The 144,179-nt window shown below is 43.6% G+C and overlaps 1 protein-coding gene across 1 annotated transcript; it reads right to left on the bottom strand.

The window, feature by feature from the left end:
• Positions 1-27,800: 27,800 nt before the first annotated feature.
• rab31 (RAB31, member RAS oncogene family) lies at positions 27,801-123,093 on the bottom strand. Its single transcript, XM_041190263.1, has 7 exons — positions 122,931-123,093; positions 103,724-103,803; positions 103,543-103,624; positions 81,082-81,153; positions 72,152-72,258; positions 71,601-71,710; positions 27,801-31,017 (listed from the first exon to the last, which is right to left on the bottom strand). The coding sequence occupies exons 1-7, from the start codon at positions 122,964-122,966 to the stop codon at positions 30,920-30,922; spliced, it is 585 nt and encodes a 194-aa protein (XP_041046197.1). The 5' UTR covers positions 122,967-123,093; the 3' UTR covers positions 27,801-30,919.
• Positions 123,094-144,179: the final 21,086 nt, after the last annotated feature.

Here is a 144,179-nt window from a genome sequence, read left to right as displayed (position 1 = left end):
AGCAGGACCTCATTGGTAATATCTCTGGATTATTGTCTGAGCCATCATGCAAATTGACCATAAGCAGCCTATATGTAAGCAGAACAGGGCAGGAGAGCATATAAGAATAAAGCATATAAGAATAAAGTAAGGCAGGACATTGATAGCAAGGGAATAAACAGAGCTATGGAACACGAGTCTAAAAAGATGGCTAAACATAAAGTGAGAGAAAATACTATTAAAAATGAGTTAAGATGTCTGTACAGCAATGCACACAGCGTCCATAATAAAACAGAGGGGGCTGGGGGCAATCATGCGTTGAGAAGAACCAGACATAGTGAGATTACTGAGACGTGGCTACAGAAAAATAAGGCCTGGGAATTAAACATTACAGGCTATAACATATTTAGAAAAGATAGACAGGGAAGAAGAAGGGGAGGTGGAGAAGCTGTCCTTATTCAGGGTAGCATAATGGCAGTAGAGAAAAGGCATTCACTATCAACAAAACAAAAATAGAATCCATCTGGACAGAGATAAAATGTAATGAAAGATCAATCACACTGATTGGTGGAGTCTGCAAACCATCTAATAGTGGAAAGGAGACAGAAGAAGAAATGTATAAATAAGGACATTGAGTAAAAAATACAGAATAATAATCATTGGGATTTCAACTATCCTATTAATTGGACAGAAGGTAAAAGTGATAAGTGAATGGCATTCTGACAATATGCACTTTCTAATTCAATATGTAAGAATCCCAAAATGGACAGATCTGTTATTGGATCTAGTATTGGTGAATGAACCAGTGAAGTAAGAGAGCATCTAGGCAACAGTGACCATAATATAATATGTGTTAAGATGATGAGAAAGAAGGACATAAGTATGACAAAAGTATTGCGATACTGGGTGGTACAATAGTGTGGTAGAAGCTTGGAACTCACTTCCAAAAATGGCAGTTGATGCTAGGTCAATTGTTAATTTTATATTTGTCCATACTTATGTTTATCTGCCAATTTGTTTTTTTCATTTATATATCTTGTTCAACTCTTTCTACAATTTCAGAGTGGTATCTTCCTGTCACTGCTTCTTATAGTGTATCCTTTTCAAGTCTGACCTATTTACATTAGGTTTCTGAGTCCAATGCAGTGATATAAATTAAGAATTGTTGTAATCCCAATAGACAAAGGAGATAGGTGAAGGGGATAAGGGAATGACTAGGATAATCCCTCAGATAACAACAGAGAGATGGCAGAAATGTTAAATAATTCTTTCATGTCAGTATTTACCAGGGAACTAGAACAGGTAGACTTGACATGGGTGATGAGCTGAGCAATAAGGTAAGTGCATTTAAAAATAAAAGAGGGAATGTCATAGAGTCATAGAATTATACAGCACAGAAACAGGCCCTTTGGCCCATTGTGTCTGTGCCGGCCATCAAGCACCTTCCTATTCTAAACCCATTTTCCAGCGCTTGGCCCGTACCCCTGCATGTTATGTCAAGTGCTTATCTAAATACTTCTTAAATGTTGTGAGGATCCCTGCCTCTACCACTCTCTCAGGCAGCGTGTTCAGATTCCAACCACCCTCTGGGTGAAAAAAAAGTTTCCTCAAATCCCCTCTAAACCTCCTGCCCATTACCTTAAATCTATGTCCCCTTGCTATTGACACCTCTGCTAAGGGGAAAATTTCTTCCTATCTATGCCCCTCATAATTTTGTATATCTCTATCAGGTCTCCCCTCAGCCTTCTTTGCCCTGAAGAAAACAACCCTAGCCTAACCAGCCTGGGCTGAAACACTCCAGTCCAGGCAACATCCTGTACTGAATAAACTAAACAAATACAAAGAGGATAAGGCCTCTGGTCTGGATGGATTGCATTCATGTATTTTAAAAACATCTAGGGCAGAGATAGCAGAGGCATTTACTGCACATATTTAATAATTTGTTTGAGAGAGGTGTAGCGAAGGAGGGTTGGTGGATAATTAATGTAATTCCTATATTTAAGAAGGGGGTAGAACATGTCCAGGGAATTATAGAATCTACTGAATATAGATTCAATTACAGCTGTATTAAGTCAACTTAACATTGGTGGTAGTGTACATAATGGATCCTTACTAAAGGACCGAATAGAAGAACATCTGGAAATGAGAAATATAATAAATAATCAGCATGGTCTGGACTTTAGGGCTGTCCACGGATATGAAAATGGGCAGGTGGAGCCGTATGTTAGGGTGCCATGCCATCGGTGGTGTGTTAGCCGCCAGCCCACCAGCCACGATTTTATTGGTTGTGGGGGAGGGGACAGATGGGCCGCCCACCCATGGTCCAATTGAAGCCCTTAAGTGGGCAACTAATGGCCAATTAAGGGCTTCATTCCACCACCGCTCCAATTTAACAGTCAGTGGGAGTGGCCTGCAGCTAACAAGCAGACTAGCAGGTTTAACCCAGCAGGTTGCCGGTCAGTGAAAAGGGAGGGTGAGAAGGGCCTCCTTCCCAAGCCCACTGTGCCAATAGAGGCCCAACCCACAGTTTTGTCTCCTGATGTTAGCCTCCACACCCCCCCCCCCCCCCCCCCCACCAACCCCAACCCCCTCTGTCCAATATGCCACCTCACTGGGGCCTGCCAATCCCACTCTGGCAGGATGTAGTATTTACCTGAATTTGGGACCACGCATAGTTCCTCTTCTTCCCAAGCCTGTCAATAATATCAGTGGCCACCTATCCTGGTGTGATGCAATGCTGTTGGTCTCCGATTGGCCTGCTGTTCTATAAAGCAGAACCTCCTCCTGGAAACAGATGGAAGTCCCACCTCGTGCTAATTGCGGGATCTTGCCCAAAAATTACAGCGGGACGATCCAGCCAAGCGGAGATGGGTCCGTTCCCGACATTTAACCAGGGTTGCAGGGAGCATGTGCCCTGTGTATAATCCAACCCTGTGCATTTAAAAAGGGAAAATCTTGCTTGACGTGGAATATAGGAACATAGAAACAGGAATAGGCCATCAGCCCGTCAAACCAGCTCCGCCATTCAATTAGATCATGACTGATCATCTATCTCAGCACCACTTTCCCCCACTATCCTCACATCCTTTGGTGTCATTAGTCTTCAGAAATCTATCAATTCTTGTCTTGAACATGCTCAATGATTGACTTCTCACAGCCCTCTAGGCTAGAGAATTTGAAAGCTTCACCACCCTCTGAGTGAAGAAATTCCTCCTCATTCCAGTCATAAATGGCCTACCCCTTACCCTGAGATTATGTCCCCTAGCTTTAGACTCTCAGCTAAGGAAAACATCTTATCTATATCCAACCTGTCACGCCCTGTAAGAATTTTTTAAGTTTCAATGAGGTCACGTCTCATTCTTTGAAACTCTAGAGAATACAAATCCAGTCTCTTCAATCTTTCCTCATGAGACAATCCAGCCATCCCAAGGATTAATCTGGGGATCCTCCATGGCACTCATTCTATAGCACGTACATCTTCCTTAGATAAGGAGACCAAAACTGTACACAATAATCCAGGTGCAGTCTCACCAAGGCCCTATACAACTGCAGCAAAACATCTTTACTCCTGTACTCAAATCCCCTTGCGATGAAAGCCAACATACCATTTGCCTTTTTCTTTTCTTTTTCTTTTCCCACCTATTTCCATTATGTTTTATCTCTACCTTTTAGCTTATTCGATCCCCCCAACCCCACCCCCACTAGGGCTATCTGTCTCTTGCTCATCCTGCTTTCTACCCTTAATGTCCCCATTAGCACATTTCTTAGCTAATATCACCATCCTCAACACCTCTTTGTCCTTTTGTCTATGACATCTTCTGGCTATCTCCACCTATCTGGCCCTCTATCCAGCTCTACCTGTCCCACCCCTCCTCCTCCTCCTCCTCCTCCTCCTCCCCCCCCCAAACCAGTTTATATTTCACCTCTTTTCTATTTTTCCTTAGTTCTGATGAAGAGTCATACGGACTCAAAACATTAACTGTATCCCTCCCCACAGATGCTGTCAGACCTGCTGAGTTTTTCCAGGTATTTTTGTTTTTGTTCTAGATTTCCAGCATCCGCAGTATTTTGCTTTTATACCATTTGCCTTCCTAATTGCTTGCTAACTTTTAGTGACTCATGAACGAGCACACCCAGGTCCCTTTGAATACCCGTACTTCCCAACCTCTGACCATTTAAGAAATATTCTGCCTTTCTGTTTTTTCTACCAAAGTGAATAATTTTATACATATTCACATTATATTCCAACTGCCATATTCTAGCCCATTTGCTTAGCTGTCCCAGTCCTCTTAAAGCCTCTTTGTATCCTCCTCACGATTTATGTCCCCATTCAGTTTGGTGTCATCTGCAAATTTGGAAATATTACCCAAATCATTTTTACAGACTGTGAACAGCTAAGGACCAAGCATGGATGCTTGCGGTACCTCACTAGTAACAGCCTGCCATCCTGAGAATGACCCATTTATCACTACTGTCTGCTTACTGTCTGTTAACCAATTCTCAATCCATGCTAGTATATTCCCCCAGTTCCACGTGATCGAATTTTATCGACCAACCTCCTGTGTGGGAGTTCTGTTGAAGGGTCATGAGGACTCTTTTCTTCTCCGCCAATGCTGCCAGACCTGCTGAGTTTTTCCAGGTAATTCTGTTTTTGTTTTGGATTTCCAGCATCCGCAGTTTTTTGTTTTTACTCCTGTGTGGGACCTTATCAAAAGCCTTCTGAAAATCCAAATCCACAATGTCCACTGGTTCTCATTCAACAATGCTACAAATAATATCCTCAAAAAACTTCAACAAGTTTGTCATACATGATTTCCCTTTCATAAATCCAAGTTGACAATGCCCAATTTTACCATTCTTTTCTAAATATCCAGTTATCACACCTTTATAATAGATTTTAACATTTATAGATGTCAAACTAACAGGTCTGTAGTTCTCCATTCTCCCTCTGCCTTCTTAAATAATGGGATTACATTTGCTGCTTTCCACTCTGCAGGAACCTTTCCAGACCCTATAGAATTTTGAAAGACAACTACCCAATGCCTCCATTATCTCTCTAGCCACCTCTTTCAACACTCTAGGATGAAGCTCATCTGGTCCAGGGCATTTATCCAACTTCAGTCCAGTTAACTTTTCAAGTACTACTTCTTTACTAATACTAATTTATTTTAGTTCCTCAGTTTCACAAGTCCCTGTGTCGCCTGATATTTCTGGGAGATCTTCTGTCTCTTCTTCCAAGACGACAGGAGCAAAGTAACTATTTAATTTCTCCGCCATTTCCCTGTTCTCCACTTCTCCTCCTCTTCCCAGATGAGGGATATGAGGTGTGCAGTGTGCTAGGAATGTCTCTCTGCCCTGTTTTAGAATTTCAGCTGGCATTCTATCTGTTCCAGAGGCTTTGGTGTTTTTCAGCTGTTGAATGACTTTTTAACTTCACTCGAGACTTGGGTGCCGCTGAGATTGAGCCAGATGGGGTATTGAGGAATAAAGTTGAGGATGTACAAGTCGATAAATTCTCCTGTCCTCATCTGTAATGGCCCCACATTTGTCTTTGCTAATCTTTTCCTTTTCACATACCTGAAGAAGCTTTTACAGTCCACCTTTATGTTTCTCACTAGCTTGTGTTCATATTCTCTTTTCCTTTCCTTAGTCAGTTTCTTGGTCCTCTTTTTCCGGATTCTGAATTGCTCCCAATCCTCAGGCTTACCACTTTTTCTGACATCCTAATAAGCCATTTCCTTCGATCTAATGCAATCTTTAACTTCTTTCGTTAGCCACGGTTGATTTACCTTTCTCTTTAGGTGCTTGTGCCTTAGAAAAATGGATAACTGTTGTAGACCATGTAGTATTTCTTTAAATACCAGCCTTTGCCATTTGAACCCTTTAGTGTATTTTCCCAACCCATCATAGCCAATCTGCCCCTCATAATTTCATAATTTTCTTTCTTCAGATTTAAGACCCTAGTTTCAGAATGAAATGTATCGCGCTCAAACTTAACGCAAAATTCTGTCATATTACAGTTACTATTTTCCAAAGGCTCCTTAATAGCAAGCTTATTAGTTAGCTCTTTCTCATTACGCAACACTAAATCCAAAATATCACAGAATTTTAATGGCACAGAAGGAGGCTTTTCAGCCCATCAAGTCCGCACCAGCTCTCCAAATGAGCATTATGACCTAGTGCCATTGCTCTGCCTTTTCCCTGTACATCTGTACATTGTTTCTGTTCAAATAATCATCTAATGCCCTCTTGAAGTTGGGCACTTAGAAGAGCTCAAGGCAATCAGGAAGAGTCAGCATGGTTTTGTGAAAGGAAAGTCACATCCAGTTAAATCATACCCATTTACTTAAATTTGTGCATTAAAATCATCCACCATTTTGCAGATGCTTTTAATTCTGCTTCTTTAACATTATTCTCTATTCTTTTCCTATCTGATGTTTGTCTATGCTTTGTCTGACTTCTATTTTTGTTTTCTACTTTTCTACTTCCTTTTACCAATTTTGCTTCCCCCGAATCTGAGCTCCCTCTCAGTTTCCCATCCCCTCCTAATTTAATTTAAACTCTCCCCAACAACACTAGCGAATCTTCCTGCAAGGATGTTAGTCCCGCTCCTGCTAAGATGCAGCCTGTCCATCCTGTACAGATCCCACCTTCCCCAGAAGCAGTCCCAATGCAAAAGAAATCTGATGCCCTCCCTCCTACACCAGTTCTCCAACCACATGTTCAGTCGTTCAGTTTTCCTATTCCTATGCTCACTAGCATGCGGGACTGGAAGTAATCCTGAGGTTACTGCATTAGAGGTCCTGCTTTTTAATTTCCTTCCTACCTCCCCTGAAATCTTTTTTCAGGACTTCATCCCACTTCCTACCTAAGTCATTAGTACCAATGTGGACCACAACCTCTGTTCACCCTTTCCCAGAGAATGTCCTGTAGCTGCTCGGTGACATCCTTGACCTGGCAGCAGGGTGGCAGCATACCATCCAGGAATGACATCTACAGCCACAGAAATGCCAGTCTGTTCCTCCAACTAACAAATCTCCTTTCACTATTGCTCTCCTCCTCTTCTTCCTTCCCTTCTGTACAGCTGTGAGCCCGTGGTGCCAAGAAAATGGCTTTGACTGTACTCCTCCAAGGAACCAACGACCTCACCAGTACCTAAAATGGAAAACCGATTAGCGAGCGTGACCTCAGGGGACTCCTGCACTACCTGCCTGGTTCTCTTGGACTGTCTGGTGATCACCCATTCTCTTTCTGCATCCATGCTCCTACCTCTCATCCTCTCTCTGAACATGATACCCCCGTAACTCTCAGTCTCGCCGATGCACCACCGTGACTCCAGCAGCCGCTCAAGCTCCAAAACCCAGAGTTCAAGTTTCTGCAGCTGGTGATACTTTCTGCACATGTGATCGTCTAGATCACCAGCGGTGCCCACAATTTCCCACATACTACCGGACATGCATTCCACACAAATTGCCTTGCCATGCCTTAGCTCTACTTCACTTACATTAACTTTATTTTACTTCGGTTTACTTATGTTAACTTTATTTTCCTTGGCCTTAGCTGAATAAACCTTACAACTATTGATAAACCTTACTAGTAGTGATAAATCCAACTAATACCTAACGCACTTTACTAATAGCAATAAACCTTAAAGCATCTCTCCCCCATGCACTCGGCAGTTCCCTGTTTAACAAGGTAGTCTAACTTACTTGAAGGTTGCCTGTTCTACGTCAGAGCATGAGTCAATCTACATTTAAACCTGAAAAAGGCTTTGCAGAACTTACCACGTGAACCTAATTCACTACTCACTTAGTCTCCGCCTCACTGAGGCATATTCTCCTGACTGTGTACCTTACATCCCAAACTTATTGAGTAGACAAATGTGTGCAGGTGTAATTTATCTAGATTTGCAAAAGGCATTCAGTACGGTGCCCTATAAAAGCCTAATGAATAAGGTCAGCGAATGTGGAGCCAGGCGACATGTAGCAGAATAGATTACTAGATGGCTTCAAGACATAAAGCAGAGAGTGGGGGTAAAGGGTAGTTACTCGGAGTAGCAGAAGTAGAAAGTGGTGCTCCACAAGGATCAGTGCTGGGACCACAGCCGCTCATAATTTATATTAATTATTTGGATTTTGAAATCAAAAACACAATTACTAAATTTGTGGGTGACACCAAATTGGGGAGACTAGTCAATACTCAGGAGGAGTACAACAAATTACAGGAGAACATTAATAAATTTTCAGAATGGGAAAATAATTGGCAAATGAAGTCCAACACAGATAAATGTAAAGTAATACATTTTGGTGGGAAGAATAGGGAGGTCACTTATTACTTGGAATGGGCAAGTCTAGGCGGGGTAGAGGAACAAAGGGATCTCAGTGCACAAATGCATCAGTCGCCAAAAGTTGTGTCACAGGTTAGCAGGGCCATAAGAAAAGCAAAGAACAAACTAGTTTTTATTTCTAGAGGGATAGAATTGAAAAGCAGGGAAATTACGCTAAACCTTGGTTAGATCACATTTAGAGTATTGCATGCAGTTCGGGTCTCCATGTTATAAAAAAGAATATGGAGGCACTTAGGGAGGGAGCAGAGAAGATTTATAAGGATGATACCAGAAATGTGTGGGTATACATATCAGGAAAGGACTGACAGACTGGGTCTCTTCTCTCTTTAAAAGGAAGACTTTCTGCATCTGGAGACACATGAGGAAGGCAAAGCTCATGCTTACTTCTGTTTTCACAGCTTATTATTCCCTTGAACAGGCTGCTAGCCTGAAGCTATAGCTTGAGGGGCACCACTCTGCATCAAGTACGGCTGACCAGGAATATCTCCCACTCTTACCAACTGCCATAGGCATGAAGGAAGGATTTTCATGTTGACAACCAACCTGTTTGGCCACATTGCAAACACATCTTCTAGGGCCTGGAATGGGACTCAAACCTGGAGCTCTTGGTTCAGTGGTGGGTCACTATCCACTGCGCCACAAGACTTCGCATTGACTGAATAGCGGGTGTTTAAAATTATGAAATGTTTTGATGGTGTGGCTACAAAGAGAATGTTTCCTATTGTGGAGAAAAAATTTATTAGAGGCTGTCAAAGTAAGATAAACCACCTTGAAATCCATTAGCCAATTCAGGAGAAACTTCTTCACTCAAAGAATGGTGAGACTGTGGAAGCTGCTATTACAGGGAACTATTGATGCAAATGCATCATATAAATGCATTGAAAGTGAAACTAGACAGGTGCACCAAGGGAGAAGGTAACTGAGGGTTATGATGGTAGATTTGGATGAGAAAAGATGGGAGGAGGCTCGAGTGGAGCATAAACAACTGGCATGGATTGTTTGGGCTGAATGGCCTGTTTCTGTGCTGTATATCCCAAGTATGTAATCCTATATATGTAATCCAATTATTGCACACTAATCAAGACCCCTCCACAAAGAAAAACCTGCCTATCCCACAGCACTGAAATGATGTGCTTTGGAGTCTTTGATCATCTCAGACAGGGATATAGTCAATGACTCCATTGAACACTGGTGCCAGTCCTAAGGGACCATGGCAAGTAATGCGTCAAGACTGAGTAATGTATGTTGGAAATACCAGAAAATGAGGTTTTGTTCAATAGGTCAGCAAACCATTGCACAGCCCTATGTTGTTGAAAATTTTGATTGTGATAATTTATCTTTCAGCAAAGTGAATAAAATGGAGAAACCACCAGCAGGATTTGTGCTGTAGCAGAATTGAGGGCAGTAGGAGGTGTAAGGTATTGTGGAATTGGAACAGCTCCCATCAAGGGTTGTATTGTAGGCCATGTAACGAGTATCCCTGCTTTCACTCATCTTTTAATAGCTTAGATCTCATTATATATTACCTTTCCATCACCTGAACACATTTCTTGACATTATCAACAAACATTATTTAACAATGAGCATGATTCATGGATCGCCTGGAAAACAGAAGGTGAAAGAAAGATCACTGTAGAACTTAATCACTGGCACCCACCCAGAGCTTTGTCCATTCATCATCACTTTCTGTTATGTATTATTTTTCCAGCCTTCAAGGCAATTGTCTTAAATACAGCAACCTTCTCTATGGGGAGAATTTTCTCCCAGTCGGACGGGCTGAGCGGGAGTGGCCACGGGTGGGCATGCAGCCAATCGCCGCCCGTGATCGGCTGCACGCCGCCATTTTATGTGGGCGGGCCAATTAAGGCCCACCCAGTGTGAAGCGCAGCTGGAAGCGCTTGGCGCTACCTGTGCGGGCGGGAGGAGGAGGGAGAGTCGGGGCCTGTGTTCTTTCATGCATGCACGCAAAAGAGCGCAGAAATCTCCCTGAGGCACGGAGCTGCCTCAGGAAGATTAATTTGATTGTGAGAAGTTGGAAAAAAGAATTAAAAAAATTAATCAGGCATGTCCCCTCATGTGAGAGTATCACATGAGCTGGGACATGTTCATGAATTTCAATAGAAATTTTTATTAAAATTTAAAAACCTTCTTGAAACCTCGTCCTGCCCATGGATGAGGTTCCATGAAAAATGTGAAGGCCGCCTGGGCTCTTCGCCTGCCCGCCAACCTTAAGGTTGGATGGGCAGCCCTGACAAGTACTTCAATTAGTTGATAAATGGCTTTAATAGGCCTTTGACAGTTTGGCGGGTGCGCAGCCGACTCTGATGCTTGCGCCCGCGGATCTGAAGATCGGAATGACGTGCAATGGATGTTGGGACGCACACCCAACAACACAGCGCATCATTTTACACGTTGGCATGCGTGGTACACCCTCTGCACACTGACCCGAAGATTCAGGCCCGTAAATCTCATATGTGAAAATTTATCAAAAAATCCAGTCATGATGCTTTTAAATCTATACTGACTTGGGAGATAATATTGTACTAAAGTAGCTGCTGAGTGACTTATGCAAGTTTGATCAGTCTCAGTGTGGGCCTACACCAAGAAATAGGCGAATGAAGTCATCTTTCTGGATTTTAAGTCTGCATACAATTTTTAATAATGTCTTTAACAATCGGCAGAAACTAATCCACCAAAGGATCTGATTTACCAGAATAGCTCCAGCAATGTCATTTTAGTTACAGGGTGAGGCTGGAAAATTCTGGGGTGGCTCTCCTTGGAGCAAAGAAGATTGAGGGGGGGATTTGATTGAGGTGTACAAGGTTATGACAGGTTTGGATGAGGTAGGCAAGGAAAAATTGTTCCCATTAGCTGATGGTACAAGGGCTAGGAGACACAGATTTAAGGTTTTGGGCAAGAGGTGTGGTGGGGGGGGATATGAGGAAGAATTTTTTACACAGTGAGTCGTAATGAGCTGGAACTCGCTGCCAACAAGAATGGTGGAAGCTGAGACAATCTATGATTTCAAAAGGAAATTGAATGGACGTTTGAATGAAATAAACCTGCAGGGCTATGGGGATAGATCAGAGCAATGGTACTGACTAGATTGCTCAACAGAGAGCTGGCATGGACTTGATGGGTCAGATGGCTTCTTTCTGCGCTTAAATGACTCTTTGGACAGAATTTTGCCGTCGGCGAGCAGGGGGCGGGGCCCACTCACTGACACATAAAATGATGCGGGATGATGTTGGGGAAAACACCCAACGTCATCCGGCCCCATTTAAATTTTCAGGAAGGCGGGGGCTCAGCAAAATCAGCTGCGGGCCCATCGACCTGTTGATGGCCAATTGAGGCCATTGAAAGGATCATTTAAACAATTAAAGGACCCGCTTGTCCAACCTTAAGGTTGGTGGGCAGGCCAGGAGCCCCGGTGGCAAATAGAGAAAACATGAAAACTCATCCCGCCCGGGTTTCATGCAGGGTTTGAAAAAGTTTAATAAAGTTATTATGTAAATTATGAACATGTCCCATATCATGTAACATTGTCACATGAGGGGGACATGTTAGGGAATTTTATTTTCTATTTTTCATATTCTTCAAAGTGTAAGTGATCTCCCTGAGGCAGCACTTAGCCTCAAGGAGATGTGCGCTCTTTCATGCGCATGCGCAAAAGAGCGCACTCTCGCTTTTGGGGAACTCCCCTCCCCCATAGTGCTTCCTGCCGGGGCTTCATGCTGGGTGGGCCTTAATTGGCCCGCCCAACTAAAATGGCGGCGGGACCCGCTTCTCCGGCAGGGATCGGCTCCCCGCCCGCCAGAGATTGGGTCGGGCCCACCCACCCGACAGGCAGAAAATTCTGCCCTATAGGTGGAATTTTATGGTCCCTGCCAATGGGTTTGAAGGCAGGGAGCTCATAAAATGCAAGGTGTGGCCTGCCTGGCACTTACCCTGCCCCCGACCTGTCTCCCATTTTACAGGGAAGGGGTGGTGGAGACATTGGACGACCTGCCCACTCTTTGGTCTATTAAGGCCCTTAAGTACCTCATCTCTATTTTACCCATGGCAGGGGAGGCCCACACCAAGCGGATAGCCCAGCAGCTCTAGCTGTGTGGGCAGGTGCTGGGCAAGGAGACTGTACGTCCTTGGTTGGGTTCCCATCAGAGGCACCACCCCAAGTTTATACCCATGCCTCCCCATTTAACCCTTTCCCCAGGTGTCTCAAACACATCCTCCCAGCTCTCTCATTCTCCTCACTTGGGTCTGTCAGTCATGGCCTGCCATGTCCGGTCTTCATGAGCAGCCCTCCTTCAGGGACTGATTGCAGTCCCAGCAGTGACCACCACTCGAACCTGGTACTGCTGGGGCCTCATAGCTGCCAGCTATCCAATTGGCCAGAAGCTGTCAAATGTGGGACTAACCACAGCCCCCTGCGCCGCACCCCCCCCCGCCCCAACCCACCTATGATTCTACGACTTTTCTGAATTACACCCTCCACCCCAGCCATGTAGAAAGGTTTGCACCTTTTTATGATGCAAATTATGATCTTGTCAAGAACATGCTCGTTGGTGATTTAATGGCTGATTTCATCGGTGATTTAATGCAAAATTTTTTTAAAACACTTTGTTCTGTTTGTTAAATGATTTCTTCTATGAAGACTTGTTGGGACCTAAGAAAGTTTCTCCCTTTTTCTTCTCTCTTGAGGGTGATGACTCCCACTGGTTTTTCATTCCCAGGCTGGCTGCAACCTGCATCATTGTGGACAGTTCTCCTGCATGAATAGAACAATCAATGTCAATGGATTTTTTTGATTGTCAGGAGAGTGTGACCAAAGCAAGCACAATATTGTCAATCCCCAAGGTTCTTTACATGTTTTGTTTTCTAACAGGGGTCACCAGGCCAGGGACACTGAAGCACAGTGTAGCTTTCCTACTGCTACCCCTAGCTTGGATCAGCAAACTCTGCACAGGCCGGGAACTGAATCCAGGATTTCCTTGGGCTGTATCCTCAATTCCACGCTGAGGTAACAGTTATCCATTGAATCACTGGCTGAATTTAGTGGGTAGAATTTTCCGCTCGGCATGCGGGCATGCGCCTGACATGCTGGAGCATGAAATAGCGCGCAATGGTGTCAGGCGAGCGCCCTGACGTCATCACGCACTCACACGATATTTTGGTGGGCGGGTGCACGCGAGAGTTGGTAGTGCGCCCGCCGACAATTAAAAGGCCTATTAAGGCCATTAAAGTAGCAATTGATGGCGATTTTTAGCTGCCCATCCAACATTACACTTGGCCAGGTGGCCTTTGCATTTTTGAGGAAACCTCATCCAAGGGCTGGATAATGTTTCCATGATTAATTATAAGAAGAATAAAATGTTTTGAAAGAAGTGTCATCATCCAAACGTTGAGGTGTCTCATTCTGACCAGTGAACATTTTTCCTGATTTTACATCCTGTTTTTATTGACTTTAAATTTGTTAGCCCCCCCGAGGCAGCTGTCTGCCCTCAGGGAGCTTTCCTTCTATGCTCTCCTGCGTCCCCGCTGACTTCACCGCTCGCCCTTCTCCCACCCCCATCCCGGCAGCGCTGAGCCTTTAAGCGCTCCTTTCATGCCGTTAATTGGCCAGCCAGCGTGAAATCGCAGTTGGGGCCGATCGCAGTCAGTGGTCCATTCCCTAGCCGCTCCCCAGCTCACCGATCGCTTCTGCCTGCTGACCCGAAAATTCTGCCCAGTATGTATTCCTCAACACCTAGCTCATAATGGAAACCATAATGGAAATGAGAAACAAAAGATGCTTTGCAGAGGTTATTGGACTTTTTAATTGCTCTTTAAAAGGATCCATGGCTCATCTAAACAATTGACTTTTTTAATTGGATTCTGGCCACACGAACCATCGAATGACTTTTTGCCATTTGTAAGTGATCTTGATTTGTGACACATTTAACAGTCCTTTTAAAGTTTCAGCAAATGTCAGGTGTGCCTGCTTTGCAGGCTGAGAATCTGTTTCTTTATTTTCTAATTATTTATCAGGATCTGTATTCCATCTCTCTTGGTGCTCATTCAAACTTGCTTTCAGTAAGCTACTGAGGCTTGCAGCTCTGAAATGTTCAGACTGGTGCGTCAAAGTGGTGAAAAAGGAAGACAATGGGATTTATTGATTCACAAAATCTAGCTGTTTAATATATATGAATATATACATGTAAAGGGTTTAGTTAATCTATGTTGTGAAGGAAGCAGATACTCTGTACATCTGACAGAAATTTCTTTGCAAATCTACAAACTTTAAGTCCAATTTAAAAAAAACTGAAACACTAAGAAATGTGATATTTACACTCTCTCAGAAAAAAACTGGGGATTGTTTTGCCTTGAAGTTACAGTGTAGTTTCACACTCCTGGCCTTTTGACTGCCTCTCTGCTAATTCAGCGGAGAAATAGTGCAAAAGTAGTGAAGAGACTTGGGTGAATACGATAAACATACTTATGTTGCTATGCCGCAGCATAATTTCTAGGGCAATTGACTAACCCAGTCAGGAAAGTTTTAATGTGAGAAAGCTGGAGACATCTGTTTTTCTAATCATATTGATCATTAGAATTTGTAATGTGTTTTGAGTCCTGAGCCAGGAGAGCTCAATTATCTTTATAAGAGTGAGGCTAATCTGTTAGATGCATTTTCTAGCTTTTAACAATACAAAAAGAGAAAGTATCTCTGCCATTTACTTATGATGACTGTATCAATACCTTTATTTTTCTTCATTTTTTTTCTCGGGGTGTACGCAACACTGGCACAGCAGTACCATTCTTCACCTCTAGTCGCCCAAGGCCTGGGTCTGAAACCACATGGGCTAAGTTGGGTAAGCGTATCAAGTTCTCTCCTCTGAAGGACATGAGTAGGAGGATTTTAACAAGAACCTATCAGTTTTCATGGTCATTTTCTGGTAACACCACATATATTAATTGTTTGATTTAAATTTAGTTTCACAGATTGCTGGGGTGAGATTTTAAGCTCATATTACTTTAAAAACATCAGGCTGCTGCTCTGGGAAGGGAACTGATTATTTTGTCAGAAACATGCTGTGGAATTAAAAGCTGATCGCTGTGTAGGTCACCACAGTTTCTTGCCAGACCCACTTCCTATGTCAGGAAAGTAAAGATTTTGCCAATAGGCTTTGATTTTTACGAGTTTTTTTGTTTCCTTAAGGGCCTGGAGAAGTAGTAGTTCTCTCCTCCAGCAACGTAAGGAAATCTTGGCCCATTAACAGACACAGACCTATTTCTATCCCATGCTCTGTAAAACTGGCAACATTATTGGCAACGGCTGGCACAGACAGGATGGGCAGAATGGCCTCCTTCTGCACTGTAACTTTTCTATGGTTTGATGGTTCTATTGTGATTCATCACTTCCAAAGTAACAACTTTCCTTTCTGTTTAGCCCAGGTCTTCAGTCTCTGGATAATCAGACTGGATGTACCCAGAAGATGCACTACTGGACCCTTTGAAAATCCCAATACGAGGATTTAGTGGGAATTGCCTGGGAAGTTTGAACTTCCGATAGGCAATTTTCTGCTTCCGCTACCCTCCGAAAAAGTTTCCAACTCTGAGTTAGAGTCAGAGACTTCGCACTGTTCTGACTTACTTATCTGGATAGTTACCCAGGAAATGTTAGATAGAAAGAAACCTAGTCCATCAACTGGGTAACTATACAATTGACACCCCCCCCCCCCCAACTACACCACTGCCCCCAACCACCCACCCTGATGGTGCAGACTCGATGGGTCGAAGTTCCTCTTCTGCACTGTTTGATTCTGTGACCTCCTGACTAGCCCCCAGCCTGACCCAACTCCCTCCCCCCCCACAACCTGACCCTACTACCCCCAACCCACCCGAGCACTCACCCACCTATTACCCTAGCCACCTCACACACCTGCCATTCTATCCACCTCCCTCACCTCACCAACTTACTATCGACCCACCTACCCAACTGCCACCCTACCTGCCTCACCCACTAGCCACCTCATGCACCTACCACCCTATCTATCTAACTCACCACCTATTTATCCACATGCCACCCTACCCACCACATCCTCCCACCACCCTACCCACCTGTCGCCCTATCCACAAGTCATGCTACCTCCTTGCCCAGTTAATTTACCCACCCTATCCACTTATCTTTGTTATGACCACAGCCGGGGTTAATTGCTGCGAAAACCAAATCCCAGAGGGAAACTTGGCTTACAGGCCATACCCTTCTTTTGTATTCTGAAAATGAGAAGGGGATGTACTGGTCTCAGCAGTAAGAGGTCCAATAACAACTTTGGGATTTTAAAAATAAAAAGTAAAAGTTGTATTAACAAGAATAAAAAAACCTGAACAACACAAGATTACAGATACACAGTTAAACTTAGTCTTACAAAACATTCCCCCAAAAAGGCTCTCTACTTGGTCAGACCCACAAGTAAATACCTTCCAGGCAATAGTCTCTTATAGATGTTTAACTGTAGGGAATCCAATAATATTACCCAAAGCAAACTGCTGTAGCTTCAATAAAGGCAGAACACATAACCTGTAACTGTCTTTCACTCTGCTGTAAAAACCCAAACTTCAGAATAAAACTGCTTTTTGCAGCCTAAGACTTTTCTGTCTTGACTGGATGGTTGATTCAAACTACATCCTCTCTCAGCCAAAGCTCTAGCTCAACAGCCCAACAACTCAAACAGCTACAGAACAGCTACAGCTCCTAAGCTCTCCACAGTAACTCCAAAATACCTTCTTTTCCCCTTTACCTCTTTGGAACTCAAATCCTTCCAAATGTAAGATCTTTAATGTTTCCATCTTGTCTTTGCTTTCGGGTCAATAAAATATAACATCTCCCTTCTATTTACCTATGGAACTCGTGCAAGATGCAAAGGTGTTTCTTGTTCCCTCTGTTGGCCTTTGGTATTCAAACGAATTCTCCACTCATCTAAAAATGTTAGATCTAACCTATTCACTTGCTCCTCAAGCCTAACACCTCTATCCTTTTCATGTTTTAAACCCCCCAGACAACCTGTCCCCTATTAATCTCTGCCTAGCTTTATTAGGTCATACACACACACACGGGTGCACACACACACATCCTTTTCATGAAATAACACAATATACCCCAAAATTATTTTTAAAAATCCATTTCTCACACCTTACATACTGACCTTCTCTCTGTAGTTGTTTTCAAAGCAGCTTTGGGACATTAAAATCTTTACTTATCAGAATACAGCAGCTAGTGATATGTAAAGGGGGAATGGTTTCAGCGTGGATTCTCTGTGCTGCTCTCTACGAGCTTTCTGCACTGGGTTGGGTGTGAAGGATCCTCCATCGGAAGATCATTCAAAAAATCAGAGGAAGGTAAATGTGCATTTTTTTTGCTTTATCTGGGTCGGAACTATATCCTGATCGGCCAGCGCCTGTATTTATGTTATTAAAAGTAGAATTCTGTAATCGTTATGGTGATGAGTAAAAATATGCCTAAATCTCTAGCAGCTAATGTTGATGGCTATTGTACTTTTATTTAACATCAGTATTCTGAAGTACCATGTTTGAGAAAGGAGGCAGACAGAAAGCAGGAAACTATAGGCCAGTTAGCCTAACATCTATCATTGGGAAAATGCTACAATCCATTATTAAGGAGGTAGTAGCAGGGCATTTAGAAAATCATAATATAATCAGGCAGAGTCAACATGGTTTTGTGAAAGGGAAATCATAGTTGACAAACTTATTAAGAGTTCTTTGAGGATGTAACAAACAGGGTGGTAAAGGGGAACCAGTATATGTCATAGAGTCATTTATGGCACGGAAGGAGGCCATTCTGCCTATCTAGTCTATACCAGCTCTCCATGGAGCAATTCAGTTAACCCCATTCCCTCGCTTGATCCCCGCAGCCCTGTAAGTTTACTTCCTTCAAGTACTCATCCAGTTTTCTTCTGAAACCATTGATTTTTTTTCTGCTTTCACTACCCTCATAGACAGCGAGATCCAGGTCATTACCACGTGCTGCATAAAAGGTTTTCCTCATATTCCACCTGCATCTGTTGCCCAAGACCTTAAACCTGTGTCCCCCAGTCCTTGTACTATCAGCTAGTGGGAGCGGTTATTCCTTGTCTACCTTATCTAAGCCTGCCATAATCCTGTCCATCTCCACCAAACCTCCCTTCAGCCTGCTTTGTCCCAAAGAGAATAACCCCAATCTTTTCCACCTAACCTTGCAACAAAAATCCCCCATCCTTGGAACCATTCTGGTAAATCTCCTCTGCACACTCTCAAAGCCCTCACATCATTGCTAAAGTGTGCTAACCAGAACTAGTTGCAATGCTGTAGCGTTGCTTGATGTTTTTTCTCCTGATTGTTTCTAAAGCCTGATTCACAACAGATGTTAAAGTGTCTTGCTTGTAGTTGCTAGGACTGTCCTTACACCCTTTCTTGATGATGACACATTAAAAAGGGAGGCAGAGAGAAAACAGGGCATTAGAGACCAGGCAGCCTGATGTCGGTAGTGGGGAAAATTCTCGAGTCCATTATAAAAGATTTAATAGCTGAGCACGTGGAAAACAATGGCAGAATCAGACAGAGTCAGCATAGATTTATGAAAGGGAAATCATGCTTGACAAATCTACTGGAATTTTTCAAGGACCTAACTATTAGAGTTGATGAGGGGGAGCCAGTGGATGTGGTTTATTTGGATTTTCAATAGGCTTTCGACAAAGTCCCACATAAGAGATTGACGTGTAAAATTAAAGCGCATGGGATTGGGGTAGTGTATTGAGATGGATAGAAAACTGGTGGGCAGACAGGAAACAAAGAGTAGGAATAAATGGGTCTTTTTCCAAATGGCAGGCAGTGACTAGTGGGGTACCGCAGGGACCGGTGCTGGGACACAGTTATTCACAATATATATTAGTGATTTAGATGAGGGAATTAAATGTAATATCTCCAAATTTGCAGATGACACAAAGCTGGGTGGGAGGGTGAGCTGTGAGGAGGATGCAGAGGTGCTTCAGTGTGATTCAGACAAGCTGAGTGGGTGGGCAAATGCATGGCAGATGCAGTATGATGTGGATAAAAGTGAGGTTATCCGTTTTGGTAGCAAAAACAGGAAGGCAGATTATTATCTAAATGGCTATAAATTGAGAGAGGGGAATGTGCAATGAGACTGGGTGTCCTCGTATACCAGTTGCTGAAGGCAAGCGTGAGGGTGCAGCGGGCGGTAAAGAAGACAAATGGTATGTTGGCCTTCATAGCCAGAAGATTCGAGTACAGGAACATGGATGTCTTGCTGCAATTGTACAGGGCCTTGGTGAGACCACACCTGGAGTATTGTGTGCAGTTTTGGTCTCCTTATCTGAGGAAGGATGTACTTGCTATAGAGGGAGTGCAGCGAAGGTTTACCTGACTGATTCCTGGGATGGCAGGATTGACATACGAGGAGAGATTGAATCGATTAGGATTATATTCGCTGGAGTTCAGAAGAATGAGGGGGGATCTCATAGAAATCTATAAAATTCTAACAGGTCTAGACAGGATAGATGCAGGAAGGATGTTCCTGATGGTGGGGGAGTCCAGAACCAGGGGTCACAGTCTGAGGATATGGGGTAGACCATTTAGGACTGAGATGAGGAGAAATTTCTTCACCCAGAGAGTGGTGAGCCTGTGGAATTCGTTACCACAGGAAGTAGATGTTTTCAAGAAGGAGTTAGATATAGCTCTTGGGGCAAAAGGGATCAAAGGGTATGGGGAGAAAGCGGGAGCAGGCTATTGAGTTGGATGATCAGCCATGCTCATAATGAATGGCGGAGCAGGCTCAAAGGGCTGAATGGCCTACTCCTGCTCCTATTTTCTATGTTTCTATGTTTCAATCCTTCGGCACCTCCCCATAGGAACACTGGAAGATTATGGCAAGCCCTTCCTACCTCTCCACTCCGGCTTCCTGTTGCAATCTGAGATGCAAGCCACCTGGACCAAGTGACTTATCCACTCTAAGCATAGCCAGCTTTCTCAGTAACTCCTTCCTCTCAATTTTCATCCCATCTATTGCTTCTATCTCCGCTTCTACCGATATTTTATCAGATTCCTTTTAGCAAACATCGATACAAAGTACTCATTAAGTATTCTAACCTTAACCTGTGCCTCTAAGCGTATATCACCCTCTTTGCCTCTAATAGGATCCATTCCGCCTACCTGCTTACTATTTACAGGCTGGTGCTAGAGGTTGACTGGTACCTATGGAACTGTACATCATATGGTTGTGGGGTTTGGAGGGAATGAAGCAAAAGTTATAAAGAGAAGAAAAGTTATAAAAGAAAAGTTATAAAGAAGATCCTTATGCTCTAGTTTGAAGTTCAAACCAAGTTAATAGATGAGAATGGTCTCTTGGTTCATTGCAGGTCCTTCATCCAGAAAGAATTTAAAGCCACCTTGCCTGATTCTTAAAAATCATTTCAATAACCCCTCCACTACCGTACCCACTGGAGAACTCCCTGACAACAGTTATGGAATGTAAGCATACCATGTTCCCATATGAAATTAGAATATTTGACATCAGACATTTAGTGACAACCTAGTATCCTCCTTTAGGACACTGAAGTAAATCCCCTGCCTAAGTTGTTAACAAAAAACATTTTAATTTCTGACAAAGAGGTTTAACTGGTCCACATTTCAATACCCAGACTTTTGTCTGGTTGTGCCATTGGAATAAGCAGGTCTAATTTCTGACCCCATTTGTTGGAAGACATCTACAATTCCACCTACATCAACTAAGCCACAACATCTTCTAAGCAGCAATGTAACACTCAACAGCAACTATTTATATGGCAAGTTTAGTGTAATAAAACATCTAAGGTGCTTCATAGAGGTATTATAAAACAAAATATGACACCATGAATAAGGAGATATTAGGGCAAATGACCAACAGTGTATTTGGATTTCCAAAAGGCATTTGATAAGGTACCACAGAAAAGGTTATTTTACAAGATAAGAACTCATGGTGTTATGGGTGATACACTAGCAGGGATAGAGGACAGGCTAACCAGCAGAAAGCAGGGTTGGGATAAATGGGTCATTTTCAGGTTGGCAAACTGTAACTAGTGGAGTGCCAAAAGGATCTGTGTTGGGGCCTCAACTACTAACAACTTCTATTAATGACTTGGAAGAAGGAACCAACCATACTGTAGCCAAATTTGCTGATGGTACAAAAGGTAGAAAAGCAAGTTGTGAGGAGGATATAAAGAGTCAGCAAAGGGTTAGAGATAGGTTAGTGAATGGGCAAAAAATTGGGAGATGAAGTATAATGTTGTAAAATGTGAGGTTATCCACTTTGGGGGGAAAAATAGAAAAGCAGAATATTATTTAAATGGAAATAGACTGCTGAATGCTATAGTACAGAGGGATCTGCGAGTCCTTGAACATGAATCACAAAAAGTCAGCATGCAGTTACAGCAAGTAATTAAGAAGGCAAAATGGAATGTTGGCATTTATTGCAAGGGGGTTGGAGTATAAAAGTAGGAAGTCTTGCTACAACTATACAGGGCATTGGTGAGACCGCACCTAGTGTACTGTGTACAGTTTTGGTCACCTTACTTAAAGAGAGGCATATACTTGCATTGGAAACAGTTCAGAGAAGGTTCACTAGGCTGATTCCAAGGATGAAGGGTTTTTTTTATGAGGAAAGGTTGAGCAGGTTGGACCTATACTCATTAGAGTTCAGAAGAATGAGAGGTGATTTTATTGAAACATATTAAGATTCTGAGGTGGCTTGACTAAGTAAATGCTAGAAAGATGTCTCCCATTATGGGGAATCCAGAACTAGGGGGCACAGTTTAAAAATAAGGGGTCTCCCATTTAAGTCAGAAATGAGGAGGAATTTCTTTTCTCAGAGGCCCGTGAGTCTTTGGAATTCTCTTCCACAGAGAGCAGTGGAGTCTGGGCCATTGAATATGTTCAAGGCTGAGTTAGATAGATTTTTGACTGAAAAGGGATTTAAGAGTTACAGGGGGCATACAGGAAAGTGGAATTAAGGCCAAATCAGATCAGCCATGAGCTTATTGAATGGTAGGGCAGGCTTGAGGGACCAAATGGCCTAACGTTTGTTCAATTTCCTTATGTTCTTATGAGGTCAAAGGAGACCAATTTAAAGGAGGTCGGAAGCAAAATAGGTTTGCCATTTTTCCTTTCAGTTCTGTTGCCTGGGTTTTGATCAGACTGATGGAACAAAAGTCTTGGGCCTGTCAGCTGTATCCACCTTTAGGTAGTCTCAACGTCACCTGGAGTATATTTGTGTAACAGTACAGAGCTGTCAATAATTCTACAGCACAAGGTGTTAAATAAGCAGTCTCGTTTTCACAAAAGCAACAAGAGAAGTGGATATGGAAAATGGTATAGTGTTAGCGTACTTAATTTTCATAGAATGTGCTCTATGCCTGAGGGTTTAATTTCCTTTGCTAGTGTACAGGCTGTATGCTATTTTAATATTGTCACAAATCTAGTTAAATTAAGTTTGTTCAATTATTACACACAGGAAAGCATTAACCACTGTACTTCAGAAGAAGGAAGATCTTGTGACCAGGGAATACTTTGTGAAACCACTGGGTACTAAAAGGGTAAAGGGCTAAAAATTAATTTTCTCCCATTTTCAGGCATGGGAATGTGATTTGCAATCTGCCAACACCCGGTCCCATTGAGGTAGGCAACATGCAAACTTTTTGCTGCTCTCTCCTCATTTGCATGATTTTAGCATTTGGCAGAGCCTGACCCATGTTGTTAGCTGCCTGAACACTCAAGAGGAGCTTAGCAGCCTGTGTGGTTAGCATGTATTCCCGCTAGCCTGCAGCTCTTACAGTTAGCCTGTCCCTCTTGAAGGGAAGCTGTGCTTGTTAGAAGGAAGCAGCTGCTAACTGCCCATATTGCAATTGACTGCTCATAGAAGTTGAACAAATGGAGCACCAGGGAAGAGAGAGGGCTCCCTGGTTGACAGTTTGTCACGAGAGTCCTTCGTAATGGAGGTCGACAGGAGGAGAGAGTAACATATTTCTGCACAGGGCCAGGAGGCCCTCAAGGAACACCCGTCAAAGGGAATAGAAGTAGGTAGCAAGAGAAGTCAAATCCCAGAGTCTGGTCCCTATGAAGCTTAATGACCTCATGTGGGTGATCAAGGCCAGTGAATGTATCTTTGCGTGATACCTCTTATTCACAGATCCTCTAACTTATCACTATTCTAAATGTTCAACCTGAATCCTGACTGCGAGGGACTGCTGATGGTGAATGATGTGATGTGGTGCATTGAACAGCGTGAAGATCAGTGAACTCACGTAGGTAGTCAAGGCCAGTGAATGTATCTTTGCATGACATCTGATATTCACAGATTCTCTAACTTGTCACGCTGTTCAATGCACCACATGACATCACTCACCCATCAGCAGTCTCTCGCAGTCAGGATTTAGGGCTAACATTTAGAATAGTGATGTGTTTCATGCAGCAAGTGGTTAGGGTCTGGAATGCTCTGTCTGAGTGTGCTGGAAGCAGGCTCAACTGAAGCATTCAAAAGGGAATTAGACTGTTATCTGAAAATGAAGAATATGCAGGGTTACGGGAGAATGGCACTAGGTGAATTCGGAGAACTGGTGTAAACATGATAGGCCAAATAGCTTCCTTCTGCGCTATGACAATTCTGTGATTCTGTGAGATGCTCTGCCTCATCCTCATACAACCACCAATGATTCCCAGCCTCAAAGGCATCTCTCAAAGCCTCCAGCTATTCAGCTATGGCAGGCACTTCACTCAAACACAGTGCAATGCAATCAGAAATTATTTCCTCTCTTTCTTTTGCAAGGTAAGTTCATATACAAGCACAGAGTATAGGGCAGAACCGAAGTGGGCCAGGCACAATTACAACACCTAAGCCCTACAGAGGAGATAGTCTCCATATCCTGTGTCCAGCTGTGACAGAACCCGTAACTTTCAGCATCACACAATGACATTCAGGATGATGCCTTGTTCCTGCCTTTTTCCCCTTCTGAACATCCATCTTACCCATGCCTTGGTACTTAGCATGAAGTGCAAATGGTGTGACCACCGACATCTTGCTTTCCATTCTACCCAACTTCCCTCACCCCAAACCCTTCCCTTCTAATTTTCTGCATTCAGAGATGCAAGAACCACTGCCTGCCCAGCCACAGTGGTCTCAGGAGGAAGAGCAAGAGAAACACCTCATCACTGAAGAAGAAGCACCATCACTTGTTCAGACACTCGCTGTTACCAGCGCAAATATTAGCGCTGTATAGTTTAAAGTGCATATCTAGATGTGGTATGTGGTGAGTGTGCTGCAGCCACACAATGGGAAAGGAGGATAGTGCCAGCTCACTGGAGGTCAGTGTCACATACAAGGTGTGCTGCAGGGAACTCAGAAAAGGACTCTGACGGACGGCTCACAGGAAAATGCTGATGAGCATACACGCCAAAATACTTGCTGCCTTGCAGGCCTGCCAGTCTCTTGTCGTTGCCAAGGAGCATGGAGGAGTCCTGCTCCAATTACAAGTTGGAGCCCATCCTTTCAGCATGAAAGTGGTGGCCAACTCCATGACAGCACTTGGGAGTTCCAGCCGTGATGCAACCTCTGATGACCAGTGTCTCAGCTTCCATTGCAGCACAGCCAAAGGTCACCAAATGTCTCAGTGCCTCAATGGAAGCTCAGACTGAAGTCATGGCAAGCTGCCAGGCAGGCTCAGACTGCTGCCATCATGGCTGCAGATACCACTGCTCAAAAGGGGCATGCAGGCTCTCACAGCAATCCAGCAATCTGTCCTCCAACAACATGCTAGGATTGCACAGGCACCACCCCAGGATAGTGCTAGTGCCACCGTGGTGCTCGAACCTTCAGTCCTCTCTCAGGATGACAGTATTCATTGTTCCACCACTATCATTGCACCAATGCCCTTGCTGGTACCTCCCAGCCAGCCAGTGCAGACTGTTGCTACCCATCCTAAATATTGAGGTGGGGCAGTCTGAAACCAGGCCTTATAGACCCAGAGCTGCTCAAGGTCATCCTGAAAGAGCAGCTGAAGTCTCTCCCATTTAAAGTCGGCAGCATTCCAAGAGCAATGCTGTAACCATTGGGTTAACAAAGCGTAGGAGCACAAGTACAGGCAAAGGCACACATAAGGCAGGCATTATAAGAATGGACAAGCGTGAATAGTTCATTTTTAATTGGAGATATTCCTGGATAAAAATGTTGTGAAAAGATTTTTCTTGGTGGCTTTTATTGCAGGATTTTGGCCACGGGGCCCGGTGACAGTCCATCACAGATCGATGAGAAGGTGGGGAATAGTGGAGCCATAATGGAATTGACTCAAAATCAAGATCCTGGCGACCATCAGCAGGGATGCACTGACTGTCAATAACACCCCAGCTATAGGCTTGAGACCCGTGAGCCCATATATCTGCCCATTAAGTTGCAGCACAGATACAGTTCTGAAGAACGGTCCTTTACCTGAAACGTTGCCTGTTTCTTTCTGCACAGATGCTGGCAGAACTGCTGAACATTTCCAGCATTTTCTGTTTTTATTTACCATGACTCACTGTTTTCTGTTCTTAAGCAAATTTTTTTAATCCAAACTGACAATGACCCTGCTATTGTATGAGTTACAATTTTGAAAACTAGCCTTTTCAGCCTTCTTACTTTGTCAAGCTCTTTCTTAAAACCCATATAGGCAATACTTACCACACCTCCATCAACTTTCTCTGTTACTGAATCAAAAATTCAGTAAGATTAATCAAATATGATCTGTCTTTTACAAATCTGTGCTGGCTTTCCAGAGAGAATGATGAACTCATCTCTTGTCACAAACAGGGCCTCTGTCACCTCCAGGATGCAGCTATGGACAGCATACTGGGAGATATTTTCTATGTTGCCCATTCCGAGCTGGAGTGATGTATCACTTAGAAGTTATTCATGGGATGTGTGTGACTCTGGCAAGGTGTTTATTAATTGCCTATCCCTAATTGCCCTTGAGGAGGCGGTGATGAGCTGCCTTCTGGAACCACCACAGTCCATGTGGTGTATGCACACCCACAATGCTGTTATGAAGGGAGTTCCAAGATTTTGGCCCAGTGCCATGAAAGAACAGCAATATAGTTCCAAGTCAGGGTGCTGTATGGTTTAGAGGGGAACTTACAGCAGGTGCTGTCCTTGTTCTGCAAGGATGGTGACCTTATTGGCCACTGGCAGTACCAACCTCGCCCTGCTGTGAGGCTGCTAGTCCTGTTGCAGGTGGTGGCATAGTTCTGTGATCACCTCCTTGGCAAATCTCCTGAGTGAGGCAGAGGTAGGGGAAGTGGTTCCTGAAAACTTATGGTGGGCTAAACCTATTGTAGCAAGCCTTCCCCCTCTCCCACTGTGCAGAGTTTGCTCTCTCTGCAACCTCAGCTCCATTTGCCTGTTATGTTGCCGACCCAAAGGCACTGCAAATACAGCCCCAATCACTGTTGTAGCTTTTATGTGGACGGGCCAGAAAACCCCTCAGCCCTCTCTGTGAGGATGCAGTGACACTCCCTGCCAAATCCAGAAACTCACCACGACAACTCCAAAAACACTTCAGATATTTCCACAAACTTTACAATAGCAGGTGAGTCAAAAACACCTCCTCCGTCAGTTGGATGCCTGTCCCCTTAAATAGTGTCGGTGGGGCTGGGAGGTTTCTCATGGAGCTGAACGCATGTCACGATCTGTTGACGTTGATAGCTTTCAGTGCATGCATGGCACGGCTATCCTAGCAGCCTCCCCAGCAAGGGGCACCTTGTGGTCTGCGCCTTAAGTGGCACCGGCATATGCCATTTTCTGAGCTTGGGGCTTCCATAGTGGTGCTGTGGAGCCCAATTTCACAGCCATAATGTTCAAAGCCCTATCAGTGACATACATATGATCATTTGAATATTTTTCCCCACCAACATCAGATTAGGCAGCCAGGAATCCTGCTTCAGCCATTTCCACCCTACCAAGTAGTCGGCGGAGGTTCTCCTGCCGCCATGAGACTGATGCAATGTCTCCCTCCATTAAGTGAGCCTGGTTGCCATGGTTCCTGCCGTGACAGGCCGCATTAAATTCAGCCCCTGACTCGTGCATCGTAAGTGATGGACAGGCTTTGGGGGTGTCAGGAGGTGAGTTACTCACCGCAAAATCTGGATCTGTTTCCAGCCCAAGATTCCTGTCCCCATGTTGTTGTGCGTGAAATTATAAAGTGCTGAAAATTCATTCACGTGATCATTCGGGCATCTCAACGCAACTCTCCTGAATTTAAAATGTTGTCAAGCTTATGTAGTGGGTAAAAACAATTTGCAAGTAAAAAGCTTCACAATGATAAAACCATTCTAGAATTTTGAATGCTGTGCAGCGATCCATAGTTGTCTGCTCATGCAACAAATATCTGATGATCTGGGACAGCATCCACTGTTCACAAGCTAATTCCTATGAAAGGTTCTTTATTGAATGTACATTGAAACGGCTTATGTTCAGCAACACTGCAATGTTAATAGTATTTACTATACAGTATTAGTAATGAGAATAACACATACATCGTACCCATTTAATTGACATGTACTACATGGGACCAGCCCAATCTAAAAAATAACACATATTTTAATTGAAAATGCGCTTAGCATTAAAATGAGTTACACTTGACTGACAGAATACCCAAATTGGTGCCAAAGAGTCTGGTCATGAAAAGCCCTGTGATTATGATGGAGTAGACTTATACAAATATGAATCCCTCAACTTATACCTTGATCACTAAGGCACATGGATAGATTTCTTTAGAACTGCAGCCAAGTTTCCCTTTTGGTCGCCAATGTCATATAAAAAAAATTGTGATGAATTTGCAGCATTTCCATTATTATGATTACACCAAAAACAACATCTAATTGGGATGAAAACAAAAAAACTGCGGATGCTGGAAATCCAGAACAAAAACAGAATTACCTGGAAAAACTCAGCAGGTCTGGCAGCATCGGCAGAGAAGAAAAGAGTTGACGTTTCGAGTCCTCATGACCCTTCGACAGAACTTGTTTTTATATAGCAAATTACACCAAAAAACCAAAAGGTGTGATTATTCAGTAATCAAGGTTAAGTTCTGCATGATCAATGATCACAGGGCTATTAACCTGAAGCAATTAAAGATAACAATGGCAGCAGAGGTTCAATTATTATGAAACAAAGCAGTCCAATAATTGTGTAAATTGTCAGTTCATATCAGTAATCTGCATTTCATAAATCAGTAAATCTTTCTAATTTACACATCATAAAGGTTGTGGAATACAGGGGCATTGAAGCTAACATTATTTTGCCACACCATGGAGTGAGAACTGCATGATCAGTTCTCAACCTGAGCCAGCTTTCACAGGAAGGTACTGAGCAGAAGCTGGGTGATTCTCCACAAAGACGAGAGGAGTGAAAATAAATGTAGAGACACTCTGTGCTATCCTTGTATTCTTCCTAATGGCTGACAACAAAAGGCTTTCACAGAAGTCTAGGAGCATGGCACTCACCTGCCTTTTGTGCAGGATGGTACATTGCACATTGGATTGAAATAAATGAGAGCAGGGGCCAAAAACATAAACATCATACATAATATGATAAAGCCTTCAATTTGTATTGTGCGTTCATTTGAACACTGCACTGGAATAAAACCGATTTGCCATTCCATGCATGGTGGCACCAAGAAGGCAGCTCACCTTCTCAAGGAAAATGAGGATGGGTAATAAATGCTGGCCTTGCCAGCGATGCTCACATCCAGGGGATGAATTAAAAGAAAAATCAATTTAGTGATGCATTGTGACATAAAGTTTTACCCTTGCAAACAGGTTACCAACCATTCAGTTAAATTGATTTTTGTGCAAAGATCCTGGAGCTAAATCTGTGTAACATTAAGCAAGTAACTTGACACAGCACTGGAATTTCAAGATTGTCACTGCCTCTCTGCTCATGCACTAGAACCAGACTCTTAAAAGGTGGAAAATGCAAGTGTCAACTTACAATTATTCTACATGTTTCCATTTGAAAATATTTTAAAGAAATAATGATAGGTAGGCACCATTTATATACTAGCACCAAATGATGCTTTGGGCATTGAAGACTGCACCTTAAAGACTGGGAATACACCAAGAGCTATGTTAATACAATACCCAATCCCTCCATAACAATGTGGAATGAATTTACAAAAGAAAAATGGAACCCGTATGAAATTCCCATTCATAATGGCTGCAAGTGAAAGGTAGGACTAGAAGAAAGTTTTCTCAATGCCATGGACTAAAGAAAAAAAACGAGGGAGAATCCGTCTACAGAACCCCAATCACTGCTGACTTTATTTGACTTTGTAAATATAAAGCCTTCAGAACATTGTTTCATCATGATAACATGATAGTTTCTCAAACACTGTCAACCAGAAAAGGAAAACCTGTAGTTAGTCAAATATAAGATTTTGCTGTTATCAACAGAGAGAATGGGCTGCTGAGAGTGGATGGTGTGGTCTCAGTCTATGCCAATTATGAAAAGTCCTTTCTAATAGAGGCTGGAAGAAATACTCCTACCTACCCAGATTAACAACTCTTCAGTATGATTGGTTAAGGAGATACACAGTTATTTGCCCTGTTCACACAGCTCCCAGATTCTCTGCAGAAAATGCCGTACTGTGTCAATCTTCCACTTGCAGCAACTTGCCCTGCAAAGGTATTGCTCCTGTACCTTCCAGTGGGAGTCACTAGTGAGTGAGCAGAGTAAGAATCTTGCCTGATCCTCCTGATTCCAAAGCTGATGATGTCAACTGCCCCCCTATCGCTGAGACCAGTTAACAGTGCAGGCCAAGGATCGATCAGGGAGTCTTCTTGCTCTTCATAGTTCACTGGCACATAAGGCAATTCATTCTTCCATCGATTTCATACGATTACCAAAGGAGTAATTTTCACCTTTGTATGACCATGTGCATTAACACTTTTAACTATGGAGCACGAAAGAAACAGTGAAGAGTTTTAACCGGCGTTTAGTTTATACTGTTTCATAGCCATCTCGTAAGTTCTTGATCAGCTCAGAATAAATAAACAGACCATTTAGTAATGTGTAACTGGGACTATTATTAGTTAAAATGCTCACCCATGGGCTGTACACATAAATTAGGATTACACCAAAGAAGTTCAATTTGCTTCTGACTGCTTGTAACCTAGAGTGTCCACAAAAAGCGGAACCGACTTCAGTCACTTTGCTCAGAAAAGGAACAGGAAAGGGCAGAAAAGAAGTCAGAAGGAAGGAAGGAGAACAACAAAACGGAGAGCTGGCATTTCAATATTTTCATTCATAGTGCAGGTATTCTTTCTGAAAACTCTTACAGTAACTTCATGAAAGCAGGACAACAGTGTGCTAGAATGAAAGAGTCAGCAGCCCAACCACTGACAAATAACCTTGAGACTGCTAAATAATTCAAACAATAACACAAAAAAATGTTTTTTTTTCTCTTTTTTTTCCTGTTTGGCTGCTTGGTATGAGGATGTTGATTCAGCGTTGCTCAGGCTTGGTCTCCCAACACAGCTGGCTGCTCAGCAGCAGCGCTTGCTCGATTGTACCTGGTGTCTTCCAACTTTGAAAGCTCCATTGCTATTAACCTGAGAGGGATCCAAAGGTGGAATTTGTTGACCTGAAAAAGCACAGTTGGAACATTAATGATTACTGGGGTTATCTTCAGGACAACCAGTTTTTAAAATTCCCATATTCTGGGTTTACTGAATTGGCACATCAATGATTCATGTGTCCCATGCATGGTACACGGTTAAAATGTCATAACCTGTTTTTTTTCCCTTTACAAATCTTTCGGATCCAACTAAACTGGGCCTTAGTTTAACATCTGAAAAGCACCAATGCACTGAAATGTGGTCTTGAGCTCATGGCTTTCTGACTCAAGGCAGTTCTACCACTGAGCCAAACTGACACTCAAGTTAGCTAAATTCACCTGGCTCAGTGTTGAGGGCACTGGAGCTGCTTCACTCAGTATTCTGAGCCATGTTACCCTCTCCCCATTCCCCTCCCATCCAATAACTCTGCTAAAGAAAATGGCTTGCATATTGATGTTGACTCAGGGTAAAATTGGGCTTGGTTCTGATCTGCCTGATCAGTTTACTGAAAATTACCTGATTCCTCATGTGTTGTTTACTGAAATACAGACTGGAAATGAGCTTGGCCAAGAGAATCCCCTATAATGCAATGCAGCACTGTGACCTTTCAGAGTTTAATTGTCTCTTGAGAGAATCGAGTATCAGGGCAGCTCTTTCTTCTTTAAACTCTCCATTATGTGTAAGCTTGTACTCTATGGAGTGAAAATACGCATCTGGCTGCATTGCAGTGAAGTCTGCAGTGTGTTATACTGCCAGGTGATTTCCCTGGACTGCATCTTTCCTCTTCACAATTCAGCAAACAGTTGTGAGAGAATTCCATGGATGAGAGCGCGATTTAAACCCGAGAGCTGAAAACCAGACTGACAAACACTTTGCTGCAACGGTTTGGTGCCTTCGCCTGAAGTAAAACAAATCTTTTATGTTCAAGTACATTTCACAAGAAAAAGAAAGGGGGCTGAATGCCATTGTTTCCCCAATTACTGAAATCATGAGATTCACAAAAGCTAAAAGTCATTTAAATGAAATTCCAGGTGGTGATTTTGATTGTCTGTATACTATATGGTGCAGATTCATTCTGTTTGGTTTCTACATCTGTTTTTATTTTTGATGCACAAGCAAAAGCTTTGATTAATCTCCTGAGTCATGACCAGACATGAACAATCATTGGCCATTCTTAAGACATACTCTCATTTTTTTTTTTAAAAAAGCCTCCAAACAAACGTTCATGATTTCTCAGTTAAACCAGAATGAACAATCAGATATAATTACTGGGAATAAGCCAGCCAGCCAAATCTTGCCTCTGATTAAAAGCACCATTTTGTGAATGAAGAATGGTTTACTCTGCCGCTAGCATACAGAATAGGCAGTATCTGACACACAGATCATACTAAACTGAAATACAGGGTGGAACTTTATGGTCCCACTGAAGTCAATGGACTTTTGAATGGCTCACTAACTTTTATGGCCCCACCCCACCACAACAGGGCCTTAAAATTCTGCCCAAGGTGTATTTATCCCACTGACCTCAAGTAATAGGATTCTTGAAAGACTGAGTCTGTTTCTGTTCCTAAGGGACATAAGTACTTAATATTGACAGTACTTTCATTTTACATTCTATATATCTTTAGTAAAATATTCTTTCATGGCATGCGGGTGTCGCTGGCTAGGCCAGCATTTATTGCCCATCCCTATCTGCCCTTTAGAAGATGGTGACGAGCCACCTTCTTGCAGCCCTGCAATCAATGGGGTTGGCAGTGGAGTAGTGGTATTGTCACTGGACTAGTTATTCAGAGACCAAGGTTAATGCTCCGGGGAGCTGGATTCAATTCCCATCCCAGCAGATGGTGAAATTTGAATCCAATAAAAATCTGGAACTAAAAGTCTGATGATGACCATGAAACCATTGCCAACTGCTGTAAAAACCCATCTGGTTCACTAATGTCCTTTAGGGAAGGAAATCTGCTGTCCTTACCTGGCCTGGCCTACATGTGATTCTAGACCCACGGCAATGTGGTTGACTCTTAAATGCCCTCTGAACAAGGGCAATTAGGGATGAGCAATAAATGCTGGCCTACTGGCCTAGCCAGTGACGCTCACATCCCATGAACAAATAAGAAAAAATGTGGTGCAGCTACATCCATGGTGTTGTTAGGAAGGGAGTTCCAAGAGTTGAATTTTATAAAGGTGGCAGTGGGGAGAGGGTGTATTGCTTGTCCCCCTGGAAGTTAATAATATCACACTGTGGGTGGCCTTAACAAGCTGAGGGTTGGACTTCCGCACCTCTGTTGTAGGAAGTCCCAACCTTGGCCAATCTGACTGCCCAGCAGCTCTTGAAGTCCCAGGAGTGCCAGAAGAGAGTAATGGGTGCTGATGGGATTGCAAGCAGTCCCCAGGAAGAATTCTGACAAGGATCCAAGAGACAGAAAAAAATGTCGAGCCTTTTTGGCTAGGGAGTGATTGGGCAACCGAAGGAGGGGGCGAGGGTGATGGGATGGTGGGTTTTTGGATGCCAGGTGGATAGGTACAATGAGGTGTTAAATCTTGCGTGTGGGGTGGGGTGGGGCGGGGTGAGTTGGCCCTGATGTGCACAGTACAGCTCGCCGAAGGAGGTGTACCCCTTTCTTCAAACTTTTCAAAAACATTTGGTGAAAAAAAAAGGCCTTCCGACTCTTGTCTGCCTTCCACTGCTTAGCGTATTATGGTAATGAAGTGGACTGAGGTCCTTAACTGCTGCTTAATTAGGCAGATAAGGGCCTCATTAGGCCCAGGGATGGGTGGCCTAGTGGGTGCCTTACCCAACACCTTCATTAGTGGCAACGAGGTGGGATGGGCAGGAATTTTGGGCTAACCACCAGTCATATTTTATGCTCCCCCAAACCCACCAAAAACATACCCGAGGAGGGAGGTGGTTAGGCTCGTGGCCATAAAATCCAGGTGCAGTAAAGGAACAACGATATAGTTCCAAGTCAGGATGGTGTGTGACCTGCAGAAAAACTTGCAGGTGGTGGTGCTCCCATTCATGCTTTTGCTGCCCTTGTCCTTGGTGGAGGTCAACTGTTTGGAAGGTGCTGTCTAAGGAGCCTTGGTGAGTTGCTGCAGTCCATCTTGTAAACACTGCCACCACTATGCATTGGTTGTGCAAGGAATATGTGTTTAAGGTAATGGCTGGGGTGCCAATCAAGTGGGCTGCTTTGCCCTGGATGGTGTCGAGCTTCTTGAGTGTCGTTGGAGCTGCACTCATCCAGGCAATTGGAGAGTATTCTACCACACTCCTGAATTGTGCCTTGTAGATGGTTGACAGGCTTTGGGGAGTCAGGAGGTTAGTCACTCGCCACAGAATTCACAACCTTTCACTTGCTATTGTAGCCACAGTATTTATAGGGTTGGCCCAGAACAGTTTCTGGACAATCGTAAACCCCAGAATGTTGATAGTGGGGTATTCAGCAAAGGCAACACCATTAAATGTCAAGAGTTGATGATTAGATTCTCCCTAGTTAGAGATGGTCATTGTCTGGCACTTAAGTGACGAGTAACATTTGCACCACACATCAGCCCAAGCCTGGATGTTGCCCAGTTCCTTTTGTATCTGAACACAGACTGCCTCAGTGCCTGAGCAGTCGTGAAAGGTGCTGAACATTGTGCGATCATCAGGGAACATCCCTACCTCTGACATAATGATGGAGGGAAGGTCATTGATGAAGCAGCTGAAGATGTTTGGGCCGAGGACACTACCCTGAGGAACTCCTGCAGCTATGTCCTTGAACTGAGACGAGTGGCCTCCAACAACCACAATCAACATTCTTTGTGTCAAATATGCCTCCAAGCAATGGAGAGTTTTTCCCAATTCCCAGTTTTGCTAGGGGCTCCTTGGTACCACATCTGGGCAAATAGATCCTTGATGTCAAGGGCAGTCGCTCTCATCTCACCCCTTGAGTTCATGTTTGGATTAAGGCTGTAATGAGGTCAAGAGCTTAGTGGCCCTGGCAGAGCCCAAACTGAGAGTCAGTGAGCAAATTATTGCTGAGTAAGTGCCACTGGATAGCACAGTTGATGACCTCTTCCATCGCTTTGCTGATAATCAGGAGCATACCGATGGGGTTGTATTGGCTGGGTTGGATTTGTTCTGCTGGTCATGAACAGGGCATACCTAGCCAATTTTCTACATTGCTGGGTAGATGCACTGTTGTAGCTGTGCTGACAGCTTGGCTAGGGGCATGGCTAGATCTGGAGCACAAGTTTTTTTTAATTCATTTATGAGATGTGGATTTCGTTGGCTGGGCCAACATTTGTTGCCCATCCCTAGTTGACCTTGACAAGTCGGTGGTGAGCACCCTTCTTGAACCACTGTAGTCCATGTGGTGTAGGTACACCCACAGTGCTGTTAGGAAAGGAGTTCCAGGATTTTGACCCAGTGACTGTGAAGGAATGGCAATATATTTTCAAATCAGGATGGTAAGTGACTTGGAGAGGAACTTCCAGGTGGTGGTGTTCCCATCTATCTGCTGCCCTTGTCCTTCTAGATGATAATGGTCGTGGGTTTGGAAGGTGTTGTCAAAGGAGCATTGGTGAATTCCTGCACTGCATCTTGTAGCTGGTACACAGTGATGCTACTGCTCATTAGTGGTGGAGGGAGTGAATGTTTGTGGATGTGGTGCCAATCAAGTGGGCTGCTTTGTCCTGGACGGTGTCAAGCTTCTTGAATGTTGTGGAAGCTGCACTCATCCAGGCAAGTGGGGAGTATTCCATCACACTCCTGATTTGTGCCTTGTAGATGGCGGACAAACTTTGGGGAGTCAAGAGGTGGGTTACTTGTCACACATTTCCTAGTCTCTGACCTGCTCTTGTAGCCACAGTATTTATATGGCTAGTCCAGTTCAGTTTCTGGTCAATGTTGATAGTTGGGAATTCAGTGATGGTAATGCCATTGAACATCAAGTGGCAATGTTGGATTCTCTCTTGTTGGAGATGGTCATTGCCTGACACTTGTGTGGCAAAAATGTTACTTGCCACTTGTCAGCCCAAGCCTGGATATTGTCCAGGTCTTGCTGCACTTGGATACAGACTGCTTCAGTATCTGAGCAGTCGCAAATGGTGCTGAACATTGTGCAATCATCAGCGAAAACCCCCACTTCTGACCTTCTGATGGAAGGAAGGTCATTTTGACGAAGCAGCTGAAGATGGTTGGGCTGAGGACACTACACTGAGGAACTCCTGCAATGATGTCCTGGAGCTGAGATGATTGACCTCAAACAACCACAACCATCTTCCTTTGTGCTAAATATGAGTCCAATCAGTGGAGAGTTTTCCCTGATTCCCATTGACTCGTTTTGCTAGGGCTCTTTGATGCCACACTCTGTCAAATGCGGCCTTGATGTCAAGGGCAGTCACTCCCACCTCATCTCGGGAGTTCAGCTCTTTTGTCCACGTTTGAACCAAGGCAGTAACGAGGTCAGGAGCTGAGTGGCCCTGGCAGAACCCAAACGCAGCATCAGTGAGCAGGTTATTGCTAAGCAAGTGATGCTTGATAGCACTATTAATGACCCCTTCCATTACTTTGCTGATGATCGGGAGTAGACTGATGGGGCGGTAATTGGCTGGGTTGGATTTGTCCTGCTTTTTGTGTACAGGATACACCTGTGCAATTTTCCACATAGCTGGGTAGATGACAGTGTTGTAGCTGTACTGAAACAGGTTGGCTAGGGGCGTGGCAGGTTCTGGAGCACAAGTCTTCAGTACTATTGCCGCAATATTGTCAGGGCCCATAGCCTTTTGCAGTATCCAGTGCCCTCAGCCGTTCTTTGATATCACATGGAGTGAATTGAATTAGATGAAGACTGGCATCTTGATGCTGGGGACCTCTGGAGGAGGCAGAGATGGATCATCCACTCGGCACAGCTGGCTGAAGATTGTAGCAAATGTTTCAGCCTCATCTTACGAATTAATTCATTAGCTGAAGGAGGGTGGTATGTGGTAATCAGCAGGAGGTTTCCTTGCCCATATTTGACCTGATGCCATGAGACTTCATGGGGTCCGGTGTCGATGTTGAGGACTCCCAGGGCAACTCCCTCCCGACTATATCCCATTGTACCGCCATCTCTGTTGGGTCTGTTCTGCTGGTGGGACAGGACATACCCAGGATGGTGATGGTGGTGTCGGGGACATTATCTGTAAGATATGATTCTGTGAGGATGACTATGTCCAGCTGTTGCTTGACTGGTCTGTGAGACAGATCTCCCAATTTTGGCACAAGCCCCCAGTTGTTAGTAAAGGGAACTTTGCACGGTTGACAGGGCTGAGTTTGCCGTGGTCATTTCCGGTGTCTGGGTTGATGCTGGGTGGCCCGTCCGGTTTCATTCCTTTTCTGACACTTTGTAGCTTCTCCCCCTGCATTCCACCCATCCCCCCCACCACCATCTCCTAGCCCACCACAATGGTACCAAAAGAATTCTGCCCACTCATCTTGACAACCATACAATCAACAAACAAAATGCAATTAGTTTTTTTTTTTACTTGGCACAGTAACCGCAATAATCTATTACTCCCACGCACCCCACTGAACTAATAGCAACCAAGATCCAAAAGAACAGTGCAATGTCACAAAACCTCATCGAATTCAAAACTAAACCTTCCATTTTTCACATGTAGAACAGGACGCTGGTTATCAAAAACAAAGATCAGCCGGCACCTGGCTGTCCATTGCCTTTTACAATCCCGAGCAACAGCCCATTTAGGATGATCAGTTGAGTTCAGAACATGGCTCATTTACACTTGCTAGATGCAACACACATTCATACTCAGGGACCCGTTCTTGGTAAACAAAAGGAATATGTTCAAGTTTTGCACCTTCTTTGAATTACCCGGGAGCTTGAGTCTATGGCTACCCATTGTTTTCTCCATAGCAATGCCTCAGCCAGTCAGAGATGGCTTGCCACCAATCAGCACGCTTTTCTTCTGCAGTCTAACCTGATGTGATTGTTTGAAATTTGGCATTCTTGCATTTGTCCTGATGAATGCAAGATGAAAAATTTCAGCTTCACATCTCTCTTTTCAGCAAAATCCTGAACAGCTTGTGTTCATGTTTAGACACCTACTCTCTCAAGAAAATAACTTTTTTATGTTTGAGGTTCTATCGCAATGACGCTGAAGTACATATTCCTGGTTAGTTGAGTGCATTTTCAAACTCTCTGCCCTGCCTCCTTCAATAACTAGGATTAGAAATCCTAATAAGTCATTCAACATTGCTGCAGAAATTCAAACCTTCACACCTTGTTACCATTAATTATATATGTCACACAATAAAGACAAGCTTGCAGTGCATTCATATTATTTACTAAAGACTAGCATTTGGAAGATGATAAAGCTGAGAACAATTCTAGTCTTGATTCTGATCAGATTTTGAGGAGATTTATGTCAATCACATTTTCTGATCTAATGTAATGTCCTGAAATTTTCCAGTGAACAGTTGCCATGACCACAACACAGTGTAAAATAAAATTTTGGCTCATTGCTTATTGATGATTACTGAGGTGAGTTCGGGATTTTTTTTTACAGACTGAGCTGTTGTGATCTGGAGTGTGCTGCCTGAAAGGGTGGTGGAAGCAGATTCAACAGTAACTTTCTCAAGGAGAATTTGATAAATAGTTGAAGGGGAAAAATTTGCAGGGCTATGGGGAAAGAGCAAGGGGAGAGTGAAACTAATTAGGTAGCCCCTTCAAAGTGCTGGCACAGGCACGATGGCTGTAAGATTCTACGATTCTAGGTCATAATTATACAGAAATTATGGCAAAATACACATCAGTTTCTGTGCCAATTTTACCAAGTAGAACTAACTCCCAAATTTCCCACTGAGTTCACTGGCCAGTCTAGAATGTAAAAACCAGCATTAAACAAGTGGAAATTCAGTGGTATTACCTTATATTTTAACTTTGATCCCATAATTTTTTAAAATTCATTCCTGAGATGTCAGCACTGCTGGCTAAGCCAATATTTGTTGCCCTCCACAGATGCCCTGAGAAGGTGGTGGGGAGCAGCCTTCCTGAAACGCTATGGTCCATTTTGTGTAGGTACCGCACCCACAGTGCTGTTAGGAAGGGAATTCCAGGATTTTCACCAGTGACAGTGAAGGAACGGCGATATATTTCCAAGTCAGGATGGTGAGTGACTTGGAGGGGAGCTTCCAAGTGGTGATGTTCCCATGTGTCTGCTGTCCTTGTCCTTCTAGGTGGTAGAGGTCACGGGTTTGGAAAATGCTATCGAAGGTGCCTTGGTGAGTTCTTGCAGTGCATCTTGTAGATGGTACACACTGCTGCCCCCGTGCATTGGTCATGGAGGAAGGGAATGTTTATTGTGGTGGATGAGGTGCCAGTCAAGAGGCATGCTATGTCCTGGGTGCTGTTAATCTTCTTGAAAGTTGTTGAAGCTGCACTCATCCAGGCAAGAGGAGAGTATTCCATCACACTCCTGACTTGTGTTTGTAGATGGTGGACAGGCTTTTGGGGGGTCAGGAGGTGAATTATTCATCACAGGATTTCTAACCTTTGCCTGCTCTTGTAGCCACAATGTTTATAGGTTTGGCCCAGTTAAAATTTCTGGACAATAGTAAACCCCACAATATTGATGACTGGTCAGAGCTTTAAATTACTAATTGTTTTAATCATTTTATAACCCAGAATATCTGGTTGTTAATGTTGTTGATGTTTATGGAGCTTGCTGTGTGAAAATTTACTTCAACACTTGCTTACCTTGCTGGAACTATTATACCTCAAAAAGGTAGCTCATTGGCTGTGCAGCTGTTTGGGATATCATAAAAGTGCTATATAAATGCAAGGTTTTAAATTACTTTCTTTCTCCCCAATCCCCAGTCACCAAATCCAACTGTAAAGTCCTGTTGCCACCTCATGTAATTCAGCATGGACCATGGATTGAATACAAGACTCCCTCCTGGTCAATTCTAAACCAGGTAATGCACTTAGTAAATAAAGCATCAAGACAGCAGCTCACCAACATCCTGAAGTTGATAAATAAATGATAAACAGCACCCAATATAAAAGCAAAAAACTATGGATGCTGGAAATCCAAAGCAAAAACAAAATTACCTGGAAAAACTCAGCAGGTCTGGCAGCATCTGCGGAGAGGAGCACAGTTAATGTTTCGAGTCCAAATGACCCTTCAACAGAAAGGGTCATTCGGTCTCAAAACATTAACTGTGCTCCTCTCTGCTGATGCTGCCAGATCTGCTGAGTTTTTCCAGGTACTTTTGTTTTTGAGAAACAGTAACTGTTGTTCACTCATCAAATACATTTTGGTACAGTAAAAGTCACATGCTTGGATGTAGGCTAATACCTGACTGCTTTCCAATCCTTATCACTCAATGCCATATGCAAATTGCTACTTATTGTCAGTGCCTCCAGCCTCAATCTGTCTAAATATTTCCACAAAAGAAATGATAAGTAGCAACACTAATCGCCAGGGATGGGAATGTGGGTTCGGGCAGGGTCAGATTAATGTATGGGCCTATCAGTTCATGCATGGACCAGGGACCTCCAGTAAAACAGACAAACACTTGCTCAAAATATCCTGGCATTTGAATTTTTTTTTGTTTTATTCATTCATGGGATGCGAACATCGTTAGCAGAGCCAGGATTTTTATTGTCCATCCCTAATTGTCCTAGAGAAGGTGGGCTGCCCTCTTGAAACACTGTCGTCCACATGGCATAGGTACTGCAGCAGCTGTGGTTCAGTTGATAGCACCCTTGCCTTTGAGTCAGAAGGTCATGGGTTCAATTCCCATTTCTGAACTTGAGTATAACAATCTAGATAACACGGTATGAAGTCAATGTTGTACAGTTCAAGGTGCCATTTTTTTGGTGACAAGTTCAACCAAAGCCCTGTCTGTCTGCTTATCTGGGTGTAAACAATCTCATGGTACAACCTTAATTCGCAGCTGCCAAAAATAATTTTTTTTACATGTGTTCAGTGTATAAGTCAACCTCCTTTTACAGCTATGACATATTATACTCACATTAGTTGCCAGCCTCAATTTTTTACCCTACAAATGCATGTTTTATTTATCAGTACCTTATAACTGGATACAATTGAGATTAAACAGGCGATACAAGCTGTGTTGCTAAGATGCACAGGAGTTTAAGACATACCCAATGTCTGCGTGGAGCGCTGATGACATTTCAAAATGGTGACTACCCACACCACCCCCATGGCTCACTTTTATACTTGACGTATAGGTCAACCCCTGTTTTTGGAGGGATTTTTCGAGGCTTCATCTACAGTTTTTCAAAGAACAGCAGGAGAGTTATCCCTCAAGCAACATCACAAAAAGAGGTTATCTGATTATTGTCACTTTGCTGCTTGTGGGAGCTTGCTGTGTGCATTTCTTATAATTCAAGTGCCTGTGTTTCAAAAGTCATCTTCATCACTCCTTCACATCGAGGATGATTCTTTCTCACAGTTGATTGAGTGGAAGTGAGATACCAGTGAAATGTAGGTTTGCAGATGGTTTATGAACCTGATCTTAGCCTTACAGGCTCTCCCACAATGAGGACATCGGCTGTCAAACGGTAGAGGTGGTGGTGGATTGTTGGCTTGAGGAAGAAAGCTTCCCTTTCTAACTCTCTCACTGTTCACTCTCTCCGTGGCTGTTCTTATTGATTAGAAGGTCTGGACATTATTTCTGATGATGCATCCACCATTCTGGTTATGATTGGGCATCTGCTTCCCATGTGTTGATATTAATGGAGCGGACCTTCACGGAGGCTTTGAGATTGTCTTTGTCTTGGAAACATTTTTGCTAGCCTCCATGCTGACAGGCTTGTTGATAGAGTCCTGAGCAGAGCAGCTGGTTGGGCAATTTTGAGTCGGGCATTCTGACATCATGTCCCGTCCATCTCAGCTGATGTGAGGTGATTATGGTCTCTACACTTGGCATGTCTGTGTCTTGGAGGTACTTCAGAAGTACTTCACTGGCTGGAAAGCACTTTGGGGCATCGCGAGTTTGTGTAAGTGCAAATCTTTCTTTCTTGCACGGTGTTATTGGGTAGGGAGTTTGAGAATTTTGACCCAGCACTGATGCTTTACATTTCCAAGTCAGGATGATGCGTGACTTGGAGGTGGAGGTGAACTTGCAGGTGGTGGTGTTCCCATGCTCAGTAAAGATATTGTTAGAAGCTCCAGGTTTAACATCAGGTTTATCATTCCTGCCATTTGATGTTAACTTCCTTCAAACCTTTTCTAGCTTTTTGAAAAGAAAACTTAGAAAACACTGTGTCTGGCAGAGGATCTTCATTTGTATTTACACTTGGCTGATTGTAATGCACTGCAGACGCTCGTCATTCAGCACTTTTTTGGCCCATCTGACTAACAAAACAATGAAAGACTGGATGCCTTAGAGCACCCTCAATTTATATTCCACAGGTTCCAGACAGCAAACCAAATTGGCTGCCAGCTTGGCTAGCTTCCCAGGATCAGCTTGCAGATGTGACTGGACAGAACATTGCTCCATTGCTAAACTCCATCCCAAGCTTTTGTTCGCAAACCCATCCATCTTTCCAGTAGGTCACCATCCTCATTCTTTGAATGGAATTTAAAGGCATTTTGATCTGTTGAAACCAATGCAGTCTTTCTCTCATTGTACCGTAGCTCTAGCTACAACCACCTGCTGCGTACATACTCTGAGTAAAAAATGGATGGTTGGTCAATTTTGTAACCCAACCATCAATAGATGGTTGGGTCACAACACCCAGCAAATCCAGTCCAAGTATCCCAAAAGGGCAAGCTAATGAATACCATGTGCACTATATCTGCATCTGGACACTTATCAAGTTTGTTTCATGTTACCAAGTTGTCAGTGCCCACAATCTGTTATAGGGACTGTCAGGAAACTCAAACCGCTTGTTAGCCTGACTTCATCCAAATTGTACAGTAATATGCTGGAACTGATACACCTAAAGCTTAAAAAGAAACTTAACATTAGAATGAATTTGCTGTTAAGTTGACCCAGACTGAAACTGAACAGTGTCTAGTCATTGGTACTCTGGCCATCCTGAGGTGGTTCAGACTTGATGGAACAGTCGGTCATTTCCTGCCTATCAACCATGTAAATCTAGAAACCTATGAAAGGGGATGACACCGCTCCTTTATGGATCTTTTATATTTACTAACAGTAGGGTCCCCTGATCTTCCACTGTAACTTCAGGTGGAAGATGAGTAGAAACCTCAAAGAAATGGCATGTAGCCATTAGTGCCATTTCTCCAAGGTTTCTCCCGATCCTCCGCCAAGGTTTTTCCTCACATCCCCCCACTAAACCTCCTGTCCCTCACCTTGAACTTACGCCCCCTTGTGACTGACCCTTCAACTAAGGGGAACAGCTGCTCCCTATCCACCCTGTCCATGCCCCTCATAATCTTGTACACCTCGATCAGGTCGTCCCTCAGTCTTCTCTGCTCCAACGATAACAACCCAAGTCTTTCCAATCTCTTCATAACTTGAATGTTTCATCCCAGGCAACATCCTGGTGAATCTCCTCTGCACCCCCTCCAGTGCAATCACATCCTTCCTATAATGTGGTGACCAGAACTGCACACAGTACTCCAGCTGTGGCCTCTCCAAGGTTCTATACAACTCCAACATGACCTCCCTACTTTTGTAATCTATGCCTCGATTGATAAAGGCAAGTGTCCCATATGCCTTTTTCACCACCCTACTAACATGCCCCTCTGCCTTCAGAGATCTATGGACACACACACCAAGGTCCCTTTGTTCCTCAGAACTTCCTAGCATCATGCCATTCATTGAATACTTCCTTATCAAATTATTCCTTCCAAAGCGTATCACCTCACACTTTTCAGGATTAAATTCCATCTGCCACTTATCTGCCCATTTGACCATCCCGTCTATATCTTCCTGTAGCCCAAGACACTTAACCTCACTGTTAACCACCTGGCCAATCTTTGTGTCATCCGCAAGCTTACTAATTCTACCCCCCACATAGTCAGCTATGTGGTTTATATAAATGACAAATAATAGGGGACTGAGCACAGGTCCCTGTGGTACACCACTGGACACTGGCTTCCAGTCACTAAAGCATCATTCTGTCATCACCCTCTGCCTCCTACAACTAAGCCAATTTTGAATCCACCTTATCAAATTACCTGGTATCTCAGTGCCTTTGCCTTATTTATAAGTCTCCCATGTGGGACCTTGTCAAAGGCTTTGCTGAAATCCATATAGACTACATCAACTGCACTACCCTCATCTACACACCTGGTCACCTCCTCAAATAATTCAATCAAATTTGTTAGGCATGACCTCCCTCTGGCAAAGCCATGTTGACTATCCCTGATCAAACCTTGCCTCTCCAAGTGGAGATAGATACTCTCCTTCAGAACTTTCTCCAATAGTTTCCCTACCACTGACGTGAGACTCACTGGCCCGTAGTTCCCTGACCTATCTCTACAACCCTTCTTATATAGCAGAACCACATTAGCTGTTCTCCAGTCATCTGGCACCTCCCTCGTGGACAAAGAGGAATTAAAAATTTGGGTCAGAGCCCCTGCAATCTCCTCCTTTGCCTCCCTCAGCTGTCTAGGACACAAACCTGAAGATTTGTCCACTTTTAAGCCTGCCAAAACCTCCAATACTTTGTCACACCCTATATCAATTTGTTTAAGAACCTTGCCATCTCTCTCCTCGAGTTCGACATCTTTATCCTCATTCTGTTGGGTGAAGATGGATGTGAAGTATTCATTCAACACTCTAGCGATATCCTCTGGCTCCACCCATAGATTGCCCCCTTGGTCCCTTATGGGCCCTACTCTTTGCCTGGTTATCCTCTTCCCATTGATATACTTATAGAATATCTTGGGATTTTCCCTACTTTTACCAGCCAGAGCTTTCTCATATCCCTCTTTGCTCTCCTAATTGCTTTCTTAAGCTCCACCCTGCACTCTTTGTACTCCACTAATGCCTCTGCTGATTTGCTTCCCTTGTACCTGCTAAAAGCCTCTTTTCCTTCTCATCGTATCCTGAATATTTCTGGTCAACCATGGTTCACTGGGCTTGTTATTCTTTCCTATCACCCTAGAGGGAACACGATGAGCCTGTACCCTCTCCATTTCCTTTTTGAACAGCCCCCATTGTTCCTCTGTAGATTCCCCCACAAGTAGCTGTTCCCAGTCTACGTTGGCCAGATCCTGCCTTATTTTACTAAAATCCACTCTCCCCCAATCCAAAACATTTTTTTGCAACTTGTCGATTTCTTTGTCCTTAACAAACTTAAATTGTACCATGTTGTGGTCGCTATCGCTAAAATGCTCCCTTATCACCACCTCAGCCACCTGTCCGGCTTCATTCCCCAGAATTAGGTCCAGCAGCCCACCTGCCATCGAAATGGCATTTATCCCAGGAATGCATAATTAATGCAGTGGGTTTGGGAAGATACGGTGTGAAAAGCCATCATTGCGGCCAGCGGGTAAAACGTTGTTTTACCATGCCGCTACCGCACTTAGTGCGAATCTGGGACAATTCCACCCAATGTTAACTCGTGCAGTGGACAGCACAACTAGAAGCCATCAAATAAGATAATCACCAAGAAATCCAATAGGGGATTCAGAAGACATTCCTTCACCCAAAGAGTTGTAAGAATGTGGAACTTACTACTACAGGGAGTGGTTCAAGCAAATGGTGTGGTTGCACTTAAAAGGAAGCTAGACAAGCGTGTGAGGGAGAAGGAAATATAGAGTTAGGATTTAGAACAGGAGAGATGAGAGGAGGCTTCAGTCTTTTTTTTATTCTTTAATAGGGCGTGGGCATGGCTGGCTAGGCCAGCATTAATACTGGACTGAATGGCCTGCTTCAGTGCTGTACATCCCACCTAATCCAGCCATGAATGATGCTGTACAATTCTGTAATTAACAACAAGAGGTGGGTCCATGAACATCCCAATCCTCAATGAATGTGATGCTCAGCACTTTTGTGCCATAAGGGCAATTATGAAGGCATGAAAGCAGAGCTAGCTAAAGTGGACTGGCAAATGAGGTTAAGGGATAGATCAATAGAGAGGCAGTGGCAGACATTTAAATGGATAAATCGTTGGGAGTTGCAGGCTGACAAGTCCCCAGTCATGATGGACTAGGCTCTTAAAAGAAGTGGCTGGTGAGACAGTTGATGTGTTGGTTTTAATTTTCCAAAATTCCCTAGATTCGGGCATTGTTCCACTAGATTGGAAAACAGTGAGCGTAACTCCTATACTCAAAAAGGGAGGGAGCCAAAAAGCAGGAAACTACAGCCCAGTTAGCTGAATATTTTTCATAGGGAAAATGTTCGAAACTATTCTTAAAGATGTTATAGTACGGCACTTAGATAAATTCAAGGGAATCAGGCAGAGTCAGCATGCTGTGAAGTAATGTGCTATAGATAAGGGGGAACTGATGGATGTACTGTACTTAGATTTCCAGAAGGCATTTGATAAAGTGCCACATCAAAGGTTATTGTGGAAAATAATCTCATGGTGTAGGGGGTAACATATTGGCATGAATAGAAGATTGGCTGACTAACAGGAAACAGAAAGTAGGTACAAATGGGTCATTTTCTGGTTGGAAAGATGTAATGAGTGGTGTGCCACAGGGATTAGTGCTGGGGCCTCAATATTTTACAATTTATATAAATGAGTTGGATGAAGGGACTAAAGGTATGGTTGCTAAATTTGCTGATGGTACAAAGATAGGTAGGAAAGTAAGTTGTGAAGAGGACATGAGGAAGCTACAAGGGGACATAACTGGGTTAAGTGAGTGGACAAAGATCTGGAAAATGGAGAATGACGCGGGAAACAGTGAAATTGTCCATTTTGGCAGAAAGAATAAAAAAGAAGCATATTATCTAAATGGTGAGAGAACGCAGACCTCCGTGATGCAAAGGGATCTGGGTGTCCTAGCGCATACAAGTAATTAGGAAAACTAATAGAATGTTATCATTTATTGCAAGGGGAATTCAACACAAACGTAGGGAGGTTGTGCTTCCATTATACAGGGCATTGGTTAGACCACAACTGGAGTACTGTGTACAGTATTGGTCTCCTTATTTAAGGAAGGATGCAAATGTATTGGAAGCAGTTTCAGAGAAGGTGTACTGGACTAATACATGGGTTGTCTCATGAGGAAAGGTTGGACAGGCTAGGCTTGCATCCGCTGGAGCTTAGAAGAGTAAGAGGCAACTTAAATGAAACATTTAAGATCCTGAGGTGTCTTTTTTTCATTTATTCTTCCATGGATTGTGGGCATCACTATTGTCCATCCCCAATTTCCCTTGAACTGAGTAGCTGGCCACATCATTTCAGAGGGAAGTTAAGAGTCAACCACATTGCTGTGGGTCTGGATTCAGGTAAGGATGGTAGATTTCCTTCTCTAAATGTCATTAGTGAACCAGAAGGGTTTTTACAACAATTAGATATTACTGAGACTAGCTTTTCAATTCCAGATTATTTGGATTTAAATTCCGCAAATTGCGATGGTGGGATTTGAACCCGTGTCCATAGAACATTAACCTGGGCTTCTGGATTATTAGCTCAGCGACATTCCACTAGGCCACTGCCATTTCTCCCTTAACAGGGCGGACGTGGAGAGGATGTTTCCTCTTGTGGGAGAATCTAGAACGAGGGGTCGCTGTTTAAAAATTAGGGTCAGCCATTTAAGACATGAGGAGAAATTTTTTCTCTCAGAAGGTCACGAGTCTTTGGATCTTTCTTCCTCAAAGGGGTGGCGGGAGCACAGTCTTTGAATATTTTTAAGGCAGAGCTAGATAAATTTCCGATTAGCAAGGTGGTGAAAGTTTATCAGGGATACGTGGAATGTGGAGTTGACGTTACAACCCGATCAGCCATGATCTTATTGAATAGTGGAGCAGGCTCAAGGGGCCAAGTGGCCTACTCCTGCTCCTAATACATCTGTTTATATGTATGCACAAAAGTGAAGACCAAAGCATCTACAATCACCTTCAGCCAGTGTTGCCAAGTGGCAGATTCTTTTGGCATCTTCTTGAGGTCCCCACCATCACATATGCCAGTCTTCAGCCTATTCAACTTACTACGCATGATATCAAGAAACAGCTGAGTGCGCTGAATATTGAAAAGGCTACAGAGTCCAACAACATCCCTGCATCTGATCCAGAACTAGTGTTGCCTTGAGCCAAGCTGATCCAATAAAATGACAACACTGGCATTTACCCAACATTGTGGAATATTGCTCAAGTATGTCCTGTCAACGAAAAGCAGGCCAAGTCCAATGCAGTCAATTACCACCCCATCAGTCAACTCTCCATTATCATAAATGTGATGGAAAGACTGGTCAACACTGTATTAAAGATGGTACATACTTAGCAATAACCTGCTCACCACTGCTCAGTTTGGTCTCCATAAGGATCAGTCTGGTCCAGACCTCATTACAACCTTTGTTAAAACAAAGATAAGGTGAGCTGAGAGAGACTGCCCTTGATATTAAGAAGCATTTGACTAAGTGTGACATCAAGGAGCCCTAACACACCGGAAGTCAATAGGGATCATAGGAAAACCTCACTGGTGGCTGGAGCCATGCCCAACAGAAAGGGCTCACTGGAGGCCAATCATCTCGACCCCATCACATTACTGCTGGTATTTCCTCAAGGTAGTGTCCAAGGACCATCCATCTTCGGCTGTTTCAATGAGCTTTCCTCCATCATGTGGTCAGAAGTGAGTCTTTTCACTGATGATTGCACAGTGTTCAGCTCTACTTGGAATTCTTCAGATAATGAGGCAGCCCTTTCTTACATGTAGGAAAGCTTGGAGAACAACCACGCTTGGGTGATAAGTGGCCAGTCACTTTAATGCCACACAAGCACCAGGCAATTAACATTTCCAACAAGAGAGAGAGTAACCACCTGCCCTTGATATTCAAGGGCATTACTATGATCAAGTGCTGCCTCCCCACCCCCGCCAACATCAACATCCTGGGGTCACACCACTGACCAGAAACTGAAATGGACCAGCCATGTAAGTGCCATGGATACTAAAGCAGGTCTGGGTAAATGGCTCACTTTCTGACTTTCCAAAGTCTCTCCATCACCTGCCAGGCACAGGGAAGGAGTGTGATGGGCAACACTGAGGAAGCCCATCAACCTCCAAGACAAAGTGTTCTGCTTGATCATATCCACATCCATTCATCTAAACATCATCCAACCCTTCCATCAACAGCATACAGTGGCTGCACTGTCTACAAAATGCACTGTAGCAAGTACAGAGGCTTCACTGACAACACCTTAAAAACACACGTCCTCCACCGACTCGAAGGAAAGGACAACAGAAGCATGGGAACGCTATTAGCTCCAAGTTCCCATCCAAGTCATACACCATCCTGACTTGGAATTGGATCACCATTTCTTCACTGTCACAACGTCAAAATGCTGAAACTCCCTTCTTAACAGCCACATGGGCTAAGTGATTCAAGAAGGCAGCTCACTATCACCTTCTCAGGGTAACTAGGGATGGGCAATAGAACCTGATTTGACAGTGGTGCCCCCATTCTGGAAACAATAAAAAAAAAATATAAGTCGGTTTATCAGCAACCTCCCTCAATGCAGCTGCACCACTAATTTTAACAGAATAAGGCCACCTTACCATAGTGCACCTCCTGCCTGAAAGGGAACATCTTCATACATCCCTGTCTTGCCATTGTGACCAAAACTAAATTGTTCTGTGCTGGCCAGAATCCTCTCTTTCATGGCTTGCTGCAGCCCTTTAAGAGCTGCTATCTCACTGGAATTTTCCATTCTTCAATCAAGTTTGTAAATAGATCAAGCTCTCTCTCTGTTCAAGCTTTTGCTGCGTCCCTAGCCTATTCAAATTAGGAGGGGGGATTCCAAAAAAATTAACCTGTGCCTTTGACAAGCATTGACAAGCCTGGACATTAGGCCAGCTCAATCCCATCAGCAGAAAATTGGCACTGGGGAGTCAATTTAAAAACAATAAAGGCAGATTGGCCTGATTCCCACAGTTCATGTAATAAGCACATCCGGAAGAAGAGTGAACAATATGAATGAGAAGAAATTTGCATGAAAAAGGGTTTGTATGAAAAGGAAGATTTTCATTGACCTGTTCCTGGGTGTAAGACAATATTGGCACATCTTTTCCGTTGTATTAATTACAAAGACGCATTGTATTTCATATGACTTGGAATAGAGTGCTTGGTTTAGCAAGGCACCTACACATGACAAACACACTGGAAAATACAGACGGTGAGACCTCACATAACCAATAGATGGCGGTGTAGCATAGTTCTATCACATATACGAACAACAGCAACAATCCTTGTTTGAAAGATAGATGAGCAGAACGCGCAATAAGTTCAGAATGAGGATACTTCTACAATGCAAGAATATCAGACTCTGGGATATGCTAGCATGGCCACCCAAAGTGAATTTCACCCCCTTTCTTTCATCTCAAGATTGCTTACACTTGTACTTTGGTGCCAGACAGAATCACAAAACTCCCAATGGGGACACCTGGCAGTTCATTTTACACCCCATCTGACTTTACTCTCTATTGATTTCAATGAAATATAAGATCATGGGTTGTGTGTAAAATAGGTGAACGATTTGATCCCATCAGTTTCCAGCTGGGATAGGTAGGTTAAAATTACCTCCACCCCACCCCAGCAATGACTTTGTTGACTGACCTTTATTGACAATTAGCAAGAAAGAGTTAATTAATTCACTCAGTAAGTACCTTACTGTCCAGGGCTCAGGTGAATCCATCTGATGTAAGGCCATTTTGGTGAGCAAAATCTAGGCACCGTTAACCCCAAGGAATGGACAGGGTGGTAAACCCCAGTCAGTTCCTTGATGAGGAGTTAAGATGAAGAAATGAAGAGTTTTTCTGATGTCTTTGATAAATATTCTTATTGGGATATTAATCCCAGTGCTTTTTTACAACACTGCCACCCTGTGCAAATATGTCCACATAGGACATTTCACATTTGAGTATAATCATGCTCCAAAACTCAGGGGAACCCACAGTGCTCATCACCCACATCCAGTGTAATCCTGTCAGTGCAACGGAGCCACATAAAACAAAATGTAATCCTCAGGAGTAGAAACTGTCACTTTAACTGAAACACACTCCGAGCTCATGGACTTTAAGAAAACATTTCTTCGACAAAGTTGAATAATTTCCATAGCTTTTTTTTTTGAAAGTGAATTTTGCACTTATTGAAGCAAGGGATGTTTGTGCTGGAGAATGGAACACTTTCCACTTCAGGTACCAAGTATCTCCATTATTCACCCCCAAATCAGGGAAAAGAAGGCTAAAGCTCCCTCAACTAACAATACGTTTCTGCTCCATTCAGAGCAAAGAAAGAAACCAGTTCCCAACCAAACCGAGTTTTAAAATATCACTGACTTAAGGCATCGGATAGTATCTCTTTTTCCCTGTTTAAAATTTAAAATCTTGACTTTGTGACAACCTTCACCTTTGTTAACTGCACTGAAACACTATGATCGTGTGTTCTCCTTTGAGCAGGATAGTGTTCGTGCAGGATGGTACTCAACATTAAAAAAGACTGCAGTCTAAGAAAGAATCCATTGTGTGAAACTCTTTGTGACCACTGGGACGTAATAAAGTAGTTTACAAATGTAAGCATTCAATACTGATCCGCAAACGCTGGCAGTGAGATTGGGTTAGCAACCTGCTCCTTCAATTCGATAGTTTAATAACCATCCATAGAAGCGGCAGTGCAACAGCTCAGGAAAGCTCACCCTCCAGTTTTGCCCTGCTCCCCGCAAGGCAATTATAATGGTCAGAATTTTTAGCTCATTAGGCGGGCGTGCGCCAGCCCGGCCAAGGGTAAAATGAGGTGCGATGATGTCGGGGGAGCATCCCGGTGCATGATATTTCTGTCAGCGGGCGTGCGCTGGAGTCGGCAGCACGTCCTAAAGGCGTTTAAAGGTCCTTACGGTTGGTGGGCAAGCGAAAAGGCCAAACGGCCTTTGCATTTTTCAGGAAACCTCATCCAAGGGCAGGATGAAGTTTTCAACAGCAAATAAAAATAAAATAAAAATTTTAACATTTAATTTATAACGTGTCCCTGCTCAGGTGACAAAGTCACATTAAGGTTCATGTTTTATAACATTTTTCAAATCTTCATTTTTGATGTTTTAAACTGTTCATCTCCCTGAGGCGGCTCTGTGCCTTGGGGGAGGGAGAGTTTCAAGCGCACACCTGTGTGCATGTGTGAACTTGCAGTCTCGCACCCCCGCCCACTCCCCTCCCCACCCCGCTCCCCCCCCAACCCTGCTACCCCATGCCCCCGCTCCCCCTCCACCCCCCGCTCCCCCCCAACCCTGCTACCTCACACCCCGCTCCCCTCCACCCCCCGCTCCCCCTCCAACCCTGCTCCCCACCCAACTCTCCCCTCCACCCTGCTCCCCACTCCATTCTCCCCCCCACCCTGCTCCTCACCCCACTCTCCCCTCCACCCTGCTCCCCACCCCACTCTCCCCCCCAACCCTGTTTCCCACCCCACTCTCCCCCCCAACCCTGCTCCCCACCCAAATCTCCCCTCCACCCTGCTCCTCACCCCACTCTCCCCCACCAGCCTGCTCCCCACCCCACTCTCCCCTCCACCCTGCTCCCCACCCCACTCTGCCCCCCAACCCTGTTTCCCACCCCACTCTCCCCCCCCAACCCTGCTCCCCACCCCACTCTCCCCTCCACCCTGCTCCCCACCCCACTCTCCCCTCCACCCTGCTCCCCACCCCACTCTCCCCTCCACCCTGCTCCCCACCCCACCCCACTCTCCCCTCCACCCTGCTCCCCACCCCACCCCACTCTCCCCCCCACCCTGCTCCCCATCCCACTCTCCCCTCCACCCTGCTCCCCACCCCACTCTCCCCCCCACCCTGCTCCCCATCCCATTCTCCCCCTCCACCCTGCTCCCCACCCCACTCTCCCCTCCCACCCTGCTCCCCACCCCACTCTCCCCTCCACCATGCTCCCCACCCCACTCTCCCCTCCCACCCTGCTCCCCACCCCACTCTCCCCCCCACCCTGCTCCCCACCCCACTCTCCCCCCCACCCTGCTCCCCACCCCACTCTCCCCTCCCACCCTGCTCCCCACCCCACTCTCCCCCCCACCCTGCTCCCCACCCCACTCTCCCCCCCACCCTGCTCCCCACCCCATTCTCCCCCCAACCCCGCTCTCCCCCACCCCCCCACTCCGCTCCCCCACATAGGCAGTGCTGCCGTGTGCATATGGCCCACCCAGCATGAAATCACAGTCCGGCCCCGATCGCGGGTGGCGCTTGGCTTCCCCAATCGCCCCCACCCGACCCCCATCCAACAAGGGAAAAAAACCCCCATATGTGTGCTATAGTTAATGATTCAAGGATGATCGCCTGGAATGCTCATAGCAAGTATGTTCCTAGTTTGATTATTTCATTCACTTCTCAATTTATTTTAATCTGCAAAAGCCTCTGCAGCATCCTCCAGAGAACCCTTCACTTGGGGAGTTCACAGACAGACATCTGTACCAGGGTGGGCAAACGTCTCAGCCGGAGGGCCACATCTGTGTATGGAAATTGTATAGGGGCAAGCCATATGAGCAGTTATAGTAAAGATTCATTTTCGTATAATTAAGCATGTAAACGTCATTACATGATAACTATACCATCATAACAACACATTGCACACAATAATGAAACCAAATACACCCCATTTTCTTTCGCCCTCTTGGCTGAATGTGAACAATGCAGTTGGTCACCCCTCCTACAATGGTATCAAAGTTTGGTACCATGCTTTTTCTCTCCACAAGTGCTTTCTGACCTGCTGAGTACTTCCAGCATTTTCTGTTTTTCTTTCAAACTTCCAGTATCTGCAATCTTTTATTTTTCTCTTGTCAATATAAATATTACTTTACTGTGATCTACAGTATGGTGTTACAAGAGACACCAAGGGGAAAACAGCAAAGAAAAGAGAAAGAAAATGTGGAGAGACCAAAAGGCATCTGGAGGCAGCCAGCATATCACATGGGGTGTACAGTGACCTGCATCTCTTACCCCTCATTCCTATAGCTGGGATTTAATTCCTCACAGCACATTTTAAATCAACCTGTAATCTGTTCCACATCTCTTCGGCAACATGTTCCTAATTTTCAATTTCTCAAAACCTAAGCCTACACGCTCTTCATTTTCTATGGCATTCATCATCGTTCACCTAAAAATCTAAACCTTAGCTGCAGATCTAGCAGGAACCAAAAATACTTTTCCAACTTTTATTTTTGGAAGTGCATAAACAGCTAATCTCTGAGATTATTCAGTCGTGTATGTCTTGGGACTTGGCAGGCAGCAGCATTCACACTTCAATATTTCAATCCCTTGTTCTCTAGTAGAATTGAAGGTCATGTTTTTGCCAAGCCCACAAATCTAAAAGCCTCTGATTCTTTTGCCAAATGCCTTAAATCTGTGACCTACAGTTAGCGAGCCTTCTGCCAGGAGAAATAATTTCTCCTTATTTATCTAAGCCATATTCATGATTCACACACCTCTAGTAAATCTACTCTTAACTTTCTCTGTTCTAAGGAGAACAGTCCCAGCTTCTCTCATCTGTTCACTTACCTGAAGTTCCACATCCCTGCTACCATTATCAATGCGGCTGTTACAAATAGAATTTATTATTTAAAATTTTACAGGATCTACACAAGGATACAATTTCTTTTAAACATGGTGGTTAAAGGCACTGTTCAGTGTGTTACAATACTATTCCTGTGCTACTACTATGCTTTACTCGGAACTCAAGCTTGGCAGCAGGCTCCCAAGAGGACAGTGGAAACACTTTAGGCTTGTCCTCAAAGCGTCCCTGCAGAGGTCAAACATTCCTGCCGGGAGACCCTGGCTTGTGGCCAATCGAAATGGAGAAGGCTCAATTGGGAAGGCACCATACACACTGAGAAGCACAAAGCTCCAAAGAACTTTTCTACCCAACCCTTTAAGCACCACTTGCCCTGCACGTGACAAAGCCTTCAGATTGCACACTGGACTTGGCAGCCATCTCAGGATCTCATCAAACCAGAGTGAAAGCAAGGCATCCTCCATCCCGAGTGACTGCCTAAGCAGGAGGAAGCGACACTGCCAAATGCAAACTGCCAGCACCCATGGCGCCAGACCTTGACAAGAATTAGTTTCTTCAGTGAGGGAATGAGAAAAATGAGGAAACAAAACTATATAAGAGTTGACTTGACTTTTCATCAAGAGTATTGAAGCCTAACTGTAAAATATGGAGTTTTGAAATTACAGTGTATACACTTGCAAAACCAAAATGCAAATTGAAAGTACAGTAATCTAATAAGTAACCTTAAATACACGATAACTTAGTGCTGGTATCACTGCTGCTCCACATGTGCCCACCCCTTTAACATGGCTGCCGCACTCCCCTAAGAAAAGCTCTCCTCCCACCTCCAATCATTGGCCAACTCTAACTTACCTGGAAGTATCTCCATTGGCCTTGAAGTGCTACCCTTGAAGCTCTCTGAGGTTTGCATTTTACTTTCACAGCTCCCAAGCTCCCAACGCCTGTCAGCCGGGCACTTGCATGTGTACGCTCTGCGCACACTGCAATCGCCGGCGCGCCTTGTGGGCCTTCCCTGCTGCAGCAGCAGGCCAGACTGGAAGGCTGTGTGGGCCATGTGGCCGCTGCACCAGGGTTTTCCCAGGTCTGCACCAGCACATACATACACATCACAAAATGAATGGCCTTCAAAGGATAACTAAACAGCATTGAGAAAATTAACAGATGTTTTCATTGGTCATTTTCTTCTTCTAATTTGCAAAATTTCTCCTCTTTTATTGTAAGTTAGAAAAAAGAAAGACTTGACTTTATATACACTTTTCACAACCACCGGACCTCTCATAGGAACACAAGACCAGGAGTAGTCTGCTCCACCATTCAATTAGATCATGGCTGATCATCTACCTCAATGCCACTTTCCCGCGCACTCCCCATATCCCTTGATATCATTAGTCTCCAGCAATCTATCGATTTTTGTCTTGAACATGCTCAGTGATTGATATGAATGATTCCGCAGACCTCTGGGGTAGAGAATTCCAAAGCTTCATCACCCTCCGAGTGAAGAAATTCCTCCTCATCTCAGTCTTAAATGGCCTGCCCCTTAGTTTGAGACTGCGCCCTCTGGTTCTAGACTCACCAGCCCACATCCTACCTACATCCACCTTGTCATATCATGTAAAAATTTTGTAAGTTTCAATGAGGTCATCTCTCATTCTTCAAAACTCTAGAGAATACACGTCCAGTTTCCTCAATCTCTCCTCATAAGCCAATCTCACCATCCCAAGGATTAGTCTGGTGAACCTCCACTGCACTCCCTCCATGACAAGTAAATCTTCCCTTAGATAAGGAGGCCAAAGATGTACACAATACTCCAGGTACTGTCTCACCAAGGCTCTATACAATTGCAGCAAGACATCTTTACTCCTTACTCAAATCCCCTTTGCAATGAAGGCAAACATACCATTTGCTTTCCTAATTGCTTGCTCCACCTGCATGCTAGCTTCTAGTGACTCTTGAACAAGGACACCCAGGTCCCTTTGGACATCAACACTTCCCAATCTCTGACCATTTAAGAAATATTCTGCCTTTCTGCGTTTTCCTACCAAATTGGATAACTTCACATTTATTCACGTAACTTGGCCCCAGCACTGATCCTTGCAGCACCCCACTAGTAACAGCCTGCCATCCTGAGAATGACGCGTTTATTCCTACTCTGTTTCATGTCCACTAACCAACTCTCAATCCATACCAGGGTATTACCCACAATCCCATGTGCTCCAATTTTGTTTGCTCACCTCTTGTTTAGGATCTTATCAAAAGCCTTCTGAAAATCCAAATGCACCACATCTCCTTTATCAAAGCTACAAGTAACATGCTCAAAACAACTCCAACAGGTTTGTCAAGCATGATTTTGCTTCCATAAATCCATGTTAACTCTGCCCAATCATACCATTATTTTCCAAATGTCTATTATCACATTCATTATAATAGATTCTAACATTTTCCCTACTACTGGTGCCAAACTAACAGGTCTGTAGTTCTCTGTTTCCTCTCTCCATCCTTTCTTAAATAGTAGGGTTAGATTTGCTACTTCCCAGTCTGCAGGAAGTGCTTTACAACCAATGAGGTGCTAAGTGTTGACATTGCTGTAATATAGGACACGCAGCAGCCACTTTATGCACAGCAAGCAGTAATACAATAATGACCAGGTAATCTCTTTTAGTGATGCAGTTTGATGGATTAATAGTGGCCTGGACACCAGGGATAACTCTGCTGTTCTTCTAAATAAAGCCATAGGATCTTTTACATCCACCCGAGCAGGCAGATGGGGCCTCGGTTTAACAATTCACCTGAAAGATAACACCTCTGACAGTGAAGTGCTCCCTCAGTACTGCAAAGGACTATCAGTCCTGAATTTTGTGTTCCAGCCCGAGTGTGAGACTTAAAGCTAGCACTTCTAAATGGGGAGAGAAATCTGGAGTGCAAAGGGACTTGGGAGTCCTGGTCCAGGATTCTCTTAAGGTTAACTTGCAGGTTGAGTCGGTAGTTAGGAAGGTAAATGCAATGTTGGCATTTATTTCGAGAGGACTAGAATATAAAAACAGGGATGTGCTGCTGAGGCTTTATTAGGCTCTGGTCAGACCACATTTAGAATATTGTGAGCAATTTTGGACCCTGTATCTCAGGAAGGATGTGCTGGCCCTGGAGATGGTCCAGAGGAGGTTCACGAGGGTGACCCCAGGAATGAAAGGCTTAACATGTGAGTAACATTTCAGGACTCTGGGTCTACACTTGATGGAGTTTAGAAGGATGAGGGGGGATCTGATTGAAACTTACAGAATACTGAAAGGCCTGGATAGAGTGGACGTGGGGAAGATGTTTCCATTAGTAGGAGAGACTAGGACCCGAGGGCACAGCCTCAGAGTAAAGGGAAGACCTTTTAGAACAGAGATGAGGAGAAACTTCTTTAGCCAGAGAGTGGCGAATCTATGGAATTCATTGCCACAGAAGGCTGTGGAGGCCAGGTCATTGAGTGTATTTAAGACGGAGATAGATAGGTTCTTGATTGGTAAGGGGATCAAAGGTTACAGGGAGAAGGCAGGAGAATGGGGTTGAGAAACTTATCAGCCATGATTGAATGGCAGAGCAGACTCGATGGGCCGAATGGCCTAATTTCTGCTCCCATGTCTTATGGTCTAACTTTGTGATTCAGAAGCAAGAGTGCTATTAACTGAGCCATAGCTGACACAGAAGTGGGAATAGAAGGGTAAGGAAGTCTTGCTGCAGTTGTACAATGCCTCGATAAAAACCACACCTGGATTTGTCCAGTTTTGGTCTCCATACCTAAGGAAAGATACACTTGATTCACTAGCTTCAGTTCTGGGATGAGAAAATAAGAACATGAGAAGATTGTTCTGTGAGGAGGGATTGAGCAGATTGAGCCTATCCTCTCTGGAATTTAGAAGAATGAAAGGTGATCTCATTGAAACGTATGAGAGTCTGAGAGGGTTTGGCAGGGTAGATGCTAAAACTAGTTTCCCTTGACAGGAGAATCTAGAACTAGGAAATAGTCCCAGGATAAGGTGTCAGCCAATTAGAGCTTTTTTTAAACTCATTTATGGGATGTGTGTGTCACTGGCTAGGCCAACCTTTATTGCCCATCCCTAATTACCCTTAAGAAGGCAGTGGTGAACTGTCTTCTTGAACCACTGCAGTTCCTATGATGTAGGTACACCCACAGTGCTGTTAGGAAGGGAGTTCCACAATGTTGACCCAGCGACAGTGAAGGAACGGCGATATATTTCCAAGTCAGGATGTTGAGTGGCTTGGAGGGGAACTTCCAGGTGTCTGTTGCCCTTGTCCTTCTAGATGGTAGTGGTTGTGGGTTTGGAAGGTGCTGTCTAAGGAGCCTTGGTGAATTCCTGCAGTGCGTCTTGTAGATGGTACACACTGCTGCTACTGTTCATTGATGATGGAGGGAGTGGATGTTTGTGGATGGAGTGCCAATCAAGCAGCCTGCTTTGTACTGGACAGTGTCAAGCTTCTTGAATGTTGTTGGAGCTGCACTCATCCAGGCAAGTGGGGAGTATTCCATCACACTCCTGACTTATGCCTTGTAGATGGTGGACAGGCTTTGGGGAGTCAAGGGTTGAGTTACTCTTCACAGGATTTCTAGCCTCTGACCTGCTCTTGTAGCCACAATATTTATATAGCTAGTCCAGTTCAGTTTCTAGTCAATAGTAAACTCCAAGATGTTGACGGTGGAGGATTCAGAGATGCTAATGCCATTGAACGTCAAGGGGTGATGGTTAGATCCTCTCTTGCTGGAGGTGGTCATTGCCTGACACTTGTGTGGCACAAATCTTACTTGCCACTTGTCAGCCCAAGCCTGGATATTGTCCAGGTCTTGCTGCAGGTGTACATGGACTGCTTCAGGATCTGAGGAGTAGCAAATGATGTTGAACATTGTGCAATCATCAGTGAACATCCCCACTTCTGACCTTATGATGGAAGGAAGGTCATCGATGAAGCAAATGAAGATGGTTGGGCCAAGGACACTACCCTGAGGAACTCCTGCAGTGATGTCCTGGAACTGAGATGATTGACCTCAAACAACCACAACCATCTTCCCTTGTGCTAGGTGTGACTCCAGCCAGTGGAGAGTTTTCCCCCGATTCCCATTGACTCCAGTTTTGCTATGGCACCTTGATGCCACACTCAGTCAAATGCTGCCTTGATGTCAAGGGCTGTCCCACTCACTTCAGCTCAGGAGTTCAGCTCTTATGTCCATATTTGAACTAAGGCTGTAATGAGGTTAGAAGCTGAGTGACCCCGGCGGAACCCAAACTGAGCGTCAGTGAGCAGGTTATTGCTAAGCAAGTGCTGCTTGATAGCACTTTTGATGACCCCTTCCATCACTTTACTGATGATCGAGAGTAGACTGAGGAGCAGTAATTGACTAAATTGGATTTGTCCTGCTTTTTGTGTACAGGACATACCTGAGCAATTTTCCGTATAGCTGGGAAGTTGCTAGTGTCGTAGCTGTACTGGAGCAGCTTGGCTAGGGGCACGGCAAGTTCTGGAGCACAAGTCTTCAGTACTATTGCCAGAATATTATCAGGCCCATAGCCTTTGCAGTATCCAGTGCCTTCAGCTGTTTCTCGACAATACGTGGAGTGAATCAAATTGGCTGAAGACTGGCATCTGTGATGCTGGGGACCTCTGGAGGAGGCTGAGATGGATCATCCACTCGGCACTTCTGGCTGAAGATTGTTGCGAATGCTTCAGCCTTATCTTTTGCGCTGCTGCGCTGGGCTCCTCCATCATTGATGATGGGGATATTTGTGGAACCTCCTCCTCCAGTGAGTTGTTTAATTGTCCACCACCATTCACAACTGGATGTGGCAGGACTGCAGAACTAGATCTGATCTGTTGGTTGTGGATTTCGCTAAGCTCCATCTATCACTTGCTGCTTATGCCATCTAGCACACCAGTAGTCCTGTGTTCTAGCTTCACTGAGAACTGAGATGAGGAAAATTTTCTTTACTCAGAAGGTTGTGAATCTTTGGAATTCTCCACCCTAGGGGGCTGTGAATGCTCAGGCGTTGAGCACATTTGAGGCCGAGATCAATAGATTTTTGGACCTTAAAGGAATCAAGGAATATGGGGATAGGGCAGGAAAACAGAGGTCAAAGATCAGCCATGACCTTAACGAATGACTCAAGAAGGTATATGGCCTACTCCTGCTCATATTTCTTCTGTGGATATGTTCCCCATGTCCCCTGAAGGAATTTAGTCATAGCTGGGTTATAGTTCCAAAGGTATCACTTGCCATCCAGTACTTTTGTTTGTCACCTAAGTATCCGATATATTTGAATAAGCTTTAATTTGAATAAGCATTTAACTGATGGTTATATCTGGTCAGCTCATTACAGAAAGGATGTAATTGCATTAGAGAGGGTACAGAGGAGATTTACGAGGATGTTGCCAGGACTGGAAAATTGCAGCTATGAGGAAAGATTGGATAGGCTGGGATTGTTCTCCTTGGGACAGAGGAGGCCGAGGGGAGATTTGATTGTGAGGGGCCTGGATAGAGTGGATGAGAAGGGCCTATTTACCTTAGCAGAGAGGTCAGTGACTAGGGGGCATAAATTTAAAGTGATTGGTAGAAAGATTAGAGGGGAGACGAGGATTTTTCTTTCACCCAGAGGGTTGAGGGGGTATGGAACTCACTGTCTGAAAGGGTAATGGAGGCAGAAACCCTCAGTTCAGTTAAAAGGTGTCTGGATATGCACCTCAAGTCACGTAATCTGCAGGGCTATGGGGACCAAATGCTGGAAAGTGGGATTTGGCCATGCAGCTCATTTTTATGCCAGCGCAGACATGATCAGCCAAGTGGCATCTTTCTGTGCTGTAAACTCTCCATGATTCTATATCACAGCCACTGCTGACTTTGCCCTCACCAATTATCACACAAACTTACAGCAATCAGGAATAGGCATCCTTTTCCTCTTCCTAACCCACAAGGGTCAGAACCATCTTAGTGCCATCTCAGTTGAGAACAGTTCATTTAGCATGGGGATCTATCATCTATGTTTTTTTTTGTGAAGGAACCGTCGAGAAACAAAGCAATTCCTTTTCATCATGTGTCAGGGGCATGCAGCAAGCTAACAACTTTTTTCTCCAAAAACATAGGAGTCTGAGGAGATCTGCCTCAGAAAGTGTCTGCTGTTACATATTGTCTGTAACATGCATCTCTTTCTCTACCTACATTTTTCTATATGCCTCTATGAGTTTAGGGAAGAGATTTCAGTGCTTCAGAATTAACCAATTAATTTTTATTTCCTTTGCACACAGTGACCACACTCCGCTCAGTAGGCAGGTTGGTGCATCCATCTTCGCACACTCCAACCTCCAGAGCACTCTCCCACTAAACACATGTGACTTTTCCATTCTCTGCACCATCTGGATTATTGAGCTCAGCGAAGGTTAATCATTTTCAGATCCACTGGGATTCTGCAGTAAGAAAGTATTGAAGCACCAAATTCCACAGCACGCAACAGTTACAATCTAAAGGGAAAATTTGCTGAAAACAGTGATTCATTTCACAGTTTGCACTGCCACTGTTGGAATTACAAAGCAGGTTCTCTGTTCCTGTAGCTTTCTGCCAAACCCCTCCACCAGCTGACTACATTTAACAGTATGTGGTCAGGAATGTAAGAAGGCACAGAAAAAGAAAGCCCTCTCCTTCAGACAGACCGTTCGCAATTTTCATCTCCATGAGCCTCCCTAACTTTTGTTTGCATTTTGCGGTGAACTTTTGTGTCCAAAGTGAGGAAAATGAATGCAAAGAATAGAACATGTTCCTATCTCTTATACCCCAGTAGCAGCATGATAAGGCAGAGAATCTCTCTGCACAAAAACATCTGACGCATTCTCCTGCATCTTCCCATTGCTCATACCAGCCACTGCTATGGTTTTCCAAGATCTTCCACAGGTATTTGGTAATGTTTCCAGTTACCAGGCTGTTCTGTGAATCCTACAGACCCTCCACATCTGACTATCACCAAAGTAGGGAGCTGTCAGCCTCATGCTGCTTTCTGACGCCACTGCTCTGGTTTCAGACCAATTGTGTTCTTGTTTCACCAAAACAGAGCAGAGGCTCAAAGGAAGCACAGGGGAATTCCTGAAAACACACTATTGGCCTGAATACTGAGTCTGTGACCATCTTGGTTCACTACATGTGTAAGTCCAGACCATTAATACTGAAAAATGGCAGCTAACATGCATAGCAGAATCAGTGAATGTTTCAAAGAAACTCCCTTGGCCTACATCAATTCTGTAGGTCTGCTTTACTGTTTATCTGTTGAAGCAATCATTTAAAATAATTCCCATCAACACTGGCCATTCTCCACTGTATTCACACCAAGACTTGGCTCTGCATTTAACTCTGTCATTAATTTCAAACACTGATTGAACGATAGATCAAATGTTTATTGTTGTTTTAATGTTATGGCAGATGTCTGGCAGCTTCTTTACCACTGATAAACTCTGTTCTGATCCTCCTTCACACAAGGCCTCCCAGAATTTTGAATATTAAATGGCCCCCATTGCCCTTGACATTCTATTCAACCCCAAACAGAGTTTTTCACATTCTTCACATCGCAAAGACTGCTTGCTTCCAGCTCTATGTTATTCATCTGCAACCCGACTTCAGCCCATCTGCTACACAAGCCTTTAACTAGAACCATGATGATGGCGTCCGAGCATTTCAGATAGAAAGAGGCCATTCAGTTCGTCTCATCTGTGCCAGCTCTCTCGTCTTGCCTAGTCTCACTCCCCTACCTTTCTGCCATAGCCCCAAAAATTGTATTCTCTTCAAATAATTATCTAATGCTTTTTTGAAAACCATGATTGAATTTGCCTCCACCATGTTTTCAGGCAGTGTATTCCAGATCCAAACAACTCTGTGAAAAAAGGTTTTCCTCATGTCACCGTTGTTTCTTTTGCCAATCAGCTTAAATCGGTGCCCTGTGGCTCTCGATCCTTCCACCAATGGGAATAGTTTCCCCCTAGCTACTCTGTCCAGACCCTGCATCGTTTTGAGCATCTCTATCAAATCTCCTCACAACCTTCTCTTCTCCAAGGAGACAGCCCCTGCTTCGCACAACTCAAGTAGGCTTTGGTCACCTCGGCCTTGGCTTTTCCAATGTTCCCATCCTTCATAAGCTCCAGCTTAACTAAACCTCTACCTTGTTCCACACCAAGTCTGGTTCACTCATCACCCCTGTGCTCACTGACCTACATTGGCTTCCAGGTCATCAACGTCTCACTTTTAAAATCTAACTTTTGTGTTTAAATCCCTTCACGTCCTTGTCTCTTCCTGTCTTTACAAATGACCCAAACTCTCCATTCCCCTAACTCTGACCTCTTGTGCAAACCTTTCTCCCTTTTGCCTGACCATTAGTGGATGTACCTTCATCCTTACCCTATGGAGATCTATCATTAATCCCTCCCACTAATGCTTCAAACCCACTCTCCCTTTGAGACACTCCTTAAACCCTGACTCTTTAACCAAGCCTTTGATCGCTTCTCCTAATATCACCTTCTTTGGCTCGCCATGCATTCTTGCCCAATATTGCCTCTGTGGAACACTTTAGGACTTTTCTGTATGTTAAAATATGCTTGATAATGCAAGCTGTTGACTTAGCAGCTTTAAAATTTGCTACTTCAAGGATTAATGCGAGTTACCCTGAACCCATCAGCCAGGTGAGTTCATCCTTCATATGGAAGCCCTAACGTTAGTCATTCCACAAACAAATAAGTACACTTTCCAGCAGGGGGGCACTGATAGTCGCCAAGAACTGGAGAATAGGTCATTTTCACCTCCTTAGCCCAGGGACCTTGTGGTCAACTATAGTTGTGACTGGCACTTCAGCTAATTCAGAATAGGGTGGCTGGAGATTAAGCTTGAGGCATACCAGGTCTCTGAAGCTTGTGTGTTTCATTTCTTTTACAGCACTGGCAAAAATTCCCCATATTTACAGCCTGTGCAGCATGATACAGTCCCACCATTAGTGCTGTGGGTTTTCTAAATTTGCCCATTCTTCTCTCCTTACCTAAAGATGCAGCCTTGTCAGAGATATCCCAAGCCTGGTTATGAAGAAGATACTGAGACCAGGATGCTTTGGTAGAGACTGTTTATTTTTCACCACAGAGCTTACTTCTCCACTCTAACACCAGACACCCAGTGCTGGCTGACTCTTCTTTATATACATAAGTCATTAAAGGTGGCAGGACAGGTTGAGAGTGTGTTTAGTAAAGCATACAGTGTCCTAGGCTTTATTAATAGAGGCATAGAATACAAGAGCAAGGAGGTTATGCTGAACTTGTATTGAACACTAGTTAAACTTCAGCTAGAGTATTGTGTACAGTTCTGGGCAGTTCTAGGAAGGATGTGAATGCATTGGAGAAATTGCAGAAGAGGTTTACAAGAATGGTTCCAGGGATGAGAAACTTCAGTTATGAGGATAGATTTGAAAGGTTGGGACTGTTCTCCTTGGAGAGGAGAAGGCTAAGAGGAGATTTGATAGAAGTATTCAAAATCATGAGAGGGCTGGATAGAGTAGATAGGGAGAAACTGATCCTGCTCGCAAAAAGATCGAGAACAAGAGGGCACCATTTAAGGTGCAAGAAGCAAATCTGATGTGAGAAAAACCTTTTTCACACAACAAGTGGTTCAGGTCTGAAATGCACTGCCTGGAAGTGCTGGAAATGTGGTGGAGGCATTAGATGATTATTTAAACAGAAGCAATGTGCAGGGTTATGGGGAAAAGGCAGAAGAATGGCACTGAGTCATAATGCTCATTCGGAGAGCCGGTGCAGGCATGATGGGATGAATGGCTGCCTCCTGTACTGTAACAATTCTGTGATATACACATTCGTTCTTAATTAACTAATCATTACCCAACACCTGCTCACTTTATCACCTTAAACTATTGGGTATTTAACATCCAAACAGAACCCATTAGATAGTAACAAGCCTCAAGTGGTGAATTATTCCCTTGGAGCCAGCAGGTCTCTGGTTCCTTGCATTGGACCAATCTTCAGGAATGATTCAAGGGAATGGTGGTCATTTTAACTTGGGTTGATAATGTAAACTGGGCCGTCTCAAATCAGCTGTCCATTATACATCTCACCTGAGTTTAGTTTCCAATGTGTAACCGGAAGCTTGGCACTTCCGCCCAAAATCAGAACTACCCATTGTGTTGTTGGCTATTCTACTCAGAGATTCAACCTTCAGAGTTGAGCCCAATTCAGTCCTCCACCCTTTCTCAGAGAAATTATTAAGTAGCCATCAGAAGCATGGCTATGTTTCCATTTGTAAGGAATGCTAAGGGCAATTATGCCAGTTGATGTCCAAGTGAAAATTACATTTGGGGCCATTATTTTAATTGTGGATGAGTGGGTTGTGAAGTGAGTTGGGAACTGTTCTGCTGCTCCAGAAATAAAGCTTGGGTTGTCTCAACTCTTGGACCTCATTTAAAACCAACCGGCCGACTTCCCATCAGCAACAGCTGGAAAGTTGGAAGAAAGCAGCAGTCCAGAGGCTGCCCGCCAATGTGTGGTAGCAGGAATTTCATATTCAGGAAGGGCAAGGGGGTGGTGGATATGTCATTCGAGGGAAGGTAGACATAAGCTTTCCTGACGGGTACTAGGGGTAGTGTTCTTACTCCACCCGCCCCCTGAAAGGAGAGGAAATAAAAAAACACAACTGTTTTCAACCTTAGCTTCTCCCTGGAAGATTCTGACCAACTTTCAACTGATGGCAAACTTGTGGTGACTTCACCAAGCAGGCCTTGGTGATCCAATGTGATGGGTGTTGTGTTCAATTGTTCTGTGTTTGATTATGTGAATCTGTCTATAATTGACGTTCACTGTGCTTGGTTGGTTAAACCTGGGTGTGGACTCAGAGGAAAGTAAACAAACTATGTAAAGAGCTGGAAGCTTGAGCTGAAGCACGTAGCTGACATTTTAAAACACTGTGTATAAAACTCGTTACATCCAAAAGAAACTAATGCCATTTCCACATAGACCTGAGATATAAAATATAGTGCTGGGAATTCCAGAATTTGACCCTCTTATCTGCAAGATGGTACCTCCAACGTACCTCACTGAAATGTCAGCATAGATTGAGAACCCAAATCTCTGTTGTAATATGTCTTTAAGGGATTTCAGCTTGACATCACTCAAAGGGAAATGTGTCATGTGATCCAATCTTTGTTTCACTTTTGCTTTGAGCTTTATACCTATGTATAACTGTTCTCATGTGCTTAATCATAATAAATGAAGATGGTTACCTAATCCCTTGTGAGCAATTGGTGCCTTGTGTCTTGTACAGTAAATAAACCCAAAGATTATATCATTATAATAACATGACATGGTGATCTGTGGTGTGGACTGGAGCTCAAGTCCACACTCATGTGATTCAGAGGTAAGCGTGCTACCATCAAGCCTAGGTTGACACTGAATTATTGAAGACCTATGAAGGCACTATTGATAATTCCTTCTGTCACTTAACTGATAATTGGCAGACAACAGATAGGATAGTAATTGGACAGTTAGAAAAATACCTGTTTTCTGTGAATTTTTCACATTATCGGAGAGATGCCAGTATTGTTTCTGTACTGGAATAGCTTGGCTAGGGGGTTAGCTAGTTAGAGTATGCAGAATTGGATGTGGTAGGAGTACAGAGCTTTGCTCTGAACCGTTCATTAAGGGACCATTTAGCTCTGGGGGTTTTGGCATTTAATATACAAACGTACAAATTAGGAGCAGGAGTAGGCCACACAGCTCCTCAGGCCTGCTCCGCCATTCAATAAGAACATAAGAACTAGGAGCAGGAGTAGGCAATTCAGCCCCTCGAGCCTGCCCCGCCATTCAATACGATCATGGCTGATCTCATTTCGGCCTCAACTCCAATTTCCCGCCCGCTCCTCATAACACTTCAACCCGTTACTAATTTAAAATCTGTCCATCTCCTCCTTAAATTTATTCAGCGTCCTGGCATCCACTGCACTCTGAGGTAGTGAATTCCACAGATTCACGACCCTTTGAGAAAAGTAATTCCTCCTCATCTCTGATTTAAATCTACCACCCCTTAGCCTAAAACTATGGCCTCTCATTCCAGAATGCCCCAGAAGGAGAAACACCTGCTCCACGTCTACTTTGTCTATCCCCTTTAGAATCTTATATACCTGAATTAGATCTCCTCTCATCCTTCTAAACTCTAGTGAGTATAGGCCTAAATTGCTCAATCTCTCCTCGCATCTCTGGAATCAATCTAGTGAACCTCCTCTGAACAGCCTCCAATGCAACTACATCCTTCCTCAAGTAAGGGGACCAAAACTGTGCACAGTACTCCAGGTGCAGTCTCACAAATGCCTTGTGCAGTTGCAACAACACTTCCCTATTTTTATACTCTATTCCTTTAGCAATAAATGCCAAAATTCCATTTGCCTTCCTTATTACCTGCTGTACCTACATACTAGCTTTCAGCGATTCATGCACGAGAACACCCAGATCCCTCTTCACTGAAGCATTCTGAAGTTTCTCTCCATTTAAATATTCTTCTGACCAAAATGGATAACCTCACACTTATCCAAGTTAAACTCCATCTGCCAAATTTTGGCCCATTCATCTAACCTGTCCATATCCATTTGTAAATTTCTTAATTCTTCATTGCAACTTACTTTCCCACCTATTTTGGTGTCATCTGCAAATTTAGCTATAGTACCTTCTATCCCTGAATGCAAGCCATTAATATAGATTGTAAATAGTTGGGGCCCAAGGACCGAACCCTGTGGCACCCCACTAGTTACAGCTTGCCATCCAGAAAAATACCCATTTATCCCGACTCTCTGCATTCTGTTGGTTAGCCAATCCTCTATCCAAGCTAATATATTACCCCTAACTCTGTGAGATCTTATCTTGTGTATTAATCTTTTGTGCAGCACCTTATCAAAGGTCTTCTGGAAGTCCAGATATACTACATCTACAGGATCCTCATTATCCACTTTGCTTGTCACATCTTCAAAGAACTCTATCAAATTAGTCAGACACAATTTACTTTTCATAAAACCATGCTGACTCTGATGGATTGCATTTTGACTTTCCAAATGCCCCATTACTGCCTCCTTAATAATGGTTTCCAACAACTTCCTAACAGCAGACGTTAAACCAACTAGTCTATAGTTTCCTACTTTCTGCCTCCCCCCTTTTTGAATAAGGGTGTTATATTAGCATTTTTCCAATCCACTGGAACCTTTGCAGAATCCAGGGAATTTTGGAATATTATAGCCAATGCATCCACTATCTCCGCTGCCACTTCCTTTAAGACATTGAGATGTTCCTGGGCTCTTTTCATCCTTTAATGCCAATAGTTTGCTCAGTACTTTTTCTCTAAGTGATGGTAATTGTTCTAAGTTCCTCCTTCTCTATATCCTCTGCACTACCTGTTACTATTGGGGTGGTACTAGTGTCCTCCACTGTGAAAACTGAGGGAAAATATTGATTAAGCATCACTGCCATTTCTGCGTTCCCCACTATTAACAACCCACTCTCGTCCTCCAAGGGACCAACATTCACTTTAACTACTCTTTCCTTTTAAATACTTGTGGAACCTTTTGCTATCAGTTTTTACATTTTGCGCTAATTTTCTTCCATAATTGGTTGATCTGATTGCAAACTCAATGCCACATTCCGAACTACCCCCGATAACCTTTCACCCTCTTGCTTATCAAGGATCTACCAAGCTCTGCCTTAAGAATAATCAAAGATTCTGCTTTCACCACCTTTTGTGGACAAGAGTTCCAAAGACCACAACTCTCTCAGAAAAAAAAATTCTCCTCATCTTTGCTTAAAAGGGTGACCTCTTATTTTTAAAGCATGACCACTAGTTCTAGTTTCTCCCACAAGAGGAAACATCCTTTCCACATCCACCCAGTCAAGATCCCTCGGGAGCTTATCTGTTTCAATCAAGTCACCTCTTACTCTTCTAAACTCCAGTGGATACAAGCCTGGCCTGCCCAACCTTTTCTCATAAGACAACCATCCCATTCCAGGTATTAGTCTAGTAAACCTTCTCTAAACTGCTTCCAATGCATTTACATCCTTCCTTAAATATGGAGACCAACACTGTACACAGTACTCCAGATGTGGTCACACCAATGCCCTGTATAACTGAAGCATAACATCTCTACTTCACTTAAAATGCAGAAAAGACGGGGTTGTAGTTTCACCAGGTTGAAACCTCATTTCTAAGATATGCCTGATGCTGCTTCTGGCTGTACTCCACATTAAAGCAGGTTTAGTTTCCTGACTGGATAGTAACGGAAGGGGTACTATGCTATCATGATACAGATGGTGTTACATAACACTGCTGCTACTGCCCACACCCTCATAGATACCCTGTGGGTTCTACTTAGCACAGCAGTAGTATCATAATGTACAATCCCTCAATGCGCAGAAGGAATTTTGTGCTCACAAGCACTATACAACAACCATTCCTATCTATCCTGTTGTGTCTACAATGGGTAGGTTGGTGAAGACAAGGTTCGTGTTGGTTCTCTCACCACTTGATGTAAGCCAGCCTGGGAGCTATGTCATTCAGTAGGATAACATCTAGTGTGGTCACTGGTGGTACTAGCAAGCCGCCTACCCAGAGTGTATTCTATGTTCTTATCTCACTCCAAGTGGTGCTCAAGATAGAGGATATTGATTTGAAGGGTCAGTGAATCACAGAAGATGATGCTGGAAGTTTCCCTCACCTTAAGCATTGAAATGCCTTAACTTTTGATGGGTCTCCTTTACCCTTTCATGGGATATGGGTGTCGCTGGCATGTTGCCCATCCCTCTTGAACTGAACGGCTTGCTGGGCCATTGAGGGCAGTTAAGAGCCAACCGCAGTGCTGCGGGTCTGGAGTGATTTGTAAGCCAGACCAGAAAAGGATAGCAAATTTCCTTCCTTAAAGGGCATTAGTGAACTAGCTGGGCTTTTACAACAATCAATGATACTTATCATGGCTACAATTCCAGATTTATTAATTGAATTTAAATTCTGCCAGCTGCCATGGTGGGATTTGAACCCATGATCTTAGGGCCATTAGCCTGGGCCTCTGAATTACTAGTCTAGTGACACTATCAATACACCACCATCCCCTAACCTACTGGTGGGATATGACGTACCACGATTGCATACCAATGCCGAGGTCTAAATAAGAAGGTCTCTGCACAGCCAACTGGGTTGAGATTGCCTTATTTTTGTCAATTTGCCTATTTTCCTTTTATTTAAATTCTGGATCTGGATGTCTTTTTGGGCCACTTTGGAAGCTATTAAGAGACATATGTAGGCCAGATTGGACAGTACTTAGTGGCAGCTGAGATTTTATTTTTAAAAGAGCAGCTTAGAGTCATTTACAGCACAATGGGAGGCCACTCAGCCCATCAGGTCTATGCCAGAATGGTCATTTTTTTCTGATGTCAAGTTCATTATCCATCTCGCTCACATTTGAAGGTTGCACAATGAAATGCTTGTTGCCTGACAGATAATCTCTTAAATTGTCTCTATATTACAATCATTCTCAACTGATACTGTAAATTTTCCTCTGTTTTTCTTTCCAAATTCCAAAGATATTTTTCGGCATGCTCACTACAACCCTAATGCATTGGAAGTAAAAGTCAAATTAATTCCTTCCAAGGGTCTCAAGATTGTGTAACTCCTTGTTTCTTTCAATGTTCCCTTGCTCCTACATTCCCGAAGCTCTTAAAAACTCCAGGTTGGCATCACCTAATCATTATTTCATGATTCACCTTATATTTTATTATTTTTAAAGTTGGCAGTGTCCTCTTGGATTCTCAATAGTTTAATATACAAAGCTTTGTGATCAGACAGCATTCTACATGGTAATTTCATTAACCGGTGATATAACATTCAATGAGTAAGCATTACTTACTGATTCTCTCAAAGAGCTCTCCAACGTTAATGGCATTCTTTGCACTTGTTTCAACAAAGATCGCATTAATGAACTTAACATACTCCTGGGCATCCTTCACTGTAACCTCTCTGGAACAGCAAACAGAGATTGATTAGTCAAACTTGCATCAACCAGGGATAGAGAGAAAGTAGGAAAAAATTTCCGTTTTTTGAGGTTTGCGTATGTATAAGTGGTTCATCCAATTAGTAGCTGTGCATCATAAAATTAGAATATTTTCTAATGAGATATTATTCATTCACAGCCTTTTTTAAAATTGTGAGCAATTGATGATGTTGTATCTATATTATTTTAAATGGTAAAATGTAACCGTGAAAACTGCTTCCACGAGCCAAGCTCATCACATCAACAAACTGCTATCAATTCGCAAAAATAAAGATACTCTGCAGTACAATGCAGTTTGAGGGAAGCGGCAAAAGCCTTTAATATAGATGCAATCATTGCTTACTAAAAGGGCAGCGATAATCTGCTACTTCTGCACAAACCAACCTAGATCATGTGCAAATACAAACCTCATATCAGAAAGGTCACATTTATTGCCAGCAATTGCGACCACAATATTTTCAGGCCCATGCTCTTTCAATTCCTTTACCCATTTCTTCAAAGTGTAGAAGGACTCCTGAGTGGAAAGACACAGTGAACATGATCAGAGCTCCAAGTAAAACAGACATTATTTTCTCACAGTTCACAAGTTTAGCTTTAGTAATAAATCTGTTAAGGCACATGTCTATTTAGTTATTTAATTTCCTCTTTTAGTTTTCCCTTACCATGCATCATCTCACAGTGGGCCAGTGCTGTTGATATTTCCAGCAATGAATGTTCACTAGGCAACCTTTCATCTTTCAGATTACTGTAAACAACAAACTTTTTTTTAAAAATCCTGTTTTTTTTGAAAAGCAATGATTTTCCAAAACTTCCCTAATGGCTATATTGGCTCTTTCAGTCAAGGGAACTCTGAGTTGTCATCAGTGGTCTTCCACAATTGCCTAACAATTGGTTTTCATGCAGCAGAGTGAATCACCTCTTCAGTTCCTGTCATCTCCTCAAAGTTGAAACCTCTCACCATACCGGCTTCAGATCTGGAGCTGACACATTCCCAAACAGCGACAGACAGCCTTTTCATGTCATGGTGGCCCTGGGATGGGAAGAGATCTGATGATCTGTTTGTGAGCCTGGTGCTGTGCTTCTGGATCATCTCAACCTCAGGAATGTCATATGTGAACATTTAGGCAAAAATATTTTCTTTGACCCGTGGAAAGTGCAGCCAGAAATGGAAACTGAAAAGATTGCTGTTAGACACTTTGAGTTAGCTTGTTCCTGCAAATACAATCACGGGGTGCTGAGTAATAGCTTTTCATCAAGCACGTCTGAGAATTATCCGGTGACTGTTTTTTTTTAGTCTGCTAGTCTAATTTAACCGACCTTTAACTGTATGGAAGAAATACATTTCAAAACACTCGTTAAAAATGCTCCTTTTCAAGAATGCCTGTGAGCCCTAGACATGTTTGATGAAAAACTATTACGCAGCATCCCGTGATAGTACTTTCAGAAACAAGCTAACTCAAAGTCCTAACTCTCCTCATTTTCGCTTTTCGCCTCCGGCTCAATGCCCACCGTTTCTTTCTTACTGTATAGTACTTTGTGACAACTCCACATATCATAGAACCCATGTTTCCTATAATGTCGATACAGCATGGAACTAAGTAGGCCATTTGGCCCCTCAAGCCTGCTCCACCATTCATTAAGATCATGCCCGATCTGCTTGTGTTTCGAGTTCCACATTCCCATCTACCCCCGGTAACCTTTGACTCCCTTGCCTAACAAGAATCTATCAACCTCCACCTTAAAAGTACTCAATGACCCTGCCTCTACTTCCTTCTGAGGGAAAGAGTTCCAAAGTCGTACAATCCTCAGAGAAAAAATTTCTCCTCATCTCTGTCCTAAAAGAGCAATCTCTAATTTTAGGATAGTGCCCCCTAGTTCTGGACTCACCCACAAGGGGAAACAACCATTCCACATCCACCTTGTTGAGACTATTCAACATCTTATGTACTCCAATCATCACCCCTCACTCTTCTAAACTCCAGTGGAGACAAGCCCAGTCTGTCCAATCTTTCCTTGTAAGACAACCCACTCATTCCAGATATCAACCTTGTAAACCTCCTCTGAACCACCTCCAATGCATTTACATCCTTCCTTAAATAAGGAGACCAGAATTGCACATAGTATTCAAGATGTGGTCACACTAATGCCCTGTATAATTGAGGTATAATAGCCTTACTTTTATGTTCAATTCCTCTCGTCATATAGGATAGCATTCCATTAGCCTTTTTGATCACATGCTGTATCTGCATTCTAACTTATTGTGACTCCTGCACGAGAACACCTAGATCTCTCTGCACCTTGGAATTTTGCAGTCATTCTCAGTTTAAGTAATACTCTGCTTTTTTATTCTTCCTGCCAAAGTGAACAACTTCACATTTTCCCATATTATACTCCATCTGCCAGATCAACCCATCTATATCCGCCTGCAACTCATTCTGTCTTTTTCACGACATAATTTCTGGCCTATCTTGGTGTTACTTTCCAAACCCGTGACCTCTACCATTTAGAAAGACAAAGGCAGCAGATGCTCAGGCACACCAACAGCTGCAAGTTCCCCTCTAAGCCACTCACCACCCAGACTTGGAACTATATCACCATTCCACCACTGTCGCTGGATCAAAATCCTGGAACTCCCTCCCTAACAGTACCATGGGTGTGCTTATACCACATGGACTGTAGCGGTTCAAGAAAGCAGCTCACCACCACCTTCTCAAAGGCAATTAGGGATGGGTAATAAAATACTGGCCAAGCCAGCAACACCCACAACCCATGAACAAACATTAAAAAAAATATTTGGGAGAAAATATATTGTGGGGGAAATCCAGTTTTTTGCTGTCCCGTCAGGCTTTTTGTTTAAATGTTTCTCCTTTAGAAGTATCTGCCTGTGTAGAAGCTTTTCTTGGTTGTCGTTACACGTGTATTTTAGGTGTAGAAAATGTTGAGAGTCCAGTCGATCCAGAAGTGCTTGAGTTTGCTTTAATATTAGCTACTCAAGGAGGATGACAGGGTGGTGAGGTGTAGGGGTTAATGAAGGAAAACTTTAATTGTTGTTGGACTCTTGGCCGCCTCCCCAGCACCAAGTCTCACATTTCTTTAATATCTTTTAATAGAGGCAAAGTGTGAGTTTGCAAATCCCTACTTTGAGAACAGTTTGATTTCTAACTTAAATCTTTAGATCTAAGTAGCCCCCGAAAATCAAAAAAGTAGCCCTTGAGAAAATCTCAAAAAGAGCCCTGAAAGAGAAAAATATATTTTGTCCCCTGTCCTTAAGCGACCCTTAATTGGCCACTTAAAGGCCTCTGTAGGCCTAAGGCCCAACACCTCCCCTGTAAAATTTCAGACAGGTCAGGGGCAGATGGCTAGGCAGCGAGAAGGCCACCTGTTGAATTTTGTGTGTTCCCCCTTCAAACCCACTGGTGGGGCAGTGCAAAACCCAGCCCCAGGAGTGGGATCCCTGGGTGATTATTATTTGTTAATTTCCCCTTCCCTGTTCTACTGATTCTGAAGCCATTTTCAGTGCCATCCCTATCCCAACTTAATCAGCTAACTCACAAAGGCACATAGATGAGGGAGAGCACACAGCCCATCTACTTCTTCCTTTCATAGAGGCCTATGGCTGCATCTCCTATCTCTTGAATTAATCCAGGGTTTTTGCCTCCAATGCTGCTTGTTGTTAAGGAGTGAATTCAATGGTTGAAAAGCTGCATACGGATCTGCAATGATGTCTCTTTGAAGACGGGTACATTGTGACACTTCTTCCTTTTCTCTTCCGATAGATTCTCCCCAAGAGTTGAGAACAAGACGTACAACAGCGCCTGGCACTTCATTACACTGAGCACTAATTACTACCACCTCGCAACCTACAGTGAGAGAGTTTGAGGAATTGGCACTTTGAATGAAGCACAACTAAGTGCAGGTAGCTGAAAAGGAAGCAGATGGATAGGGCAAAGCTGCCAACCCACAGCAGTTGCTATAAGAAAGGCTTGCAATTATATAGCACCTTCCAAAACCTCAGCACATCCCAAAGCACTTTCCAGTCAATGAAGTTTTTGTTTTATTCATTCAGAAGATGTGAGCACTCCTGGCAAGGCCAGCATTTATTGCCCATCCCCAACTGCATTAGGAAGGCAGTGGTGAGCTTCCTTCCCGAGCTGAGTGGATTGCTAGGCCACTTCAGAGGGAAGGTAAGAGTCAATTACATTGCTATGGGTTTGAAATCATGTAGACCGGAGCAGGTAAGAACAACGGATTTAAAAGCGAAATATGCAGGAAATACTCAGCAGGTCTGGCAGCATCTGTGGAGACAGAAACAGAGCTAATGTTTCAGGTCAAGGCTTCTGAGGAAAGGTCCACTTGCAGATTGGGAGATCACTTTGCAGAATTCCAGAAGCATGACGCCGACCTTCCATTTGCTTGCCATTTTAATTCACCACCTCTTTCTCTCCCTCTCATTCATATTTCTGTCATCAGCTTGCTGTAGGGAAGCTCAGCACAAGCGTGAGGAACAGCATCTCATCTTCTGATTCGGCACTTTACAGCCTTCTGGACTCAACGCTGAGGTTTTTTTCTTAGTCACTCATGAGGTGTGGGCTTCGCTGGCTAGGCCAGTATGTATTGCCCCTCCATAATTGCCCTTGAGAAGGTGGTGGTGAGCTGCCTTCTTGAAACGCTATAGTCCATGTGGTGTAGGTACAGCCAGTGCTGTGAGGGAGGTAGTTCCAGGATTTTGACCCAGCAAATTGAAGGAACGGTGATATATTTCCACGTCAGGGTAAGGAGTGGCTTGGAGGGGAATAATAACTTCAACTTTGAGTTCGACAACTTCAGACCATGAACTCTGTCCTCTACTTTGATTTTTTTTTTCCCCCAAGTACCAGTCTGTATCTTGCATTCACGTATTTGCTTCCAGAACTGTCCTTTATTCTGCCATTAACAGTTACTCTGGACCAATGCTTTGTTTCTTTACTCCTACCATTAACACTCCCTTTGCCTTTTGTTCTATGACATCTTTGTAATTTAACCTCCCTGTCCTCTAACCTATCCCTGACCTTCCCTTTTTGCTCAATCTGACCCTCTTCCCTTTGTCAAAAGCATAAAATCCATCATATTTCTACCTCTGTTTGGTTCCGAAGAAGTGCCACATTGGACTTGAAACGTTAACAGTTTCTCTCTCTCCACAGGTGCTGCCAGACCGGTTGTGTTTTTCCAGCATTTTGTTTTTGTTCACCTAAGTCTGCTTGTTGGAATGTGAGTCATTCAGACGTGGTGTGAACACATCACTAATGCACAGTGCAAATGAGGCCCCATGATGTATGCACAATCTTGTAAAATTAGCACCGCTGTGTACTTTAAGGAAATGCTGCTTTTATTTCAGATCTCCTGGTTCCTTTGTTTCTACCAGAGTGGCAACCGTGACTAATTGCTTTCTGCTCATTTTCTGCTACCAATTTCCAGGATCGATGCAAGATTAACTAACTCATTTCAGACTCTGGGTCCAACTGGCAAACCTCTGTGGGCTGTGTGCTCAATACCAAACTGTGCACTTAGTAACTGAGTGTTCAGGGAGCTTTGGGATTACTCATTGCATTTTGGTAGACACATCTGCATTTCATGAAAAACTTGTGGAAGAGTGTCTCTTCCACTCCATTAGTTGGTACCAGAGACAGCAGATAGCCTGAAATATTGTACATGAAGCCATGAAATAATCAATGCAAATGGATTTATATTGACTGCAGTCTGCTGAAAATGTTCCAGTGCGGGTTCATAACAATACAAATGAATGCGATATGATTCTCATGTATTTACTAATGACTTGCAGTCAGTAATGTGATAATTTCAAGAAGGTCCTTTACAATTTTTAGAAATTTTATTTGCTGTGAATTGATTTGGCCTGAGTAGTAGCTCTAAAGTTACCCACAAAAACATCCGACTAGAGTCTGGGACTACCAGAGGCTCTGAAAATTCTGCAGCTGAAAGGGAACATTTTAAAAAGGAGAATATGGTTAAAGTCCTTCATTAGGCTGACACTATTTAAAAATAAAGGTACAAAATTTTCCCCCTCAACTGGCAGAGCAGCTGCAGAGCTGAGATACATTATTTAAGTTATGTTTTAGGCACACTGACTTTGTTAAGGGAATAATGGCTGATCAATCACCATGATGATATTACAGGTACATGGGGAGATGGTAGCCTAGGGGTAATGTCACTGGACTTGTAATCTAAAGGCCCAGATTAATGTTCTGGGGACATGGGTTCAAGCCCCACCTTGGCAGCTGGTGGAATTTAAATTCAATTTTTGATTTAAAAAGAAAATCAGGAATTGAAAGCTAGTGTCAATAATGTTTACCATGAAACTATCATCAATTGTTGGAAAAACCCATCTGGTTCACCAATGTCCTTTAGGGAGGGGAATCTGCCATCCTTACCTGGTCTGGCCTACATGTGACTCCAGACCCACAGCAATGTGTTTGGCTCTTAACAGTCCTCAAGGGCAATTAGGGATGGGCAACAAATGCTGTCCTTGCCAGCGACGCACACATCCATGAACAAACAAAAAGAGGTAGAGTTCTTTCATTCAATGTCAGGCTTAATCTTTCAAAATTTAACATTACTTTCCTCATTGCCATCCCATGATATTTTTTATTTATTCTTTCATGGGATGTGGGTGTCACTGGCAAAAAGCCAGCATTTGTTGCCCATACCTATTTTTTCCCCAAAAATATACTTTATTCATAAAATTTATAAAAGTACATTACAAAACATTATCTCGGAAATTACAGAAAGTGCAATAAAATTCAACTCGTCTCCAAATCGCACGAGGTGCCTCAATACAATTCTAATACACTTGATACTTACAATATACATTCCATGTCAAGCATACACCCTGAAGGCAAAATGTTTCAAATTGAAGATTACAGTTAAGCGTAATAGAATTCAGCTTTCTTCTATACAGCATGTTCCACTCTTAGCAGCTTCAGTACTTTTGATCTTTACAATATACATTCCTTATCAGACATACAGCCTGAGGGGTTCTACATAGTTTCTAGCCCATGTACTATTGCTCAAAGGCCTTAGACATTGACATTTCCCTATGGTACCTCTGCGGTGGCTGCCCTAAACTTTAGTGTGTCCCTCAGCACGTAGTCCTGGACCTAGGAATGTTCCAGTTTGCAACACTCAGTTGAGGACAAATCTGCACTGGAAGTTCAGTAAGTTTCAGGCAGATCAAAGAGTGTCTTTCACCGAGTTGATGGTCCTCAAGCTGCAGTTGATGTTCATCTCAGTGTGTGTCCCTGGGAACGGCCCACAGAGGACAGTACAGAGATCTGTGTCACAGAACTGCTCGGGATGAACCTCAGCAAAAACTATTGCATCTGTCTCCACATCTTCTTTGCAAAGGCACATTCCAGAAGGAGGTAGACAACAGTTCCTTCCCCACCACAGCCAACTCAAGGGCAATGTGCATAACGGATGAGACTCAGGTGAGTAGAATCTGATGAGAAGTGTCTATCTCACCGCCAACCACGCTACGTCTTGGTTGCTCATAGTTAAATGCCATCGATCTAGGTGGCTTGCTAGGCCACTTAAGAGGGCAATTAGTGTCAGCCATGTTGCTGTGGATCTGGAGTCACTTGTAGGCCAGACTAGGTAAGGACATTAGTGAACCAGATGGGTTTCTATAACCAGAAATAATAGTTGTCATGGTCGACTGAGACAAAAATTCAATTAATAAAATCTGGAACTGAAAGCAAATTCCACCAGCTGCAATGGTGGAATTTGAACCCATGCCCCCTGAGCATTAACCTGTGCCCCTAGGTTACTAGTACAGTGACATTACCACTATGGCACAAATCCACTTCCTGCCCCCTCCCACCACACCCCCAAAATGCTAAGTACATATTAATTTTGTTTAATTGTAGTAGTCACTGGGCATGAGCTTGGGATTCTCTTGTGTTCACATGAATAGGAATAGACTGGATCTGCGGTGGTTGGGTTTGGAGGTGTACGTTTGTAATGTGTATCACTGCAAATAATTAGGCTCCAGTTCTATTCTCCACCACTTGGCTTCATGGAAATAGAACATTCTGCAACAGATAGTGACCGTTCCCTCCGTGACACCCTGGTCTACACCTCCATCACCCCCAACACCTCATTCCCTTCCCATGGCACCTCCCCATGCAATCACTGAAGGTGTAACATCTGCTCCTTTACCTCCTCTCTCTCCACCATCCAAGACCTCAAACACTCCTTTCAGGTGAAACAGCGATTCACTTGCACTTCTTTCAATTTAGTCTACTATTTGCGCTACTCACAACATGGCTTCCGCTACACTGGGGAGAATAAATGCAGACTGGGTGACCGCTTTTGACCTTCACTCAGTTCGCAAGCATGACCCTAACCTTCCTGTCACTTATCATTTCACCACCCCATCCTGCTCTCATGCCCACATGTCTGTCCTTGGCCTGCTGCATTGTTCCAGTGAAGGACAGCACGAACTGGAGTAACAGCACCTCATCTTCCAATTAGGCACTTTACAGCCTTCTGGACTGAACATTGAGTTCAAGAACTTCAGACCATGAACTCTACCTTCCATTTTGATCATTTTTCCCACCCCCTTCCCCCACTTGGACCTTGAAACTTGTTCTTATGTTTTGCTTTCACAGAGCACTGAACCTTGTTCTGCTATTTACACATTCTGTTATCTTACCTTTATGCCACTATCAGCACCTTCTGTAGTCTTTAACACTACCATTAACACTCATTTGTCTAGTGTCCATGACATCTTTGTCAAATTTCTCCTGAGCCCCCACTTATCCCTGACCTTCTATTTTGCTCCACTTGCTCCAGCCCCTCTTAACCAGTATAAAATCCATCACATTTCTACTTCTCTTCAGCTCTGAAGTCATACAGACACAAAATGTTAACCCTGTTTTTCTCTCCACAGATGCTGCCAGACCTGCTGAGTTTTTCCAGTATTTTCTGTTTTTATTTCAGATTTCTAGCATCCACAGTATTTTGCTTTTATTTTAGTGAGAAACTGAGTAGGCTTCAACCTCCAATCAGGAACAGCGGACAATGACGATATCTAATCTTGCATAAAACACTTACAGTAAAATGATGCTTTTCCATGCCTCGGCTATGAAATGAGAGAAAATTGGAACTCTGGTTGAACATGCTCTTCAAAATTGACTCAGAACAGTAACATTTTTAGGTTTCATTCTCATGAAAACTCAGAATAAATGATCTGATGCTTCAGACGTAGTTCAAACCATTTCCCACACGGACAGTGATTGACACAGATTTGTAACTATAGAACTGGATTTTGCAGCAGATTTACCTCATTCGTGATGTCGTAAACTATAACGGCTGCAGCAGACCCACGGTAATACATCGGAGCCAGTGAGTGGAACTAATAGGAACAAATGACAAAACAAATTAAACAATGTTAATGCATCCATTTTCAAAATGAATACTTATTTATTTTATAACACAGACCCTTCAGGCCACTAGTTTGTATGCAGGAAATTTAAAGAATTAAAAATCACATTCTGAACTTTTAACAAATATTTAATTTGTTTATTTCTTCACTTACTAAGTTAAAGCAAGACCTGCATTTATATAGTGCTATTCATGACCATCAGAATTCCAAAGTGCTTTACAGTCAATGAAGCATTTTTGAATTGTAGTCACAGTTGTAATGCAGGAAACACAATGGGCTAAATCACTCCAGATTTGCACTAATTGCGTTAGTGGGTGGGTAAAACGACATTTCACACTGTATCACCCCAAACCTGCCGCAGTAGTTATGCACTCCTGGGAAACAAGGAGTTTTGATGGCAGGTGGGCTCTCCTACGCCCGCCACACCATCACCTCGCCACTTCATCACGTTGGGTGCCATATTTAAACTCCAGACCCGCGCACACATCTCAGTTCTTCCAGCCCAGGACTAATTTAGGGAAGATGTCCACGAAAGGCAGGTTTAATGACACGTCACTGGAACAGCTTTTGGGTGCTGGGGATGCCTGCCACAATATCCAGTACCCCGGCTCTGGCTGCAGGATTGGCAGTGGTGTGACCAAACAAGCTTGGTAGGTGGTGGCAGCGGTGATCAGTGCCAATGCTGCACAGAAGAGGTTGGCCATCCAATGCAGATAAAGGATGAATGGTCTCATCCATACAACCAGGGTATGGCAACCATCTCAGCACTCTAAACCCATATACTGGAGCCAATCTCACACTCACTGGCATCCCATTCACTGCCAGCTGAAGGGACATCACCACCCATTCTCACACACATACCCTCACATGTCCATCTGACCTCATCTCCTCTGGGGACTGCCTCTTCAACCCTCACCATCTTGAGGCCACTTGCACAGATCACCATGTGCCCCCACACACACCCCAGGTTACCCTCCTACCCCAGTACAACACTCATCCTGCAGCCTCCTCCCTTGCGTGAGGCCACTTCTCCCATTTCCCCAAGTAAGCCCTAGCCCTGCAGCCTTTGAAAAGCCACCCACACATGGCTGATCTGGTCGATGGAGATCTGCAGTGAGGCCCCCTAAAAGTGATGTGGTGCTGCCTGTGAAGCATGGCACTGATGACTGCGAGTGCTGACCACAGCAAGGTAGGCAAACAAACCTTGAAGTCCCAAGCGAAGTGCAGCCTGCCAGGTGCACATTGCTTATGTGCTGTTGTGAAACACGGCAGCACGGACGATCCAGCGGCAGGGGGACGATTCCAGCGGGCTGGCCTAATAATGAATCGCTGATATATTAAAATGAGGTTCCCGACATCCAACGGTGGGAAATGCGGTCCCCCATCGGCGGGCTGAGCGGACGATCGCAAACTGGTTTCACACCAATGCCAGGTCAGGTCATAGTTTGAAAAGAAAGCAGCAAGGCACTCCAGTTCAGAATCCAGCTCAGAAAATGGCAATGCCATTAAACTAGCGCCGCAGAATCACCAATAAGAACAATTATTCTTGGGGCCTTTAGCTTTGTCTGGAGGGACATGTTGATTGAGAGATCTTCCAGTTTCCTGCTCTAAAATCTGCTGAATTAACACTAAGGCTGCAATGTGTTGAGTTTACCACAGCACTCAAGTTATTTAACATAAAAAATTTCTTCCAAACGGGTGAAGTCATAGAAGAGCAGCTTGAGCCATATGGCATCCCAGAAAGACAATGAGAGGACAAAAAAAAAAACAAGTTATCTGTGACCTATATTTCACGGCTGAGACTGATTTCCCCATTTCTTTCAAATATTCCAACACAATTTTTACTGCCTTAGCCCTGTGGCCCACCCATTTAAAAATCAAGCCAAAATTGAAACAGTTTTAGGGGTTCTTTTTGGCAGAAAACCAAATGGTTTCTCATGTCTGAAAATCTACCATGTTATGAAGGGCCTGAAATCTGACAGGACTGAGACATGTCTTCCCATTAATTCTGATTTTAAAATGACAGAACTCAGTGAAAATATAATCACCACAAGATGGATGTGAATGCTGTGCTATTGCACATATTCCACTGAAAGGTAAAAGGAAAGCAAAACTATTCATAATTGATAACAGTTGATTTGAAGTTGGCAGTGCTCTGGTTTCCATTAAATACACTCACAACCTTTCAGAGACTGACACTATTCTAAGGCTCTACTTAAGTCTTGAATCCTACATCATATGATTCCAATCACAAGCATAAGCTTGCAGTTTTAAATATCATTAACATAGGAAAATATTCACAGAGGTAAAAAATAAAAACACACATCTGGATAATGGTAAATGTAGTATGGTATATTGGCCCCTCTGAATTTGGTTGTCATTTTGTTTTGAAGTACTATGCTGATCCAATATTGTTCTTTATCTGTGTTCGGTGTTTTAATAAACCTGGAAATAATTCAACCACATGATTTAAGCCTATACACTTTAGCCTGTTTCCTGTTGGCCGTCTGTTGGAAAAATTGAGAAAAGGGGGGCCATCTTATTAGCCAATGAATAATGGTGCCTGATTAGGGATTGGTCATTAAAGTTGGGCAAACAAATCACTCATGAGTATTGCTGAAAAAAGAGACATGTCAAAACTTTTCATCTTGCACTCATCAGGACATTTTGTAAGAATACCAATATAAGGGGAAAACAGCAATTTATACTGTATGAGAAGAGTATGCTGATTGGTTGGCAAGTGGATTCTGATTGGTAGAGGCATTGCCATGCAGAATGCACCAGTGATGGTGACTGACAGTTAACTAAACACACACACACACACACACACACACACCTCCAGCCCCCACCCTCCCACGCTCACCCCCAAGCAAACAGGCCAGGCCACAATCTGCTTCCCTCTGCTTTACTGGCCCCCCTCCCCATGCAATCCAACTCTCCCCAACACCCACAATTTTTCCTCCCTATCCATTCCCCGGAGACTGGCCCCCATCCCACCCTATGATTTCTCCTTCTATTCCTCCTTCCCAATCTTCTTGACTGCACGGGACCGATCCCAGCAGTTCCTTTCAAAGAGCAATCCAATCAGCCCCACTCTCCCATGCTTTCCCCATTACCCTGCCATTTTTTCTCCTTTGAATATTTATCCAATTCCCTTTTTATAGGTTGTTATTGAATCTCGATCCACCACTGTATCAGGAAGCACATTCCACTCATTTACTCGACATGTTGCCTCTTGTTCTTTCTGGTGATGACACACATGTAGGCTGGAATGTAATTTGTGAAGATGATGCAAGGAGCCTTTAAGGGGATTTAAACTGGCTAAATGAATGGGCAAGAACATGGCAGGTGGAATATAATGTGAATAAGTGTAAAGTTATCCACTTGGGCAGAAAAAACAGAAAGGCAGAGTATTTCTGAAATGGTTAGCGGTGTTGTTGGTGTCCAAAGAGACCTGAGTGTCTTTGTTCATGTGTTACTAAAAGCTCACATGCAGGTGCAGCAAGCTATTAGGAAGGCAAATGGTATGTTGGCCTTCATCACAGGGGGATTTGAGTACAGGAATAAAAATCTCTTGCTGCAATTGTGTAGAGCCTTGGTGAGATCGAACCTGGAGTATTAGGTACAGTTCTGGTCTCCTTATCTGAGGAAGAAAGTGTGTACCAGAGAGAGAGCTCATTGAAGTTTCGCCAGACTAATCCCTGGGATGGCATGATTGTCTTATGAGGATAGATTGCAGAAACTGGGAATGTATTCTCTAGAGTTTTGAAGAATGAGAGGTGATCTCATTGAAACTTACAAAACTCTAACAGGGCGTGACAGGATAGATGTGGTTTTGATGTTTCCCCTGGCAGGTGAATCTAGACCCAGGGGACAGTTTCAGACTGAGGGGTAGGCCATTTATGACTTAGGTGAGGGGGAATTTCTTCACTCAGAGGGTGGTGAATCTTTGGAATTCCCTACCCCAGAGGGTATGGAAGCTTATGGGTACTCAGTGAGCATGTTCAAGACAGAAATCGATAGATTGCTGGATACTAATGACATTAGGGGATATGGGGATAGTGGGAAAAATGATCAGCCAAGCTCTGTTTGAATGGTGCAGCAGGCTCAACAGGCTGAGTGCCCTACTTCTGTTCCTATTTCCTATGTTATCACCCCTTCAGCCAAAGGGAACAGTTTCTTTTTATTTACTCGATCTGAACTCATGATTTTTAGCATTTCTAGCAAATCTCTTCTTAGCCTTATCTATGCTAAAGAGAACCCCAGCTTCTCCAGATCATCCATGCAACGATAATCCCACATCTCCGGAATCATTCCAGTACATCTCTTCTGCACCCTCTCCACAGCTTTGATATCCTTCCTAAAATGTGGAGCCCAAAATTTGACACAATCCTCCAGCTAGTGTTTTCTAAAGGTTTAGCATACCTCCTGGCTTTTGTACTCTTATGCCCCAGATTTTCATCGTTTCATTACATTGCAATCCTGCCTCCTGTTCGCCCATGCTATTTTTATGGTGGAATGGGCTGGAGTCAGGGCTGCGCCCTCCTGAGGCAGGGTGAAGGCACATGCAGAGGCGGGCCCACCTCCATTCACTGGAACAACCACTTTTGATGTAAACAAGTGTAAGAGCACCCTAGTCTTCACCCCTTAACTCCACCCACCCACCTCCCAATGCCCGCTTATACTCCCATTCCCCTTCCATAACTACAGTTCCCCTCAACAGTATCCACTATGGACAGAACTTATGAGACTAATAGCACCAGGGGAAAGTCTGAGATTCTAATGAAACTGTCAGCAGCCAATTCAGAAACCTCTTCAAAAATAAACCTTAATCCTCCTAAGTGTTCATAAAACTATCAAATAAACAAATACATATTCAAAAACTGATTCAAAAAAGCTTATTCTTTTCACTGTTCATAAAGCTGTCAATTAAATTAAATCTCAAAGTCCTCTTGACAGATGCATCAACAACCCCTGTTGAGCTGAATCCATTAGTGGGTTTTGAAACTCAGCCAGCAATTCATAATGGGATACCATTGCACTGCTATGTCACAAAACTTCCAGACCTGAATACATTAAAATATTTCAAGTAGTGAAACAAATAGCTATCTGCTGCACTGCTTCAAAGACTTAACAGGTGGTTGTGCTGAACATTAAAGCATTTTGAAGTAGCCTGAAGAGATGGTCATCTGTCTCACTGCTTCAAAAGCTCAACAGATGTCAATCAAACTGGATAAAGTACTTTAATGCATCTGGGTACTTTCGTAATGCTGGCCAATTTAATGGTCACTTACCTTTTTAAACAAAGCTCTATCATTAATCACTGTATTAAAAATATAAATAATGTTTCATACACCATTACATTATGACATGTAAAGTTGTCAACACCTTTTGAACTGACCCATCAAAAGGTTCCTGACTCCAGGCTTAGCCCATATTTCACAAGATGCCATGAACCATGTCTCCTGCCAAAATGAGCCTAACTCCATAGAAATAGCGGTAGGTCTAAAATGCCATCCCCACAATGCAGTAGGCAAGGGCAGGATTGCTGCATGCAGGCTCACTACCTGCACCCTGTACCTGGGGTCATAAAAATTCCACACAAAGGGAATTGGCATCCCAGAATCAGGTACTGCCCACCACTTTTAAATCCGCTCGCCTCTGTTCTGACATGGAAGGAGGCATGAAGATCCGGCCCCATGTCTCTATTTAGAAAGCCCAGCCATTCAAAGATTTGTGTGAGGAACACCCCAGATTGCTCACCTCTTGCAAATTGTTGCTATTGGCAGGAGGAGTTCAAGCTGATGAACGAGAAGGCACAATACTCAAAGGGACAAGTAAATTTTCTGCCTCCAAACAGCCACAAGCACCATGACCTCACAAGCAAGAAGGCCAAAAGTTAACAGTTTACTGAAAGTGGATCCATGCCATTATGTAAGAAACTTGAGTTTTTTTAATAACTTAGGAAATTAAGTGTACAGCCTGTTCTTGGTTTAAGTGCAGATGGTGGAAATTCCTGGATGTTAAATATTTTCATTCCTTTCATCCCATATCCTGGGTCTGTAAATTTGCACACTCACACAGATTGCAAAACAGCAGGATGGTTCATGGATCAGATCTAAGAATATGGGTTGTCCAATGTTTAGACTCTTTTAACCCTTTGTTTTCCCTGGGCTTCTTCTCAACCCCACACTCGGCATACAGATACCACTTTTGGAAAAAAGCTTATTAAATGGAAAAGGGAAAAGTTATTCCCAGGCAGACTGAGGCTCCACAGGCAAGCAGTGCTGGGCAATGACTCACTTTCCTGTTGAGAAATCCACATTTATTTTTGCCACTGGTTGTGAAATCGAGTGGCCAGAGTATTTTAGCACGTTCGGATGACTGGACCTTTTCCTGCTTTTTCTGATGCATTGCCAAATTTGGAAGAATCCCCAACACAAAAACAAAGTACTGTGAATGCTGGGAACCTGGAAGAAGAGCAGAAAATGCTGCAAATACTCAGCAGGTCTGGCAGCCTCTGTGAAGAGAGAACAGGGTTAACAAATTGAATTCTTTTCATGCACAGTTAAGTCCCCCCGCAGGGGATGGGGAGTGGTAGGTAACACTACTCTCTCATGTGCAGTAGGACCCTGGGGCAGCATTTTGCCAACCACGGCCAGTCGAGGACAGCAGCCAAGCCACTAGAGCTGCCAGCCAAATCAGAAGGCCAGCAGACTCACAGCACCACTGCTAGTGGTGGCCATTGCTGTGGCTGAGGTTCACTGGCTGAGGGGCCCTCGAAGAGCAGGCGGGTTAGTTTTGAACAGCTGAGGCCAGGACAGCCCTGGCTATCAAGGACGGGAGGTCATGAGACACCAATGGTATGTTGGGCGTGGCATCAGCCATTCCGATTGCCGGGCTTTTCCATCGGCCTTGGAGTTCACATCAAGGAAGGCTCTCTCCGAGAACCCACTTGGAGGCTGCCAGGGTGTTTCTGATCATCTCCCCAGGTGGCAGTGGGCCGTTCTAACACAGAAAAAATGCTTGCCGGGGTGGGAAAAGAGCCTTGCGGCCACTTGACTGGCCAGCAGGCAGCTGCGTCACTAAGATGCCTGACACAGGCCGTATACCATGGAGGCGGGCTGCCTCCCCGACCCCTTCCCTCACCTTATTGCCAATCCTACCGACTCCCAGCCCCTCTCCAAAAGGCTGGGAAAATACAGTTTAATGTTTCAGGTCGGTGATCTGAAAGTTCTCATAAAGGGTCATTGACCTGAAAGATTACCTATTTCTCTCTCTACAGATGCTGCCTGACCTGCTGAATATTTCCAGCATTTATTTCCTGTCTGCTTCATATTTCGGTATTCTTTCACTAATCAAGCCAAATAAATGATACATTCTGTATTCTTATGTTTGACCCACTCTGAAGGCAATTGTCATATCTGCAACATATGTACACACTTGGAATGAGCTCAATGAGCTGATCTGTATAGTGGAATCACACACAACATTTGCCCAACCACATGGCAAAGCAGCCAATTCTGTCCTTTTAACAGAATTTTTTCAATTTTCATTTCAAAATTAAACTAGTCAGAATACACAACAAAATATTCCATGGTCAGATCCAACAGCGTTTAGTCAAAGGAGTTATTCAAACATTCTCCTGACAGACTTCCCAACTTCACTCCCTGTAAACCTCAGCTCATTGAAAACACTGCTGTTCCAAAATGATTGGCACTAAGTCTCGCTTACCTTCCACCCCATGTTCACTGACCTACACTGGTTCCCAGTCCAGCAACACCTCAAATTTAAAATTCTTATCCTTATGTTCAAATCCCTCCATGGCCTTGACCCATCCTATCTCTGTTACCTCCTCCATCCGTACAACCTCCGAAATCTCTACTCTTTTGCATCCAAGTTTCTTTTGGCTCTCAATTATCATTCGTGCCTTCAGTTGGCTAGGCATTAAGCTGTGGTATTTCCTCCCTAAAGATCTCTCCCCTTCTCTCCTCCTTTAAAATGCTTTTTAAAATCTACCTTTTTGACCAAGCTTTCAGTCACTTGCCCCTATATCTCCTTTTGTGACTTGGTGTCAAATTTTATTTGATAATGCCTTGGGATATTTTGCTATGTTGAAGCTAAGTAGAAGTTGTTATTCAGTTTCAATCCTGTCCCTGTTTCATGCTTAAGGTTTTTTTTACTTCTGCTAAAATACAGGAAGGGACAATTTTTAAAACACAGCATAAAGGTAATGGGTTATGTAGATGTTCAACTATTTGTCACTTATTTACTCTGAGTGCTGTTTGGCTGTGTCAGTGTAGACCATAGAGAGATCAATAGGCATGATGGGCAGAGATATTTCACCTGGCGACTGAATCAAAATCTCCTTTCTTCAGGTGGAAGGGTCCGAACATGAAGCGAGTCTACATAGAGTTAATGCAGATTCCAGGGAGTATAAACTGCAACATTGAAGAGCCCATACTTAGGCAAAAAATTGTCAATCTTACCCAGCCAGTATGACATAGTCTGGTGCAGCTGGAGATGTTCTTTCTGAGGGTGCAGTCAGTCACACTGCCATGGAAAGGTAGATGTAGGTTCATTCTCAATCTAGCCCATGCTAGAAGGGTGTTCAAGTGCTTTACAAAACATTTGGGTGCGTAGCATGGAGCTTTGCACCCCATGTAAATAATTTAAATCAATGCTCCCGTGAATTTCAGTTTTTCTTGAGTAGTATCGGTGGATTGCCCGATTTAGGATTTATAACCAAGGAGACAATAGCCCTTTCTAAACCTCCAGGCTTACTTAAAAAAGGATCAGTATGATCAGGTTTATTCTAAGTGCAGTAATGGACTGTATAATCAACGTTTGCAGACTTGATACGGCACAAAGTTCATAGATCAGGTATCTATTATTCCTGACCTCAACGACCATAATCAGATGCAAAATTGGAAGAGCAGTCAGTTCACTAACAGCATAGAGAATGCAAATTCGCAAAGCATGAATTGAGTGTTTGCATGCTACTTTGTCTGCTCCCCCCCCCCCACCACTACCACCACCCCCACCGCTTCCATCTTCTTTCTGCAATGTTTTTCAAAGACAAAAGTTCTCAAAAGGATTACTGTTGGTAAATTGAGTCACAGAGCAGTGGAATGTGGTTTGTATTTTCAGCTTTGCCACACAATGTGTTCCCAATCTGAAGCGTGCCATTCGAAAGAAAGCATAATAAATGTGGTCTGTGTTCTTTCTCTTCTTGTCTGCCTGCACCAGCTCCCCACTCCCACTGTTCTAACCCCACTCTCGGGGTAAATCAAGTTGGAGGTTACCTCAGGAAACTGCTGTGCATCAGCTAAATAGTAGCTTTTGAGCAACATCAGCCAAGGCCTAAGTGTAACACCCCTGCCCTTTCATTCAGGAAATGGTACATGGAAACCTCTTAAAAGGGAAGTGAGAAGAATGAAAAAATAAATTATCTTTCAAATCCCCTTCACAATGCCTCGTCATTCTGAAATAAACAAATGGTGCGTACAATTTACTGAAAAGAAAGCACTGTAGAGTTGTCAACTGTAAATTAGAAACGTACTCGAAGAATGCAGTAAGGAGACATTGCTAAGGGCTCAAAAACAATTCACATTGTCATAAAACAAAACTACGTTGCCAAAAAGAACTATAATTTGAATTGGTACCCTTCAAAATATCAAGTATTTGCCACCCCACATTTTTCCTCCATTATCAGTAATATGTGCTTGCATTTCTTATTTGTTAGTTTGTTTGGTTCGAATTCTCTTAGCCTGCAGGTTTGGAAAGTTCTGTACTAATCAATGTTTCATCATAAATCCTTATTCAGAACACCAACAAGGTAGAGCTTCCATTCAGTTGCCTTACTTCTTATGGCGTAACCCACCTGAAGTCAGTGCAACCCACGCAAAGGGTTGCAAAACTTCAAGCACAAACTACAGTCTGTGTAAATGAAATTTCCACTGGTTGTGCCAGTTTTAAAAAAAAACACTGCAGAAGCAGGCCCTGCCCAGGATCATTTCATCACCATTGGGAACTTCTGCTTATTTCCAGGTCTTTGAGGAGGCTCAAAAAATTAAGCTGGCTCTTTTGGGCCTAGAAACAGTCATAGGCATGTTTGAAAAGCTCTTGAACCTTTTTAAAATTGAATCAGAAACTGACTACTGTACCACAATATAACTAGCAAATGCTTCTGAAAAACTTTTAAAAGCCTTTTGCCAGTAATTCAAAATCAGGTTAGACACAGATGGTGAATTGACACTGTTTAAAAATGCTTCTTTTTTTGTGATACCCACTCTCAACTGCATTAATCAAACTGCACCAAATTACCAGTCTTAAATATATTGCCCTGTCCAGTAAAGGCATGTCATATTCATTACTCTTAAAACATAAACTGTACTCAAGCTTAAAATCTTCTAAAATTAACTTTTACTTTAAAATTAACAATGACGGACTGCCAAAAGATGGCCAAGGGTCACCTGACTCTTGGTCTATGGATTCAAAAACTGCCACAGTCTCAAAAGGATTAAAAGTACGTTCTAGAGTAGTGGTGTGACTACCCATCTCCTGAAATCATCCAAAAAGGAATTTCCTGACTTGAATTGGTCATTCTGAAACCAAGACAGTAATTGTCTCAAACTCCCAGGGTGAGTATCCGCAGACAATAATCCAGGTTGTGGCTAAGCAACCCAAGCCCAACAATACATTTGGAAAGGGGAACTGAGAGGATTCACAAGGTAAGGCAGCCATGTTGGTCTCACTATTTATTATTTAAGTACCATCTGCAAAACTCAAGTATTGCAGAAAAAGCAGAAGCAGAAAGGGCCTTAAGAGCTGGAAGCTGTAACATCATAAGGTCTCCAAGGCTGTTCCTTTTCATGTCCACCAGTACAACAAATGTACCTCCTGGTAACAAGACAAGTAGCTAACTCCCTGACTTGCAGAAAGTCCATCTCTTCGAGAGAATCCTGCAATGACTTTGCTCTATGATTTTGGTTATTGATTTTCACCTAACTACTCGTCAGTTGTGAAAAATCTCTTCTACATCAGGCCTGCACTATATGTTTTCCAAGACAAGTCAATCATGTGAATTATGAACTATTATTTTGTTTACAGCTTGTAAAATTGCACTATTCTCTTTAACTGTATTTTCCTCAGGGGGTGGGGCACGGGTGTATGTGTGTTTGTGTGACAGCTGATGAATGAGTGACATGGTGTTAGATTTTCAGGGTCAACACATGAATAATTTTATTCTTTACTTAGCCCCACGAAAGGCCGACTGCTGGTTATTCAAATTGTCCACACACTCAGGGGTTAAGAAACACACTTCTTCCTTTTCAAAAAATATACCCATAACTGACAGTAAGGGAAGAGAACAGGGGTTTCAGTTCCCTCTCATCTCTATCCGTAAAAAAAAATTCTTTTCAGATTTTTAAGCGTTTTTTTAAATTACATTTTTAAATGCTGCCGGATTGCACTGGCTCATGGCATATTTTACATTCAGTTCAAGTCTCTAGAGTGGGGCTTGAATGCACAAAGTTCTCAAAGGGCGAAATCATCCCAGATTTGCACTCAGTGCGGTAGTGGGCAGGTAAAAAGATGTTTTGCCTGCCAGCCACGATGGCGGGTTTTCACTCTGTATCGTCCCGAACACCGCCACATTATTTATGTATTCCCAGGAAACACGCTGTTTCCTTGGCAGGCAGGCTCTCATTCACTCGCCTGCAATCACCTCATCGCTTTATCACACCGGGAGCCATATTTAAAGTCCAGTCCAGTCACGCTTCCAGGCCATGCCAACTGCAGGCAAGATGACCATGAAAGGCCACCAGGTTTAGCGATGCGTCACTGGAACGTCTTTTGGATGTCCTCTACTAGTGGTAGTCAGCGCCAACACCCTGCAAAAGAGGACAGCCACCAAATGCCACTACAGGATGAATGGTCTCATCCGTTCTGCCAGGGTAACTTACTCTTCTCATCACTCTCAACTCACACACTCATTAACCCACCACAAGTCCACAGGGATCTCACACCTCAAGGTACAGCACCACTAACTCTCACACACACCCTCGCATCTCCATCAGGCTCGTATCCTCTCAAGCTCACATCCTCATCCCGTTCATTGCTCCTCTCACCACACAAACATTCCATGTGGTGCCGTGCATCCTGACCACACTCTCTCCATCTGTTTTCATGCAGGAGAAGCTGGCTCACAACAGCAGGGAGAGGTCCCAGACTGGGGGTGGAGTGGCTCACATTAGACCCCTCACTCACTTTGAGGAATGTGCCATCACGCTGACTGGAGAGGACATGGACCCTACCTGCGACGACAGTGAGGTTGGCAAGAAACACCCATCTGAGGATCCAGCACCACATCATCTGTCCCTCAATGCAACTGTGCCCTCTCTCCTGCTTTTGACTCTGCTGCCATCTCTACTTTGGTTCACAGGAGCTCTGCCAAGGAACCAACACCCTCAGCCAGCCAGTCCCTCGGCTCTATCCATATCCTCATCTACAGACAAGAGGACTCCTCCTCCTATGAAGAGACAGAAGTAAGCAGCCCGGAAGACGCATCACCTCAGAGGAAGCCACAAGTGATTCTGGAGGGAGAAGTGTGTGTGTGGCAGGGCCTTTCGGACCCTCGTGCAAACACTCTCTCCCACAGACATGGATCCGTCACATTTCATGCTCATCTCACTGTCCTGAGCATTTTCAATACTGCCTGCTGGGGTTCACTTTCAGTTGTCCATCTGAGCTGACCTGCATCTCTGCCCACCCACTCATCACATTCCTATGGAACACATGATCTTGCCCACCATGACTCTCATTTCACTTTCGATTTGATCAGCATTATGCTAATTCAGTTTTACTTTCACTCCCCCATCCTTTACCCTTCCCCAGTCACCCATTTCCTTTCCCCCATCACAGTTGACACCCACCTCTCCTCCCCCCTCCACCCCCAGCATCACCTTCCGTTACCTACCAGCCCCAATCCTTTTCCTTCAGGGATGTACAGGTGAACGTGCAGATTCCCTTCCTTCCTGAAAATCCCACACCCATCCTCATTCATTGCCTGACCTCCTCCTTCCCACCCCCAGGGTTCATGTCTGCCTCCAGATCCCCACCAACCACCCTCGCCGTCTGTCATATCACTACCATCGAGCCCTCACCCTCCCACCCTACCGCCTCACTCTGCCCTCCGTCATTCACACCCATCGACCATACCATGCCCACCGTCAGTTTGCTCCCCAAGAGGCAGACATGGACATATCCAACCCCTCCCATGCATGTTCACCTACACAACCCCTCTCTGCACCCGTTCCCCCCATCCCCCAGTACTCCCACCCTCTGGGCTCCTCCCCTTAGTCCCTCCCCCTTCCTGACTCCTCCCTCTACACTTACCTCTTCCCCCACCCTTAGTACCCCGTGACTCCTTCCACCAGCCTTACCTCTTCCTCCTGCCTCACTTCTTCCTCCACCCTCACTTCCTCCTCCAGCCTTATACCTGCCCCCTTCCTAACTCCTTCCTCCACTCTTACTTCTTCCTCCACCTACTTATGCCAACTCCGTTTCCTGTTAGTCAGCCAATCTTCTATTCATGCCAATATGTTACCCCTACACCATCAGCTTTTATCTTCTGCAATAGCCTTTGATGTGGCACTTTATCAAATGCCTTCTGGAAATCTAAGTACAGCACATCCACCGGACCCTCTTTATCCACAGCACATGTGACTCCTTCAAAGAACTCCAATAAATTGGTTAAACATGATTTCCCTTTTAAAAAACCATGTGGACTCTGCCTGATTGTGTTGAATTTTCCAAGGGCCCTGCTATTACATCTTCAACAAAAGCTTCTCTAACATTTTCCTTATGACAGATGTTAGGCTAATTGCCTATAGTTTCCTGCTTTCTGTCTCCCTCCCTTTTTGAATAATTGAGTTACATTTGCTATTTTCCAATCTAATGGAACTTTCCCCAAATCTAGGGAATTTTGGAAAATTAAAACTAGTGCAACAACTATCTCATTAGCCACTTCTTTCAAGACCTTAGGGTGAAGTCTATCTAGACCTGGGGATTTGTCAGCCCGCAGCCCCAACAGTTTGCTCAATACCACTTCCCTGGTGATTCTAATTTTCCCTCCCTTCCATTTCCTGATTTACAGCTATTTCCAGGATGTCACTTGTATCTTGTATAGTGCAGACCGAAGCAAAATACCTGTTTAATTCATCTGCCATCTCCCTACTTTCCATTATCAATTCACCAGATGTACCCTCTATAGGACCAACATTCCCTTTGTTAACTATTTTCTTATTTAAATATCTATAGAAACTCTTACTACCCATCTTTATATTACTTACTTGCTTTCAATCATATTCTAATTTTTCCCTCCTTATTAATCTTTTTGTCATTCTTTGCTGTTCTTTGCTTTATTGCCCATGTACTTAGAGTACTTTTTCTTCAGTTTCCATGTTATCCTATTTCTTCTATTTTCCATGGTGTTTTATTACTAGCTATTATTTGTTTTGTTTTAACAAATACCTTTATGTTGAATATCTTGATCATCATTTTAAATATTTTTCATTACTGTTTGACATCTTTGCTTATCTTTTCTTTTCAGTCTAACTTCCTATTTCCATTCTCAACCCATCAAGCTTGCTTTCTTTCCAAACTACTACTTTGGTCTTTCTATTACTTATATCTTCCTCAATCATTATTTTAAGTTATGGTAGACAGAAATCACATCACAACACTACTTGAAAATGAGCAGACAAGTTCCTTTCCTGTCCTGGCCATCGTTAATCCCTCAAAAAACATCACTAAAAATAATTTATCTGGTGTTGAATTTCATTGCTATTTCTGAGACTTTGATTTGTGCAAATTGGTTGCCATTGTCGCTACAATGTAACACTGGTTGCATTTGAAGAATATTTTAATTTTTGTGAAGCCCTTTGGGACACTCTGAGATCACGAAGAGAACCCTATGAAGGATAGCTCTTGTGTTCTTTCTTAATTAAGAGCTGTATTTGCATTCTGTGCTTTTAAGCGTAACAAGGGGACAGCCCACTGATATGACTGCTATTTTGAATCCGGTTTGTTGCTAAAATACTGAACTAAACATGCCTCTCTTTTAGTGATCCATGTCAGAGGGCTACTAGACCTCGACTACAGAACTTGTATACTAATTCACTCAACAATTTTCCCTTCCTGAAGAGATTGCTTTCTTGCAAGGTTATATATATTTTGGGATTTTGCCAAAGTGAAAAATGAAATTTTGGACTGACAAATGCAAAATATTGTGCATTTAATGATTTTTTTTCTCTTTCATGATAGGTGGACACCACTGGCTAGGCCAGCATTTGTTGCCCATCCCCAATTGCCATTGAGAAGGTGGCAATAAGCCATGATCTTGAGTCACTGCAGTCCATCTGGTGTAGCTGAGAAAGGAGTTCCAGGATTTCGATCCCGTGACAGTGAAGGAATGGTGATATAGTTCTGTGTCAGGATGGTGTGCGGCTTGGAAGGGAACAAATTCCCATGCCCTTCTCTTTCTCAGTCATAGAGGTCACAGGTTTGGAAGGTGCTGGTGAACGAGCATGGAGTGCTGCAGCAGTACATCCTATATATAGAACACACTGCTGCTCTGTGCATTGGCGGTGGAGGGAGTAATGTTTAGACTAGTGGATGGAGTGCGAATCAGGTGGGCTGCTTTGTGCTGGATGGTGTCGAGCTTAAGTGTTGTTGGAGCCGCATTCATCCAGGCAAGTGGACAGTGTTCCATCACACTTGATATTGGGGAATTCAGCGATGGTAAGGGGAGATGTTTAGATTCTCTCTAGTTGGAGATGGTTATTGCCTGGCGCTGGTGTGTCTCAAATGTTACCTGCCACTTATCTGCCAAGCCTGAACCACACTCCATCAGCATGAAGTGAAGGAATAGAACTAGTCTACAGTGATTTAGAAAGAGACCTGGAGGTATCTTTGTTGAGACAGCATGAAAAAGGCAATTAAATAATTTAACAGAATATAGGGACACATATCAATAATAGTGAAATACAAGTAGTTACGCCAAGTTATTATGATGCTCTGACGAGAACGTATTGTCAGACCAAAACTGCTGAGAGGACACTAACGGTGTGTGGGCAGAAATTTAGAGCAATACCAAGGTCTTCCAGATTTCTGGCCCAAGAAGAAACCCCCAAATTTGACTGGGGTCTGCCAATGAAGAGCACAAGAAGATAAGAAATAGGAGCAAGAATAGATCATGCCACCCTTCAAACCTGCTCTGCCATTCAATAAGACCATAACTGATCTTCAACATCAAAATGACTTTTCCAATCACTCCACCTATCACTTGATTCACTTAAAGTTCAAAACTCTATTGACCTTGGCCTTGAACACAGTTATCGGCTGAACACTTACTCCTCTTAGATAGATAATTCCAAAGGTTCACAACCTTCTGAGTGAAAAAACTTTGTCCTCAACTCAGTCCCAACTAGTTGACTCCTTATCCTGAAACCCTGCCCTCTAGTTCTAGATTCTCCAGCCAGGAGAAAACATCCTCTCAGCATCTATCTTGTCAAACTCTCTCAGAATCATATGTTTCAAAGACATCACCTCTCATTCTCCTAGACTCCCAAGTGTAAAGGATCATTCGACTCAGCATCTCTTCAGTTGACAACCTCCTCATGCTAGGGGTCAATTAGCTGCCACATACAATCACAGCCAGCTATGGGGGATTATTCTGGGACATTCCTGGAACCAGGAACTCCAGTCAGTAAACCCTTCCATGTTGGCATTTTTTGTCCATTATTCAATTTTTCAATGCAAAGAATTGAGAGGAAAGAAAGATACCCTGTGTTTTAAAGCCTAGTGTATTTATAAAATTTTTAATAGGTATTCAAGATGCTAATGAGCCAGTTTCATTATTTGCATAGACCGAAAGTAAGATTCAATATATTAGATTCTCCCAGCGATGAATAATCATCTCACACTCATTGTGTTGCGAAGTTATTTTCTGAATGACCAGAAACTAGGAACCGTGAAGGAGTAGAGAGATTTAGCAGCCCAAGATCAGAAATCACTAAAAGCTAGTGAACAAGACCATTAAAACAGCCAATAGAATGTTGGCCTTTATCTGATTGGACTTGTAAAACAAAAAGGATGGAAGTTATGTTTCAACTACACAGAGCTCTGGTTAGACCCCATCTGGAGTATTGTATTCAGTTGTGGGACACAACAAGCCAGGGAAAATATAATGGCCTTCAGAGAAGATGCAATGCAGATTCATGAGAGTGATACTGGTGCTAAAGTGTTAAATTGTAACAACAGTTTGCATAGACCAGGATTGTATTCCCTTGAATATAGAAGATTATTGGATGACCTAATTGAGGTGTTTATGCTGATTAAAGGGGTTGACGGGTAGATAGAGGGAAATGATTTCTCTCTGGTGTAGGAGCTCAGAACAAGGGACATAACCTTAAAATTAGAGCTACATCATTCAGGGTGATGTCAGGAAGCATTCCTTTACACAAGGGGTGCTGAATATTGCAAGAATATTAAAGCTAACAGTAATTTTTTTATCACTTTATTAAGAGAAAGGGAGCGATAAAGGAGGACATGGGCTCATTAAAGAAAGGCACAGATATGACTATAAAAGGATATTAAAGAATTGGCAGATTTGTTAAATGAGTACTTCATGTCCATTTTCACAGTGAAAGAGGGCCAAAAAGCACCAACATGTCAAGGAGAAGCATCTAATAACTTTTTAAAATAGTAATGGAGAAAATAATGGGACTTAAGACAGACAAGTCCCCAGAACCTGCTGGTTTACAACCCAGTGTTTTAAAAGGAATAGATGAGAGAATTACAGGTGCATTGTTGTCATAATTTTCCAAAGTTCTAAAGCACTGTAGGTTGTGTAGGTTGGAGCACAAAATTATAAAGGGGCAATGACAGACCAAGTAATTGGGAAAAGCTATGGCAGATGGGGGTGAATTGTGGGGAGTGCAGGGTAATCTACTGCAAATTTGAGAAAGACAAATTAGAATATGTTCCTAAGGGTGAGAATCTGAGAGCCGTGGTGAAGCAAAGGCATATAAACACTCATGCACACTGTTGTGAAAATGTCTAATTTCATGCTTCATATGTTTCAGGAATATAACTTTTTAGTTTGAGCATTAAAATTTTTAAATGTAAGGTAAAAAAAAAAGCCTCTGATGGGACCTGGTAAGCAGATCTAAAGTAAATACAATTCAAAGGATGGTACATGTTAGAGTTAGAGACTTGAAACAATAAACAACACGTGGTCCTCTCTTATCTCCATAATGGAGCCAGTGAGTCTGGTAAGATTGCACTTGTCTACATTAGAGATATAAATTATTCATATAATTTTCCCAAATCAAAGTAAGGTTGAAAAGCAACTGGTAAACATGGGAAAGTCTCAAAGTATCCATATACTTTTCAGATCTCAGGACAGATTTGGGAATGGGAGATAATTAGTTTGGATCTCTATCTGGGACAATGTAGGTATGCCACATTGCTTTGTGGATTGATTGCAGGGAGGAGTTTTTTTTTTGGTTTTGGGTTTATCTGTGTGATTTCTCATAGAAACATTACAGGCCCAGTTGGAGCCTGGGAGCAGCTTTGAGATAGGCAGAGGGAGAACTATGCCAGGAGCTGTAGACCAATAGCAGGAGGCTATCAGAAACCAAGGGTGTTTTCTGATTTGGAATCATTAAGCAATAATGCTTGTACTAGGATGTCCACAATTCCAAGATGCTTAAGAGAGGTAGAACAAGCAGTGTACTACTTAGATTTTTGAGGGTAACATATATGTTTTTAAGAAATATAGTGTTAAGTTAGTGGTGCTTGCTTTGTTTAACTCTTGTACTTTAAAAGTTCTTGATTAAAATATGAAACCTTGTGTAAACTTTTAGTTAATAACTGAATTTCTTTTTAAAAGTTACTGGTCCAGCTTCACAAAGATCATAACAACACAAATGGCTAAAAGCTAGTGCACAGGTACAAAGAATAAATAAAAAGGCTAATGAGTGAAATGTTTGCTTGTATCTCAAGGGGATTGGAGTTCAATAGTGAGGGAGTGATGCCTCAGTGGTACAAGCTATGGCCAGGTCACATCTGAAATATTGTATTTCAGTTTTGTGCACTGAACCTCAGAAAATACACACTAGCCTTTGATTTAGTACAATGCAGATTTGCCAGAATGCTAGCAGGACTTAAAGAGTTCAGTTCTGATGACAGGTTGCATAAAGTTAACTTGCATTCCCTTGGGATTAGAGGTTTGAGAGATGATCAAATTGAGGTACCTAAAATGATAAAAGGAATTTGGTAGCACAGGTGCAGAGGAACTATTTCATCTGGCGGAGAAATTCAGAACAAGAGGGAATAATCTTAAACTCAGAGCTTCTTCATTTAGGGGTGAAATCAGGAAGCACTTCTTCACAACAAAAACAAAAATACCTGGAAAAACTCAGCAGGTCTGCCAGCATCTGTGGAGAGGAACACAGTTAACGTTTTGCGTCCATATGACCCTTCACCAGAACTCTTCATTTCTTCACAGTAAGTTAGTGGAAATCTTCAAACCTTTAAGTTAATGGAAATTTTCAAACCTGAGACCTATGAGGGTATCAATGGATATGGAACAAAGGCCAGCAATTGGAGTTCAAGATACAGATCAGCAAGGCCCAATTAAATGACCAAAGCGGTTGGAGGGGGTGAATGACCTTTTCTTGTTCCTGCGTTCACTATATGCAGTTCATCAATTTGTATTAGGCCTTGTCTGCTCTTCAAGAGTTTACTCTGTGCACCTTCAGATTGTACACAGAGGTTTGCAAGCATCACTGCATCTACGCACATTCTAGCAATTGCAGTTATTGAGTTTTTAGGGGTACCTCCCATAGAAACCAAGTAGGAGCAAATAGACGAAGAGCAGGAATCTGTTGGCTCCATGGATACCATCACCAATGCTCTTCACTCTTGAGAACTTGACTTCTCAGGAAATGCCCTGTGATCTGTTGAGCTGTTTCATAAGAAAAGCTCAGCTGGTTCACAGGTGTCCATTGCAGGGCAAATACTAACAAACTAACAAATACTAACAAATGCCAGCCTTGCCAGTGACACCCACATTCCAAGAATATATATTTTTCCAAATGACCCTAGTTGGGGTTACACCTGGCTTTCTTGTCTGCCCAAGAGCAGTTCTTTCTCCTCTAAATTTAGGAGCACCATTGGAACCCCCATTACCAAAGTAATGTCTAATCTGCCCAATTTTGGGTGCCACAAGTAACAACTGGAATTGAGGCTCTTCTAGGAAAAGGTGTGGGAAAATTATGTCATGCAATTGAAAAAATAAAAACAGGGGCAAACAAGAATGAAATATAACACACCAATGAAAACACAAATAAAATAATGTAACAAGAAACGACTGTCACTGAAACGTGGTACAAACATTTAAGAAGCTGAATCTTAAAAGTCTAGGCCATCCAGACTGTACCGAGCTTGTTTTATATGATCAAGCAGCATAAACAATGGTGCAACCAATTAAAATGCGGCAGTAAGCCCACAAGAAATGTGCATTTTTTTGGTTGCACAAATTGCACCACGACAGATCCACAACATGAAATTCTGAGCTTGATCGGGAGAGCCACATACCCTCTCTAGTGAATCCATATACCAGGAGCAAACTCACACAATATTATACCTTTACTATCCATGTAAAAGACAGACAGAGCCATTCATTTATAATATATCTGCACTTGGAGAGACACAGATTAATCAGGGATGGTCAGTATGGATTTAAGGGAAGGTCGTGTTTGACAAATTTGATCGAGTTTTTTGAGGAGGTAACCAGGAGTGCTAATGAGGGTAATGCATTCAGTGTGGTCTACATGGACTTTAGCAAGGCTTTGAGAAGGTTCCTCACGGCATCCTGGTCAAGAAAGTAAGAGCCCATGGGATCCAAGGCAAAGTGACACATTAGATCTAAAATTAGCTGAGAGGCAGGAAGCTGAGGGTGATGGTAGAGGGATGTTTCTGTGACTGGAAGTCTGTTTCCAGTGGGGTTCTGCAGGGCTTGGCGCTGGGCCCTTGCTTTTTGTGGTGTACATAAATGGTTTGGACTTAAATGTAGGGAGTATGATCAAGAAATTTGCGGATGACATGAAAACAGGTAGAGTGGTAAATAGCAAGGAGGATAGTCATAAACTGCAGGAGGATATCAATGGGACTGGTCAGGTGGGCAGAGCAGTAGCAAATGGAATTTAACTCGGAAAAGTGTGAGGTAATGCACTTGGGAAGGCTAACAAGGCAAGGAATTACACTATGAACGGTAGGACCTCGGAAAGTACTGAAGATCAGAGGAACGTTGGTGTGTATATCCACAGATCCCTGAAGGTAGCAGGGCAGGTAGATAAAGCGGTTAAGAAGGCACATGGGATACTTGCCTTTATTGGCCGAGGCATAGAATACAAGAGCAGGGAGGTTATCCTGGAACTCTAAAAAATGCTGATTAGGCCACAACTGAAGTACTGAGAGCAGTTCTGGTCACCACATTATGGGAAGGATTTGATTGCACTGGAGAGGGTGCAGAGGAGATTTACCAGGGTGCTGCTTGAGCTGGAGGGTCTGAGATATGACGAATGGTTGGATAGGCTGGGGTTGTCTTCTTTAGAGCAGTGAAGGTTGAGAGGTGTATAAGATTATGAGAGACATAGATATGGTGGAAAGAAAGGCATTTTTCCATTAGTAGAAGGGTCAATAACCGGGGACATAGATTTAAGGTAAGAGGTAGAAGGCTAAGAGGGGAGTTGAGGAGAAATTTTTTTCACCCAGAGGGTGGTGGGAGTCTGGAACTCACTGCCTGAAAGGGTAGTTGAGTCAGAAACCCTTGGAACATTTAAGAAATATTTAGATATTCACTTGCTTTGCCATAGCCTCCAGGGCTATGGGCCAAGCACTAGAAAATGGGATTAGTGTAATCAGATCTTTGTTGACTGGTGCTGACATGATGGGCCAAATGGCCTCCTTCTAGGCTGTAAATGTCTATGAGTCTATGAGGCAGAGTCAGTGACCCATAATCAAAGTTCCTCGTGCCCCAGGGAGGAAAGAAACAAATTAAAAATATCTTTCAGGGAAATAAAGTCTCTGGCTTTAACTCCAAGTGATCTCTAAATGTAAAGATTAAGTCCTAATCTGAAATGTAATTATGTTTCTGCCTCAGCCATTCTTATATGTGATCCCAAGATCTAACCTACTAATCCAGTCAGATTTCCCTGGACCACTGTGAAAATAACACAATATAAAGATTTTTTCCAACCACAAATGAAAACATGCAATGTTACATACCCGCTCTTGGCCAGCTGTATCCCAAATCAGAAACTTATGGAGCTCGTTTCCACAGCTCACAGTCTTAGTCATAAACGAGGCACTGAAAATCAGTCCAAATCAGACAAGGAGTTAGTTTCACAACAGTGGAGGGTTAAAACTCTAGAAATAAGATAAACTGCATAAATCTGTCAGTACTCACCCAATAGTGGGCAGAGTATTGAGATCGAAGGTGTCTTGGACAAATCGGCAAACTATACTTGACTTCCCAACCCCTGTATCCTAAAATCATTAAGCATACAGAAGGAAAGCATTGAAAGCATAGAATTATTTGGAAATCTAAAGGAGTTATTTTTCAAACGCTCTAGTGAAGTGCACTTATGGTTAAGTCAATCAAACCAAGCAGGCCAAGTTCCAATCCCAGTTTACACTATGTGAATGGATTTCAGCTGAGTAAAAGCGATTATGAGACACTGGATAATTCAAGGCTTTTTTTTTTGCTTTTGCGCCTCACTCTTTATTCTCCTCCTCTCTACTGAGGCTGCGTGTGACACACTGGCCAAGATGAACCATCTCTGCAAGAAGCAGGAGTCAAACTGCAAATCTGTAGCTCCATCTGGCTTTGCACTTATACCCATCTCCACCCACAGGGCATCAGGGACTCTACACAGCATAATGTATGCCTACTTTTGAGGAACAAGCATAATAAATAATAAGGCCTTAACTGCCCTGTCATGATCTACTGATTATAGTTTATGATTTATTTAAATATTGTTTTATAGAATTATATAGAATTTGATAACCCAGAGCAGGGCAATCAACCCATCCAACCAATCTGGTGTTTCAGCTTCACATGAGCCTCCTCCCACCTTACTTCACCTCAGTCCATCAGCCTATCAATCTATTGCTTTTTCCCCTCATGTAATTATCTAACTTCCCCTTAAAGGCATCTGTGCTATTCACATCAAATACTCCATGTGGGATCAAGTTCCACATTCTCACCACACGGTATAATGAAATTGCTCCTGAACTCCTTATTGGATTTATCAGTATCTATCTTATATTTATGGCCCCTAGTTTTGGATGTTTCCACAAGTGGAATCAGCTCCTCTACCCGGGTTACATTTTTATTTATTTTTGAAAGCTTCATCCCAGAATTGTCGGGCAAGTAAATGAAATAGAGTGCCCAATGTCCTCATGGAACTGCCAAAGTGTCAGTCACGAAGGTGGACAGGTTGCATTCTAAATTGCCTTTACGTAATTTTGTACCAGTGAATCATCGTCAGACTTCTGTATCCTCTCTGATGATGGTTTTCAAGATCTTCACTCAGTAGCTTTGTGTTTGGGAAAAGTAAAGCTACAATCTAGATTGTCCTCAAACTAACAGGTTCCTAGTGGCTTTGTCTCTATGTACTGATAAAATGTCTCATTTGCAGATACGGCAAGGCAAGGACGTTTTTACTTGTAGCCGGTGACGTTGCTGCAGGTGCTATCTCCCTACCCCCAGGACTTTAACTGGCTCACTCAAGCTCTGTTAACATCAAATAAAAACAGAAAGCGCTGAAAATACTCAACAGGTCAGGCAGCATCTGTGAAGAGAAAAACAGAGTTAATGTTTCAGGTCGATGACCTTTTGTAAAGAATTGGAAAAAGTTAGAAGATGTAATAGGTTTTGAGCAAGGAGTGGGTGGGTCAAGGACAAAGTTGGGGGGGGGGTCTGTGATAGAATGGAGAGATTGAATGACGGAAGAGTTAGTTTTCCAAGACCAAAGCAAATGGTGATGGGTTAAGAAATGAAAGAAACAAAAGATGTGCCTAGAGTAGGTGTGCTATTGTCTGAAAGCAAAAACAAGAGCAAAACTGAAAACATGCAAAGAAAAGGAAACAAAATGCTGGGGATAGAATTTACAGCCTAAAATTGTTGAACTCAAATGTTGGATCAGGAAGGCTGGAAAGTGCCTAATCGAAAGAGGACGTGCTGTTCCTCAAGCTTTCACTGAGCTTCAATGGAACAGTGCGGCAGGCCGAGGACAGACCAGTGAGAGAGCAAAGTGAAGAATTGAAATGGCAGGCCACCAGTAGTTCGGGATCATGCTTGTGGACTGAACGTGGTGATCCGCAAAGCAGTCATCCAATCTGTGTTTGGTCTCCCCAGTGTAGACGAGACCACATTGTGAACAGCGAATACAGTAGGCCAAACTGAAAGGAGTACACATAAATTGCTGCTTCACCTGGAAGGAGCATCTGGCTAGTCAGGAGAGAAGAGCTAAAACAGCAGGTGTCACATCTGTCTTTGTATGGAAAGGTGCCGTGGGAAGGGAACGGGATGTTGGAGATGACTGAGGAGTGGACCAGAGTGTTGCGGTGGGAATGGTCCCCTCGGATTACTGAAAGGGGAAGGAAGGGGAAGGACTGTTTGGTAGTGGCATCATGCTGAAGGTGGTGGAAATGGCGGAAGGGGATCCTTTGAACTTGGAGGCTGGCTGCCTAGAAGATGAGGACAAGGGAAACCCTATTGTGGTTCTTGGAGGGAGGGCAAGGGCTGAGAGCAGAAGTGATGGAAATGTGGCAAATACTGTTGAGGGCTCTGTCAACCACAGTGGGGAAGGGTGAGGTGGGGAATCCTCAGTTGAAGAAAAAAGAAGACATCTGAGAAATGCTAGTGTGGAGGACTGCATCATTGGAGCAGGTGCGATGGAGATGGAGGAACTAGGAGAATGGAATGAAGTCCTTGCAGGATGTAGGATGTGCAGTCAAGGTAGCTATGGGAGTCAGTGACATTATAATGAATATTAGTTGCCTATCACCAGAAATGGAGACAGAGAAGTCAAGGAAGGGAGATGGACCATGTAAAACTGAGAGAAGAGTGGTAACTGGAAGCAAAGTTTTCCAATTCCGGGTGAAAGCTGGAAACCAACACAGTCCTCAGTGTACCGGAAAAAGGAGGGGTCCCGAGTAGGACTTCAAACCAGATTTCTCTACGTCTCCTTGAAGTTGAGCCCATGGATAAAAAAAAATTCCAGCGGGATTTGACGGTTTTATTCAATATCCAAGTTTAATATCTATTCCCAGTCAAAATATAAAGTCAACCTTCAAGAGCACTAAAGATGAGATTTTTTTTATATATTAATATTTGTTCATGGAACGTGAGTGTCACTGGCTAGACCAGCATTTGTTGCCCTCCCCTAATTGCTAACTAGGCCATTTTAGAAGGCCATTAAGAATCAACCATACTGCTGTGGATTTGGAGACCAGCTTACAACGATAGACTTCCTTCCTGAAAGGACAATTGCAAACCAATGGGTTTTTATGACAATTGTCGATAGCTGTCATGGTTGCCATTACTGAGACTAGCTTTCAATTCCAGATTTAGTGACTGAATTTAAATTCCACCAGCTGCCCTGGTGGGATTTGAACTCATGTCACCAGGGAATTAGATTGGTCCCCTGGATTACCAGCACAGTAACATCACCACTATGCTAACATCTTCCCCACAATTAGTCAACACTCATGCAACAAGGTCACTCTTCAACAGAGGTCAATCAACAGTGTTCAGAAAAATGTTCCCCATTTGAGTTTTTCCCTTCATGTGAGAAAGTGGTACAGCAAGGGATAAGTAACCCTATTGTGCTTCAGCTCAGATCAGCGAGCACAGACCAGGAATCAAACTCAAAAAAATGTATCAAGAACACAGATACTCAGTCCCTCTCTGAGCGATGGTTTGAGAAATTTAGTCACCAGGATGAATCTAATCAGGTAATCTTTCAGAATCTTTACAGTGCAGAAGGAGGCCACTCAGCCCGTCAAGGCTACACTGGCTTTCTGAAAGAGCATTTTATCTCATCCCACTCACCTGCCTGATCCCCGTAAACAATCATCTTCAGAACACCTTCGGTCTGTCCGCAAGAATGACCCAAACCTCCTTGTCGCTTGCCATTTTAACACTCCACCCTGTTCTCTTGCCTACATGTCTGTCCTTGGCTTGCTGCACTGTCCCAGTGAAGCCCAACGCAAACTGGAGGAACAGCACCTCATCTTCCGGCTAGGCACTTTACAGCCTTCTGGACTGAATATTGAATTCAACAACTTTAGATCTTGAACTCCCTCCTCCATCCCCACCCCCTTTCAGTTTCCTCCCCCTCCCTTTTGTTTTTTCCAATAATTTATAGAGATTTTTCTTTTCCCACCTATTTCCATTATTTTTAAATCTTTTATTCCCTGCTAGCCTTTCCACCCCACCCCCATTAGAGCCGTAACTTGAGTGCCCTGCCATCCATTCTTAATTAGCACATTCGTTTAGATAATATCACCAAAATCAACACCTCTGTGTTCTTTTGTCTGTGACATCTTTTGATTATCTGCTCCTATCACTGCTTGCTTGTCCCTACAACCACCCCAGCACCCCCAACTTCTCTCCCCCCAACCCCAACCCCCACCCTCCCCCCCCCCCCTCCCCCCACCTTAAACCACCTTTCCTAAGATTCTCTCAGTTCTGTCAAAGGGTCATGAGGACTCGAAACGTGAACTCTTTTCTTCTCTGCTGATGCTGCCAGACCTGCTGAGTTTTTCCAGGTAATTCTGTTTTTGTTTTGGATTTCCAGCATCCACAGTTTTTTGTTTTTATCTTCTAAACTGTTAAATCCATTGCCATGAAAAATGATGTTTAAGTTGATATTGTTTGAAGCTTATTTATAAATACTGTAGCAGTATTAAATGTTTGCCATTATTTTCCAAACTTCAAGACCCTTCTGGCTAGTACTTGATTAACAGGACATCAAATGTTGTTTGGCCGCCATGTGATTAAGTGATACCCTGGGAACCAAAGATTCATTGCGCACTTACAAAACTTAGACTTGAGAAAGCATCTTGGTGTTCATGTCAGAAGGTTTAGATTTCACAGAAACACAGAATCTTTTCAGTGCAGAAGGAAGCTTTGCGGCCCATCGACTCTGCACTGGCTCACAGAAAGAGCATCCTACCCCTGCCTTATCCCCGTAGCCTTGCACATTCTCTTTTCAGGTAGCCATCCAATTCCCTTTTGAATAACTCAATCAAAACTGGGCAAAAAGACCACCCTCTGGATGAAAAAATTTTTCCTCACCTAACTTTTACTCCTTTTGCCAATTATTTTGAATCTTGAATATTGTTGGAAAAAGAGACACGTTTAAGCTTTCCCTGATTGGTCAAGGCATTGCTACCTGGTTTAAATTTCAAACAATGCTTGGCAGTTAACTGTCAGTCCCCATCAGTGATGCATTCTCCATGGCAACGCCATTTGTCGACCAATCAGCTTTCTCTTCACAAACAGTATAAATTTTTGTTTCCCCCCCCTTATACTGGCATTCTTGCGAGTGTCCTGATGCGTGCAAGACGAAATACTTAGACGTGTCTCTCTTTTCAGCAATACTCAAGTTCTGTAAGACTAAACGACTATTTATGTTGAATCTGTGTCATCTAGCTCTTGATGCTCTCTTGAATGAGAACAGTTTCTCACTACTCACCCTGTCCATACCCCTCAGGATCTTGAATAGCTCTATCAAGTCTCCTCTTAGCGTTCTTTTCTCCAAGGAAAACAGTTCCAGCCTCTCCAATCTATCCTCATAGCTACAGTTCTTTATCCCTGAAATCATTATTGTGAATCTCCTCTGTACTCTATCCAATGCCTTCACATCCCTCTTTAAGAATGGTGCCCAGAACTAGATGCAGTATCCCAGATAAGGCCGAACTAATGTCTTATACAAATTCAACATGACCTTCTTACTCTTGTACTCATGCCCCTATTAATAAAGCCTAAGATACTATATGCTTTATTAACTGCTCTCTCAACATGCTCTGCCATCTTCAATGACTTATGTACATATACAACGAGATCCCTCTGTTCCTGCACCCCCCTTATTTGAGACTGTCTCTCCATATTCTTCCTGCCAAAATGAAGCACCTCATACTTCTCTGCATTGAACTTCATCTGCCACTTCTCTGCCCAACCCACCAACATCTCTATGGCCTTTGGAAGATCAAGACTATCCTCATCAGAGTTGACAACACTTCCAATCTTCGTATCATCAGCAAATTTTGAAATCACGCCCTGAAAACCACAGTCTAGGTAATTGGTATATATCAGGAAAAGCAAGGTCCCCAGCACTGAAAACTGGGCAACTTCACTGCAAACATTTCTCTAATCCAAAAAAAAATCATTTATCACTACTTTCTGTTTTCTGTCACTCAGCCAATTTCACATCCAAGTGCCTAATTTCCCTTTTATTTCATGAACTAGAGTTTTGCTCACAAGTCTGTTGTGTGGCACTATATCAAATGCCTTTTGAAAATCCATATACACCACATCAACAGCATTCCCCTTAACAACCTCCTCTGTTACCTCCTCAAAAAACTCCAACAAGTTAGTCAAACATGATCTTCCCTTAAAGAATCCATGCTGGCTTTCCTTAATTACCGTGCACTTGTTTAAATGACTATTGATTTTGTCCCAACTATAGTTTCCAGAAGTTTCCCTACCACTGGAGTCAAGCTACTGGTCTGTAGTTCATAGCCTTACCCTTGCATCACTTTTTGAACAAGGGTGTAACATTTGCAATTCTCCAGTCCTCTGGCACCATGCCTGTGTCTAAAGATGACTCGAAGATCATCATTAGTGCATCTGCAATTTCCGCTCTCAGTACCCTTGAATGCATCTCATCCAGTCCTGCCAACTTATCTACTTTGCATAGAGTGTGGTTTATAGGATTGGTGAACTACAGGCACAGTTGACAAATTAATGATATTATTGCTATAACAGAGACCTGGCTCAAAGAAGGGCAGGACTGAGTGTTAAATATTCCTGTGTACAAGATTTTAGGAGAGACAGGAAAGGGAGAAAAGGGAGGTGAGGTGGGCAATATTGATTAAAGATGGCATTATGGTCCTGGAGAGAGAAGATGTTCCAGAGGACGAATCTCTCTGGATAGAGATAAGGAATGAAAAAGGTGCAATAACATTGATTGGTGTAGTATTTAGACCACCGACTAATGGAAGGGATGTAGAGAAACAAATTTGCAAAGAAATTACAGAGAAGTGCAGGAATTATAGAGTAATTATAATGGGGGACTTCAATTATCCAAATATAAACTAGAATAGGAATAGTGCAAAGTGATAAGACGGGTGAGAGTTCCTGCAGTGTGTTCTAGATATTTTTCTGCAGCAGTATGTTTCCAGTCCAACGAGATCAGGTACTTTTGGTTCTGGGGAGTGAAATGGTCCAAGTGGTTCGAATATCAGTGAGAGAGCAATTAGGGGACAGTGACCATTGTATCATAAGGTTTAGTTTGGTCATGGGAAAGGACAAGGAACAATCGAGAACAGGAATAATTCATTGGGGGAAAGCCAACTTCAATGGGATGAGACTGCATCTGAGTCAAGTGAGTTGGAATCAAACGTTGGCAAAGATGACGACTGTACAACAGGCCATCTTCAAAGGAAAAGAATTGTAGGCAATGCCAAGGTATATTCCCTTGAAGGGGAAAGGCAGGACAAATAAATCCAGAGAGCCCTGGATAATAAGAGAGATAGAGGTAAAGATGAAAAGGAAGAAGTGCGTGTATGATAGATGTCAGGTAGAAAATACAATGGAGAGTCAGGCTGAATATAGAAGGACCAGAGGGAAAGTGAAAAAACGATTAAGGAAAGCAAGGAGAGAGCATGAAAAGAGACTGGCAGCAAACATAAAAGGAAATCCCAAGGTCAATAAGCACATAAATGACAAAAGGGTGGTAAAAGAAAGAATAGGGCCAGTTAGGGATAAAAAAGGGGACTTGCATGTGGAGGCTGGAGAAATAGCAGAGGTATTAAACAAGTACTTTGCATCTGCCCAGGCCGCGGTGAGAGAAGAGGTAACTGGTACAGTGGAAAAATTTACTGTTGAGACAGAGGAGGTGTTAAAAGGCTATCTTTACTTAAAGTAGGTGAAGTAGGATGTACCATCCTGGAGTCACGTCTATGGCCGCAGAAACACCCGCTTGTTCCCCTAACTATTGAGTCCCCCACTATAGCACTTCCACTCTTCCACCTCCCTTCCTGTGCAGCTGAGCCACTTGTGGTGCCATGAACTTGGCTCTTGCTACAGTCCTCTGAGGAACCATCTCATTCACTAGTATCCAAAATGAAAAATGGTTAGAGAGCGAGATAGCCTCAGGGGATTCCTGCACTACATGCCTGTTTGTCTTAAATACTCTTTCAGTCACCCATTCCCCCTCTGCCTGTGTACTTCTTAGCTGCGGTGTGACCACCTCTCTAAACGTGCTATCCACGCAAGCCTCAGCCTTGCGGATGCACCACAGTGTCTCCAGCCACAGCTTGAGGTCTGTAACCTGGAGCTCAAGTTTCTGCAGCTGGTGACACTTCCTGCAGATGTAGTCATGGAGGGCACTTTGTGCCTCCATGACTTCCCACACCTCGCAGGATACACATTCTACATGGCTGAGCTGCACTGACATGTCTTAAACTTTATATAAAGTATACAGTATGGTATAATATAATAATTCACCTGTCACTCACCAATCGTCTCCTCTGTGCCGAGTCCAGAAAAGCCTACACTTACCAACTAATCAACTTACGGGATTTCTGTGACATCACTTTTAGATTTTATCTGTGAACTGCCAGCTCTCACTCCCCGCTGCTTTATGTGCTCCTATGATGTTCAATCAGCTTCTTCCCCCATAGCAACCAGCTGCTGGAGGTTGAGGAAAGGTTGATAAAGAAAGGAGCACCTCTTTTCCCTCTTCACCAAACATCCTTACTCACTAAACTCCAACTTAAGCACTCTAATGCACCCAAAGCAGCACTCAAATGCAGACAAGCAGCACTGAAGAAGGTTTCTGTTTATGCTCCTTGATTCAAGATTCTGAAAATCAGTTTAAGTCAGCTATCTAATTAACTAGCTACAGCTCCAAGGAGAGCCTGTTAACCCTTGTTTTAAAGCTGAAATAAAACTCACTTCTCCCAGCCCCAGGACAACTTTTAGATAATCGTTAAATTAAAGAAAAACTTGACTTTGGATAGGAATTAACCCTTATAACTCCCTCATTCACCAAACTCCAACTTAAGCACTCTAATGCACCCAAAGCAGAACTCCAATGCTGACCTTTCATGTAGCTTCACTGGCTGTAAACACATTGGGATGTCCTAAGGTTATGAAAGGTATAAAAACAGATTCTTCCTTTCTTCCTTTAAATTAATACATTATTTTGCAGGGAAATTTGTTGCATGAAACTTCGACAAGAAATTTGCAAAACGTAACCCTCTTACAACACTTCAAAAACCTAAGCAGACACAAAGGCTTCTTTGTGAAATTGAAATGTCATTAACTATTACCTTAATATGACCCAGTTAAATGATGTAATATCAATGGCTAGAACACACTTCCCAAATGTGGCTCAATCGCAGTTCAGTTCTGCGTTAGTTGGCACTCATCAGCAGTGCCTGCCACACCTATGCAGGCAACCATCAGATCTTCAGTTAAAGATCAAAAGACAAGACTCATGGGGGGATGACAGGAGGATGGCTTTAACATTGGACAATAGCATAAAACGGGTGATATCGTTTCAATCACCTGTTTGATACACATCCCTCCTGATTTTCATTTCAATTCACTTTACTGTCTTACATCCTGGTCTCTTTCTAAGCAGCCCCTTGGGATCGAGGATAACTTGTTGCCACTCCGCTTTGATGGGCTCTGGCATGGCTGATAAGTCCAATGTGCAACCTGTGGATGCTGCTACATGCGGGGCAGGTGGATTGAAGGGTCAGGTAGATGCGTTATCTGGAGGTTTGTGCGCTCCCTCCAATGCCTCGACTTTGCCTCTGCACGTTCCGGATGAAGTCTCTCGATGTGTTCGGTGCCTTCCCAAATGAGTCTTCTCTATTTTGGTTGATCACAAGCCAAGGGTTCCCATGAGTTGGTGGGGGACGTCTGATCTCCTCAGGAATGCTTTGAGACATTCTAAAGTGTTTTCACAGTCCTCCTTGGAGTCTTATGCCGTGAACAAGTTCCGAGTAGAGCAGTAGCTTCAGGAGTCAGGCATACGAAAGACATGTCCTATCCAGCAGAGCTGGTTTTGAGTAATTAGCACCCTGATGTTAGGCAAGTTGGCTTGGGGGAGGGCACTGCTGTTAGACTGCCTTTCTTGCCACCAGATTTGGAGGATCTTGTGATGCCTTACTCGTGGCACTTCTCTGGTGCTTTAAGGTTGTCCAAGTCTCTGAACTATATAGGAGCATGGGGATCACTACTGCCTGCTAAACCATAACCTTAGTCCCCGGTTTGAGATCCTGGTCCTGAAATACTCTTTTTCTCAGTCGGCTAAAAGCTGAGCTGGCATATTGGAGGCAATGCCGAATTTCATTGCCTCTGTCTGCCTTTGGTTCATATTTTCCAGCATCTCAACATTGCTCTTAATCCTTGTCCTTGCCTAACCAAGCCACATACCCACAAAAAGTACTTGCAAAAAAAAAAAAATGCTTTCAGCCATTTGTTGCTCAGTGCCCCAAAATGGGAGAGATACCCTTCCATTTGATTTTCAGTTCCACACTTTGCTTCCTTTCAGCATAATCATACACGGATAGAGCTGAATCAATGGCACTGAAAAATGATATGCTGTGAATATAAATCCCACGCTTCCTCAACATGGCTGCTTTATTTAAACAACATTAGAATTCTCTGCAAAATATACAAAATGTGGTGCACTAGTCACATTTTTTTTAAAAAGAAAATGGCTAAGAACAACTCGAACAAAATACTGGAACAGCTAGCCATTACAATTGCAAAAAATGCACTGTCACAAGCCGACCGGCACAGAGAGAAACTATAAGAGTGAGAATACAGCTGAAAAAATAATCAATGTGAGTTACAGGAAATATCCTGAATTTGGCTCACTACCAGTTCTGCCATCTCATCATCATTTTGAAACTTGTGGCTGCTTTCTGCAAAGCTTATTTCGAAAAGAAATTTGTGCATTTTCCTGCACTTGCCGATGAGTGGCTCATAAGAACAGCATCATCACATCTGTGGCTTTTCTTTCTCCCTTCATTTTCTACAGATACCCACAGTGCAGCACATGCCTAAAAAGGGGAGAGGGTGAATTCATGAAACCAGCACCCAACGTGGGGAAGCCATTCTCAAAGGGAGTCAAGGCAGTGATGAAGCTTTATCATCATAGCCCCAATTCTCCAATTAGGATTAAAGAATCTTAGAATGGTTACAGCACGTCAAGCCCCTGCCAGCTCTCGGCAAGAGCAATTTACCTATTCTTACCCCACCCTGCCAATCCCCACCTAACCCCAACTCCCGCCACCACCTTTTCCCCAGAGTGCTGTAACTTATTTCTCTTTAGCTAATTATCTAACTCTACCTTGAAGGCCTTGATTGAATCTGCCTCCTCCACACTTGTAGGAACTGCATTCCAGATCCTAACCACTCATTGCATATATAAGCTTTTCCTCATGTCACCATTACTTATTTTACCAATCACCTCAAATCGGTGTTCTCGGTTTCTCGATCCTTCTGCCAACTCGCACAGGTTTTTCTTCTGTGCTCTGGCCAGATCACTCATGATTTTGAATACCTTTGTCAAATCTCCTCTTAATCTTCTCTTCTGCAAGGGGAGCAACCCCAGCTTCTCCAATTTATCCATGTGACTAATCTTCCTTATTCCTGGAACCATTCTCATGAATCTTTTCTGCACTCTCTCCAATTCTTCGTATCCTTCCTAAAGTGTCAACACCCAGAAATGGACAATATGGACAATACACCAGTTGAAATTGAACCAGTCTTTCATATGCAGGTTTATCAAAGATGCTCCACTCATATTTATAAAACCCAGGATGCTTTACTAACCACTTTGTCAACCTGCCATTTTCAATGATTGTTCTCATACACCCAGGTCCCTCTGTTCTTGCACCACCTTTAGAACTGCATCCTAAGCATTATATTGCCCCTCTTCGTTCTTCCTGCTGCCTTTGATTGGAGATTTATTTTCGAACACTAAGAACATGAGATTAATTACAAACTGGACATTAGGCGACCCCAACTGCTCAGCACATAGAAACACGGAAAAACTAAGGCAGGAAAGAGGTTCTGTAGTCCTAAGATAGTGGGAAAGAATGAATTTGAAACAAAGTAATAAGTCTTCATACAACACAGTGAAGATGCAGAGAGGGCAAAAGATGTAACTTGACATAATATTTATCCTGGCATACAACCTTGCAAAGCATGAAGCATGTGCTTGCTTTTCAATCTTTTAAAATTAAACTTGCTGAGCAGCGGCTGCGGCAAACTAAACTATCGGAAAGAAATAGAGATACTGCAGGCAAAGAGGAGACATTGATATTTGGATAAACCTTGGAGGCTGTCCAAATTAGATTAGATGAGGCCTAGTGTTCTAGAAAGTTCTACAAACATCTTTATCTGGAAAATTGACTACAAGGGGCTACACGCAATAGAAATTTACTAAAATAAAGATGGACAACTTCCTGTGCTGTTTCAAACCCTATGGTTTAGGCAAAGAGCTCAGAATATAAAATTTCAAGAGAGGTTTCATAGGATGGTATGGCCAGGCCCATCCCCTGAAAAGGGGCACAAAAGATTGAACACATTGGGGACATTTCACTGCAGTCAACAGGTGGGTTCTTGACCAAGCTTTGGAAGGAGAATCTGCAAATGATGGGAGCTGGTCATTTCAGGCCATTGTGAAAATCTAAGCTTACTGAAAATGTATTTGAGCATTCTGAAGTCAGACGCTTTATAGCATTTAATCACTGGACATACAATAACAAAGCAGATTGTTTATTTTCTTTTCTTCTTTCTCAACCCATTAAATCTATAATCATTTTAAATCTGTGCATGTTTTAATTCTTTATTGTGGATACAAATAAATCATAATCCCATTTTAACCTTTTGAGTGACTCATTAATGTGTCCTTTTTCAATTTGTGGGTCAATATGAGCAACAAGCCTGAGTGAGCGTTTTAAAACAAAAAGACTTGAAGCTCTAAATTTCTTTAACCACTCTTCTCTACATCTTAATGCCTTTGTACATAGGATACCCAAAACTCCACACATTGTGGCTTCAGTGATATTCTTTTGGATAACTTGTTTAAAGTCATACCACCTTGGTGTCACATTTGATCCTGAGATGAGCTTCTGACCTCATATTTGCACCATCAGTAAGAATGCCTTTTTCCACCTCAGCAACATTATTCAACTTGTGTTCCTGTCTCAGCTCATCCGCTGCTGAAACCCTCATCCATGCCTTCATTACCTCCAGATTTGATTATTTCAAAGCACTCCTGGCAGGTCTCCCACATTCTGCCCTCTGTAATCTTGAGGCTGTCCACGTTTTAGCTTGCAGCAAGTCCAATTCCCCTATCACCCCTATGCTCACTGACCTTCACTGGCTCCCAGTCAATTGTCTTGTTTTCAAACCCCTCCATGAATTCATCCCTCCCTGTCTCTGTAATCTCCTCCAAACCCACAGCCCTCTAAGATATCTGTAGTCCTTTAACTCTGGCCTCTTATGCATTCCCAATTATAATTGCTCCAATTATAGTAGTCGTGCTTTCAGCTGCCCAGACCTCAAGCCCTGGAATTCCCTCCTTACACCTCCCTGTCTCCATAACTTATTTTCCTCCTTTCAGAGCCTTCTTAAAACCTACTTCTTTGACCAAACTTTTGGTCATCTGACCTGATTTCTGACCTAATAATTATGTGGCTTGTTTTATTTACTTTATTTTATAATGCCCCTGTGAAGCACATTGAAAGCTTTCATTTCATTAAAGATGTTATATAAATATAAGCTGCTGTTGAGACAAAACAGCCAGTGCTGTTCAGCTGTGTTGGCAATACTTTCAAATTGACTGGGACCATCAGTGAATTATTATGGATCAATCATTCTTCTAATCAGCTTCAATCATGAGGCGAGATACTAAAAAATCCTTAACCAAACAATGATTTCTACCTTCCTTTTTGAGAGTTACCTTGCTGTTTTTAAAAAGTCAAACAAACAGACTCAGTTTGCTGCAAGATCTTCTGAAATTCACAGCAATGCAATAAGCTGCTGCCATTGAGACAGTACCTCACCCTGCAGCCCAAAGTAATTAGAAGAGTGTACTGACAGACATGAGGTCACCCTATCACATGATAATGCTGCTTCCTACTGGGACCATTGCTGTTTTGGAAGGGAACAGTTCTTGAACAATATTCATAATTTTCATTGTTGCAACTCTTCCAATTTAATGTAAAAGGCTAGTGGCACCCTGTTAAAAGGCAGTTTTACTTTTTATCGCGGCTCCTCAGATGCTGAAGCAGTCCATGTCTATATGCAGCAAGACCTGGACAACATTCAGGCTTGGGTTGATAAATGGCAAGTAGCATTCACAAGTGCCAGGCAATGACCATCTCCAACAAGAGAAAATGTAACCATCTCCTCTTGACATTCAATGGCATTACCATCACTGAATCTGCCACTATCAACATCCTGGGGGTTACCCTTGACCAGAAACTGAACTGAACTAGCCATGCAGTGGCTACAGGAGGTTAGAGGCTGGGAATTCTTTTTTTCAGTTATGGGAAGCAGGTGTAACTGGCTAGGCCAGCATTTACCGCCCATCCCTAACTGGCATTGAGAAGGTGGTGGTGAGCTGCTTTCTTGAACTTGTTATAAGGTGGCAGTTGATATGTGCCAGGCAGACCAAATCCACAAGTGAAGCTTGGCCACACTATCACAATGGTTTTGCAATTTCTGTTTATCACTGGAAGGCTTACGCACTGAATTCAGAAAAATTGAGTTCACTTACACCTTCAGAGATGTTAAAATTAAGTTAAAACATTTATTAACAAAACTAAAAAATAAAGCAATAAACACACACATACACACGATTACAGTTACACAGTTATTTTGTCTTAACAGTTCCAAAAAGTCTTAATTAAACAGGCTCCCAACTACATACCTGCTTTAAGGCAACAGTCCAAAATAGATCTGAAATTATAAAATTAACCCAGCAAGGTTACCGCAGCACCCACTCGACAGGGGAATTCCAAAGGCTTGTAACACAACTTTACTTTATTGGACACAGCGGACTACCACTAAAGTGGCGAGAGGCTTTTCCCCAAAGACTGCTTCACATAGTGTACCTTTCGACCTCACACGGCCACACGCCCTACATAGTCTTCCATCTCTCTATATATAAGTTTTCTCTGTCTTTAATCCGTAAATTCCATTGTTCTACAGGTCTTTGGAAATTTATTTTTCACATAATATAAAAATCTTTCATGTTATCAATATGGCCTCTTTCCTTTTGGGAAAAACATAATAACCTTTCCCTATTTATCTTGTTAGTTGTAGACATCCTACTATCCCTTTGAAACCCAAACACCTTTCCACTTACCTTAAGATGCAAATTCCCTTCAAACCTTACCTGCTGCCCTCATCCATGTTTACTCAGGAGCATGTTAAAGGCTTTTTGCACTTAACTTCTTTTGATAATTTCAACCTTGCAGTCTATCTGACTCTAATTCAATTAAATCAGTCACACTGGCAGAACCATCCACACTTACATCTATAGGCCTACAATCATATTATGAAAAATATTATAGTTTTGTGACAAACCGCTGCAGTCCCTGTGGTGGAGGTACACCCAGCATGCTGTTAGGAAAGGAGTTCCAGGATTTTAACCCAGCAACAGCAAAGGAAAAGCGATATATTTCCAAGTCAGGATGGTGTGTGATTTGGAGGAGAACTTCCAGGTGGTGGTGTTCTCATGCATCTGCTGCCCTTGTCCTTGTAGGTGGTGGTGGTCGTGGGTTTGGAAGGTGCTGTCGAAGGAACCTCGTTAAGGTGCTGCAGTCCAACTTGCAGATGGTACACACTGCTGCCACTGTGTGTATGTGATGGAGGTAATGGATATTGAAGGTGGTGGATGGGGTGCCGAATAAGTGGCTGCTTTGTTCTGGATGGTGCTGAGCTTCCTGAGTAATATTGGAGCTGCACCCATCCAGGAACGTGGAGAGTATTCCATCACATTCCTGACTTGTGCATTGTAGATGGTGGACAGACTTGAGAGTCAGGAGGTAAGTTACTCTCTGCAGAATTCCCAGCCTCTGACCTGCTCTTGCAATCACAGTATGTATATGGCTGGTCCAGCTCAGTTTCTGGTCAATGGTAACCCCCAGGATGTTGATAACGGGGATTCAGAGATGGTAATGCCATTGAACATCAAGGAGAGTTGGTTAGATTCTCTCTCTTGTTGAAGATGGTAATTTCCTGGCTCTTCTGTGGCGCAAATGTTACTTGCCACCTATCAGCCCAAGCCTGGATACTGTCCAGATCTTACTGCATATGGAAATGGACTGATTCAGTATCTGAGGAGTCATGAATGGTGCTGAACATCATGCAATCATCTGCAAACATCCCAATTCTGACCTTATGATGGAGGGAAGGTCATTGATTAAGCAGCTGAGGATGATTGGGCCAAGGACACTACCCTGAGGAACTCCTGCAATGATGTCCTAGAGCTGAGATGATTGACCTGCAACAACCACAAACATCTTTCTTTGTGCTAGGTATGACTCCAACCAGTAGAGTTTTCCCCCTGATTCCCATCGACTCCAGTTTTGCAAGGGCTCCTTGATGCCACACTCGGTCAAACGTGGCTTTGATGTCAAGGGCAGTCACTCTCACCTCACCTTGGGAGTTCAGCTCTTTTGTCCATGTTTGAACCAAGGCTGTAATGAGGTCAGGTGCTGAGTGCCCTGGCAGAAACCAAACTGAGCATCAGTGAGCAGGTTACTGCAGGGTAAGTGCTGCTTGATAGCACTGTCGATGACACTTTCCATCATTTTGCTGATGGGGGCTACTCACCTCCTGACTGTCAAATAGCCTGTCCACCATTTACAAGGCAGAAGTCAAGAGTGTGATAGAACTTGCATAGATAAATGGGCCTCCAACAACATTCAAGAAGCTCAGCATCATTCAGGACAAAGCAGCCTGCTTGATTGGCACCCAATCCACCACCTTAAATATTTACTTTCTCCACCACTGATGCATAGTGGCAGTAGTGTGTACCAGGTACAAGATGCAGTGCAGCAACTCACTAGTGGTCCTTCAACAGCACCTTCCAAATCCACAATCTACTGAAAGAACAAAGCCAGCAGGAGGATGGAATACCACCTCCTACAATTTCCCCTCCAAGTCACACAGCACCCTGACTTGCAAATATATCGCATTTCCATTAATGTCGCTGGGTCAAAATCCTGGAACTCCCTCCTAAAATCACTCTGGGTATACTTACACCACAAGGACTACAGCAGTTCAAGAAGATGGCTCACCAATACTTTCTCAAGTGCAATTAGGGCTGGACAATAAATACTGCCCTTGCCACCATTGCCCATATCTTATGAACAAATATATTAAAAAATGCCTATATACACACAGCAGAGAAACATGTACCTTCCAAAACAAAAGGGTGAAAACAATTCTAAGAACAACCATCACAAGCTCTCTTAACAATGGCTCCAAAGCAGGACTCGAAGTCCTGGAGAATGTCACCTTTCAGTCAAGGCAGTTGATAACAAAAGTGGTGGAGCAAGGGAAGGTATTTACAAAGATAGATTCTGCTACCTCATTAATTATGGATGATTTCAATGCCATAGTTTGAAAAAAAATTGGCTCACTCCCTTACTACCCAGCCAAATTTTGCCATGACTCCTATGTAATAGGAACATTGATCTTTTCATGATCATTTCAACCCTTCAAACATGTTCTACCATTCATAGATCACAGTTAATCTGGTCAGAGATCAGCTGGAGAAATATAAGAAGTTCAGAAAGAAATAGAAAACATCAATTACGTTTCTCAAGATAAGAAATGTTCTTTGACATGTCGGTGGTTTGATTTAGCTGGGGCTGAAGTTGCCACTGTTCTTATGTTGTTGGAGCTGGATGTTAAATACTCATGGCTATTTTCTCCATCCACCCCAAAATTGGTCGTGACCTTCAACCTTGCACTTGCGGTTTCCATTGCAGTTCTGAGATTTGTTTGAACATGGGGTCAGCTGAATTTACACTCAAATCTCATGTCTTTTTGTATAATAAGTGGTATTCTAAAGAATCGTGTCCTCTCCACTCAGCTAGATGAAGTGGCAGTAAGCAGAGGGCAAAAGGTTGATGATCAAAAACAATTAATGGGAAATTGAATTTTTCACACACAAAATGACCTTACCACATCTTCATAACCATCTAGCGAGTGGTAATGATTTGAAACTTGCTGCCTACAAGGGTGGTGGAAGCAGGGACAAGCAATGGTTTCAAAAAGAAATTAGATGGAAAATAGATTTGTGGGAATAATGGGATAGAGTGGTCGAATGGGACTGACTGGGTTGCTCTACAGAGAGCCAGCATATGGACACAATGGGCCAAATGGCCTCCTTTTATGCCCATAATGATTCTATGGCTCTAACTGACCCCTCCATAAACTTTTACCAACAATGCCAGTACACAAGGAAAGAAGCTGCCTGGATAATGAATATCTGTAATGATAACCACCGCCAACACATCACAAAAACAAAACCAAGCGGAATAATTGCTCATATAAAATTAAACCAGCATGTCTTTTTTTCAAAAAAAGTCAAATAACCGAAATTAGTCAGCGATTTCAGGTTGTAATCTAACCTGTGAGTTCAGAGACTGGTCAGAAAGTCCTGATGGTTGATGATATCCTATGAACACCCTCGGGGTGGATTATTGTCCTGCGATTACTCCGAGGTAATCAAAATCGTTTAGATCCCCCCCGCCCCCCGCCAGATCAAGATTTCAGAGCTCCGAACTGCATCACAGCATAAGTGACATCCAAGCCAAGGGACACTGAGTGATAGCCCAGCTTGAACGTGCCCACATTTCTGGGCTGGATGCATGACAAAAGGGGAAGTGTGTCTTTTTTCTTAAAAAGAAAAAATAGTTTTCCCCCAATTCTGACAACTTATATCAAAGTCTTTTAAAAAAAATGAAGGGGAATAATTTTGGGAAAGAAGAGAAACTGACGGTTTTCACGCTGCAGAAACTGACTCTGTGGAATGTCTCCTGAGAGACTCCTCAGCATTCCGAGCAGACGCTCCAATTGCAGGACGGGGCCAACGAACAGAAACTTTGAGAGTGTTTGAAACTCTGGGAAAAGGCAGAGAAGTGTCAGAGAAGTACGGACTCGGATGAATTCAAAGTAGACTGAGGAATGGCAGAGAACATCGCAACACCACGAAATAGCAACACATTTTTTTTTAACTAGAAACCACCAAGAGAAACAAAAGTACTTTTTTTTAAAAAAAAATGTACTCAGAAATAAAAGGGAAAACAATTCTGTCCATGTTACTCACCCCAAGGAGGCAGACTTTTAATTCTCGGATAGCCATAATCAATTTCTTAGGCTTGTGTCATGCTATCTCCAGCCTGGGTTTACCCAGTTCATCTATCAAAGTGCGTTGTTTGTGCGCTTAACCTACCCTAAGCCTGCAAGCAGCCAGTTCCCTCACAGCGAACGGAAACTGTTCTACAATAACTCTCGACTCCCAACCATCACGTGACACTCAGGGCTCTTTTACAGCCCCTGCTCACAACTCAAGTGAACTTAAGGAACATCTTTTTTGCCCTTCAGTTTGCTCAATGGAGCCGGTCAAGAGAGATGAAAAATCTGCCTTCAGTACCTGTAAGAAGAGAATTCTGCACGCCGACCTTTCCAAAACAAACCTTTTAAGTGTAAGTTATAGATGGGGTAAAAGAAGCTTAAAGGATAACAGATGTGTAAAGTTGAGTTGCAGGACTGTAATTTAACCTTAAGCAGTTGTACATCTTCAACCAGCACCACTACCCCCCCCATCACCCCCCATTTACCTTGAATCTCTTTCTGTTAGGTACCCTTAATAATAAATACCACAGTTGTTTCCAATTAGGAGTTTCTGTTGAGTTTTTTTGTAATATTTTTCAGTTACAGAAAAATGCTGTGTGCAGTTATGTTATGGTTATGGGAACACAATCAGTGTTGGTGGATCAGAGCATATGTACTGGATACAGAAGATGGTTTGTTGTGGCACATTGTACAGCTAGAAGATTGTGTTATAATGTTTCTGATGAAGGATCATCGATCTGAAACGTTAACTCGGATTCTCTCTCCACGGATGCTGCCAAACCTACTGAGTATATCCAGCCTTTTCTGTTTTTATTTCAGATTTCCAGAATCCACAGTGTTTTGCTTTTGTATTAGTGTTTAATTCACCATCAATTCTCTTCCAGAAACGGCCACCTTGAAGTTCGCTTTTCTCTGATGAGATTTTCATTTGTCTCTTTTACCTTATTCATTACTTTCCATTTCCCTTCTCATGTTTGGTCAGGTATCTATCATAAATCACTAACAAAAAACATTTTCACACAGCAAGTAGCTAGGGTTTGGAATTCACTGCCTGGAAGTGTCGTGGAGGCAGGTTCAATTGAGGCATTCAAGAGGGCATTGGATGATTATTTAAATAGAAACAATGTACAGGGGTACAGGGAAAAGGCAAGAGATTGGCACTAAATTGCTGGAGGTGGAGGTGAACACTGCTGGTGGTGGTAATCCAGAGACCCAGGGTAATGCTCTGGGGACCCAGGTTCTAATCTGGCCATGGCAGATGGTGGAATTTGAATTCAGTAAAAATCTGGAATTACAAATCTAATGATGACAGTGAGACCATTGCCAACTGTTGTAAAAACCCATCTGGTTCACTAATGTCCTTTAGGGAAGAAAATCTGTCGCCCTTACCTGGCCTGGCCTACATGTGACTCCAGACCCACAGCAATGTGATTGACTCTGAAATGCCCTCTGAAATGGCCTAGCAAGCCACTCAGTTGTATCAAACCACTGCAAAGTCAAAAAATGGAATGAAACTGGATGGACCACCTGGCATCGACCTAGGCACCAGAAACTACAACAGCAATCTCAGCCCTGTCAACCATGCAAAGTCCTCCTTACTAACATCTGGGGGTTAGTGCCAAAATTGGGAGAGCTGTCTCATAGCCTGGTCAAGCAACAGCCTGACATAGTCATCCTCACGGAATCATATTTTACAGATAATGTCTCAGACACCACCATCACCATCCCTGGGTATGTCCTGTCCCACCGGCAGGACAGGCCCAGCAGAGGTGGCAGCACAGTGGTATACAGTCGGGAAGAAGTTGCCCTGGGAGCCCTCAACATTGACTCTGGACCCCATGAAGTCTCATGGCATCAGGTCAAACATGGGCAAGGAAACTTCCTGCTGATTACCACATACCGCCCTCCCTCAGTTGATGAATCAGTGCTCCTCCATGTTAAACACCATTTGGAGGAAGCACAGAGGGTGGCAAGGGCGCAGAATGTAATCTGGGTGAGGTCCATCACCAAGAGTGGCTTTGTAATACCACTACTGACCAAGCTGGCTGAGTTCTAAACAGCATAGCTGCTAGATTGGATCTGCAACAGGTGGTGAGGGATCTTCACCAACCAGCCTGCTGCAGATCCATATGTCCATTACAGTATCGGTAGGAGTAACCACCGCATGGTTGTTGTGAAGGTGAAATCCCGCCTTCACATTGAGGACACCCTCCATCGTGTTGTATGGCACTACCACCGTGCTAAATGGGATAGATTTCGAACAGTTCTAGCAACTCAAAACTGGGCATCTATGAGGCAGTAGAATTGTGCTCAAACACAATCAGTAACCTCATGGCCTGTCACATACCCCACTCTACCATTACCACCAAGCCAGGGGATCAACCCTGGTTCAATGAAGAGTGCAGGAGGGCATGCTAGAAGCAGCACCAGGCATAACTAATAATGAAGTGAAGCTAAAACACAGGACTACCTGTGTGTCAAACAGCATAAGCAGCAAGGGATAGGCAGAGCTAAACGGTCCCACAACCAACCAATCAGATCTAAGCTCTGTAGTCCAGCCACATCCAGTCGTGAATAGTGGTGGAAAATTAAACAACTCACTGGAGGAGGAGGCTTCACAAATATCTCCATCCTCAATGTTGGAGGAGCCAAGCACATCAGTGCAAAAGATTTGCATTTGCTACAATCTTCAGTCAGAAGTGCCAAGTGGATGATCCATCTTGGCCTCCTCTGGAGGTCCCCAACATCACAGATGGCAGCCTTCTGCCAATTCGATTCACTCCACATGATATCAAGAAACGGCTGAAAGCACTGGATGGTGCAAAGTCCATGGGTCTTGACAATATTCCGGCAATAGTACTGAAGACTTGTGCTCCAAAACTTGCCACGCCCCGAGCCAAGCTGTTCCAATAAAGCTACTAAACTGGCATCTACCCGGCTATCTGGAAAATTACCCAGCTATGTCCTGTATACAAAAAGCAGGGCAAATCCAACCCAGCCAACTACCACCCCATCAGTCTACTTTCCATCATCAGTAAAGTAATGGAAGGGGTCATCAACAGTGCCACCAAGTGGCACTTGCTTAGCAATAACCTGCTCACTGACGTTTGGGTTCCGCCAGGGTCACTCAGCTCCTGAACTCATCACATCCTTGGTTCAAATGAGAACAAAAGAGCTGAACTTCTGTGGTGAGGTGAGAGTGATTGCCATTGACATCAAGGCAACACTTGGCTGAGCGTGGCACCAAGGAGTCCTTGCAAAATTGAAGTCAATGGGAGTCAGGGGGAAAACTCTCCGCTGGTTGAAGTCATACCTTGCACAAAGGAAGATGGTTGTGGTTGTTGGACATCAGTCATCTCATCTCCAGGACATCACTGCAGGAGTTCCTCAGGGTAGTGCCCTAGGCCCAGCCATCTTCAGCTGCTTCATTCATTATCTTCCTTCCATCAAAAGGTCAGAAGTGGGGGTGTTCGCTGATGAAAGAACAATGTTCAGCACCATTCACAATCCTCAGATACTGAAGCAATCCATGTCCAAATGCGTCAAGAGCTGAACAATACCCAGGCTTGGGCTGACAAGTGGCAAATAACGTTCTCGCCACAAAAGTGTCAGGCAATGACCATCTCCAGCAAGAGAGGATCCAACCATCGCTCCTTGACATTCAATGGCATTATCAACATCCTGGGGTTACCATTGACTAGAAACTGAAATGGACTAGCCATATAAATACTGTGGTTACAAAAGCAGGTGAGAGGCTAGGAATTGTGCAATGAATAACCCACCTCTTGACTCCCCAAACCCTGTCCACACCTACAAGGCACAAATCAGGAGTGTGATGGAATACACTCTCAAAACACTCAAGAAGCTTGGCACCATCCAGGACAAAGCAGCCCGCTTGATTGGCACACATCCTAAAACGTTCCCTCCCTCCACCAGTAACGCACAGTAGCAGCAGTGTGTACCGTCTACAAGATGCTGTGTGGGAACTCACCAATGCTCCTTAGACAGCATTTTCCAAACACATGACCACTACCACCTAGAAGGACAAGGGCAGCAGATGGATGGGAACACCACCACCTGGAAGTTCCCTTCCAAGCCACTCACCATCCTGACTTGGAAATATATCACCGTTCCTTCACTGTTGCTGGGTCAAAATCCTGGAACTCCCTTCCTAACAACACTGTGGGTATACCTACACCACATGGACAGCAGTGGTTCAAGAAGGCAGCTCACCACCACCTTCTCAAGGGCAACTAGGGATGGGCAATAACTGCTGGCCCAGCCAGTGAAGCCCACATCCCGTGAATGAATTTAAATAAATATTGCTGGGGGTGGGGAGAAACATTGTTGGGGGTGGGGAGAAACATTGTTGGGGGTGGGGAGAAACATTGCTGTGGCTGCTACTGTGCTTTGACACTCCAGCTGATTTACTTAGTTTCACTGTTTCTGTAGCTGCTATGAAAAGTAAATCTGTAATTATAGGGAAAATATCCCAAGTCTCTGTGGAGCTGGCTATCTGACCCCAATGTCACTGGAATGACAGAGCAATCAGAACTGGGTAAAACCAGCAATCGGATGTTTAAACTTCCCACGTAAGTGCGGCGGACGTTCGTACGATGGGGCTTCCTTATGGTCCCAAAATGCATCAGTGACGTATGTTGAGTCAGAGGCCTCTCCCCATATCAGAAGATTTAGTCCAATATCCCAATACTCAACAGATCTGTCAATATCTCAAAAATGAAAGAGGTTTGCTTCAAGGTATGGATGATCAGAACAGTATACGGAACTCGCTACTACAATATAGTTCAGACAAATGAAAAGGCGGGGGGGTGTGCTAGAGAAGCCAATGTTGATAGGGAGAGATGAAGTCAGATGGGAGAAGGTTTGTGTGGAGCATAAACATTGGCATAAAATGAGCAGTTTCTGTGCTGTAAACGCGATAGATTTCTAAGTAACTGGATACTGGAAAACACATAGGCTGCTTTTTCGAATAGGAAAAACAAAAGAGGGAGAGCAGATAGAAATCAACAGTCAGGTATGCTAACGAAGATTTTCTATTAGACTAAATAAAATCATTGTCATGTCTTCATCAATTTGCTGTAAAAGGCTTTTGAAAAGTGCCACATCAAAGGTTATTATGGAAAATGAAAGCTCTTGCTATAGGGGGTAATATATTGGCATGGATAGAAGATTGGCTGGCTAACAGGAAGCAGAGAGTAGGCATAAATGGGTCTTTTTCAAGTTGGCAAGATCTAATGAGTGGTGTGCCGCAGGGATCAGAACTGGGACGTCAACTGTATACAATTTATATAAATGGCTAGGATAAAGAGATTGAAGGGACGGTTGCCAAATTTGCTGACAACACAAAGATAGGTAGGAGAGTAAGTTGTGAAGAGGACATAAGGAGGCTACAAAAAGGTTTAAGTCAGTGGGCAAAGATCTGGCAGATGGAGTATAATGTTGGAAAATGTGAAATTGTCCACTTTGGCAGGAAAAAGAGAAGCATATTATCTAAATGGTGAGATATTGCACAGCTCTGAGGTGCAGAGGGATCTGGGTGTCCTAGTGCATGAATCACAAAAGGCTAGTATGCAAGTACAGCAAGTAATTAGAAAACCTAATAGAATGTTATCATTTATTGCGAAGGGAATTTAATACAAAAGTAGGGAGGTTATGCTTCAATTGTACAGGGTACTAGTGAGACCACATTTGGAGTACTGTGTATAGTGTTGGTCACCTTATTTACGGAAGGGTGTAAATGCATTGGAAACAGTTTAAAGATGGTATGTCAGACTAATACCTGGGATGGGTGGGTTGACTTATAAGGAAAGGTTGGATAGACTAGGCTTGTATCCGCTGGAGTTTAGAAGAGTAAGAGGCAACTTGATTGAAACATAAGATCCTGAGGGATCTTGATAGGGTTGATGTGGAGAGGATGATTCCTCTTGTGGGAGAATCTAGAACTAGGGGTCATTGTTTAAAAATAAGGGGTTGTCCAATTAAAACAGAGATGAGGTGAAATTTTTTCACTCAGAGGGTCGTGAGTCTTTGGAACTCTCTTCCTAAAAAGGTGGTAGAAGCAGTGTCTTTGAATATTTTCAAGTCAGAAGTGAATAGATTCTTGCTAAGCAAGGAAGTGATAGGTTATCAGTGGAAGGTGGGATGCAGATTTCAGATTACTATCAGATCGGCCATGATCTTATTAAATGGTGCAGCAGGCTCGATGGGCTGAATGGCCTATTCCTGCTCCTTCTTCGTATGTTTGTATGTATGTATGTAACACAGAGATTACTCCAGTTCTAAATCCAAATAGTTTATTTACAGAACTTTAAAATATCTTACAAGATTCTGAACACACACATGTTCACAGCTCAGAGGCCAAACCCTTTCTGGAACTTACTCAGGTCCGTTAGTTGTCTTGCTTCATCCACAAGTGAAGCAATCAAGCAAATATCCAAGGATCAGTTAGCAGACTAGCATAATCAAACGCAGATGAAACAAACCGTTAAAATCATCACATGATACCATCTCTTCTAAAATAAAATTTACAAGAATTGCCTTTTCTGTGACGTCTACTTCCAGTTCCTATTTATTTCCTCTACAACATGACTCTTCTTTTCTGCACCAATACAACCTCCAAATAGAATCTTGTTTCATTGTCATTTTTCCTGCTCAGAATTTGACATGCCATTACCTACATTCATTTCAATTCTTAATAGTCTTTCCTTATATTGGCGCCACCGCACAAATAAATTATGCCTATTAATAAATACCTCCTGGCAGATTTACATAACTAAAGGTGTTATGTGAAGCTGGTCTTCTGTGAAATTGATGCAACAAGATGAGGTGTAGCAGCTCCTGAATTCATGTACACGGAGCTGCCCTTAAGCAGAGAGTCAGTCTGTTTCTCCAGCTTGGGGTTCTGGCATGGAGTGAATCTCCTTCACTGCTTTGGTCTTTTAGATGAAATGTTAAACTGAGGCCCTGTCTTCGCTAATGGGGACAGAAAAGATCCCACAGCACTATTTCAAAGAAGTGTAGTGGAGTTAACCCTAGTGTCCTGACCAATATTTATCCCTAATCAACATCACTATGTAACCATGATTATGTTGTTTTATATGGGTGCTTGCTGTACACAAATTGGTCCCATGTTTCCCACATTACAAAAATTACTACACTTTAAAACTACGTCATTGGCTGTAAAACTTTTGGAGGTCATGGGTTCATAAAAGGCGGCATTTAGAGGCAAGTTTTTATTTCATAACACTGGTAGGTAGGGTTTGTACAGTTTTATACTGGACTAACCATTTTGGAATGGGTTTTCTAGCTGGCAATCAAGACTGCAATATGCAATCTAAAATAGCCTTCTTGTCCTGGTGTCACTAAGGATAACATGAGATCAGCTTTCTTAAAGAATCCCATTCTCCAAACCATCTAAACTTAATTCCTACCCATGCATAAACCAAAGAAATTGTACAGCTTCCTAACGACAAAACAATCCTTATAAATTAAATATGGTGGAAAATATCAGTTACATTTTTGACTTACCTTCCCAGTGCTTGGGATAAACTATATTTTCCTTCAATGTATTTGAAATTGGAAGATGTCCATTCTGTTAAGGTTATCAGTAGGAAGAACAATGTCAGATTTGATGCCATTAGTGAAGGCAGGAACCAAAATGAGCCCAAACACATTTTTCTAATTTAACTCTCCATATGCACTGTGATAAGAGGAAAGACTGAGCGTATGTTTCCTATAAGGAAGTTGCATGTCCTGTTCAACTGCCTTAAGCAGGCCAACTTCTCACTGGGAATGTAATTTTCTGCCATACTTTCTTAAAGCATCAAAGGCTAATGGTCCAATTTTGCTTTTGTTACCAACAGAGGTCCATGAGAGAACCATAAGTCAAAATGATTTGCTTTGAAGCAACATTGAGCAAAACAGTATTAGGGATTGGGATTGTTACACCTTTACTATCTGCCTTTACATATTCTATTAGTTACAGCAGTACTAATCATTCCCATGAACAACTCTGAGTGTCTTTCATTTAGCTTTGTGCCTGTTCTGTCTAATATTTACCCAAATGATAACATTATACAGAAATATAGACAAGTTGCCCTCTTGTGATCTGAACTAGATATTCATGTCTTATACACATGTGCTTCTTCAATCTCTTCAAGGTGGATTGGTGAGAATGTGAGAAGAGAAGGCCAGAAATCAATCTGCTTTATTTTATTCTGAGCAAAAATACAATTATGATTGGGTTCGTTTATTTTAATCACTACAGATTTCTACACCTAATAATATAATGTAATGAAAGCGCGACATACCACCACATCAGGAAGAAATTAGCGTATCACCTTAAACAGAATTATTTCGACCACTTCTGAATCTTATCAAAGTTTACCTTTACTTTGAAGTTTGAAGCCTTGACTGTCTTCATAACTTTTGCTGGACCTGACTGACTACTTGCATCTTTTTTTTTTAAATCTTCCCCTGTTCACAACCAGAAAGAATGAAAATCAACAATAATTTACATTTATAGAACTTAACTTAAAAAAAATGTCCCTAACTTAAAAAAAAATGGCCCTATGTGCTTCATAGAGGGGTATTCAAAGTAATAGACACTGGCTGGGATTTTCCAGTCCCACCCATGGCGGTGGAGAAGCAGGAGGGCTTCTCCCACCCTCCTTTTTGCTTTCTTTTCTGGGTGAGGGGCCTTTCTTATCTAGCTAGCCCTGCTTATCTTTCCAATTCTTGTGGGAATGGCTTGGAAAGGATCTGCCTGAGTTTCCATGCCAATGGGTGAAATCATAACTGTCTGCTGTGACGGCTGCATCCCTGGCTGTGAGAATTCTCTGCTCCTCTAAGTGTATTCGCAGGCTGGGGTTCAGTAAATTTTAAATTCCTCCAACAATACCAACTCAGGCAGCCCCTCATAGGTGTGTGAGATTCTTATGGATCTTACCCATCGGTCAAACACAATGTGCTTCAGCTTTTCGATTTTAACTTGTATTGACTTCTTTCGAGCATTCCGGAATTGCTGTCGATATGCCTTCGGGACTAACTCTCAGGCACTTAGGATGGCAGCCTTGGTCTGCTCATAATTCATGGACACATCAGGACTCAGCATGGAGTAGACCTCTTGGGCTCTCCTCGACAGCTGCTCTTGAATTAAAAAGTGTCCAGATCTCTGATGGCCATTTTAGCTGTCCTGCTATTTTCTCAAAAGTGGCAAAAGATGACTCCACATCACCCTCTTTGAACTCGGGAATGAATCTAGCACACTTGGGTGTCTCAAATGGTCCTTCATGGTTAGATAGATAGGGGGTACTACCGGGTAGAGAGAGATTTTCTCTTGCATTTTCCAGCTGTCGAGTCTCTCTCTCTCCTTTTGAGCTATTGGCTCCAATTCCAATTTTCAGAGCTGGAATTCTTCTCTCTCCCGTTTTCCCTCCCTTTCCCTTTCTTGTTCCCTCTCCTTAAATTCTAGCTGTATTCTGAGCTTTTCCAGCTCAGATTGGGCGGAGGTAGGTTGGGATTCGGAGTCATGGTTGAGCTCTACATCTAACTGCTCTACCGGTAGCGTGAGATCCAAAGGTTCCACCAAAAACCAGATCGGTTCGCATCTGTTCACTTTACTGGACAATTTTAACTGAGCCTCCCTAGCTACAGCTTTCAGTTGCTTTGTGCTAACGGCTGCTAAATCTTCACTGCTCAAATTCCCTTGCTGAACAAACATCTGGGCATCAAAAGCTGCCATTTTATTAGTGTTAGGGAAAAGGAATTTGCTGTGGTCAGTTACTTGTGTTTTAAAATTTGTTCCAGGCACCAAGTGTTCCTCCATTAGTTTCCAAGTGATTCTTTTATCTCAGATTTTGCTCATCTTAACTGGGACTCAAATTCAAATGGGTAATCCCGGATTTGAGCTCCCAATTTCTGTTACGGACAGGAGGGGGGTTAATTTAAACAGCCCTAATTTCGCCTTTCGCCACCTGTCTATAAATAAAGGTGTGTTTTTTCTGATTTGCATCCTCCTTTATAAGCAGTGGTGTATTTTCCCAATCCCTCAATTTTGGTGTGATCCAATTTTCTATTAATAACCCCACAGCAAACTTGAGATAGCATGAACTCAGGGGGCTAGTTCATTTGCACACATTCAATCCACAGGGGGCAGCTCGCTACATGGCCCCCGTGAAGTCTTACTATAAAAGAGGGATAGAGGAAGAAAGATTTACAGGGCAAAAACCACAGAGAAAATAATTATTGTTTCACATGTGTCCAGGGTCCAGATTCCTTCACAGAGGTTGGCAGGTTGAAAACCAATGCTGTATAATTCACTTTTCCAGTGGTGTTGACTTCACACGAGGTGATGGGCATGCAGAGGGGAATCAGTCTTGTAGGCGATGGTACACAACTTCCAGTAGAAGCAGTGCAGCTGGTGCCAGGTATTCAGCTTGGGCAGAGCCCCTTTGCTGTGCTGCTGCTTGTAGATGGTAAAATGACAGACAGAGAATTTTCCAGTTCAGTAAGGCAGTATTACTGATTACCTAAGTTAGAGGATTCCATGTTACATGACTCCCGTCTCTTCACAATGTCTTTGACAAAGGGTGTATCTCCCCCTTCTGGGTTCCTGAGATGGTTAAATGTTTCAACCATTGAAACTTGTAAGGAAGGCTGTGGGGTCCTTTGTCCTAGCAGGCGAATAGGCTCCGGTTGGCCAGGCCTGACTTATGAAATGCAGATGAATTTTGTATTGTTCCCTTTGAATTTGGCCCCTGTAGCCTACAGGGGACACAAGTGTCTCTTCACAGATAACGAGGTGTGAGTTTTCCTAATACAGGCAGAAAGCTCCTTCTGTTAAAGGGTCACAGACAGGCATAGCTTCAGCCATTTTTAAAAGAGTCCAGTTTTAAAACTTTAGAAATTACTCATTAGGATATCTATATACATATAAAATATCCAGTGTGCGGTCTTAGTCCCCTGGCACAGGACTACCGGGAAAAGGCAGAGAAGTGGGGCTAGGTGAGTTGCTCTTGCAGAGAGCTGGCACAGACACAATGGGTTGAATGGCATCTTTCTACACTGTAACTATTCTGATTCATTCAAAATTCTGCCCTTACTGGCACCAAATCCTTTCACTCCTATGCTTGCTGGCTTACATTGCCCCAATGCCTCAATTTAAAAATTCTCATCCCTGTTTTCAAATCCCTCCATAGCCTCATCACTCCCCACCTCTGTAATCTCCTCCAGCCCTACACACCCCCAGATATATGTGCTTTGCCAATTCTGACCTACCTTCAGCTGCCTAGACCCTAAGCTCTAGAATTCCCTCCCTACATCTCTCCAATGCTCTACTTTTCTTTCCTCTTTTAAGATGCTCCTTAAAACCTACATCTTTGACAAAGCTTTGGTCATTCAGCCTAATTTATCCTCATGTATCTCTTTGTCAAATTTTGTTCAAGAAAACTCCTGTAAAGTGCCTTGGGGTGTTTATTACATTAAACGGGCTATACAAATCCAAGTTGTTGTTATCACCACTCTCTGTCCCCTTCCTCCTAGCCAATATCCAACACAAGTCAAAAGTCTACCTCCAACCCCACTTGCTCTCATTTTGAGTACTTCTTATAAGTCTTATGATTAATTCTTGTAAATGGCGACAATGTTTGCTGCTTTGCACTTAATTATTACAACATCGTTTGACAACCAAGTTGATTCATCAGCCATGGTTTTTGAAAACTGACCACAACAAACAAAAGATGTAGCACCAGTTGTTCCAAAGTAATCTTCTTATATTTATCACTGAAACAATATGTTTAAATACATCCGAGCTTTTCAGCTACAATCTTTCAATGGACATGAGTGTGTAGAAATCCTTATGTGTTGTGTCTGTTTCGAGTGTGAAGCATGCTTCAGCAGCTGGAAGGCCCAGTCAGGAAAGGCATTGGACCCACTGTCAAATTTGTGAGTCTTCAAAGTGGTGAAAATGATAAAAATTCTCAACTGCCCGTCCTCGTCAGTCTTGGAATTAGATTTGACTTAACTAGACAGGACAAACATATACAAAAACCTTTGGAAAATATACAATGTTACAAGAATCATTAGGCCCTTCTTAAGCAGAAGACCTGAGACCCTCAGGCTTTGATTAAAATCATCAATAGAGTATTTAAAATCAAAGCTAGTATTCTATATAATATGCCAATGACTTAGTAGATGAATGAGTCACGTACTATCTTAGGAAGTAATAAAGGCAGGAAGTTCCTAGTTTTGATTCTGCTCAGTTAGCTGTGAGGGGAGGGGGACTCTTAGTCCCCATGGGCTAAGGAAAGAAAGATCAACCTGGATTACTGCCCCCACCTATTCATCTCTGACAGCTACAGGAAAATATGCATGTGTGGACATCAGATGAAGGGCTGAATTGATCAGTTGGTAGCATTCTCATCTCCAAGCCAAAAGGTTTGATGGGTTTATATCCCACTTCAGGGACTTCAGCATATAATGAAGGCTCAATGTTAGGGGAATGCTTCATTGTCAGAGTTGCCAATTTTGGATGAAACAATAAGCTAAACAATGACACAATACAAAGAAAAGCAGGGAAATTTTCCTGGTATCCTGGCTGACATTAATCTCACAATCAACTAATCAAATTGAATAACCTCACACTATACTCCTTCTGCCACTTTTATGCCCATTCACTTAACCTGCCTATCTCTCTGCAGCTCCTTTGTTTCCTCACAGCTTGCATTGCCACCTAGCTTTGTATCGTCAGCAAACTTAGGTACATTACTCTCTGTCTCTTCATCTAAGCTATTAATATATATTGTAAATAGCTGAGACCCCAGCACTGATCCTTGTGACACTCCACTACCCAGAGCTTGTCAACTTGAAAATGTCCCATTTATCCCTACTCCGCTTCCTGTCCATTAACCAGTCCTCTATCCAGGCGAATATATTGCTGACAACTCCATGAGCCCTTAATTTGTTTATTAACTTTTTTGTGGCATCTTATCAAATGCCTCTGGAAATCCAAGTATACAACATTTACTGTTCCCCTTTATCTATCCTACTTGTTACACAAATTGTTTGGGTTGGTTAGCTCAGCTGGCCAGGTGGCTAGAGCGTGGTACAGAATTACACCAATGGTGCAGGTTCAATCCTGGATAGTGCCTATGGTAATTCATGGAGGCCTGTCTCCTTACCTTGCCCATGCTTGATGCAGAGTGGTGGACCCCCAATTATCTCTGTCCAATGGATGAGATGTCTGTGGTCCTTGGTGGATTATGGCCAATTACCTACCTAGTTACATCCTCAAAAAACTTTATAATAAATTTGTTGAATAGGATTTCCCTTTCCTAAGCCATGTTGACTTTGTCTGCTCATACTATGCATTTCTAAGTGCATTGTTAAGACTTTGTTAATAATAGGTGCATGAGATTTGCCAATAGTAGAATTGGCACCCGGTAAGGTTTTTTAAATAGGTCATCTCCTCCAAACTCCAGACAGGGTGAGGAACAGGATTCTCCGCAGGGCGATATTGGCGCTGACATCATGATCAATGAATGTGAAATGAATGGGCTATCAGGGTGGCTTAGGTCGACGAGCAGAATGGGCAGGCAGCTGACAGATTCCTAGGTTTGTATCACAACTTTCACAACCTCAAGATGTCCCAAAGCACTTCACAGCTAATTAAGTGTTTTCCAAGTGGAGTCACTATTGTAGGAAACGTGGCAGCCAATCTGCCTATAGCAAGGTCCAACAAATAGCAATGTGATAATGGCTGGATAATCTATATTAATGATGTTGGTTGAGGGATAAGCATTGACCTGGGCATGGGGAAGACAATAAAGAATATGGATGAACAGAAAAGCCTTAGGTGAAAATTAATAATATCTGAAAGTGCAGGTGCAGATAGGTTTGGGTTTTATAACAAGTTTGTCCAACGTTTTCACGTTAGGTGGGGGGGTGCAGATTTCAATTTTTTTCTCACTCAAGGGGCTGGTTTGGAAAGATAAGGTCTGTCACAACATTAAACATGAATTTTTTTTTTAAAAAGCTGACGAATGAAAAGAAACCACTTGCTGAGCAAAACAACTAATGTCAAAGCAATAAATTGATCATTTTAAAATAATTTATAAATAATAATAATTTATAAATAAAGATGACGATTAAAGTGAAAGGGGATGAGAGAGTGTGTGCACCCATTGTGTTGGCGTGTAGGGGGTGAGGGTGAATGAGAATCCTGAGACTGGGAGTGAGCCAGGCACACGCACTAAGATACACACACGCACACACTCCCCTCTCTCTCACTCACAGTGCAGAATATTACACTAGGCGTGAGGCACACACCCGACATGCCTGAGCATAAAATGACACGCGATATTTTGTTTGGCAGGCGTGCATCTGTGTGCCCACCGATAATTAAAAGGTCTATTAAAGCCATTAACAATCTAATTAAATTCAAATCTACGCTATAAGGCAAAAAGGCCAAGCGGCCTTTACATTTTTTAGGAAACCTCATCCACGAGCAAATAAACATTAAATAAAAAATTTATTTTGGAATTAAAAACATGTCCCATCTCATGTGACAGTCACATGAGAGGACATGTTTTATTAAATTTTTACCGTCTTTATTAATTTTTTAAACGGTGCTTCAACCTCCTTGAGGCAGCTCCGTGCCTCAGGTAAATTAAGTGCTCTATCTTGCTAGGTGCTAAATGCACACGAGACCCAGCTCACCCTCCTCCTCGCCCCCCACACCGGTGGCGCTCAGCATTGCTGCTCCCAATCCACACAGGGTGGGCCTTAATTGGCCTGCCCGCTTGAAATTACAGTGCGGAGCCGATCGCAGGCAGCGGTAGGCTTCCCAACCACCCCAGCCCACCCCCACCAAACACCCCCGCCAAGGGCAAAATCCCGCCCACAAACACTCACACTCTCCCCTCTCACACATACGCACTCACCCTCTCCCAATTCTGTCATACACACAGCACTCTCTCTCACACACACACACACGCACTCACACACCCACTTCTCTCTCGCACACGCAAACATTCACACTCTCCCCGTTTCTAACACAAATGCACTCACGCTCTCCCCTCTCACACAAACACTCACACTCTTCCCTCTCTCTCACACATGCACTTCACACACTCTCCTCTCTCTCTCACACACACACTCATACTCTCCCCTCACACATTCTGTTGGGCCCTGCTCTCGCTCCGAGCACCGGCTCATCTGAAGCTCGCTCTCTTCCTTTCTCCGAGGTCTAGTCACTCCTTGTTCAGAGGTGTGCTGTCGCTCCAAGACCTACCCTCTCTCTCCCCAACACTCAGAGGCTCACTTTCTCTCTCTCCAAGGCCCGGTCTCCCTCTCGCTCCAGAACCCACCCCCCCTCTCCCCAACACTCAGAGGCTCACACTCTTTCTCTCTGTGAGGCCTACTCTCCCTCTCACTCCAAGGCCTGCTCTCCTTCTGTATCTCAGGCCCATAACCCCTCTCGCTCCGAGGCCCAATCTCCCCCTCGCTCTGAGTCCCACTCTCCCCCTCCCTCTCACTGTAAGGCCCAATCTCCCTCTCGATCTAAGGCCCGTTTTCTCTCTCAGCCTGAGGCCCGCTCTCCCACTCCCTCATGCTGCGAAGCCCGCTCTCTCTCTCGGTCTGAGTCCTGCTTTCCCTCTCAATCCAATGCCCGCTCCCACTCTCACTACGAGGCAACCCTCCCTCTCACTCCTAGGCCGGCTCTCCCTCTCACTCCCACTCCAAGGCACACTCACCCTCTCACTCTGATGCCCGCTCTTCCTCTTACACTGAGGCAACTCTCCCTCTCACTCCAAGGCCGGCTCTCCCTCTCCCTCTCACTCCAAGGCCCACTCTCCCTCTTGTTCAAAGGCCTGCTCTCCCACTCGCTCCGAGACACGCTCTCCCTCTCGCTCTGAGGCCTGCTCTCCCTCTTTCTCTCAGGCCTGCTCTTTGTCTCACTCCAAGGCCCGCTCTCTTTCTCACTCCAAGACCCACACTCCCTCTTTCTCCGAGTCCTGCTCCCCCTTCACTCTGAGGCCTGCTCTCCCCCTCCCTCTCGCTCTGAGGCCTTCTCTCTCTCTCAGGCCCACTCGCCCTCTCGCTCTAAGGCATGCTCTCTCCCTTGCTCCAAGGCCCCCCCTCTCCCCCTTGCTCTAGTGCCGGCTCTCCCTCTCGGTCCCACTCTCCCCCTCGCTCCAAGGCCTGCTCTTCCTCTCTATCTGAGGCCCACTCTCCCTCTTGCTCCAAGATCCACTCTCCCTCTCGTTCTGAAGCCCACTTTCCCTTTCACTCCAAGGCCTGCTCACCCCCTCTCCCTCAGGCCCACCCTCCCTCTCACTCTAAGGCCCGCTCTCCCCCTCGCTCTGATTGCCACTCCACCGCTTGCTCTGAGTCCTGCTCTTGTCCTTGCTCCAAGGCCCACTCTCCTTCTTGCTCCGAGGCCTAATCTCGCCCTCGCTCTAAGTCCTGCTCTCCGCATCGCTCTGAGGCCTGCCCTCCCCCTCCCTCTCACCCTGATGCCTGTTCTCCCCCTCGCTCTGAGGCCCATTCTCCCCCTCGCTCTGAGCCCACTCTCCCGTCTCGCTGAGAGGCCCGCTCTCCATCTCCCTCACACTCCAGGGCACACTCTCCCTCTCACTCCGAGGTCTGCTCTCCCTCTCGCTCCGAAGTACACGCTCCCTCTCACTCTGAGGCCCGTCCTTCCTCTCGCTCAAAGGCCTGCTCTCCCTCTCACTCTGAGGCACATTCTCCATCTAGCTCCGAGGCCCGCACTCCCTCTTACTCCGAGGACTGCTCTCCTTCTCACTCCGAGATCCACTCTTCCTCTCACTCCAAACCCATTCTCCCTCTCGCTCCAAGGTACGCTCTCCTTCTCACTCCAAGGCCTGTTCTCCCTCTCACTCAAAGGCCCGCTCTCCCTCTCAATTTGAGGCCTGCTCTCTCCCCATCCCTCTTGCTCTGAGGCACACTCTCCCTCTTGCTCTGGGGCCTTCTTTCCCTCTCCCTGTGACTCCTAGGCCCACTCTCCCTCTCGCTCCGAGACCCACTCTCCCTCTCACTCCAAGGCCCGCTCTCCCACTCCCTCTCACTTTGAGGACCACTCTTCCCCTCATTCTCATCCTGGTCCCTAGAACCATGCTGAAAACTCACCCACTTTTTTCTGCTTGTCCAATCAGAGTCTGGTTTCTCCCTGCATTTGCTGCTAATAAGCAGCACATCAGCAGCAAATGCAGGGTAGAACCTGCCTCTGATTGGACGAGCAGCTTTGCAGCATTTTTCAAATGTAAGTCAGTTGAATGTCCAACAAGTTTGACAGGCCGAGTCCAGGGGGCTCGGGAGCTGGAACGCGGCCCACGGAGCCACATGTTGGACAAGCCTGTTTTATAACAAGGCTTGTGGGTGAATTGGATTATAGTGAGGGGGAGTTGCCCATCGTCAGCCTCACTGTCTCATTCTGACCTATCTTGGTCCATAACAAGACGGGTCTAGACGGCTGCTGATAGATCCGGATGCAGTGTCGGACCAGGATGTCTTCTGGGTCTTGTCAGATCTACATGTTCCACAACACGGTTCTGGCCTGCCTTCATGCCAGCTGGACCTTAGATTGGTCTCATCCACCCAGAATGGTTCCTTGCATGCCAGGGTAGACAAATCCCTAAGCCACGGAGGGTAGGAGGCCCTACAGCTACTCTCACTTGGTTTGGCCCACCTGTCCAAGCAGTTTACAGGGATGTTGCCGCTGTCGCAAGCTAAAAACTACTTGGAGCCACAGGGGAGAACTGGGTGAAGGTGAAGCCCAATGTAGGATGATCCACTCCAAAGTGTGCAGCAAGCCCGCTTGTAAATCACAGAATCATAGAATTGTTAGGGCGCAGAAAGAGGCACTTGGCCCATCATGTCTGCACTGGATCTCCGAATGAGCAACTCACTTTGTACCGCTCCCCTGCCTTCTCCCTGTAACCCTGCATGTTCTGCCTTTTCAGACAATAGTGAGAGAGGTGCCGCCCTCCCTCACACCCCAGGTTTTAGATATGGCACATTTAGTACAGGGAAAAGAGGGAATGATAAATTTGTACCAGGCAGTTATTAGGCCAGTTAGAGTACTGCATGCAGTTTTTTTATAGAAAGGATCTAAAGCAATACAAAGCCCACAGTGAAGATTCAGCAGCAACATATCAGGAATGGGCAACTATAATTATGAGGAGAAACTTGAGGTTGGAGCTTTCTGTAGCCAGCAGAAAACCCAGAAATAAGAACAGTTTTTTAACGCAGCCACTGCATTAACATATTGTTTAAGGCCAATTAGATTAAGCCGGCATGATCATGGCCTGTATAAGTCAATTTCAACTCCACTGTTTCATGGAATATTACAAACATGGGTTCTGGAGTGAGGAGCAGAACACAAGGAAGTGGGTGGAGTGCACGCGCTCACAGGCTGTGCCTTCGGTAATGCCCCCTGGATATGGTGCTGAGGGTTATATGGGCGCAGGGACATACTGTGAAAGCAGAATGGCATGGCAGGAGGTAGTGGAGGAGGTCAGCAACAGACATGAGGTGACACAATTGTGGATTCAATGCCGAAAGTAGTTTACTGACCTAGGGCAGGCAAGGTGAGTACTGAGGCACATTCAAATGCATCCTGATGTGTGTATCACACATCCCCCTGCCTTCTCAAGCCTACTCCAGTACATCGCTCTTCACACCAGCTTACCTTGCAGTTACACCCTTCCTTCTCTATCTACGTACATCCTCACATCCCCATCTGTCCATCCTCTACTGACCCTCAACCTCATCTTTATGCAATGTCACATCTCCCCCTTCATAGTCACCTTCAACAAATGCTCTTCATGCATCTATTCAACATATGCCATCACTCTCGCCCATTGACCTCTTCTTTGCCTCCTTGCAGAAGAAGAGAGCATAGAACTTGAGGGAGAAGCAAAGACTGACTGCAGTGTGCTGCATTAGCTCAGAGGAAGAGGCACAACATTTTACCACCAAAGTGATACTGTGAGAAATGTTTTTGAGAAAAGAAAACAATCTATAAAAGATACTTAAGGTGTTCAATTTAGTTTTAAAAGTTGATTGTTAATCTTCCTTAGTTTAGGCATAATGGGCCAAATCTTCCGGTCTCCGGATTGTCTGAGAAAGTTTCCGATTCTAAGCTGGAGTCGGATGCTTGGGACAGATCCACGCGACTTACCTGGGTAGTTACCCAGGAAATATTAGACAGAATAAAACCTAGTCTATCAGGAGTTGCTTCCTTTTCTTTCCTTGTCTGCCACCACTCTGCCTCATCATTAAGACATTGTGACTCAAAGCATGGCTGGAATTTTCCACCCCATTGGCGTCAGGTGTCATGGCAGGCATGAGCGGACAATATGGTGAGATGGCCAAAAATTAGTTTCACGCCATCGTGAAACCAGTTTGCAATTGTGTGATCAATGTTGGGAACCTAATTTCATTGCATTTGCATCTTATCATCCTGCCTGGTCATCCTTCCACATCAAATTTACCTCCCACATCGGCAGGAAAACGTGCTGGTCCAGAATACATCTCTACCAGTGTGACGTGTAGAAGTTGGGACTTACTGTTATGGCTTTGCTCAGATCGCGGACTTCCGAGGAGTAGAAGCTGGAGCCCTTCAGCTACCGAACCCTGGAGGAACATGTGCATCGCATGCTGGTTGATTCTCATGGACGTAGCTCCACCACAAAGCAGCTTGCGGAAGGTGGGAGGTCTCTGTTGATGTCTGGGGTCTGCTTTGGAACATCACAGTCTTGGCCATGAGCTGCTACAGATGATCATCAAGGGTGGGGGCAGAGAAAGGTCCAGCTGCAAGTGGGAGAGGAAGGTTTATCGGGAGGGGTCGGTGAGGTTGGGAGGGGGGGAACAAAGGCATCGGGGGGGGGTGGGGTAACAAAGGTTAGTGGGGGGAGGAAGTATGGGGGAAGGACAGTGTAATGGGGGAGAATACAGCAACTGAGAAGGTAGGTGGGAGTGGGGAGGAAGTTCAAGGAAGTTAAGGGAAGGAGTTCAGAGGGGAGAAGGAGCCCAAGGGGAGGATGGAGTCTGGGTGGAGGAGGAAGTTCGAAGTGGGTAAGGAATCCAGAGGGAGGAAGGAGTCCGGTGGGAGGAGGGAGTAAGTATTGGCGGGGGCTGGGTGTCCAGGTGAACATGCAAGGTTTGTGGAGTCAATGACTGCATCATGGGGAGTGAAATGAAGGTGGGTGTGGTAGGAGGGAATGGTGACTGTGAGAGAGGGGAGAGTGAGCCGGAAATGTGGGGGGGTGAGGGTGCGATGGTAGCAGTAGAAGGGACAGCGACGCTGGTGGGTGGGGACTCGGAGGCAGACACAGACACTGGGGGTGGGAAGGAGGAGGTCGAGAAGGTCAATATGGATGGAGTTGGGATTCTTGGGAAGATAGAGAACGTACACATTCACCAGGACATCCTGGAAAGAAAAGGGTTCTGATTGGTAGGTGACGATGAGGAGGTGGAAGGTGATGTCAGGGTGGGGGGCTGGGGGGGGTGGTCAACAGTGATGTGGAAAGGACATGGGTGACTGGGAGAGAGGAAAGGACAGGGGAGCTGAGGAGAAACTTAATGACTGCCATGGTTGTCGAAATCGAAAGTAAGTGAAGTCTCGTGTTGGAAGGGCACAGGTACTGCAGGGAAGTGTGATCAGTGGTTGGGTGGAGATGCAGGTCAGCTCAGATGGACAACTGAAAGAGAACCCCAGCAGGCAGCATTGAAAATGCTTAGGACGGTGAGATGAATGTGACGGATGAAGGCCCGGTGTGCATGGGAGAGTGCTTGCACAAGGACAACACACACATACTCTAAACACACACACACACACACACACACACACCACACACACACACACACACACACACACACACACATGCTTGGTCCCAGCTGCATACAGCTGAACTGCTAGTTCAGTGGAATACAGGGGGAAGACTTACATAGCTGAAAGACAATATTACACATTATTCAGTGAAAGTGAATATATTTTCAGATTATAAAGTGACAAAATGTGGTCACCCATGCAACCACTTGTGACCAGAAATTCTTTACTTTTCTAGGCCTGCCTCTTCTCCTAGGTGCTGCCCTGACATCCACAGCAGGCGTGGAGACAACATCTGCAATGATCAGCCCTGTTGCCTCTGATGACTTTGGCGGGCATCCTCTGGAG

Source organism: Carcharodon carcharias, chromosome 6, assembly GCF_017639515.1.
Source record: "Carcharodon carcharias isolate sCarCar2 chromosome 6, sCarCar2.pri, whole genome shotgun sequence".
NCBI classification, from domain to species: Eukaryota; Metazoa; Chordata; class Chondrichthyes; order Lamniformes; family Lamnidae; genus Carcharodon; species Carcharodon carcharias.
The sequence above is the reverse complement of the archived record's forward strand: the minus strand, read 5'-3'. Positions and strand labels throughout refer to the sequence as shown.

What these genes read in the sequence shown, in the direction of transcription:
- rab31 (XM_041190263.1), bottom strand. Translation starts at nt 122,966, where the DNA reads ATGGCTATCCGAGAATTAAAAGTCTGCCTCCTTGGG. An exon ending in TGTGACCTTTCTGATATGAG is followed by an intron (nt 71,711 to 72,151) that starts GTTTGTATTTGC and finishes TTGCTGTTCCAG; the next exon opens with AGAGGTTACAGTGAAGGATG. An exon ending in AGAGCTCTTTGAGAGAATCA is followed by an intron (nt 31,018 to 71,600) that starts GTAAGTAATGCT and finishes GTGCTTTTTCAG; the next exon opens with GTCAACAAATTCCACCTTTG.